The 144,179-nt window shown below is 41.9% G+C and overlaps 3 protein-coding genes across 8 annotated transcripts in view; all 3 read right to left on the bottom strand.

Moving 5' to 3' along the window:
• The window catches only part of rbfa (ribosome binding factor A), a 17,607-nt gene extending 3,242 nt beyond the window's left edge, over window positions 1-14,365 (bottom strand). Inside the window, exons 1-8 of the mRNA XM_048524492.2 lie at window positions 14,205-14,365; window positions 13,906-14,080; window positions 10,112-10,154; window positions 4,839-5,012; window positions 3,111-3,223; window positions 2,845-2,929; window positions 2,486-2,571; window positions 1-908 (exon numbers count right to left, since the gene is read on the bottom strand). The exon at window positions 1-908 is cut by the window's left edge and continues 3,242 nt beyond it. Of these exons, the coding sequence (XP_048380449.1) occupies window positions 470-908; window positions 2,486-2,571; window positions 2,845-2,929; window positions 3,111-3,223; window positions 4,839-5,012; window positions 10,112-10,154; window positions 13,906-14,072 (1,107 nt within the window). The 5' untranslated portion in view covers window positions 14,073-14,080; window positions 14,205-14,365 and the 3' untranslated portion in view covers window positions 1-469. The remainder of the gene's footprint in view (window positions 909-2,485; window positions 2,572-2,844; window positions 2,930-3,110; window positions 3,224-4,838; window positions 5,013-10,111; window positions 10,155-13,905; window positions 14,081-14,204) is intronic.
• A 20,718-nt stretch (window positions 14,366-35,083) lies between these two features.
• LOC132206729 (probable 2-ketogluconate reductase) lies at window positions 35,084-55,139 on the bottom strand. Its single transcript, XM_059641438.1, has 5 exons — window positions 54,764-55,139; window positions 51,463-51,634; window positions 37,533-37,711; window positions 35,361-35,457; window positions 35,084-35,240 (listed from the first exon to the last, which is right to left on the bottom strand). Exons 1-5 carry the CDS (start codon window positions 55,137-55,139, stop codon window positions 35,084-35,086), a joined length of 981 nt encoding a protein of 326 aa, XP_059497421.1.
• Window positions 55,140-61,590: 6,451 nt separating this feature from the next.
• Window positions 61,591-142,376, bottom strand: LOC132210837 (probable 2-ketogluconate reductase). Of its 6 annotated transcripts, none has more exons than XM_059653322.1 (6): window positions 142,000-142,376; window positions 88,272-88,650; window positions 81,662-81,833; window positions 67,268-67,446; window positions 65,071-65,167; window positions 61,591-64,957 (listed from the first exon to the last, which is right to left on the bottom strand). In XM_059653322.1, the coding sequence occupies exons 2-6, from the start codon at window positions 88,645-88,647 to the stop codon at window positions 64,801-64,803; spliced, it is 981 nt and encodes a 326-aa protein (XP_059509305.1). In that variant the 5' UTR covers window positions 88,648-88,650; window positions 142,000-142,376; the 3' UTR covers window positions 61,591-64,800. The 6 variants fall into 6 exon arrangements, with proteins under 6 accessions (XP_059509305.1, XP_059509289.1, XP_059509304.1 ...); XM_059653306.1 differs by lacking the exon at window positions 142,000-142,376 and adding an exon at window positions 113,877-114,447; XM_059653321.1 differs by lacking the exon at window positions 142,000-142,376 and adding an exon at window positions 113,676-113,853.
• Window positions 142,377-144,179: the final 1,803 nt, after the last annotated feature.

Here is a 144,179-nt window from a genome sequence, read left to right as displayed (position 1 = left end):
ATTAAACGATAACCCAATCTTGGCGTTGCTCAACATCATCTCCACTGACGGCTGAACTCATGGACTCATCATTTCTGGTGAAACAGGAACATTATATCATTAAAAAAGACTGATTGGTATGCTGCCTTATGAGGTTTGGGGCAAGTTTGATGCTTCTTTTATACTCCTACACCAAGCCACATGACTTTCATATATCTTCTGGATCAAATTTTGGTCTAACCTCAATACATATCATTAATTAACAGCATTACTCATTGTTTATTAATCAAGTTATCAAAACAACAATAGTTTGTAACAAAAAAATGGTTCCCTCATGAAAATTCACAGTACTTAGCTTTTCATAAAAAGGAAACTCAAGGGGAGTGGAAAGTTACATTTTGTTAAAAATACAAAAAAATTCAGCAGCTCAGCATTTACTCTCCATCTGCAGAGATCGAGAAAGCTATGCCTCAACCACACATTTCAATAATTATACATCTTTAGGAGATTTTAAGTGACTTTTTGGATTATCTTCCTCTGCTTCAAGTTCCATCATTTCTTCATCCATTTCCTTCAGCTGCTCTTCCCCATCTGACAAACCGTCAGCTGTTGCAGAGTCCATTTTAGACTTTTCTAAAAAGTACATCTCAGGTGTGATATCATCAAGCTTATACTTGGATTTTTTCTTTTTTATTTGCTTCAGTTTTTTAAAGTGATCCAGTTGCTCCTGGTGCTGTGCCGATAACATAAAACTATTTGTTTCTGATGATCTTTCACTAATTTTCTTTTTATATTCCAATATTTTTCTGTTCAGCAAGTCATGGTCAATACCAAAATGATCCACTTCAGGAGATGATGGAGGCAGATCAGATGAGGCAGAAGTAGATTCTCGTGAAATAGGCTCCCAAGTGGAGTCTGGAGGACCATGTCTGAATTGGGGAGAAAAGCATTTCTGAACATAGTGATAGAGAAAATACAGGTCTTTAAAAATTATCAGGTAGATCTGTACATAGAAAATGTTTGATAGGAAAACCAAGGTCAAACTAGTTCATCATCTACTATCCTCACTCATGTAACCATAAGGATGGACTGACCGAAGGAATCAACCAAGGAGGCTGGCTCGGTATGGTGTCCCTACCTGTGAACCAAAAGCTCTGATTCAAAACTCACTCCAAGACTTGAGGACCAAGGAAGATGCATTTGTTCATTACTTGACCAAACAAGCTTACTGTCCTCTGAATATATGCCAATGGCAGACTGTAGATTGGGGGATTCCTGTCAGGCTTATGAAAAGAAATTGGAGTCTCTATCATCACCATCCATTATTACAGGGTAGAAAGTACATTTAAAAAGTGTACGTCACCACAAAGTTGAACTTTCTCAGTTTGGGCAGTTTGCTAGATGGCCTGCATAACGGAATGCAACAGGGGCAACAGGGTTTAATACCTGATCTGTTGATATGGATTCAGGACATGCTTCCTTGCCCTCCACACTGAGGCGATTGTGCTGTGGGTGCAACGTGCCTTCACAGACAACTGAAGAAGCGGTAATCAATTCTATTAATCTTCTACAATAGACCCAGATATAACATGAGGAAAACTCTAGAGATTGAAGTTACTGCAAGATAGTGGTCCATGCAGATGCAATATTCTCCCAAATAAGCTATATCTTCCAAGTCAAGTCACGTCACAAATTACATACACGTTTTTTAATACAAATTGTTATACAACAATTTTGAAATTTGCATTTGATTGGATCAGTACTCCCCCACAATCATACCCTGATTTAAGCAAGGTGTGGGGCTGGATGAACACAGCAGGCCAAGCAGCATCTTAGGAGCACAAAAGCTGATGTTTCAGGCCTAGACCCTTCATCAGAAAAGGGTCTAGGCCTGAAACATCAGCTTTTGTGCTCCTAAGGTGCTGCTTGGCCTGCTGTGTTCCACACCTTGTTGTTATCTCGGATTCTCCAGCATCTGCAGTTTCCATTATCTCTGATTTAAGCAAGTAGTTTTACTGTAACTGGGAGAATGGTATCATAGGGTCACAGATACGCTGTGGTACTTCAATTTTTAAGGGATTGGACCAGCAACTGAAATCACCATTGTGTGTTATTCAACGTGGAATTCAATAAATTTGGTAATGTGCAGGCTAGCAGAGAAAACATGACCATGAAGCCCAGCAGATCACTGCGGGAACTCATTCGTTTGTTAATAACCCAGCAGGTGTTGCTTACATATAACTTTGTGTTGTGGACAAAAGTCAAACTATTTTGTAATGTACTTACAGATAACTTGAATAAATGATCTATTTTCAAATAGAAAAAAATGCCCTCTGAAATGGCACATAGTTTAATTGCTACACATTGAATATCCATCGGTGTGATTAAGTTTACACATCACTCACTATGAACATCCTGATCCTTGCTTCGTGTTTGTTAAAAAGATCATACGGCAAATTTTCAGGGTTGAAATACCTTCCTTTATAATGTTATAAACGGTAGTTACCTAAAATGCCTTCCGTTCCACGCTTGCTCAATATCCATAGTCCCTTCCTCAGAGCCATAATCAGCAATTTCTAACAATCTTTCAACCTGTAGTAACAAGTAAAGTATGTTTAAATACTGTGTATTTTAAAACTCTGTATAATAAAAACAAAGAATAAAAAAAATTAAGCATTTTAACTTTTTTATGGTCTTGTCAAACGGCTTATGACAAATCTATTAGCTTGTTGTTAAACTGTAGCCACAATCTGCTCAGAACAGATTTTAAAGATAGAACAAAATAAGAAGCCTTATCCTTTGCCATCTAGGCTCTTACTTGATTTCATTTTATCATAGATATTCATTTCAGTGATTATTACCCACCTCAGCTATTGCTGATTGCTGTTGGTCTTTAACAAAGACCAATGGGGGAACGCTACCCATGACTTGCCGGGAAATGAGAAGATGCCTAGAAAATTTTTTAAAAATTGTTTTAATTGGAGTTTGTCCACCTTTAAGTCAATAAATGCTCCTGGTGCATTTTCATATGAATATTTCTTTGTAAACTATAAATGAAACAAATAATGTTTAGTTAACATCTAATATAACAAAAAAGTGAAACTTAATAGAAAGGTGGCAATGACACTTACCTTATATGTGAAGAGCATTTTTCTAAGACTCGCTGAACACGATCATCTTTTTCCACTGAACCACTTGCCACCCAATAGACTCGACATGTTGAAAAATCCACAGTCAACATTACCTATAATACAATTAGCACATTCCAATATCAATGAATCTCTGAACTTTGCATAGCTGTGGACTAAACCTTGATTAGCAGATTACCAGGACTCAGCAATTTTAAAAAAGTACCTTGAAATATTATTACAAGCAGATTATCATCCATTACTATTTATAACATAGATTTCAGACTTCAAATACAAAACTAGTTTTCTCACAAAAGAAGCCAAAATGATTAAATATTTTGTTTAGAGTGTGCAAATTCTATCCTCTGTGTAAACATTTCAACTTCTGGTTTTGATTTTTTTTTCCCCCAAGTTGACATGTTTCTGGAGTATTTTGGGGATAAAGTTTATCTTGAGACTTTATTCCTTTTCTTGCATTATGACAAAAACTGGCCGTGAATTATTTTCCAAAAAATCGTTCATATTCTTGACAAATAGACATTCAAAACCACAATCAAAATAGCAAACAAAAAATTCCCTCAGTAATTTCCAAACTAATTGCTAGCTTACATTCAAGCTCATTCATTCAACTTCTACTGCAGAATTTCATTACAACCTAAACTGCTAAAACAATATATTTCTAGTTCGGCAATATGTTACAGGTGCACAATAGAGAAGACATACAAAGATACCTGGTGCTGAGGAATCCTGGAGCCAGATATTCAAATCCTATCTGTAGAATTTTCACAAAGACTCCGTTAAAAATACGTAGTCTCAAATGCGTCCTTATATAGGTGGTATATTAAAACAGGGAAATTATAGAATTACAAAGTCATCCTGAGTTTTGACTCTCTACAGGTAAGAGGATGACATGGCATATGGTACAGCAAAGACTCTTACAGATAAGAAGAATCTGGATTTAAGAAAGATCTTCCTACAGTCTCAAACCGGGGAAAAAGACTATTTAAAACGATAGGTGTGAAAGATCAAGAGCAAACATAGGCATTTTTGATAAAGTAAGGTAGTATTGGCACATAGAGACAATGAAATATGCTATGTTTAAAACAAACTTCCCTTTCTGAAAAAGGTTTTATTTCTACAAAGAAAAACAGGAATTTAAGAAAGATAACTAGATGAATCAATGTTTCATAAAAACCAAAAGAACTGCAGATGCTGTAAATCAATAACAAAAACAAAGTTGCTGGAAAAGCTCAGCAAGTCCAGCAGCATCTGTGAAGGAAAAAACAGAGTTAACGTTTTGGGTCCAGTGACCCTTCTCATTCGGATTGTGTGCTCTTTCTGCAATTTGCGCTGAGGCTTCAATACATTCTCCAAACTGGAGGGCTTATGAAGCTATACAAAGGGTTCTGAGGAAGGGTCACTGGACCTGAAACATTTATTCTGTTTCCTCCTTCACAGATGCTGCCAGACCTGCTGAGCTTTTCCAGCAACTTTGTTTTTGGATCAATGTTTTTCTTACCCTAAAGTGTTACCACATATCATACCTTGTATAATATTTCCTGTTAAAAATAATCCAGTTCAACTCAATGCATGCTTGGATATGACACACTGATGCTCTTCCACTGAGTTCTAAGTAAATTGAAAGAAATCAAGAGCAACTGGTGTTGTTTCCTTATGTTGCACTTAACCTTTGGATAGAAAAATACCTTCAAAACATAAAATTGTACTTACTTTGGATATCTCAACTTTATACTCATATATTTCCGAGCTGACTTCATTACTGTCCAACAGCTCTGTGATTGCTTTATAAAGAATATTGTTGAGTGCTCTCATTCGGATTGTGTGCTCTTTCTGCAATTTGCGCTGAGGTTTCAGTACATTGTCCAAACTGGAGGGTTTATAAAGCTATACAAAAACAGCAAACAAAACTGGGCAATTGTAAATTACATGATAAATAAAAATCCCACATTTTAAACAAGTAATATCCTTGAAAATCCAAACTGAGCCAAGGATACAGAGAGAGATTTCATCTGAATTCTAATGTTTCAGCTTGGATCAGTCAATAGTGCTCTCACCTCTGTATCATCAAGTTGTGGACTCAAATTAGCATATGAATGAAAATTAATTCTCCGACGGTCCTTTGTTGCTTTAAATGAACGAGGGGTCATAGTTTTAAGCTGGTTGGAGGGAAGTATAGAGGGGATGTCAGAGGCGGATTCTTTACACAGAGTTGAGAGAGCTTGGAATGCGTTGCCAGCAGCAGTTGTGGAAGGAAGGTCATTGGGGACATTTAAGAGACTGCTGGACATGCATACGGTCACAGAAATTTGAGGGTGCATACAGGAGGATCAATGGTCGGCACAACATCGTGGGCTGAAGGGACTGTTCTGTGCTGTACTGTTCTATGTTCTAACATTGTTTCCCCCACCAGATTCAAATCAATATTAAATATTGAATAATCAAGTTGTTATTCTATTAACCCAAAAATGTTACACTATGTGCTGCACAACAAATTATCCAATTGCTTAGTTAGAAATCTTTTTCTTATTTAACAATTTTTCTCAACCTGGTCAGAGACGTTCTTACACACTTTTGGAGCAAGTGAGACTACAACATGGGCCTCCTAGTCCAGACAGAGGGATACTACAACTATGCCACAAGACAAGCCTATAAAAAGAGTAAAAAAAATCAGAGAAGCTTCTGTTAATGTAACAGTTTCAATGGTAATAAGCATAGAGTTCCAAGTTACAAGGATCAAGAGACTGGCATATGCACAGTTCTTGGAAATGTATAGGAATAAAGGAATGAGTAGGTCACTGAGCCTGTTTAGCCTGTCCTGCCATTCATTAGGATCATGGCTAATTGAACATTTCATTTCTTTTTATCTACACCATTCCCTTAACCTTGCATGCCATTGGTTTAGGGGTATGATTCTCACTTCAGGGATTACTGCATATGGCGAATGAGAGAGAGATCGGTTGGGGGCAGGGGGACACAGTGGCTAGCATTGCTGCCTCACAGCACCAGGGGTCTGGGTTTGATTCCACTCTCCCGGCGACTGTCTGCGTGGAGTTTACACAATGACCCTGTGTTTGCATGGGTTTCCTCTGGGTGCCCTGATTTCCCTCCACTGTCCAAAGGCGTACAGGCTAGGTGGATTGCCCATAGTGTTCAGGGATGTGTAGATTAGGTGGGTTACAGGGTGGGATGCTGTGAGAGTCAATGTGGACTTGTTAGGCTGAAGAGCCTGTTTCAACACCATAGAGAGTCTAAGTCTATTGATAATTAGAAATCTATTAGCCTCAATCTTAAGTAAACCCTAAGAACATGCTTCTACAACCCTGTGGTACATACTTATATCTCTAAATTAGGTGGGACCACCTTATTCATAAATTATTCCCCCTAACTCTAGACTCTCCAACCAGGGGAGACATCTTTTCTGCACCTACCCTGTCTATCCCTTTTAAGGATTTGCAGATTTCAGTGGGATCATCTTTCTTTCTTCAAAGCTCTAGAACCCACAAGCCATGTTAACCCAATCTCTCTTCATCAGATATTCCCTTCAACTCAGGAACAAGTCTGCGCATCTTTGTTGCATATTCACAGTGGCAGTAATGTTTTGCCTGAGATAAGGAGACCAAAACCGCAGACAATATTCCAGGTGTGGTCTAACCAAGTTCCATACACTTGAAGGAAGATTTCACAACTCCTATACTCAAATCCCCTTGCAATAATGGATAACATTCCATTAGTCTTCTTAACTGCTTGCTGCACCTGCAACTGCTAATTTCCATCAACTGCTCATTCTCCCTAGCCACCTGGATCTCTGCTTGTGGGAGATTTCTGGTATCTTCCTCAGTGAAATAACAGACAAAATAACCATTTAGCTTCTCTGCCATTTGTCTGTGCCCATACATTCTCCTAACACTGCCAATAATGGACACACATTCATTCCAGTCAAATATTTCCTTTTAACATACCTTTGGAATCTTGCACAATTCATTTTGTCAGTACTCACAAATCCCTCCAACCTAGATGACATTCAAATTACTCACTTCATTTAGCCAACTGGACTTTCTTTTTACTACCAAACAGAAACACAGAAGAGTACAGAGATAGTAGGAACTGCTGATGCTGGAGAATCTGAGATAATGATGCGTTGGATCCGAAGGTTGATAGGGTGGTACATGAGGACCAGGGGGATTCTGTTTTGGTTGTCATCGCGGAGAGGGGATGTGAGGGATGAGTTGCAGGTGAGGGATGAGTTGCAGGAAATGCAAGAGACACAGTCGAGGGCATTTTTGGCCACCGTGGAAGAGAAATTGCGGTCCTTGTTTTTCAAGGTTTTTGATCCAACACATCATCCTCTGACACTTCTGCCATCTGCAATCTGACACCACCACCAAAGACATTGTTCCCTCCCCACTCTTATCTCCCTTCCGAAGGGACCATTCTCTCCATGACTCCCTTCTTCACTCCACACTTCCCACCACACCCAGCACTTTTTCCTGCAACTGCAGGAAGTGCTACACCTGCCCCTTCACCACCATCCCAAGGCCCTAAGAAGACCCTGCACCTCTGCCAATGTGGTATACTGTATCCACGCTTCCCGTCATGGTCTCCTCTACATTGGGGAAAACAAGTGGTGGCTTCGGGACCACTTTGTGGAACACATACACTTGGTTTGCAACAAACAACTGCGCCTCCCAGTCGCGAACCATTTTAACTCCCCCTCCCACTCCTTGGATGACATATCGTTCCTGGGCCTCCTCAGATGCCACCCAAAGGTTGCAGGAACAGCATCTCATACTTCGCTTAGGAACCCTGCAACCCAAGGGTATCAATGTGGACTTTGCAAGCTTCAAAATCTCCCCTCCCCCGGCCGCATCCCAACACCAACCCAGCTTGTACCTGTCTCCCTAACCTGTACTCCCACCTATCTACTCCTTCCACCACAAGCCCCACCCCCATCACCTACCTCCTCGCGTCATATCACCTCCTTGACCTGTCCATCCTCCCTGGACCAACCTATACCCTCCCTAACTCCCCACCTACATTCACCTTTATTGGCTCCAACCCTACCTCCTTGACTTGTCTTCTTTCCACCTATCTTCTCCTTTATCCATCTTCTGTCCACCTCCCCCTTTCTCCCTATTTATTTCAGAATCCCCTTCCCCTCCCCATCTCTGAAGGAGGGTCTAGGCCCAAAATGTCAGCTTTCCTGCTCCTCTGATGCTGCTTGGCCTGCTGTGTGCATCCAGCTCTATACCATATTATCACAGAAAAAGACAAGAGTACAGTTGGCTTACTAGGGAACCATGGCAGCTAGACTTGAACAATTTTCATGACTGGGTCTCATTAACATGCCACTCATTCACCAAACATTTGGTTATGATAGATGAAGTTCAATTCTCAGGGAATAGGCCCTGACTCTACGAAGAAAACCCAGTGGTAAGAGAGGCCCATTGTTTCCTTGTTGGGCCCATAGTCCCTGGTCTACAAAGAACTCATCTGACCCTACAGATAACCTCCTTGCCACAGCTAGATTTTCGCACTCTTGTATCTTCCTTGGCTTCAAATAGGTGTTTACTTTCCTCTTGGAAAGATATCGGTGTCCGACTCAACCATTCCCTGTAGTATTCCAAAGTTATCACAATTATAACTCCAAACCAAAAGAAAGTCTTTTTCTACTTACTTCATAACTTTTAAAATACAGTAAATCTCTTCTGAACCTCATACAGTCCATTAAAAACAGCTCAGTACAAGTGTCTCATAGCAAGTATAGTTTTTCATCCTTCTCTCATGAACTCATCAATATTCACTGAGGAGGATTCAATGAAAACCATGCTCAATAAATGCTTCCTCATCTGTTCCAGAAGATGAAAACTTTAAAAAGAAATTCTAGCATCTAAAATATTCACCTGCCTAAAGATTGTCATTTTTATTCCTTGTTGCACATCTCTATTCTTTAGGGAAAACAAAACTATTCTACTGAACTTAGTCTACAATTGAGAAAATGAAAAGATTCTCTCTAGATTGGTTTTTCTTAGAAGAAAACCACAAAATCTGGAGTGTAACTTGATAAGGAAGTACTCCTTTGAACCTTCACCAGGGCTTCGTTGACCTGATCCAGATGGGATGCAACCTAGATTATAAAAGGATTAAAATTTTGAGAAGATTTGTAGCTCAGGTTGAGTTTCTGGATGAGAGTTTGCTCGCTGAGCTGAAAGGTTAGTTTTCAGACGTTTCGTCACCATTCTAGGTAACATCATCAGTGAGCCTCCGATGAAGCGCTGGTGTTATGTCCTGCTTTCTTTTTATCTGTTTAGGTTTCCTTGGGTTGGTGATGACATTTCCTGCGTTGATGTCATTCCCTGTTCTTTTTCTCAGAGGATGGTAGATTCGCTCCAAATCAATTTGTTTGTTGATGGAGTTCCGGTTGGATGGCATTCCAACCGGAACTCCATCAACAAACACATTGGCTCCAAATCAATGTACCATCCTCTGAACAGGAAATGACATCACCAACCCAAGGAAACCTAAACAGATAAACAGAAAGCAGACATAACACCAGCGCTTCATCGGAGGCTCACTGATAATGTTACCTGGAATGGTGACGAAACATCTGAAAACTAACCTTCCAGCTCAGCGAGCAAACTCACATCCAAGGATTAAAATGTTTTAAAAAAAACAATGATTGATTGGTTTGATGTTTATTTATAGTTGCTGTTGATTATCCATTTTTGATGTTGAGATTCACAATTGATGCATTTTATTCAAAGTTTTTGCCGTGACATGAAACGAAAGAGATTATTTCGAGTTTAAGGCTCAAAGAGTATTGGTGAAGTTCTTCATTACCAAAGAAAACCACATGAACTCTATAAACAAATCTCTCCTATCACTCAAATGACAAGAACTCTTTTAGTCAGGGGAAAAAAATAAAAATCAGTCAGCTTCTCCAGTTTGTTATATTACACATGCGCATTTACTAAAACTTCTCTTACCAACTGAGATCCCAGTGTCCGGCTTTCATACCAGCACTTCTTCCTGGTCGAAGATCAGAAAATAATAGATTGAGCATATCAATAATTGGGTACAACTTATATCATCATTTCACTACACCACTTACAGGCCGGGTGAGACACTTACATGCTAGTGTGAAGTGCAATCTTACCACCAAGTAAGTGCACGTACATGCACAGTGACCCCCATGGGAAATGCCTAAGATTTTGGACAGAAATATGTACGGCGGTGGCAAACTTAATCCAGGTTAGTTGTAACTGTTTAGAATTGATCTTAACACCACTAAAAATTTCAGTACTACTGTAGTTAGAAAGCTAATTATTTTCAATTTCCAAACCAGTTGGTGTCAACATGAACACCTCACCTTCTCAACCTCGCCCCTCATTTGAGGAGGCATCTTTTGAATTTAACTCACTCCCTCTCAAACAAGACACCAGAGTCATACAGAAGTGAAACAGACTCGTCTATGCTGACCAACCATTCCCAATCTAACTGAGCCCTATTTGTGAGCATTTGGCCCATGTCCCTGTAAACCCTTCCTATTCATATACCCAACCTGACACATTTTAAATATTGTAAATGTCTCTGCCTCTGCCATCACCTCTGGCAGCTCGTTCCATACATACACCACTCTCTGCGCGAAAAAGTTGCCTCTTAGGTCCCCTTTAAACCTTTACCCTCTCACCTTAAACATACGCCCTCTAGTTGTGGACTGGCCAACCCTCGGAAAAAGACCTCGGCTATTCACTCTATCCATGGCCCCCGTGATTGTAGAAACTTCTATAAAGGTCACCCTTCAGCCTTCAATGCTTCAGGGAAAAAAGCCCCAGCCAATTCAGCTTCTCCCTATAACTCAAATCCTCCAGTCCTGGCAATATCCTTGTAAATCTTCTCTGCACCCTCTCAAGTTTAAAAACATCTTTCCTAGAGAAAGGCAACGAGAACTATACACAGCACCCCGGAAGTGGTCTCACCAATGTTCTGTACATCCACAGGATGATGTCCCAACTCCTACACTTAATGCACTGACCAATGAAGGCAAGCATGCCAAACTCCTCCTCCATCACCCCATTTACTTGGAACTGCACTTTCAAGCAACTGTGCACCTACATCCCTGGTTCTCTTTGTTTGGCATCACTCCCCAGAGCCTTATAATTAACTCTATGTCCTGCACTGGTTTGCCTTACCAAAATGCAACACCTCATTTATCAAAAATAAACTCCATCTGCCCTCACTGTCCATTGTCCCATCTGATCAAAGCTCTGTTGTACTCCATGATAACTTTCTTCACTTATTTTGGTGCCATCTGCAAACTCTGTGGCCATGCCTCTTATATTCACATCCAAATCATTGAAATATATGACAAAAAGCAATGGACCCAGCACCAACCCTTGTGGCACACCATTGGTCACAGGCCTCTAGTTTTGAAAAGCAATCCTTTACCACCACCCTCTGTCTCTGACTTTCAAGCCAATGTGTCCAATTGGCTAGCTTCCCCCTGCATCCTAAATATTCTAACCTTACTAACCAGTCTACCATGTCATCTGGTCCTCTGGGACCATGGCAATATTAAAATAAATTTTATTTACCATTGAAACTGCTTACTTTCAAACATCACAAAACTTTTTTTCCCAAGTCTCCTAAATGGCAATTAAATTGTCAATTTAGGTTTATTTAATAACAGCAGTATTTCCTGAGGAGCCACAAAATCTATTTTATTATTTCATGTATAAACCACATAAAATAATAAATCAAATCGTTGCAATTTGACAGTTTGATCCAGTTTGACATCTTTTAATGAGATTAAATAATTTAAATTATGGTTACGTGAATATAGATACAGTAAGCCACTTAATTTGTATTTATGCTGATCAGAATGAATCCAGTGAAAAGTTTGAGCCAAAGAAATCCAACTGCTGAGTATGTCCAGCATTTTGTTTTATTTGTTCCTTTTGCCACTCAAGGTGGGCAGAAATCATATTTGGCCATGTTTGTTTGGAAACAAATCACAAAAATATTTGAGATTTCAACAAAATCTGGTTAACAATTAGTGTACGGCCCAAATAAAAACAGATCAGTTCTTTCAGGTTCTAACTTTTTTTTTTAAAAGGATCCCTTGGAAGATATGACAAATTGACGTTTTCCTTTCAGAAAATTGTGGCTGTCTGAATTAGCTGAAAATGAAATGGAAACTCTTTTTAAAAAGTGTTTCTTTTTTCAATGTTGTAGTTACTGGTTAGCTCAGTCATCCATATGGCTGATTTGCAAATGAAGAAGCTCATATCCCGTACCAGTTGAGGTCTACAAGATGACCCTACAGGTTCAAACTCATCCCTTGCCTGAGGCATTGTGACCCTCCAATGAGACAGCAGTTCTGTGGTCCTCTGAGATTATGACAACACTACCTGGTTACAAATCAGGCGCAGAAAAAGCCTCAAGGAACAGTTGGAGTATTGTAATAACACTGAGTTAACAGCATGATGGAGATATGTCCAGAGTAACCTCAATTTATTATAGGACATTGGGTGTGACAACATTCCCATTTTATTTCATTGGCTTTGTGAAATTTTGCAGCACAACATGAAAGTATACTGCCCATTCACATCATTCTTAATTTGAAGAAAGCAAAACTCCCTCTGACATATGACAAAAAGAAAGCACAGGAGAAACTCAGCAGGTGTGGCTTCATACGTGGAAAGAAAAACAGAATTAACATTTCCAGTCCAGTGAAGCTTTGTTGACTCATCTTTATCTGTCTGTTATGTTCACTGCTGCCAAGAGCACAAACTCTGAACTCTGAGGTTCACTATTTTTGGTTTGTTGTTTTCCAAACCACAAAGGTTTGCTACTCAGCACTGTATTGGTTGCTAGTTCATAATACAATTTTGATGCATAAATACAAATTTTGTTTAAAGTAAGAATACAGTATAATTGCAACATCTACTTGACATAGTCATTGATATCTGATCTCAGTCATAGCAGGAATTTTGAAACAAACAAGATAACTTCCTGCTACCACAAACTGCCTTCAAAAATTGTAAAACTACAAATCTAACCACTTGGCACATTTGTTAACTTTTTTTTCTCCTATTCATTTTGTGTCAGATGTAGGTGTCACTGGATGGCCAGCATATCTTGCCCATCCCTAGCAGCCCTTGAGCTGCCTTCTTGAACCGCTGCAGTCCTCCTGCTGTGGGTTGATCCACAATGCTATTAGGGAAAGAATTCCAGGATTTTGACCCAGCGACAGTGAAGGAACGGTGATATATTTCCAAGTCAGGATGGTGAATGGCTTGGAGGGGAACTTGGAGGGGATGGTGTTCAAATATGTCTGTGATGCCCTTGTCCTTCTAGATGTAAGTGGACATGGGTTTGGAAGGTGCCGTCTGAGGATCTTTGGTGAATTTCTGCAGTGCACCTTGCAGATATTACACACTGCTACTACTGAGTGTTGGTGGTGGAGGGAGTGAATGTTTGTGGATGTAGTGCCAATCAAGCAGGTTGCTTTGTCCTGGACGGCGTCAAGTTTCTTCAGTGGTGCTCGGGCTGCACTCAACCAGGCAAGTGGGGAGTTTTCCATCATGTTCCTGAGTTGTGCCTTGTAGATGGCCAACAAGCTTTGAGGAATCAGGAGATGAGTTACTCACTGCAGTATTCCTAGCTTCTAGGTTGCTCTTGTAGCCACTCTGTTAATGTGGTGAGTCCAGATAAGTTAAATATAAATTAAATAAATACAAATTAGTAAATATAAACTAGCTATGTACAAAGTACTCACTTTGATTTAGATAGGAATTTCTTCAGTAAGTTCTTCTTTGCATATAGACAGCCAGTGCTCTGCACTTGCCTGCATTGACCTCCAATCAGGCTCATACCCAGCAATCTGTAGCAACTACCACGCGCCGCACATCTGCGCAGTGCGCTCAACACTCCAACTGCTGCCATCGGGCCGACTGCGAAAACACAAGAAAACGTTCAGCCTATATCCACACCTGCTGTTTCTAGGGAAATGAGGGTTTTTTTTAAAAAAAAGCACTTATGTCTAGCCCAAACTCTCGATATATCAAAAACACACACCATCAATGTCTGGAAACAGTATTACACCAGGACAAGGTAACAAGACGTACAGCCGGATGAACACTGCGATCCGAGCAGCATCTTAGGAGCAGGAAAACTGACGTTTCAAGCCTAGACCGTCCATAAAATCTTACAACACAGCAAACCGCTACTGCCGCTCTGGGGCGGTCTGGATGAGATGGGCAGATCCTTTGATGCACATGCGCAGCAACCACGCCATTGGCGGAAATTGGTGCTACGCGTGCGCGCTTGTGTGGGTTCTTTTCGTCGGAAAAGTACGCATGTGCATTCTATAGTTCACGGCCCTGTTTGCGGTGCTAATCGTCCGTTTTAATCTCAATCGTATACCTTATTGGACTTGTTGTAATGTGGTACGATTAATGTTTAACACTTAAGACTGGTATTTGAGCTCAAAGTTATTTCGTTTGTGAAGAACAAAATAATGCTCCTGTTGAAAATTTGTTATGAAAGCGGAACGATAGGAAAAATCCAGCAGGCCACGCAGCGGCTATGAAGTTATTGCACAATTTCAAATCAGTTGCAAGTATCATAATATGTGACACTGCGACATAAAGGTAACCACTTCACCTTCAGTCATACTCTGGGTAAAATAAAGTCAGTGTTGTGTGTTTAGTTAGTCAATTCTGTGCACAGCAGCATTTTAAACACCAAATCTAGAGTACGTGTAAGTCTGTGATATTATAATTGTCTCAAGAATAATACGATATTCATCATATATGGTAGAATAGATAAAATGCAGGCCAGCATTTACGGCACATCATCCTGGTAGTAGCATTTAAGTCCATAAGACATAGGAGTGGAAGTAAGACCATTCAGCCCATCAAGTCATTTCAACTCCACTTCCCTGCACTCTCCCCGTAGCCCTTGATTCCTTGTGAGATCAAGAATTTGTCGATCTCTGCCTTGAAGGCATCCAACGTCCCGGCCTTCACTGCACTCCGTGGCGATGAATTCCACAAGCCCACCACTCTCTGGCTGAAGAAATATTGTCTCATTTCCATTTTAAGTTTACCCCCTCTAATTTTAAGGTTGTGCCCACGGGTCCTAGTCTCCCCACCTAACGAAAACAACTTCTTAGGATCCACCCCTTCTACGCCATACATTATCTTGTAAGTTTCTATTAGATCTCCCCTCAACCTTCTAAATTGTAATGAGTACAATCCCAGGATCCTTAGCCGTTCATCATACGTTAAACCTACCATTCCAGGGATCACCTGTGTGAATCTCCACTGGAGATGCTCCCGGGCCAGTATGTCCTTCCTGACGTTTAGGACCCAAAATTTGGCACAGTATTCTAAATGGGGCCTAACTAGAGCTTTATAAAGTCTCAGAAGCACTTCGCTGCTTTTATATTCCAACCCTCTTGAGATAAACGACAACATTACATTCACTTTCTCAATCACGGACTCTACCTGCAAGTTAACTTGTAGAGAATCCTGGACCAACACTCCCAGATCCCTTTGTACTTCTGCCCCCAGTCCCTTCATCCAGATCATTAATATATAAGGTGAACAGCTGCGGCCCCAACACTGAACCATGCGGGACACCACTCGTCACCGGTTGACATTCCCAAAAAGAGCCTTTTATCCCAACTCTCTGCCTTCTATCAGACAGCCAATTCTCAATCCAAGCCAGTAGCTCACCTCGAACACCATGGGCCTCACCTGGCACAGCAGCCTCCCGTGAGGCACCGTATCAAAGGCCTTTTGGAAGTCTAGATAGATAACATCTACTGGGTTTCCCTGGTCTAATATACTTGTTACCTCTTCAAAGAGTTCTAACAGGTTTGTCAGGCATGACCTCCCCTTACTAAATCCATGCTGACTTGTTCTAATCTGACCCTGCACTTCCAGGAATTTAGAAATCTCATCCTTGACAATGGATTCTAGAATCTTACCAACTAATTAGATTCTAGAATTTAACCAAAGAAATCACAACATGCTAACATATTATTTAATGTTTAAGCTCAGTGATTTTTCATTAGAACATGGGATAAGGACAAAATGAATATTTGTGATAAGATGGAGGACAGGAGAGATTGAAAAACAGAAAAGTTACTCTTATGGGGTAAAAGGGAAAGGTGATGTGGCAAGAACAGAAACAAAACAAAAAAAAATGACCTGAACAGGTGTGCTACTGGAATTAAAGGCTAAAAATGTCAACAGTATTTTGTGGTTCGAATCTGTTGCATTACAACCTTCTTGCCCACTTTGTTTGCCAGGACTCTACACTGAACATCTCCAACACTTCTTAACTCCTATGACTTTGCCGATGTGCATCAGGCCACTGTCTTCAAAACAGTCACTTATGTCATCTCTTCAGAAGCTGGTTCACAGAGCCAAATGGCCTTCTACTATTCCAATATCTTATGATCATTATGGTGTTGTGGCAATCTTTCCTGAAGGGTTTTCTACTTGCTTCTCAAGATCACGCAGCCTGCAATGGTAGAACTATCAGCTTTTGTGCCCTACTCAATTAATTTCTTCCAATTTTGACTGAACTTATCTCTCCGTCTCCAAACTGCCTGCATTTAGGGGGTTACAAAAACAGGAGGGGATTGTAGGGTCCTGTAATTTACTGTGTGCATTTGCCCAACTTCTAAACGTTTCTTTCAATTCCTTGTGACAAAAATGCATCAGTGTTTGGACCTTTGTCTTTTGTGTATGAATGATTGAAACTCAAATGCAGTCAGGTTGATCATAAGTTTACAGATGAAATTTGTTGGGGTAGTAAATTGTTAAGAATTTCAATTGCCCATTAGTCAGCATTGAAAACATTGTGGGTGTGTGGGTTGCTAATTTCTGCACTCACCAGCCTATGGGGACGATGTCAAGAGTTGATAGAATGTCAGTGGCGTAGCATCCTAACATTTTAAATGCCACCATGCCCACCTGAAAGCATGCCCAGCATGGAGCTGTAAAATCCAGATGTATATTTTTATCTGTAAACAGTTTAAGTTTTCAAAAAAAAATATTGTGAATGATGGAAGTCTGAAATAAAAACAAAAAATGTTGGAGAAACTCTAGAATAATAGAGCAAGGAGAGTCATTGGATTCAAAAAGTTTACTCTGTTTTTCACTCCACAGATGATACCAAACTTGCTGAGGTTTTTCACATTTTCTTTTTTTTATTTCATTTTAAAAATCATGAATTATGCTGGAAATTTCTCCTGAAGGAATTGTGCACTGTCTATTCCAATTTTCCAACTGCATGACTGTATACATGTGTATCACAGAAAGAACATTAGCGAAGGCTTGTGATACTTATTTTGTCTCAGATCCAGTATCCAGGCTATTACTTACCAGAAACTCTGGCTGTTACTTACACCTATTTAGATACTGGGGGTGTGAAGGCACTGTCTGAACTGGGAACATGGAACTTTTTTGCAGGAGTAGTGTTTGACCCAGAACCTGGGCAAGACATGTAATGGAACTCCAAAATAGTGGAATCATTCTGTTGTATAATTTGCTTGCATAATTCTAAAAACCTACAGAATGGAGGGAGCCAATCTGCCTGCTGTGCCTCTGTTGGCTCTTTGAAAGACTGGTTATTCTTACTGTGAAATCCCCAGTTTATGTAAATAACCCTGAAAATTCCTGATCCTGGAGTACATTTTAGAATTATTTATGGAATCAACTTCTCCTATATTTTCATGTGGAACATTCCAGAGGCTAATGAATATGTGTTTAAACAAATCTTCATTTTCCCTCCAGATCTTTTGCCAATGATTTTTAAATCTGTAATGTGTGGTTTTTGACTGCCGCACCCCCCCCCCCCACCCCCGCCAACCGGCAGAACCTGTTCTATCAACTCTCTCCTTGTATTGAAAACCTTTCATAGGTCATCTCTTCACCTTCTCTCAGATCAAGAATCAGTCCTATCTTCTCCAGTTCTCCTCAGCCTTGGTAAACCTCTGTATCCTTCTCAAGGCCTTTCCATCTTCCTCGAATAGAACAGCAATTTATTGTCACTTGTATTTATGAGGTATATAAGTCACCACAGTTCAACACCATTTCAATTTTAATTCTGTAATTTTAGTTACATTACTTATACAGTAAATAATTGAGACAAAGTTAGGACACAATTCATTTTTTGTTCACCTCACCGCAATCTGGGTTTATGAAGTGGTAATGGGATGCTGCTGCCGAGGCTGGAAAAGGAAGGATTTCTGGACCAGATCCATCATGTTGTGGCCACCAAAGCCAATACTGAAGCCACTGCGTCACAACCATAGCAAGGAGGGACAGACCAGACCCACCAAATCGCCGACGCTGAAGCCTTTGCTTAAGCCATTGCCTGAAGCCTCCACATTGCCACCATGGACACAAGGAACTAACTGCAACCTCCATGCTGCCACTGCTGAAACCTCCACTTCGCTGCCTGGAGGAACATATCAGACCTACCACCAATGAGCCCTTCAATAAAGTTGCGGCCGTGATGACCAAGAGAAAAGGACATCCAGATCCACCATGCTGACACTGTTGCAGCAGGCCCTTGCATCTGCCTTCCTCCACTGCAGTCAAGGAAAGAAAACAAGGTGAAATTTGATACCAAAAAGAAATGAAGAAACAAAACCAAAAAAAGAATATGGCCAGTCAGGTGAGCAAGAGACAATGGGCACAGAGCCTGAACACTTCCTACCCTGCCACACAATATTGGAAATGAACCTGGGCAGAGCAAAGACAAATCAGTAGGGGACCATTTTGGAGGTAGTGGTCGTAACTCAGATTTAGGATGGTTATGAAAAGGGTAAGAATTGGCCAAGAATAAAAGTTCTGAACTAGGGAAAGGCTAATTTTACAAAGATAAAATTTGGTTTGGCAACAATGGACTGGGAACAGCTATCTTCAGATAAGACAGAGTCAGAGCAGTCAGAGGCATTAAAGAAAGAAATAATGAGAGGGCGAATAAGTTCCAGTGAAGACAGAGGATGGAACTATGACAAGAGAACACTTAGATGTTACAGGACATAAAAGTCAGGGGACACAAAGGTTATGATTGGGGGTGGGGGGGAAGAGAAGCTTACAGTAAATACCAAGGGCACAAGTCGCTGCAGGAGTAAAAAAAGTGTGGGGGCATCTTATAAGAGAGTGCATGAGAAAGCATTGGTCCATAGAACAAAGGAAAATTGAAAGGGGTATTATATAAATTACAAGAGTAACTAGGTACCACAGAAATATTCTGTGTTGATGTGTTGGCACAGTCTTCAAAGGGTACTTTACCACAGCCTTTGCCTTTTTTTTTATAGAATTCCTACAGTGTGGAAACAGGCCCTTCGGCCCAACAAGTCCACACCGAACCTTGGAGCGTCCCACCCAGACCCATCCTCCTATAACCCACTTAATCTACACCTCCCTGAACACTACAGCAATTTAGCACGGCCAATCCACCTAACCTGCACATTTTTGGACTGTGTTCCTTGTTCTTAGTATTTCACTGAGGCAGAGAGTATAAGAGCAAAGAGGTTGGCTGGAACTGTATAAAATGTTGATTAGTCCACAACTGGAGTACTGTGTGAAGTTCTGGTTACCACATTATATGAGGGCTGTGACTGTACTAGAAAGCATGTAAAGGAGATACATCATGGCTAAAGGATCTGAGATATGAGGAGAGATTTGATAGGCCTGGGTTGCCTTTGTTGGTTGAGAGAAGTTCACAGAGGTGTATAAGATTAAGAGGGGCAATAGTAGGATTTCCATTGCTATAAAGGTTAATACCAGGGGTATTGCTTTAAGGGAAGAGGTGGAAGGCAAACAGTAGAGTTCAGGAGAATGATTTTCACTCGGAAAGTACTGGTTGAGACAGAACTTCCTGTGACATTGAAGAAGTAGAGAGATATTCATTTGCATTGCCATAACCTCCAGTGCTATGGGACAAAAACTAGAAAATGGGATCAGGGTAGCCAGATATTTGTTGACTGGCACAGACATGCTACGTTGAAAGGGCTCATTCTGCGTTATAAACATCCATGAATTTATGTGTCGGGGAAACGGATGATACTGTGATTTGTGCTATGTGAGCAGAAACACAATTCTGACTGCAAAAATATATGGTTGAACTCTGTCTAAGCAGCATTTTAACTTTTGGTATTTAACTGTGGTAATAGAGGATGGTTAGCTGTTTGTAAGTGAAGATTTAAAAACTAGGCAGCTTTCTAACTTAAGAGTGATTTGGAAAACACTTAAGAAAGTTAGTGGAACGAGATGTAAAGTATCAGCGTGTTATGACCCATCCTCGTTTTCTTCATACAAATCTTAGGACCTGTGGAGGAATAATGTAACCCTGTGGACCTGCTTTACTTCTTTATCAAAAAAGAAAATAAAGGAGTGGCCTTGGCATTTTTGGAATTTCATGAAAGGAAAATAAATAATGTTTTCTTTTCAGAATTCGAACCCATTAATTTGAACAGGTGATGATTTGGACAAATTATTAGCTTTCATTGATAGAATTTATCAAAGAGGTGATTTGTTGACTGCTTCTTATAGTGATTATAACAAGGTTAGCTAGGTGGAAGATGAGTTGCCTGATTAGGACTGTCAGTCTGATCCAGTCAGTGAGCTCTGGTTGACATAAGAACAAGAGTATAAGACATCCTGTTCACTCTGAGACCTAGCTCTGAGGCAGCTGGATCAGTGTCGAGGATTCTTCACATGAAAATAAAGGGTGACTTGGTGATGGAATACTGGCCTCTGGGTTATTTCAGTGGCAATGAGCGAAAAGCACGCCCCTGAGGAAATTCACTCACAATAGTCATCTTTGAATTGGGATAAGCATTTCTGGCATCCTGCTGTTATTTGCAAAGCTTCACTTGTTTGATCCTGCCATCAAAGACTGCGACTAGTATGTGGAAAATGTCGGCTTTTTTCTGGGCAAAATAACATTGGGGGAGACTAAAAGCTAGGAATAGGTCTCCTGGCAGCTTATGGACCCGCTGCTTTTTTGGTTATTAGGAGCCTGATTTTCCTGATGCACCAGATACTGAAATCTTTCAAGAGTTGGTGGATTTAGTGAAGGAATATTATGACACCAAGCTGCCTCTAATTCTGAGATGCCATCAGTATTTCTCAGCAATTCAAGAAGGAGGGCAGTCCGTATTGGAATTTTTGACTAGGTTATGACGGCTGGCACAGCATACCACTTTGGTTAAACACTTAATGAGATGCTGAGAGGCTGTTTGGTATGTGGAATTAATGATATAATTGTGCATAAGTGCCTACAAAAGTGAAGCCCAACTGGACTTCAAGCAAGCAGTACAACCGGTTTTACCTTTGGAAAATGCAAATGAGTTTGCACGGAATGCAAATGAAGTGAACACCCTCATCAGCCTGACAGAGCTTGGGAAAACCACTTGGGTGAAAACAATTGCATAGCTTCACTCAGGCCATGTCCTGAACAGAGAGACTGTAGGTTAGCCCACAGCGAAAATGCCAAAACAAAGCCAAGTCTTGGGCAAATGGTTAAAGTTTCTTCAGGATGTGGGCGGGGAAGCCATTCTAGTAGCTGCCTGTATGTGGATTCCAGACAGCAAAGGAGTCCGGCTAGACCGAAGTTGAGTAAGAGGCCTCATTGGCTGGTATCCAGGAGACTGCGCATCCTGGAAATTCCACCTGCATCTGGTTTGGAGCAGTTAAATTTCTAAGAAACATCCGAATAATAACCAAAATAAACAACTGGTTAGATGGTCACCCAGTTCTAATGGTGGTCAATAATGACGTGGCTGTTTCAGCGATCACATAACCGGTTTGCTCTGGACCCAACTTTTGATATTTAACTGTGGTCACAGAGGATGGTCAGCTGTTTGTGCAAGACCTCAGCTAAACTGAGAACCTATACCGAGGAACCTTTACAGATTGAGAATACAACTTCAGTTCCAGACTCTTATGAGAAGCAGTTTATTCAGTTAAAACTGATTGCAGCGAAAGGCTCAGGCCCAAGCTCTATCAGGTGAAATTGGTTAAGAAAGATTCACCAAAATTGGCTCAACAGCTTTTGATTAGAAAATGGCTGCCTGAATGAAGCCCGAATGAAATACCTGTAGTTTATATCTAAAGGAGCCAAGGCCACTTGCATGTTGACCAGGAAGCAATTCCATAAGTCTGTAGGGCCTGTCCAGGGTCATTTGCCTTGCAAGCACAAGTAGAGACAGAAATCAGGAGGCTGGAAAGTGAAGGAATCATCAAACCAGTCCAGTTTGCAGAGTGGGCAACATTGGTCATAACGATTGTGAAGCCCCATGGATTGGTTTGCCTTTGTGTGGATTTTAAACAAACAGTAAATCACTTTTCGCAGCTGATTAAATGCCCAGTCCCTTCCATAGAGGATTTATATGCAAAGCTGACTGTGGCGGCTGTCCTTCATGAAGTTGGACATGAGCTATGCATACTCGCAATTGCAGTTAAATGAGGTTTCCCAGAATTATGCTACAATTTATACCCATAAGGGTTTGAACCAATATACAAGACTGCCATCTGGGTTGTTGTCAGCCTGCTGCAATTTTTCAGCAGACGATGGAGAACATCTTACAAAGTCTACCCCAGATCGCCATTTATCCAGATAATGTTCTAATAACAGTGACCTACTTAGGCTACAGAGTCAACAAGACAGGGTTACATCTGTCGGAAGATAAAATGAGGGCAATCAAAGGTGTTTTGGAGGAGAACTTGTAGCTGGTGGCATTCCCATGCATCTGCTGCCCTTGTCCTTTCAGATGGAAGTGTCATAGGTCTGGAAGGTGCTGTCTGAGGATGTGTGGTGAACTTCTGCAGTGTGTCTTGCTGCTACTGAGTGCCGATGGTGAAGGGAGTGGATGCTTGTGGATGTGGTGCCAATCAATTTGGCTGCTTTGAACTGGATGGTTTCAAATTTCTTGAGTGTTGTTGGAGCTGTACCCATCCAGGCAAGTGAGAAGTATTCCATCACACTCCTGACTTCTTCATCTTTGGTAAAAATCTTAATCTGTAACAAGTGTCCAGCCACGACATACAGACAGAACAGTTTTCATCAAAGCCAAGGTCTTGGAAAAAACAATTGGTGAGTCTTAGAACACAAATAAATCACTAAATAAGGTCTCATTTCAATCACCAAGACACAGTTTATCATAAAAGAGAGGAGCTGAAAGTGTTGAGAGATTAAGGGAAGGTCATTGATAATGATGGAAAAATAATTGTACAGTTTTGGAACCTGATGGTTCAGGTATGGGATTGCTGGATATGGATTATAAATGTGTGGTTATGCGACTAGACTGTTGCAATTGACTGTTTGTTTGATGAAGGACAGATAAGTTCTGATCAGTCCAAGAAGATAACCACCACAATGGGTACTGAAGTCAAATATTTACCAGACAGGGCCAGTCAGTAGAGAAAGGTAACTATGATACGTGGAGCAGGGATGGTCCCTGGAAAATGTAACAACTCGCTGATTGTATAAGATGACGGGCAGGAGGTGAGGCCCTTGGATAGGGAACTTGAAGTTCAAAATTAGAAGGCAAGAAAATACAGTATAAGCACGAACAGTGACTCTGGACAAAAACATGTCTGTAGAAAGAGATCATTAATAGTTGAAAAGAATCCATTTAATAGGGAGAAGAAAAACAGTAACAGTACAAAGAGGGGGAAAAAAGAGGGCTTTTGTGGCATAGTGGTAATGACCCTATCTCTGAACCATGAAGTCTGAATTCAAGTCCTACTTACTTGAGAGGTGTGCAATAAAATTTCTGAACAGGTTGCTTAGAAGATATCAGAAAGCGATAGAAAGCAAGATTGTGGAGAAGCTTAAAAACAAGGAATATCATGCAGGACAGGAGTACCACAAAGAGCAGAAGACAGTGGGGTCAGGAAGCAAATTAAAAGCTTCCAAGCAGCAAGAATTACAAAGCTGGAAAAAATTTGAAGAGTACACAGACACAGCCATGCCAGATAGGAGAGAATCAAATCTATCATGTAGGTGCATGGTACAGGATCTTGGCTGGTTCGTAAAGGTGGCAGTGCAGGCATATGGAATTCTGCACTAAATAGGCAGAGGTATAGAATGTAAAAATTAGGGGTATAAAGTGTTACAGACCAGACCGAATCCCTCAAAACATATCAAAGAGATAGCCTAGAATCTAATGTTTATCTTATTTAAAAGCAAGTGTAAGGTGTACTTTCCCAGATGTAATTTGATTGGATGTAAATAAAATACTCTTTATTCTTATACCACAGTTACATTACAAAGAAAAAAGAAACAGCATACAACCAGCCCAGCTCTTCCCCCCCACCCACTGCATCCCAAAACCAGTCCAACCTGTCTCTGCCTCCCTAACCGGTTCTTCCTCTCACCCATCCCTTCCTCCCACCCCAAGCCGCACCCCCATCTACCTACCAACCTCATCCCACCTCCTTGACCTGTCCATCTTCCCTGGACTGACCTATCCCCTCCCTACCTCCCCACCTATACTCTCTCCACCTATCTTCTTTACTCTCCATCTTCGGTCCGCCTCCCCCTCTCTCCTTATTTATTCCAGTTCCCTCTCCCCATCCCCCTCTCTGATGAAGGGTCTAGGCCCGAAACGTCAGCTTTTGTGCTCCTGAGATGCTGCTTGGCCTGCTGTGTTCATCCAGCCTCACATTTTATTATCTTGGAATTCTCCAGCATATGCAGTTCCCATTATCTCTGATAACTTTAATTGTGTTGAAATACTTAACAAAAGAATGTATTATTTTACTACAAATCATCAATTGTTACAACAGCTGTGGCCCATGAACACACCCTTAGCAAAGGTAAATTCAGCAAAACAGATTTTTCTCAGGTGCAATGTTCCCTTTTCCTGGACTGGAGACGATGAAATAAACAATTTTGCAGCAGTGAAAGAACTGAAACCTTTAGCTGCATTCTGGCATCACTGGGAACAGCTCTTTTCCAGCAAAGCAGGATAAAATAAACCCTTGTTAAAGCACACATTGTCAAAAAAGAATCCATTTTAAACCCACTGACTCCCACACTACCAGGAATATTCCTCCTGTCACCCAGCTTCCTGTAAAAATGCCATCCCCTATTCCCAATTCCTTTGCCTCCGCCGCATCTGTCCCTGAGATGAGGCATTCCACTCCCAAACATCCCAGATGTCCTCTTTTTTCAAAAATCGCAACAGTGATCAAAATTGCCCTCAACCATGTCTCCCACATTTCCTGCAACTCATCCCTCACACCCCGTATTCACGGTAATAACCAATACAGAATCGCCCTCATCCTCACGTACCACCTGAACAACCTCCAAATCCAACGCATCATCCTCCAACATTTCCGCCATCTGCAATCCAACCCTACCAAAGACATTTTTCCCTCCCCACCCTTATGTGCTTTCCGGAGGGACCATTCTCTCTGTGACTCCCTTGTCCGCTCCACACTCCCCTGCAGCCCCACCACCCCCGGCACTTTTCCCTGCAACCAAAGCAAATGCTACACCTGCCCCTATACCTCCTCCCTCACCCCAATCCCAGGCTCTGGGAAGACTTTTCACATCAAACAGATCTGTCAGTGTTATATACTGTATCCGCTGTTGCTGTTGTGGCCTCCTCTACATTGGGGAAACCAAATGGAGGCTTGGGGACTGCTTTGTGGAACACCTACGCTCTGTTCGGAACAAACAACTACACCTCCGAGTCGCGAACCATTTCAATTCCCCCTGGGCCTCCTGCATTGCCACAATGAAGCCACCTGAGAGATGCAGGAACAGCATCTCATATTTTGCTTGGGAACTCTGCAGCCCAGGGGTATCAATGTGGATTTCACAAGCTTCAAAATCTCCCCTCCCCCGACCACATGCCAAGACCAGCCCAGCCAGTCCCCGTCTCCCTAACCATTCCTCCCACCTCAAGCCCTTCCCCCATCCCCTACCCACTAACCTCATCCTGCCCCTCCCCGGCCTGTCCGTCCTCCCTGGACTGACCTATCCCCCCAACTCCCTACCTACATTCACCTTCACTGGCGTCTTTGACTTGTCTGTCTCCTCTCACCCTATCTTCCCCTCTATTCGCATCCCCCTGTCTCCCTATTTATTTCAGAGTCCCCTTCCCCTCCCCCATTTCTGAAGAAGGGTCCCGACCCGAAACATCAAGCTTTCCTGCTCCTCTGATGATGCTTTGCCTGCTATGTTCATCCAGCTTCACACCGTGTTATCTCATTATACAAAGATGGCTTCATTTTCCAAAACACGAGTCTTACACTATCAGTACTCTTCAAGGCATAGAGTTATACAGTATGAAAACAGATCCTTTGGTGCAACTAGTCCATGCTGACCATAGTCCCAAACTAGGAACAAAAACAAAGTTGCTGGAAAAGGTCAGCAGGTCTGGCAGCATCTATGGAGGAGAAAACAGAGTCAATGTTTCGAGTCCGGTTACCCTTGCTCAGAACTAGACCCAAACTAAACTGGTCCCACCTGCCTGTGCTTGGTCCATATCCCTCTACATGTGCATGTACATGAAAGCTAAGCATGCAAATCCATTCAATACTATAGTCAAGCTCAATCCATTTCTTCCACCATCAAACAACTCCATCTTCTTTCATCAAAACCGTGACAATGCATTGGCAGTTACATTCTCTCATTTTGTCACATGCATAATTTTCAAATTGAATGGCTGTAACAATAAATACCATCTAAACAGCCTAGTAGTATATCCTTAATGTTTCACAATAACTTTGAGGGGTTACAACAGTGTTTACAATTGTCTCAGTTATATTATTGACAATATTAATGTTGTAACGCTGAAATATTGCAATGTTGAAATGTTGCAACGTCAACACCAAATTCAAGGTTTCTTTGTCAATGATGGAGTATTTCTTTTGATGGATATTCACCTTTTGGGGGAAAAATCCCAATCGCCTTTCTATACACTCATCATCTTCTAGCAAACGTCCATCCACATTCTTTGCTCTTTCAGGTAAAGTCACCTGCCAGTATCTTCTGAATAACTCCAGCATAGAAATATAAGTTGCTTGTCCCACCTTCTCAATACATTTTTCCAAATATGGAATAGGATACTAACTGTATTTCGTACCTATGTTTACTTTGTGATAGTCCTCATATAATTATGTGGCTTCAGCATCATCACTATGGTTGAACTGCGTTCACTGCAACTCACATCAATTATGTCACCTCTGAGCATGTTAACAATTTCTTTTTGAGCCTGTGCCAATTTTAGAAGGTTAGGCCTCTCAGGATGTTAATAATTGGAACAGCATTTCTGATACCTACATCAGTGTAATCAGCTTAGTACTTCCCAGCGTATATATTCCCATATATCTTTCCATGTAATAATAATAACTCCTTCAGGTCATTTTGATTTTCCTCTGGAAGGTAACTCTAGTTCCATAGAATCCTGACAGTGTGGAAACAGGCCCTTTGGCCCAACAAGTCCACACCAACCCTCAGAATATCCCAACCAGACCCATTCCCCAAACCCACCTAAAGTACACATCCTTGAATACTGTGAGCAATTTAGCATGGCCAATCCATCTAGCCAGTACATCTTTGGACTGTGGGAGGAAGCTGGAGCACCTGGAGGAAAGCCACACAGAGACGGGGAGAATGTGCAAACTCCACACAGACGGTCACCCAAGGGTGGAATCAAACTTGGGCCCCGGCACTATAAGGCAGCATTGCTAACCATGAGCCACCACTGAGCCCTTAACTCAGTAATTTATCCCAATTGTTGAGAACTTCCTCAGTGTCCGATTTGGTTTGAGGATTATCAAATTCAGAATCATCTAAATTTGGTTCTTCACTCTGAGTTGCCACAAGTAACACATTGTCCTTTTGTTTTTCCTTCCCTCTCAAAATACTGTTTGAGTACATTCACTTGACATACCCTGTGAGTTTTCCTTCTATTTGGTGTTGTTATCAAATAATTCACCTCACTCAGTCTCTATTTGATTTGATAAGGCCTACTAAGCCGTGCTTTTAAAGTTTCACCTATCACAGGTGGTAATACTAACAATTTATCTCCAGCAGTGAAATTACAAATTTTGGATTTCTTGTTTGTATCCTGTTTCATCACACGCAGGGCTACTTTTAAATGCTGTCTAGCCAACTCTTCTGCTCTATTTAATCTCTCCCTAAAATTTAACACATGGTTCAAATGTGTAGTCTCTGAATTCTGAGTCACCCATTGCTCCCTGATTGAGTGGTCCTTTCATCTCAGAGTCATAGAGCTGCACACCATAGCAACAGACTCTTTGGTCCAACTTGTCCATGCCAACCTGATATCCTAAATTAATCTAGTCCCGTTTGCCAGCAATTGGCCCAGTATCCCTCTTAAACTCCTCCTATTCGTGTACCTATCCAGATGCCTTCTAAATGTTGTAATTGTACCAGTATTCATCAAGACTTTATCTTTAAGATAGCAACATTCTGGGATACACTCAGATCCCTTGTCTGTGTATGCTTTTTGATACAACTGCTTTTTTAAAGTCTTTCTGTTGTAATTCAGCTAACTTCTCTGAACTAAAAATATCCACTTCTGTTCTCCATCTGGTTTTTCTCAACCATTTGATCAAACGTAGTTTCTGAAAATTGGACTTCAACTTCCTTACTTTTACTCTGTGATTTCTCCTCCTGTTCCAACCATGGCTTTGTGACCTTCTTACCACAGATTCAGGAAAAATCCCAGGATGTAATTCTTGTTACACCTCCGTTGTCTGAATTTTCCCTAGCTTTTCAACCACAGTAGACATCACTCCCACCTGTGATCCATCTATACTCTTGCCGAGGATAAACTGCATTTCTGGAACTGAGAATTTCTGTATTACTTCGACCACAACTTCACCACTTTTCACGAGACTTTCCACTCTCACTGGTCCTGTTACGATGAGTTCCACATATTACCATCTTTTGCAGCTTTACTTCTTCGGAATTACATGTCTCCTCAGCTCTTAGCATCAAATACTGACTTCCTCCTGTATCCCTTAAAAGCCATTTTTTTTTAACCTGCTCTGTACACATGAGTAAACCTTACCCATGTGAACAGAAATTGCATGTTCTTGTTAAGGTGAAGGGTAAGGCTGGTAGGTGTAGGGAATGATGGATGACTAAAGAAATTGAGGTTTTGGTCAAGAAGTAGAAGAAAGCATATGTCAGGTGTAGACACCAGAGAATGAGTGAATCCTGAGAAGAGTATAAAGGCAGTAGAAGCATACTTAACAGGGAAAATCAGGAGGGCAGAAAGGTGACATGAGATGGTTTTGGCAAATAGGCTTCAGGAAAATCCAAAGGGATTCTACAAATATATTAAGGACAAAAGGGTAACTAAGAAGAGAATAGGGCCCCGTAAAGTTTAACAAGGCTTCCTGTGTGCGGAACTGCAGGACATGGGGTGATACTAAACGAGTATTTTGCATCAGTGTTTACAGTGGAGAAGAATATGGAAGCTAGAGAATTTGGGGAAATAAACAGTGACATCTTGAAAAAATTCTCTATTACAGAGGGAGTAGTGCTGGACCTCTTAAAATGCATAAAGTGGATAAATCCCTGGGACCTGATCAGGTGTACCCTAGGACTTTGTGGGAAGCTAGGGAAACAATTGCTGGGCCCTTTGCTGAGATATTTGTATCATCGATACCCGTAGGTGAGGTGGTGGAAGACTAGAGGTTGGTTCATCTGGTGCCACTATTTAAGAAAGGTGGTAAGGGATATACTGGTGAGCCTGACATCAGTAGTGGGCAGATTGTTGGAGGAGATCCTGAGGGACATGTATTTGGAAAGGCAGCGACAGATTAGGGATAGTCAACATGGTGTTGTTTTTGGAAAATTGTGTCTCACTAATTTGCTCGAGTTTTTAGAGGAAGTAACAAAGAGGATTGATGAAGGCAGCGAGGTGGATGTGATCTATATGGACTTCAATAAAGCATTCCACAAGGTTCCGTATGGTAGACTAGTTAGCAAGGTTAGATCACATGGAATACAGGGATAACTAGCCATTTTGTTACAGATCCGGCTCGAAGGTAGGAGACAGAGGGTGGATGATGGAAGTTGCTTTTCAGACAGGAGGCCTATGACCAACGGGCGTGCCACAAGGCTCAAAGAACATACATAGAACATAGAACAGTACAGCGCTGTACAGGCCTTTCGATCAGTGCTAGGTCACTGCTTTCTGTCAGTTACACTAATGATTTGCATGTGAACATAGGAGGGATGGTTAGCAAGTTTGTTGATGACACCAAATTGGAGGTGTAGTGTACAACCAAGAAGGTTAAAAACCAAAAGAACTGCGGATGCTATAAACCAGGAACAAAAAAAAAACATCTGTGAAGGAAAAAACAGATGACATTTTGGGTCTGGTGACCCTTCCCAGAACCAAGAAGGTTATCTTAAAGCATGAGGATCTTGATCAGATGGGCCAATGGGCCGAAGAGTGGCAGATGGAGTTTAATTTCGATAAACGTCAGGTGGTGAATTTTTGGAAAGGCAAATCGGGTCAGAACTTATCCACTTAATGGTAAGGTCCTGGAGAGTGTTACCTGATCAAAGACATCTTGGAGTGCATGTTCGTAATTCCTTGAAAGTAGAGTGGCAAGTAGACAGATAGTGAAGAATGCATTTGGTATTCCTGCTTTTATTGGTCAATGCATTGAGTATAGGAGTTGGGAGGTCATTTTGCAACTATACAAGACATTGGTGAGATCTCTTTTAGAATACTGTGCTCAACTCTGGCCTCCCTCTGTAGGAAGGAAACCCCAACTGATTTTTGAACCTGATGAGAGCCCCCAGGTTGTAATGGATCAAACCAAACTCCCATGAAATACATCAAGGAGGTAGCGTACACCCTAACTTTTATCTTATTTAGAGTCAAATGTAAGGCTTCTTGTTCCAGATATGATTCAATTGGTCAAAGTATTAGGCTTTAAGCAAAACACACTTTGTACTTACATCACAGTTAAAATTGAACAAAAAGGACTGCCATTTATTTAACTCTGTTGAAATACTTTACAAAAGAATATCTTGTTTAACTCCTAAATCATCAACTGTTCCGATATCAGCCGAATCAAACCCTTGAGAAAGACAAATTCAGCAAAACAGTTTTTTCTCATGTCCTATGCCCAGGAGGAAAAAGGAACACTGAAATAAACAATACAACAACAGAGAAAGAACTCAAATTTTAGTTTTAGCAGCAAGAGCTGTAATGTACCTAGGAGTTTCAACAACCAACTCCCAAAACCCCCCAAGTTCAACTGATAGCAAAACTAAAACCACGGGTGTTTGGAACTTAGAATTTTCTAAATAAGTGCAAGAACTCTGAGGATTTATTATGGGTTTTAAACTAGTAGGTGCAATATAAGAAACAGTTCAGCCAGGTTTTTTTTGCAACAAATAATAAACAGTTTTGCAAATAGTTTTGTCAAAATCTTAATAATTTTGTCAAAAATCTTAATAATTTTTCCAAAGATTATTGACAAAAAAGACTGTGCAAAGATCGACCTCACTCGGGTGCCGTTCTTCTCAGAGAAGGAGCTGGTTACTAGTATGCTATATACAGGAGGAGGAGCTATATACAGGCCCCCAGAGGGTCCTGGTAGGATACTCCAAAGGGGCCTGGCCCTCCGTCTCTCCTGTATTTCTGATGTCAAAGTATGCGGTAGTGTATCCTGACAGCTGGTTTCCTTCTGGTCTGGCCGATGTAATGTTTGTTGTAATCATTACAAGGTATCTTGTAAACTACATTGGTCCTGCATGCCTTGGGTGATGTCTTTGGTCCTTGTGAGTGCTTGTCATTGTGCAGCTGTGAGTTTGTGTGCTACCATGATTCCTAGTGGTCGTAGGAGTCTCATAGTGTTAGGATACTATTCAAACAGGCCACAATGCACTGCAATATGTCAGAACTATGCAAGAAGGAGGAAGACCACCTACATAAGGTCTTTGCTAACAACAGATATCCCAACAACTTCATCTGCAGGTGCCTACTAGATAGACAAAACCAAGAGGATATAGTACGCCCCAAGACACTGGCCACACTACCCTATATCAAGAACATACCAGAGCTGACAAGATTCCTACGACCGCTAGGAATCATGGTAACACACAAACCAACGCAGTCACACAATGACTAACAAATAGTCACAAGGACCAAAAAACCCCATATCCATGACATGCAGGACCAGTGTAGTTTGCAAAATACCTTGCAATGACTGCAACAAACATTACATTGGACAGAACAGAAGGAAACCAGCCATCAGGAGCCACAAACATCAGCTAGCAGCAAAACGACACAACAAACGTTCCCTCATCTCAGTGCATTCAGACAATGAAGGCCATCAATTTAACTGGGACAATGTGATCATCCAAGCTCAAGCTAACCACAGGCACACACAGGAATTCCCAGAGGCCTGGTTTTCAACCCGTAATGCAACCAACAAACATGTGGAATTAGATCCCATGTACAAACCCATGCAGAACAGAACTGGAAATAACACAACCCAACTTATCAGACCAGATCACATAAATAACAAGCGGAGTAGAACAACATCACTTTATTGGAGGGCCTTTACCTAGCATGGTGAGGAAACATCTGTTTTTGTTTTTGTTGTGATTTTTACATGAGGCATTTTAATCAGTTTATTTTTGCACACCATAACATTAATGAAAATATACAATTATATTCTAATCCAATGACAATGGTATCAAAAATTAAATACCCATACTACAGCCTTTACAGTGCATTCATAATTTGTATAATTTAATCTATTCAATAAAACATATTTTGTGCCAAATATAATTAACTTTCTCAGAACGTTATCAACTGTGTAAATTACAGTCTTTTTAGTTTCAACTAAAATGACCATAATTTACAGTTGATGTGCTGATCTGCAAATGTGATCTGTGGGATAAAATTGGATAATGGGACAAACGCTTGCTGAAGCAGTTAAAATCAATTTTCTTACACTGTAAAGTATTAGCTATTGGCCATTGTGAATCTCTGGAGTGTGGGAACTTTCTTTTCATGTTTATGAATTTAATCAGTGCCAAATAATTTGAAATGGGATACATCAGCCAGTTCTGACGACTATCTCACCTTAAATCACGCAGCACTGTGCACTGGATTTTCAAGCCCTTATTTGTGGCTGAATTGCATTGAGGTGGTTTCAAAAATGGTGTGCAGGTCCTGAATGTGAGATTCTCAACAGTATGAATTTTCAGCGGTTAGTAGGAACTGCAGATGCTGGAGAATCTGAGATAACAAGGTGTATAGCTGGATGAACACAGCAGGCCTAGCAACATCAGAGGAGGAGGAAGGCTGATGTTTCGGGCCTGGACCCTTCTTTAGAAGAAGGGTCTAGGCCCAAAACATAAGCCTTCCTGCTCCTCTGATGCTGCTTGGCCTGATGTGTTCATCCAGCTCTACACCTTGTTATCTCTGAATTTTCAGTGGTGCAGGTTAAGGGCATAGGTATTGAGCGCTCTCTCTATTACCCTGAATTTATAGGCATAATTGCCAAAGCGATTCTTTCAAACCTTCCACAACTTTGATGGAATTGGGCCAGTTTTGGAAAGCAGTGTAAGTCAGGTATTGCAAATTGTATGGAACCACAGTTTGGAGGTGGGAGTTGTACGAAAGGTCCAACAAAAGATGTTGTCTAATTCATATCTACTACATTGTATTAGAGATGGGCATAACCAATGCTGTGAGTGGTAGTGCAATTTGTGTCAGAAAAGAGAGTGATCATTAAATACTGTGGTTGCCAGGTTGTCAACCTCTGACATCTGGCAAGCTGATGATGGAATCAACATTATTGTGAAAATAGAAAAAGTCTTCAGAAATATTGGAGTACATCATCCTTGGATAACATGCTACTCTGGGTTATAGAACTGTTGTACTCCCTTGACCATCAAGGCAGTCAAATGTTATCTGGGTAGGTAGAAATGTGAAGTTGGGGCCACGAGGAGATCCACCACAATGTAATGGATAGTAGCAGGCTTGAGAGGCATACTTTTGCTCCTGCTTCTTACCTTCATATGTACTACGGTGAAATCTTGACCTGACAGTTAGAAATGTGTCTGTAGCTTTTGATGGTTTCCTTGAAGTTCAGTTGATCCATTTGTTTGCTCTGACAAATGGCTGGGCCTCTGGTTGTCTTCAGTGTCTTGACAGAATTCAGCCTAAGAAAGTTGGTTGACTCAGTTCTTTAATAGAATCTCACTATGAACAGTTGGCTGACTTTCAAATCAACTATTTGATTCTGCTGAGCAGGGGTAGTTCACACAATGGTCAAACAGAATAAGAGCTTTATTACATTTACAAATTTTGATTTGTTCAGAGATCATGGTTTTCAAGAGACATTCAAGTTTTCTTTTATTTTATCTGATTTATCACTTTCCCAAGGATTTCTCAATGTTATTATGGAGGTTGACAGTTTATCATGGATACTGGATGACTCAGCTCAGGGGTGTGAGGAGATGAGGGATATCTAGGGGGTGAGAGGGAAGGTGAAAATGGAGTGTAGGTCAAGGGGCTGTCCACTCATCACCAGGCTGTGCTGATATTTCAATAAACAGAGGTGTGTCTCAGTATTGTGCCTGTGCTGGGTCTGTTGAATAAAGCTTCAGTGGGCAGAAGTAGGATCACAATGTTTTACTTGTTAAGTCAATTCTTGTTGTGTCTGCATGATGACTCTTGTGCTTCTCTGTGAGAGTTAGCCTAAATTTTAGGAATTAATATGCAAGGAGGAAAGAAGAATATCCCAGTATTATTTTGGGTCACAACAGGGTGTAGAAACTATTTCTTCACCACAGCTGTTGAAACTCTTGTTTTGAATAAACTGATGCCGAGGTGATCATTACTGCAATGTACTAGAATCAAAGAATCACTAAATCTCTTCTGCTGACACCCATTATGACAGTGGCACTTCATGAGGCATGGGAAGACTACGAACAGCGGCCCAAGCATTTTCAATCATTCCTTCCAGCATTTCACGATTCATCTTTTCAGTGGCACTTCCAATGTGGGGAGTCAGAATGACATTTGGTAAGTGTAGTAAAGGATGATTCCTTTTAGAAAAAACACATGAGACAGTTGCGATGTCAAATGGGTTTCTGTACCTAGGTTATAGATTTGTACTTTACAAATAAAGTATTTGATAATTTGAATAAATGAATGTGACAACATACCTCGGAAGGGGCTCTGGCTCAGAAACATCTAGTGCTGCTGCACGAATAACTCCATTCTGAAGCACTTTCACCAAAGCATCCTGATCAATCACTCCACCTTGGGATATTAAACAACTCGATTAACTTGACTGCATGTTCTACTCTATGTGGAACACAGATTTTAAATATGCATGCAAAGTATAAGTTATACAGTTTTAGCAACATTTCTTTTGAGTGAATTTATCTCAAGAATGTTTTACTGCAATCATGAAGACCATATTATTCATTCTAATTGAAATAAATGTCAGTCAGGAAAACATATTACATCTGATACACATCTGTCATGTTAAAATTTTAAAGAATTCAATAACTCAAAAAAACTTTTACATCTGTGAGGCATAAAAGCAAATGATTGGTTCAGGTAACCACTATCTTCTCAGGCCATTTTTTTGATTTGTGTCTATTTTGTCTCTCCCTGGAAAAGGCTGTTTGGTTGAATTGCAGTTTAGGTTAGAACAAGTCAGTAATACTGTAGCTTGAAGAGGTAGGGCCATGAAATGACAACAGCAGGCATGTTCACTTCATGTGCCTGGGCCTGAATGGCAGTTGTGGATGAATGCAGATGGGTTGGATTTAGATTTGTGGAAGTGCGAATCCTTCTAGGTTGATGGACTATAGACCACTGAGAAGTGGCTGTGAATATCTGAGGGCTCACCGACACAGTCAGGCTAGGAGACACTGGAGGAGGACTGTTCACTATAGCCTTCCATGTGGAAATTGCAAGTGTATAATGGGATGAAGATGGTCGCAAGAACACTTGGAGTAGGCAGGCTAAGTGACTTGACATGTGAGGAAGCAGGCTGCAGCACACACACTTCAGAGGGCTTTTAGAGACGGTAACAATGAAGGTTACAGGCCCCTGAAAGGCCTAGTGCAAAGGCCCATATGATGCATACTTCCCAGACATTCTACAGAATTGACTCCCTCTGAAGGAGCCACCTCTCAGGCACAGCCACTAGCAGACCCCTTTTTGGCTGTTAAACTTTGTGCACAGGGTATTCAAACATAGGAATCGTCATCCAGGTTCCCTCTGACTGGAGGTGATGCTGTTAGCTTTGTGCACAAAGCTCAAACCACATAGGCCCTTGTGTGACCATGAACTCCTGCTGGATGATGTGACAAAGTATCATCTGCCTCTGACTCTTTTCAGTGCATCTTCTTATGAAATTCTTATGCAGGCTTAGTTACCTCCATTCACATTCCAATGCTCTCTATATGGCTTCCAGTTCTCCATTCAGCTTCAACCCATCAAAAGCAACTCGATCTCTTCTGGTCTGAAAGATCCTGCTCACACAACCTAAGATCTCCGCAACCTAGGCTTTCTTACAGTGACCCACGGTCCCCCAGATTTCAGATACTCATTCTTTCATGCTTTTCTCCTTCTGTACCTTTGTGACATTCTGCTGTTCTGTTTAGCCTGCCCACCACTTATGGTTGTTCCTCAGAATCTGTCCAATTGCTAATCAGGTCCAAATGTTGAAATTTGGTTCTTACATTCCTCCAGCTCTGCATCCTTCTACAAGCTCCTACCTTAAAACTCCCTTCATGAATCATACTTATCTTTGGTCTGATTATGCCTCTGTGAACTGCCTTTTCTAAAAACATGGTGCTCAGTCATTGAAAATTTATACAATTACTATGTATTATACAATGACTGCAATTATACAAATACTATGCTGTAATGTTGACCTTTCCTTGACAATGGGTAATCCACTCTGTTCGAAGACCAATGAATTTTACTGGCACATGGAAATCCCTGTAATATGTTCTGATATACAAGAAGTATCTTGGCCAGTCCTGTTTGATCCTTAATAATTAGGAAAGCTAGCCCCTATGAAAGGAAACAGGTACAGCACTTTTAGCTGACATAATCACATAACTGCTCCTCAGAGACCTAATGGTTGAAATTATTGATCAGTGAAATCCATAAGTGCACCTATGAAGATTATAAACCATGGAATCCTGTCAACCAGTCCAAAAAATTAAGTGTTTGATGATTTTCTGAGTTAGAAATGTGTAATTTTATGTAAGATTTAATACAATTATATAAACAGAAACCTTTTAAATAAGAAACTTCATCATAACACATTGCAAAACAAGCAATCACATATATATATATATATATGTCCTTACCGCGGGAGATATTAACGAGAGTGGCATTTGGTTTCATTAGTCTAAGCTCTCTTTCTCCAATCATCTTGGTAGTTTGAGGGGTCAGGTTTACTACTATCATGACAAAATCTGATTCCTGGAGGAGAGCATCAATTTTTGCACAGTAGCAAGCCCCAACCAGCCTCTCTTCTTCCTCAGTCCTACAGATGGATGAAGCAAGTGTTATAATTATTGTAAAGATTGTGAAATTTTAGGACCTTGTATGCATTTTCATTATTAGTTAATGATTCTGTGAAAAATCCCCCCCTTTCTTTCATAAATCTTTTCGCTATCCAGCTTCGCCAATGGTGTGCCTTCTAAGGGGCATTAAATTGAAGCCTTCTAATTCAGATCATCTGTTCCATAGTGACAATTTCTCAATCCCTTTGCTGAAACAGAAAAATACCAGGGTACTGTAATGTTTATTTGGATCTTCAATTCAAACACAGTTGGGGTACTGTGGTACAGTACTGTTCTTCACTTGATGAAATCCAGGAAGAAATGAGAGGATACAACTTCAGCAAAATATTAATGATTTAGCATGTGCAGAAAAAGGTCATGTTGGTTAATCAAACATGCTCATTAGCAGAGTTACATTTATTGATGGGATACAGTACAATATCTGTAGCACAAACTTTCAAAGAAACAATATAAAATGACATGTAGCTACTCAGGAAGTAAAAACTGTTTACTTTGAATCTTCAACAGTAAGTCAAAATATGAAGGATCTTAGGTTAGATCCTTCAGAAGTTTCTTTATCAGAAGAGCCTTTTGCAAACAGAACATTGAATTTTCACTGACCCCCCTTGTAAGTTTCACTTTTCACTTATTTCACATTCAAGATTACATTCTTTACGCTTAGAGGTTTTGAAGGTTCTGTATAATGCCTTCATAATTGATTAACATTCTCACGAAATCCCTTCTTTAATCGCATGTCAAAATCTGGATAACGCCAAGGTCCAGAAGATACACTAATGAGGTTTCATTTGCAGGCAGGAAAAATGTTAACTGTTCGCTAACCCTGGTTTATGAGTGTGAGGTCAACAATTGTCTAGCAATAGAATAGGGTCATAGAATCCGAACACTGTGGAGCAGGCCATTCAGCACATCGAGTCCACACTGACCCTCTGAAGAGCATCACCACCTAGACCGATCCCCTCCCCCCAACCCTATCCTATCCCTGTAATAATTCATTTTGCATGGTCAATCCACCTAGCCTTTACGTTCCTGAACACTACGGTCAATATACTGTTGCCAATCCATATTTCGTCTGTGGGAGGAAACCAGAGGAAACCCATGCAGACATGGGAGAATGCACAAACTCCACACATACAGATGCCCGAGGATGGAATTAAATTTGGTTCCCTGGCACTGTGAGGCAACAGTGCTAACCAATGAGTCACTATGCTGGCCTAAAGCTTCACTATTTTCAGTATTGCCTATTTTAATAAATTCTTTTTTTACCAAGGGTGCAAAACATGTTGAAACCACTCTTGAGAAATTTCCTTGCCCATTCATGAATTATTCTGCTCACTGAACTACAATAAACTTAAATAACCTTGGGTGCTTAATTTTCCCAATCACCCAAAAGTACTCTCAATCTATATAAAAACCGAAAGAACTGCAGACACTGTAAATGAGGAACAACAACAACGACAACAAAGTTGCTGCAAAAGCCCAGCAGGTCTGGCAGCATCTGTGAAGGAAAAAACAGGGTTAATGTTTCGGGTCTAGTGACCCTTCCTCAGAACAGGATTAACTACGTTTTTTTCCTTCACAGATGCTGCCAGACCTGCTGGGCTTTTCCAGCAACTGTATTTTTGTACTATTAATCTCTGTTTATTCTGTTTTAAAGCAATAGAACCAAATTCACTCATTCTCATTTGCCAGCTTTGAATTTGGTGAACAGAGCCAATGTGAGCCCATTTTGTCTGTGTTGTACATTTGGTCAGAGATGGATGATGTTCAGAGATTAATTAGTAACCAAGATTCTCAGTTTTCTTCTGCAGCATCATGGTCAGTTTTTTTGTGCACAGGATAACCTAATGTCATGACATTAAAACATGAAAATCATAAAATAGAAAATATACGTGGATCAGTCACTTGCTTTTCCTCATTAATTTTATGTTTTCAATGAGCACATGGCTGGAGAAAGGGTTCTCTGAACTTTTTGGAGAAAACCATTCACGTAAAGCACTGACTAGCTCCTCATATGTAGGTACATGTTGATTATAGCTTGCTTTAACAGCTTTATTTGATTCAGAACAAGAGAAAAACCTCAGCAATACTCTTTTTGATCTCTGATGTTGTATATCATGGATGGGCCAACATTCAATTATATCAACAATACCTTCCAATTTTCACCATTTTAATGCTTGTATTGGCGTCAATTTTCTTCATTAATGTTCACAAAAATCTTCTGTGCTTCTTTCCTCAGTTTTTCTCAGGTTTACTGGACATCATAATGGGACAATTGTGTTTGTTACTGTTGTAAATGACAATGACAATGACAATGAACAAGAAGGACAATCAATGCCTCTACCAGGAGCTCACCAACCCATATCAAGGTGACCTGGGAAAACACTAACATTTGGAATAACACCTGAACAGCTTCTTAGTTCAGTGAAGCGATGGTTTGCTGGAGATGAAAATCAAAATTCTACATTGTAGAGAATTCCAATGGCTTAAGTGCCCAATAACACAGTGATCAGGGGTAAAGGTACTTTCTGGTAAGTGGAGATGAATAAGGTTACATCAGCAAAAAGGACCTTTATAGACTACGTAGTGGTTTGATATGATGGATGTGGAGAAATGGTTCTCACTTATGGGAAGAATTTAGGTTCAGAATTTTGAAAGCCCAGGTCAGTGAGTTTGCAGCTGTAGAGGAAAGGCATAAAATGTCCCAAAGCTCTCCAACCATCCAGCCACTGCCACAACCTACCAACAATATCACAGTGGGATAGGAAAGGTTTGGCTTGCCCACCCATTCTTGCCATGACTGTTAAGGGCTGTTCCCTGTCCAGCTCGCAAGAGCTCAGGGGCAGAAATGGAAATTCGGCAAGTCACCTCGTTAGACCTCGGGCAGAAAGAAGGGCACCTCCCTCCATGATCTCCTTTCCACATCAAATGTCCCCCTCAAAGTTTATGTTCAGATGGATATTTCCTCTCTATTCAGATCCCCATCTCTTTCTCAACACTTGTCCAGGCTGAATGTTCCCTCCTGCTATGGCATCGCCTGCACTTATCTAATCCCGAAAACCAGGAATTTGACTGCTTATTGTCCTACTGTTGGCTACTAATGCTGGGAGTACAGAGCTGCGGGTCACTCGGTTAGCTGACAGCTTGTTGAGTGAGATCTCCTTCTGACTGAGTGCTGGAAGTGTTATCTCTAGTCAGTTACCAGTCCTTGAAGTGGAAAGTGATGAATTGAGGTGGTGAATTGATGAATAATACATAGAATAAAACAAGAGAGAAGAGAATAGAGATGTATGCATGAAGATCCAATAACTAAGGCTCAGGGCTCAAGGGGGCCTGCTGTGCTCAGACCAGGGGCAGAGTCAGGGATCTATGATTTCTGTCCCTGCACCTCAGGAGCAGTAAAAGTTGAGAAGGCCATTTAAAAAGCTTATGGGATTCTCAGGTTTATCAATAGAAGCATTGAGTACTGGAGCATAGGATACTGTGTGATGTGTTTATGAAAACTTTGGGCTTCCATGAGGAAATGTTGAGTACTACTGTTTAAGTTTGAGACAAGATGCAAAAAGGTTTTACCAGAATGTTATCAGGGATGAGAACTTCTTTTTCATGGAGAGCTGGGAGATACTAACACAGGGATTATTCTATTTAGCGTAGAGAAGGTTAAACTGAAATTGGTAGATGTGCTCAAATTCATGGAAGGTTTTGATAAACAAGGAGAAACTGCTTTGAGCAGCAGAAAGGACAGTATCAAAAAGGCCACAGATTTAAAGGATGATTAGCAAATGTATCTGAAGCAACATGAAACAAAACGTCACACCGTGAGGTGCTGCAATTTTGTGTGCACTGTAGTAGTAATTAGGTCAGCCAGGCGGACCTCATACAATGAGTTCCCTGACTGGAGCTGTTAATCTGGTCCAATCACAGAGCCTGGCTGACAGATAAGAACAGGTGTGTCAGGTGTCCTGTTCACAAAGCTGGTGCAGAGCAAGCTGGATCAGTCACGTGTAAATAAATCATAGAATATCAATAGTGTGGAAGTCGGCCATTTGGCCCACTCATTGAGTCCACAAATAGACCTTCTGAACAGCATCCAACCCCCTCCTAAGTTATCCCAGTGATTCTGCATTTCACACGGCTAGTCCACCTAGCCTGGACATCGCTGGACACCGTGGGCAATTTAGCATGGCCACTGAACCTGACGAGCATCTTTTTGAACTGTGGGAGAAAATCAGAGCACTCAGAAACCCACACAGACATAGGAAGAATGTGCAAACATTACACAGACACCTGGGAGTTGAACCCAGACCACTGGCACCAAGGCAGCAGTACTAACCACAGAGCCAATATGTTCCCCAGTGCATTCATAACAGGCCTCTTTGGGATTATTTCAATGGCAATGGAAGAAAAGCATGCTCTTGAAGAAATTCACTAGCAATGGTCTTTGAGTTGGGTTAAGCATTTCTGGCATCATATTGGAAATTTGACTTGTTCAATCCTGCCATCAACAAGTAGGTCCGGTTTGTGGAAAGAATGGGTTTTTTTCTCCCGGGCAAATGACATTGGGACAGATGAAAGCCAATGTTTAATTTTCCTAACAGCTTGTTGGCCTGCAGCTTTTTTAGTTTTAGGAGCTTGACTTTCCCTGAGGGACCAGATACTAAAACCTTTCAGAGGTTGATGGATTTTGTTAAGGAATGTTCTGGCGCCAAGCAGCTAATAATTCTGATGCAATCATTTTACTCAGCAATTTCAGAACTAGGGAAACCGTATCTGGAATTTTGACTAGGTTCTGAAAAATGGCAGAGGCATGTGATTTTGGTTTATTACTTAATGAGATGCTGGGAGACTGTTTGATATATGGGATTATTGGTGTAACTATGCAAGAGTACTGACTACATGAAGCCCAACTGGACTTCAAACAGGCATTGCGACAAGCTTTATTATTGGAAAATATGGTAAGTGGAGCATAAGTTGCAGTATTCCGAAGGAAGTGAACACTCTCGCTAATCCAACTGAGCTTGGGGAACACCACTCGTATGAAGGCAATTGCATATCTTGAACAGACGGAATCAATGTCAACCTATAACAAAACCTCAAAACAAAGCAAAGCTTTGGCCACAATAAAATTTTCTTCAGAATCCGGGCTGGCAAGTTGCTGTAGTTGCTGCCAGTACATGGACTTGAGACAGCAAACAAGTCAAACTAAACCTAAACTGAATAAGAGAACTCATAGCAAAGTGTACAGCTGGATGAACACTCCTAAGATGCTGCTTGGCCTGCTGTGTTCATCCAGCTCTACACTTTATTATCTCGGATTCTCCAGCATCTGCAGTTCCCATTATCTCTAATAGCACTCATAGCCTGTTATCCAGGAATCCACACTCTGGAAACTCCACCTGTTTAGAACAATTAAGTTACTTAGCAACATCCTAATCAGAATCACTCAAAATAAACATCTGGTCAAATAGTGACCCAGTTCTATTGGAGGTTGATACCGACGTGCGACAGTGATCACACAAATCAATCTTAGAAGCTTCGCTCTGGACTCCAACCCTTAGGTGTGCACAAGCCCTGGGCTAGACTAAGAACCTATAGCCAGGAACGTATGCTAGGAACTGCTGCGAAGCAATAAACCAGCACATTTATGTTTATATTATATTATGTGAAGAATAGTGTACTGAGAAGAAAAGGAAGCACCAAATGTTCCAAAATTAAAATTGAATTATTGTTTTAAAAGGGTGTTGTCAGTTCATATTCCTTGTACTGTTAAGGGATTACACCTGATTTAATATTGAATATTAAAATTGGAAGTGAACAATTTTTAAGCTGAGCAGGCCAAGATTCTTTGCAAATCTTTTAATTTGTGTTCTATCCCTCTGGGATTGCAACCTTTGGTTTCCACTATGATTAAGTTTTATACTGACATTTCATGTTTAACTGTTAAAAATCACTGCTTAACTTGGTATACCTCTGTTCCACTTAAGCCAAATTCCCAAAGACATCATCTTGGCCCAGTTAATAACAAGCTGCTTGGTATGTGTTTTTTTAAAAATACTGATATGTAAAAGTAAACTTCTTTGTTCAAATGGATGCAAAGGGACTGATGATGTCCTGGCAACATCCTTACCTCAACCAGCAACCGTAAAATACCAAATTATTTGGTCATTTAGTGTTTGTTGCCAATGGAGTCTGATCTGTAGCAACATAGAAAAGAGGAGCAGGAATAGGCCCTCCCAAAAACTCAACTCTTTATACTTTTCATATAAATGTGAGCTGTTCAGATATATAATTCCTTGAAAGTGCATCACAAGTACACAAGGTGGTGAAGAAGGCCTTTGACACTTTCCCTCATGGGTCAGAGTATTGAATATAGGTGTTAGGACATCATGTTACAGCTGTAGAAGACACTATTAAGACCACGTTTAGAGTACCGCATACAATTCCGGTTACATTGTGATTGGAAGGATGTTATTCAACCAAAAAGGGTGCAAAGAAATTTACAAAGGATGTTACTGAGAATGGAAGGTTTGAGTTTTAAGGATAGCCTACAAAAGCTGGGACTTTTTTCACCAGAACATAGGGGGGTGAGGGGTGACCTTATGGAGTTACATAAAATCATGAGGGACATAGATCAGGTCTTTTCCCCAGGGTAAAGGAATCCAAAACTAGAGGGCATATGTTTAAGGTGAGAGAGGAAAGATTTAAAAGACTCTGAGGACAACTTCATCACACAGAGGGTGGAGCATGTAGAATATGAGCTGCCAGAGGAAGTGGTGGAGGCAGGTACAGTTACAACATTTAAAAGATCTTTGGACAGGTACATAGATAGGAAAGGTGTGGAGGGATATGGGCCAAATAGGACTAGTTCGGTCAGCATGCAGAAGTTGGGCCTAAGGGCCTGTTTCTGTGCTGTATAACTATGACTATAATCAGCCTGTTCAAGTGTGTTATGGCACATGTTATGCAGGTGAGTATTAAGCTCAGTCCTTTCAGCTCAAAGGTATGGACACTATCATTGCAGCACAAGAAGTCTAAAACACAAGCTTATTTGCACACAACCAAGCATACAGTGATGAGCTAAGAACATGGCTTTTTCTTCTAAAACCATTTATCACCGATTTAAATTAAAGAATTATATTAACAAAAGGGAAAGATATGAGAGCTCAATTTTAAAAAAAATCAGCAAGTTCATACATGTTACAACACATATTTGGGGCTTAGAAACATCGGAAATAGGAGCAGGAGTGGGCTATTTGGCTGTTTCAGCCTGGTACACCATTCAATATGATCATGGCAGATCCTCCATCTCAGTACCTTGTTCCTACTTTCTCCCATACCTGTTGATTCCTTTAGCCCAAAGAACATTCCTTTAGTCCGAAGAACTATAATCAAATTCCTTCTTGAGAATATTGTGTTGTGGCATCAAATGCTTTCTGTGGCAGAGAATTACACAGGCTTTCTGGGTGAAGAAATATCTCATCTCAGTCATAAATGGCCTACATCACATCCTAGAACTGTATCCCCTGATTCTGGACTCCTCAATCGCTAGGAACATTCTTCCTGTGTTGATCCTGTTCAGCCCTCCTCATTCTTCCAAATTTCAGTGAACAATCAAGCAGATTCAGTTTCTCTTCATATCCGTTCTGCCACCCTAGGAATCAGTCTGGTAAATCTTCATTGCATTCCCTCCATCGCTGGAATATCTTTCTTCAGTTAAGGTGACAAAATACTGTACGCAGTACTCCAGGTGTGAACTCACCGAGATCAAGACATCTCTGCTCCTGTGCTCGAATCCTTTTCTATAAGGTCTTCTTCACTGCCTGCTGAACCTGTTTGCTTACTTTCAGTGACTGGTGTAAAGGGATATCCAGGTCTCAATACATTTTCCCCTTTCCCAATCTATCATCATTCATTCAGATAATAATCTGCTTTCTTGTTCTTGCTACTGAAGTGGATAATGTTACACTTATCCACATTACACATTATCTACCATGCATTTGCCCACTTATTCAACTTGTTCAAACCACACTGAAGATTTTCTGCATGCTCCTCAAAGGCTACCATGCCACCCAGCTTTGTATCATCTGCAAACTTGAAGATATTCTGCTTAATTCCCTCATCTAAATCATTAATATATATTGAGTGCACCTGGGGTCCAAACACTGATCTCTGTGCTACTCCACTAGTCACACAGAAAAAGACCTGCTCTTCCTACTCTTTGTTTCATATCTTTCATCTCTATCCGTGTCAATACACTATCCCAAATCCATGCACTTCAGTTTTACAACTAATCTCTTGAGTGGGCCTTACTTAAACACTTCTGGAAATCAAAGTGAATTACATGCCCTGGCTCTACCTAACGAACACTGGTGGTTTGCATTCTAGAAAAATTCCAGTAGATTTGTCAAACACGATTTGCCTTTTGTAAATCCATGCTGACTGATCCTTCACTGTTTTTCAAGTGCTCTGCTGTTAAATATTTTATAATTGACACTCGTATTTCCCCATTACCGATGTCAGGCTAACTGGTCTGTATGTTTTCTGGTTACTTCCTTTATTAAACGGCAGGGTTCTATTAGCTACCCTCCAATCCATAGGAAACATTCCAGAGTCTGTAAAACCTTCAGAGATGACCACATTTGCATCCATTACTTCAAGGGCTACTTCTATTAGTACTCAATGTAGGTTATACATGTTTGAGGATTTATCGGCCTTTAATTCCATCAATTTGCCCAAACCATTTTCCTAATACTTATTTCCTTCCTCCCACTCACTGAACCCGGTGATCCCCAACATCTTTTGAACGTCCTTTTGAAGAAGGGCCCAGACCAGAGACATCAGCCTTCCTGCTCCTCTGATGCTGCTTGGCTTGCTGTGTTCATCCAGCTCTGCACCTTGTCTCAGATTCTCCAGCATCGGCATTTCCTACTGTCTCTGTGACATTTTCTAGTAATACCCCAGTCATTAGAAGTCACTTGCGATGTCCTTAGCATGTGGCAACTTGATATATATGTGCAATTTCTTTTAATTTACACAGCAATTATTTAATTCTTGTCTCCAGTGATCTCCTTTGGCCCAGTAACTTAAAAATATTTAGATAAGTCATTGTTCTCTTATTTCATTGTGATCTGTGAATACTCATTAGCAAATTATAGTAAGTTAGATATTGTGAAAAGTGCCTTGAATGATAAATACAAACATGACATGAATCTGGAGTTTGTGTTACAATCCTTGGATGATCATTACCTTAGCAAATACCAACGGTATATATATATTGTCTAATATAAAACTAACTTAACAAAGCAAAATTAAACATTAAATTGAAATAAAGTTAAATTAGGACAGCAGCCAGTGCAACTATATGATAGTTAAGGTTTTGTAGTTACTATGATAATTGACTAGCTATGCATAAAGTTCCACTTTCACAGGAATCACCAATCTGCTCAAGTAGTCCGAATTGATTTTATGCTTCAATTTCCAGGTCATGGTCATTTTTGTAATCAAAAACATGAAATTTTAGACTGCAAATTTTGGTTAAGTGCAATTGGACAGTGTTTCAGAACAGCCATTATTTTCTCATTAAGAATATTCTTTGATTTAAGAATTATAATTTCTCAAATTTATAAAACCATAAAACAGTAACCTCAAAACCACATTCCCATCTACAGGAGATAACATCTTACACTTTCTTAAATGAGGTTGTACCTACATCTACCTGGAAAAAAATTTAAGGACTCCAAAGAGGTGCCAGAGGAGTGGAGAACACCCATGTGGTGCAATTATTTAAAAACAGAGCAAAGAATAAACCAGAAAAGTATAGGCCAATCAGTACAAACTCAAGGTGGAGAAACTATTGGAAGCAATTCTGAGGAACAGAAAAGAGTTAATCTGCACTCGGAGAGGCAGGGATTAATCAAGAACCGTCGGCATGGTTTTGTTAAGGGGAGGTCATATCTGACCAACTTTATATAAATTTTCAAAGAAGTAACCAGGTGTACAGATAAGTGGAATGGATTTGGTGTAGTCTACTTTGGCTTCAGCCTGACTTTTGATAAGGTCCTACGTGGGAGACCAACAATGAAGTTAAGAGCCAGTAAGAATGAAGGAAATATGGCTGATTGATCCAGAACTGGCTGAGTAGCAGGAAGCAGAGGTGATCAGGGAGGGCTGTCATTAGGACGACTGAAAACTTGTGTCCAGTGGGATTCCACAGGGATCTGTGCTGGGATCTTTGTTGTTTGTGGTATATAAATGGTTTAGATTTGAATATAGGAGAGTCAGTCAGTAAGTTCACAGATATGAAAATTGGTGGGATCAGAAAAAGCGACGATGTTAGCCTTACAGTACAAGAGGATATAGATGGGTAAGTCAGATGGCAAATGGAATTCAATGAAATTAAGTGTGAGGTCATGCATTTGGGCAGGACAAACAAGGCAAGTGAATACATGATGAACATTACGTTCCTCAGACGTACCAAGGATCGTAGAGACCTCGATGTACATGTCCACCAGTCCCTAAAAATCACAGGTCAGGTTGAAAAAGTGACTAAGAAGGCATACGGGATACTTGGCTTTATTAGCTGAGGCACAGAGAGGTTACACTGGAACTATTCAAAACATTGCTTTGGCTACAGCAGTATTTATGTGCAGTTCTGGAATCCACTGGATTGCACTGGAAAAGACGCAGAGGAGATTGAGCAGGATGTTGCACGGCCTCGAGTGTTTTAGTTAGGAAGAGAGATTGGATAGAGTGGGATTGTTTTCTTGGAGCAGAGGGACACAATTGAAATGTATAAAATTATGAGGGGCACAAACAGGTTATACAGGAAGGAACGTCTCTCCTTAGTGAAGGAATCAATAACCAAAGGTATAATTAAAAGGTCAGGGTCAGGAGGTTTAGATTAGATTCCCTACATTTCGATTCCCCACAGTGTGGAAACAGGCCCTTCGGCCCAACAAGTCCACACCGCCCCTTGACCCGTTCCCCTATAGCCCACACACCCCTGAACACTACGGGCAATTTAGCATGGCCGACCCACCTAGCCTGCGCATCTTTGGACTGTGGGAGGAAACTGGAGCACCCGGAGGAAACCCACACAGACACGGGGAGAACTTTAGAGTGGATGTGAAGGAAATATCAGTGTTGGGAATTTGAAACTCACTGTAAGGATGGTAGAGGCAGAAACCCTCAAACATTTCTTGTGCATGTGATGCCAAGGCATATAGTGGTATTGGCCAAGTCCTGGAAAAAGGGATTAGAATAGCTATGTTGACTGGAACAGACTTTATGAGTGAAAAGGCCTCTTTTGACTACTGCAGACCTGACTCTACTTACATTACCTTCTTAGCAAGAAATTTTCAGGGACCCACAACCCACAAAGGATGAATTCTGTCTCAATGCTGCTTTCAAAGGGTGACCCCTGAGCTTCACACAGTCACTCCTAGTTATAGTTATAAATTCTCTCGTAAGAGGAAACATTCTCCCTGTACCCACCGTGTCAACACCCCTCAGTATGTTATACATTTTAATCAAGTACTAAATTTCTTCCAAACTTTAGTGCATGCAAGCCTAGCCTATAAACTTTTTCTCATAAGACAAGTTAATTCCAGGTATTAACTTGGTAAATTGCCTCTGAACAGCCTCTAATTCATTTACATTCTTCTTTAAAAAAAGATTCCCAATATTGGACCAGTATACAAGATGTAGTCTAACCAGTGTACTGCAGAACTGAAGCATAACCTCCCAAGTTTTGTATTCAATTTCCCTCACGATAGATTGTAACATGCAATTCTTAATAACCTGGTGTATCTTCACATTAAACTTTTGCTAATCATACATGAGGCCACCCAGATTGCCATGCATCATCTTGAGATTTTATTCTTCTTGACCAAATTGACACTTGCATTTTACCACATTCTTGCCCACTCACCCAACCTATATACAGTTTTCTGTTGCTTCCTCACGACATCTTCACAACTTGCTCTCCTACCTATGATTGTGTCATCAGCAAATTTGGCAACTGTACCTTTGGTGCCTTAACCCAAGTCATTTATATAAACTGTAAACAGTTGAGATCCCAGCATCAATTCCTAGGGTTTCATCATTCCTGTTTATTCATACTGTCTGCTTCCTGTTAGCCAACGAATCTTCTACCTATGCGAATACGTTACCGTCAACAGCTTGTACTTTCTACAATAACTCATCATGTGACACCTTGTCAAATATCTTCTGGAAATCTTAGGTGTTGCACATCTGTTGGCTCCCCTTTATCCAATCATGCATTAACTGTCAAAGAAATCCAAGAAGTTGGTCAAACGTGATTTCCCTTTCACAAAATCATATTGCCTCTGCCTGATTATTCTTGAACTTATCCAAATACTCCTGCTATGACATTTTTGTGATAGCATCTATCATTTTCCCTATGACAGATGTTAATGTGACCGGTTTGTAATTTCCTGTTTTCACTTTGTCAGAAATAACTAATACAGCTGAAAATGAATTTTTCACCAAAATAAATATTTTTAATAGAAGTATCCTTTCTAGCATCCATGAATAGCCTAACTTTAAATCCAAAAAATTACTTTTAAAAATTGTCATATAGCTTTTTTAAGTTTCACTGATGTTCCACACGTTGGTATATGGGATGAGTCTGCTTCCTGCTTCTATTCGTGCTGCTCCCTCTCCTTATGTGCATATTGCCTTTTAGTAACAACATCCGAAGGCATAGAACAAGCTTCCATGTGAATGATGGTACACAACTTTAAAACTCTATTACCCTCACTGCGACTGCATTGTCAGACTGCCTATCCAACATCCAATCTTGGACCTTCACCAGTCAGAAAGAAAGGGTGTGTCTTTACATTATTGCCGCTGCACCATTAGGACAACCCAAGCACTCTACAGACAATCAAGCTGTTTTTAAAAGTGTAGTCACAATTGTTACACAGGAACCATAACTACCAACATGTGCGTAGCAAGAATCACGAACAAATGTGGTAAGAAGCAGTTAATTTAGTTTACTACGTTGCTTCAGGGGTGAACATTAACGCTTCTTCAAAAAAGTACCAAAGGATATTTAAACCCCCACCTGATATGGGGCCTTGTTTTAACATCCTAGGTATAACACGGCATCTCTGATAATTCAGCACTGCCCAAGTTCTATATCGGTGCAGCAACCTACATTTTCTTGAGTGGGAACTGAACCCAGAATGTTCTGACTCAGAGGCGAGTGTGCTAATACTGAGCTATATCTGGGATATAAAAGTTAACAAGATAAAACCCAGTTTCTTCAAACCCCAACGTAAATTCTGTGTCTTTGCTGCCATCTATACTTCCATCATGGTACTGTCTCAGTAACCTGGTTAGATGACCCAATAAGTTGGGTATAGCCTTGGATTTCTTGAGGAGCTTGGGGACAGAATCAGGTTGCATTTTTTGAATTTCTAATCAGCCTCCATCTATTCTTGTGGGGGAACTTTATCTATGGTTTCAATCATCATTATTAATATGGCAGGGCAGCTGTAACATGGGACCTTGATTTTTGAGATCCTCATTCCCCTTTAAATCCTGTCCAAAACATCCAGGGAGCACATAAAAAGCTGTGTCTGGGGATTAATGTGCTAGTATGTTAACATGCATTTCAAATGCTATTAATATATAATATCTATGCACTGCTATAAAATGATCTTTGGTTGGAACCTCCCACAAATCCTACCTCCTGTTCCTGTTGTGATACAGAATTTTCATATCAGATCCTTTGACTCTTTGAGCAACTTTGTATCCAATCCGTCCCATTCCAATGATCCCAAGAGTAGCTCCAGTCACCTCGACTCCATAGCAATTCAAAGGATAAGTTTTAGTGTCTGGAGAAGTTGAAATCTGCTGACCTAAAATTTTAAAATCAAGGTAGACAGGAGCAATTCATGTGTTGAATAGCTAACCAATAAATATTTTTCATAAATGAAAGCAGAAACTGATAGAAATGTTCAGCAGGTCACACATCTGTGGAGAGAAGAACAGAATTAGCATTTCAGGATGACAACATTCCAACAGAACGTTTTTCAGAAGCTGGAAGAAGGTGAAAATTGAAGGACAATATTGTATAAACAGCCCTCCTAGTCTGGCAACAAATTGGCCAAGTCTGTTGCAGTGTCACCACAGTGCTTTTTGGACTTAATTAACTTTTATACCTGCAGTATCTAAATTAAGAGGGCTAATGCAAATCTTCAGCACTGTAGCATCAACAAACAGCATCCTCCAAACATAAGGTGGCTTTAGGTGCACACCAAGGAAGATGTATGCAATAATCTGATATTACTAATCTATAACCTGCAGGTGGTCATGCTAACGAAACATCATCAGGTTTCAGTAACTATTAGGGGCTTATGTAAAGGCTTTCCTTTTATAATCTATGCATTATAAATGCCTACTGTATGGGTAAAATACCACATCCAGAAGAGAAACAATTGGATTTGTCAAATATAGGGACCCCATATGCAAAGATGTCCATTCTGAGTAAACTGCCTATTTAAATTCAAGTCAATTCTATTGAATTCAGTTTTGAGATATTATTTTCATGAAGACAGGAACCTTAAGAAGTTAAAAATTTTAATCAGATAAGCGACTCAATGTTATCATGTTTACTTTTTTTACAAGGTACGTTTCTTCTGTCATTAGCGACATTTGTAACTTTACTGTAATTCTACAATATCTTTTTAAAAAGCTTTACCTATTAAAAAACAATTATGCCAGGTAGGACTTTATCAACAAAGCCTGTAAGAAATACTGAAAGCAGATGATAAATTATGGCAATGAATGCAGATTTTCAAGATTTTTTTTGTAACAATTACAGGCTGGATTATTCACTGAAGGTAAGCTCTTTGCAATGTAAATACTGAGAGTGAGATTGGACATGGCTAACTTGCCCTGCTTTTAGAGCCTGTAGATCTTTGATTATTACACCTGATACACTGCCTCTTTCCAAGAAGATGTCTGAGTGGTCAACCAGGGAGCCAAGACCTCGACAGTGCTGCGGTTGTCATCCATTATGGTAGGCATGGCCAGTACTGAGGCCAGGCATAGGAGAAAATGTTCAGTGATGGATACTGATCTCCAGGCATTTCAGGCAGGCTCTGGTGAGTGGCTATAGAGACAGGGTCTTGACTAATAAAGTTCAGCGGAAAGGTGGATGTGAGGAGCAAAAACTGTTTGAGGTGGAAGGCTCTCCAACCAGCACCAGGGACCAGTAAAAGAAGCATCTTTCCTTTCACCTCCAGCAACCTGCAGGGTCAAAGCTGCCAGGCAGCAGTTTGGGCCACAAGTCTTTTCCTGCAATTGGAGCAGTGGCTGGATGAGATTCTAATATGCGGCATAAACTGCTCACTTAACTGGGCTTTAAGCAGGAAAGCTGCTCTCAAGCATTACAGTGCAGACTTCAGTGGGGTTACGAGGGAATGCAGATAGCTGCATTCCCACTCTGCAACCCCCCAACCGGTTAAACAGCACTGCTTGCTTCAGATGTTACAACCTGGAAGGGCATTAAATTTGCCTTTTGCATGAATTAGAGAATAACAGAATTGTTAAGCAGATAGGATACGGCTTTTTGGCCGATTGGATCTGGACCAGCTCACTGATCAAGTATTAGGACTGACTGCCATTCTCTTTGCCTTTTCCCGTAACCTCATTTATTGTTTCTATGTAAATAATCATCTAAATCTTACTTCAATGCTTCAATTGAAACAGATCACATCACCGGCAGTGCGCTCTGGACCCTCGATTTACTGCATGAAAAAGCTTCTTCCTCATCGCACATTTGGTTCTTTTGTAAATTATATCTGTGACATCTCATTTTGATCCTTTTAGGAGAATGAAATTTCTCCCAATCGACATTCGCTACTTTTGAAAACTTTAATCAAATCTTGTCTAAGTCTTCTCTTTTCCAAGGACAACAGTTCCAACTTCTCCAGTCTGTCTTCATAACTGAAGTTTCCTTGTAAAACTCTTCTGCACACTTTCCAATGTATTTAACATCCTTTTTGAAGTGAGATGCTGAGAACTGTAGACAGTTCTCCATCCAAAGTCTGACTCCTTATCTTATCGAACTTAAGCATTATTTGCTATAAGGTGGAGACTAAAAGGTGGAGAGATAGTAGGATCTGCAGATGCTGGAGAATCTGAAGATAACAAGGTGTAGAGCTGGATGAACATAGCAGGCCAAGCAGCAGGGGAGCAGGAAGGCTGACATTTTGGGCCTAGACCCTTCTTCAGAAGGGGTCTAGAAGAAGGGTGTAGGCCTGAAATATCAGTCTTTTACTAGAAGGTGGAAGTAGGATTAGTCATCCTTACAACAAATCAGTTCTTTCTCATTTAACAATAAATTGGATATTTTAGGGATGAGTAAAAATGAGGAATTTCTACAGGGTGAAAATACGAAAAAAGCTAAAGGAGCACCTCCTTCCACTAACTCCATCAATTCACCCAAATCCTAGCATTCCGTTAAAGTTGCACTAAGTTGGAGTGTGTAATAATTCTGAAACCAAACAGATAGCTGAGCCCCAGTTACCAAAAAAGATTCAAGCCAGCTTCCTTAATTTACCAACCTAGCAGTCCTACAGTGGAAAACTTGCATACCTCTGCCTAACTCCAGTTCCTGAAATTTATACAGTAACTTCCAGTTAAAATGTTAGATTTCAGCAAGCTTAGATTTTCAAAAAAGAGGCTAAAAATTTCCTGAACTCACCAACTGTAGCACTGACCAGTCATGCTCAAAAACAGCTGAGAAAAAAAAAACTTTTGAACAGCCAGTAAGTGCAGTTAGTCTACATGGCAGCATGTTTCTGCGATGCACAATTGAATAATTTCAATCTGTATTTTCTCTGATTAATATATATGTAATTTTAATGTTTATTAAAAGTATGCTGTACTCCTTCCTTGGTTTTAAAGCTCTAAATTATAGATTCCATATCATCTGATGTCTTTTTTGCCAAAATAGTTGACATTTTCAACCCCTATCTTACCTTCTAATATATTCCTGGCAGATGCCAACATTAGGGCCATGCCCATTTCAGCAGTAGCATTGTCCACTACCTGAGGAGTGTTGGCTACCTTCACACCGAAGCTGTGGATCAGAGATAAATCAAGATGGTCCACACCAACTCCATGATTTACAATGGTCTTCAAACATGGTAGAGATTTCAGAAGCTCTTCATTTATAATGGGACACCATTCCCATTCAAAAATAGCTTGGATTTTATCAGCAAGTTCTTTCTCATTTTTCAGGAATTCTTCATAGCAGATGATTTTGAAATGTTTCTTGATGAGTTCTGCAAACCTTGCTGGGATACCATATGTTTCACTTACTGTAGAAACTAAAGCATGAGCCTGATCATTCATTGTCTGTGGGGGAGCAGAAATAAAAGATGTTATTCTGTAAATTAGTTGGATGTTATATTGCTAGAATTTCTTCTCACAATTCTTCACTTCTGTTGCATCATGCAGGCAGAGCACTAAAATGGATTGACCCACCAACTACGTTGAATCCTCCAGGACACACAGAAACAGGATTAGAGTCAAGTCAAGGGCAAAATTGGAAATCTGCATTTCTGGTTCGAACAGTCCCACGCTTAAGCTGTCTTGCAAGAGGTGGGATCATTGTCACAGAGGCCATGCTCTTGGTGGGACCAATTGTAGTTATGTTTTCAAAAACTTTGGGATCTAACCACTGTTGGGCCAAGCACCCGTGTACATCACCTTGTTGTGTAGGGAGGCCAAATGCAGCTTAAAAGTCAGCCTTCTGGCAACCCGCTGGATCACTGTAAAGAATTCCAGTCAATTACTCTGAGAAGATGCCACCAAACTTCAAAGCACAGAGCCTCATTGGCCTCATGGGCTGCAGGACTTCCATTTTTAAAAATATTAGACAGGTTCTGAGAGTGCCTCCATCTTGAGACACCCTTACACTTCCCTAACTACTTCAACAACTCTACTTCTGCCAATGGAACTTCCATTTCCCAGTTCTGCAAGTCTTCCTAAAGGGTCTCCTGCCTTGGGGGTCCATCCATCTTCTTTCACTGAATAGTGAACTTGAAGGCAGCCTATTTATTTTCCACCTCCTCAAAGATTCCAACTGTCAGATATCCCTGATTTGGACATGTTTGGGGCCCAGAAATGGATTTGATTTATGAAACTTTACAATAGGCAGGAGGTTCTGCACAACGTGTCATTTGGTGACCAATTTGCTGAATTCATGACACATGGAATGAGTTAGCTAAGTCAGCTTCTTTATGATGAAAATGAAAATTTCCCATGAATATACTGCTCCGCAGGCATCTGGATTTAGCTAACTCATGCGAAGCTAACTTTGGGAAGTAAGGATTGTGCTTAAACTTGTGGTTTCAAAAAAATAAAGCTGAATGGGATCTCTATGAATGGTTCATCTCTCTGGTATACTATTCATCCTTAAGTATGACTGTTCCTTAAATTGGGACCGTTCTCATTGGGAAGAAGAATGCTGACAGGAGAATTGATCCATATTTTAAAAATATGGAGTGCATTGGACAGAGTGTATAGGTAGAAGTTTTACCATGCACCTTTTGGGTCAAATGGAGTTCATGTAGGATCAATATGCCAGATCCAAATCAGTAACGCAAGAAAGAAAAATTAAATATTGTCAAATATTACTTCGTTCTTACATATTTTCATACAATGACACCTGTTCATTTACTTTCATTTCTCTCCTATGGAGTTTTTCCCTCTCAAAAACCTGCAAATCCAAAATCTAGTATGATCTCAGTCTCAGGGTTGCCTGTTTTAAAACACTGTACCTGTACCAATTTCGCCAATGATTTGTACTGGGTGTGATCTGAGGAGATTGTAAGTGTGCCGTTAACATATAATCTTTGATCACATTATCAGCAGTTCTATTAGAATGTATCAGAAGTAAAGGATGTAATGTCCTTCTTTACAAGCTTTTTATGGCTTAAGGTATACTTTTGGGAAATAAATTCATCCTTTATCCCAGAATTATTTGGTGTGCCATCATTGATAATAGCATCAAAATAATCAAATTACTACTCTAAATATTCTGAAAAGCTTATTTAAAAATTGTTGAAAAACAGCAATTCTGCATTGTATTTTGAAGTATTGTAATTTGGATGGTGAGGAAATGGCATCTTTGGTAATTAAGTCCACCAACGAAAACCATTTGAGTACCAATGAGCTGGGGGACAAGTGTGGAGGAGTTGTAAACATAATAAAACTTCATTCACATTTTGTTTACTTTGAATTGTTGGCATTTTTACAGCAGAAGTTTGGTAAAAGATTAGTAAGGTTCGTTGTGTACAGTTTTGAGAAAAATAGTGAGGTACAAATCTAGTATTTTAGTAGACTGGGAATGAACCCTGACACGAGAAACTGCAAATAACTGCACTTTACATTCAGTAGTCTTTCTGGTTCATTTTTGTTTTCTAGTTCTCTGTAATCTCCCCTTTGGATCACCAAACCCAGGGATTTATTCTTGGTTACTTTGTAGTGTTTTTTACTTTAAGTTCATTTAAAAACAGACTGTGAAAGCTTTGGATACATTTGTCTAAAACAAATATGCGTACATTACAGACAGAATTGGAGCATTTATAATAGGGATAAGAGAAATGACAGAGAAGCGAAGAGATTACATTGTTTTTCACGGAGTAGATGTCAGAAATCTCCAGAACTGCAGAACCAAGTGGTTAGGGAGAATGGGGAGATGAAGGAAATTTATTTTTGCAAGAAGATTGTGCCGGAGAAATGAGTGGGGCTAACAAATGTCCAGGACCTGAGTCTTCATCCCAATCATTTTGAAAGAAGTGGATATAGAAATAATAAATGCATTTGTGCTTGTTTTAAGAAATTCTATAGATTTTCAATGATTCCTATGGATTAGAAGTTGTAAATGTCACCCTACTATTTAAGGGAGTGAGAGAGAGCAACAGGAACTGTGTGCCTGTTAACCTTGCATTAAAAGGAGGGAGAATGCTAGTGTCTGTTGCAAGGAATGGGACAGATCTGGTTAATTCATGATCTGATTAGTCATCATGGATTTACAAATGGGAAATTGTGTTCAAGGTTGGAGTTTTTTGGAAGATGTTACTAACTAAATCGAAATAGAGCTTACACAGTTATTGTATATTTAAGTTTTCATAAGTTTTGGAAAAGCTTCTGAACTAAACGGGAGTTAGAAAAACTAAAGCACATGGGGTAGAAGCAGGTAGTGGACTGGCACGGATTGATGCTTAGCTAACGGCAGGAATAAATGGTTATTCTTGCATTAGCAGTACTGCAAGGATCAATAGATAATAAAATGTGAGGCTGGATGAACACAGCAGGCCAAGCAGCATCTCAGGAGCACAAAAGCTGACGTTTGGGGCCTAGACCCTTCATGAGAGAGGGGGATGGGGTGAGGGTTCTGGAATAAATAGGGAGAGGGGGGAAGCGGACCGAAGATGGAGAGAAAAGAAGATAGGTGGAGAGGAGAGTATAGGTGGGGAGGTAGGGAGGGGATAGGTCAGTCCAGGGAAGACGGACAGGTCAAGGAGGTGGGATGAGGTGAGTAGGTAGGAGATGGAGGTGAGGCTTGGGGTGGGAGGAAGGGATGAGTGAGAGGAAGAACAGGTTAGGGAGGCAGGGACAGGTTGGACTGGTTTTGGGATGCAGTCGGTGGAGGGGAAGAACTGGGCTGGTTGTGTGGTGCAGTGGGGGGAGGGCACGAACTGGGCTGGTTTTGGGATGCGGTGGGGGAAGGGGAGATTTTGAAGCTGGTGAAGTCCACATTGATACCATTAGGCTGCAGGGTTCCCAAGCGGAATATGAGTTGCTGTTCCTGCAACCTTCGGGTGGCGTCATTGTGGCACTGCAGGAGGCCCATGATGGACATGTCATCAAAAGAATGGGAGGGGGAGTGGAAATGGTTTGTGACTGGGAGGTGCAGTTGTTTATTGCGAACCAAACGGAGGTGTTCTGCAAAGCGGTCCCCAAGCCTCCGCTTGGTTTCCGCAATGCAGAGGAAGCCACACCAGGTACAATGGATGCAGTATACCACATTGGCAGATGTGCAGGTGAACCTCTGCTTAATATGGAAAGTCATCTTGGGGCCTGGGATAGGGGTGAGGGAGGAGGTGTGGGGGCAAGTGTAGCATTTCCTGCGGTTGCAGGGGAAGGTGCTGGGCGTGGTAGGTTGGAGAGCAGTGTGGAGCGAACAAGGGAGTCACGGAGAGAGTGGTCTCTCCGGAAAGCAGACAAGGGTGGGGATGGAAAAATGTCTTGGGTGGTGGGGTCGGATTGTAGATGGCGGAAGTGTCGGAGGATGATGCGTTGTATCCAGAGGTTGGTGGGGTGGTGGGGTGGTCTAGGCCCGAAACGTCAGCTTTTGTGCTCCTGAGATGCTGCTAGGCCTGCTGTGTTCATCCAGCTTCACACTTTATTATCCCAGAAGCTTCCTGCCCGGATACTCCAAAGGCCCTGGCCCTCCATCTCCCCTGTATCTTTGATGTCAAAGTATACGGTAGTCCAAGCCAAGGAGAGTAAACCTGCATCCTCTAGACACAAACGCTAATGGGAACAAACAGGTAAATCTTCCAGGCCAACAAGACCAACTGCAGACCAATTCTCTACCTCAGCCGTGGGTTCCAGAGATTGCATCTAGATATGATGCAAGGTATAGGTTGAAAAGCATTTTGTCAGGGCACGTAGATAGCACGAGTGACACTTTAATGTGAGTAATCTTGCACATTTGTACATTTATGATCATTGATACTTTTGGAATATGTGTTCAAGTCTCTTTGTAGCTGGTAAAGTTAGCATACTAACATCTTCTTCAGACATCCCAAGGATGAAAGAAATTGTAATGGATAAATGTTACTCGTCCCACATGTTCAATAGGCAGTGACCATTATCCTTCGTCCCCAGAGGTTGGTATTGACAAAGCATCAGCCTCACCACATCATAATTGCACATCTCAGACTCGCTTACAAGGTTCAAAGCCTTCGGTACTGCATTTAGATGTTACTGTTTCTTTAGGTTGCAATGATGCTGTCAGGCCACTTTACAAACAGGCATGGATAGCCAACCACCTTATGGATTGGTACAGGATATTTCTTAGAGTTCATACCTTGCTTGTTTTTCCAGTAATTCATTTTAGTTACAGCAACATAGCCCAGGATTTTGTTTTGCCAGTGGAGTTCTCCTCCATTGGTTGGAAAATTGGTAGGAAGCTTCTGTTACTTCCATTGGGAAGGCCCAATCATGTGGTAAGCATTAGGCTTACCACATAATTTAGCATAGTTTAGTATAAATCCCACTCCCTCAGGATTGCCAGTTAATCAGAAGCTGACAGCTCTCCATTAACAATGGCCTCCATCACCACCCAATCCTCCAACCCCAGAGATGGCTACTGCCTATAATGTTCCATGGCTTTCATCAGGGATCATCCTGAACTTTTGTAAGTGGGGTGACATGGGGGTCATGGTAAAAGGGGCATCCTGATTTGGTGCCAGGGAACTAGAGACAAAGAAAGTTGAATACCAGGCCTCCAGGAATTCCCGTATGCGTCTGTGGTTAGCTTGAGCAAGGATGGTCACGTTGTCCCAATTTAATTTGTGGCCTTCATTGTCTGAGTGCACTGAGATGAGGGAAAGTTGGTCATGTCATTTTGCTGATAGCTGGTGTATCCTGCTGGCTGGTTTCCTTCTGGTCTGGCTGATGTAATGTTTATTGCAGTCATTGCAAGGTATTTTGTAAACTGTGTTAGTCCTGCATGTACTGGGCCTCGAGTCTTTGGTCCTTGTTGGTGTTTGTCAAAGTTTGGCTGTGAGTTTGTGCACTGCCATGATTCCCAGCGGTTGTAGGAATCTTGTTGTGTTAGGATACTATTCAAACTGTCCACAACTCACTGCAACATGCCAGAACAACACAAGAAGGAAGAAGAGCACCTACACCAGTTCTTTGCTAGCAATAGATATCCCAACAAATTCATCCGTGGGCACCTACTAGATAGACAATGTCAAGAGGATAAAGTAGGCCCCAAGACACTGGCCACACTACCCTATATCAAGAACATATCAGAGCTGACGAGACTCCTACAACCACTAGGAATCATGATTGCACACAAACCCACAGTCACACTATGACAAACATTCACAAGGACCAAAGACCCCATACCCATGACATGCAAAACCAGCACAGTTCGCAAAATACCTTACAATGACTACAACAAGCATTACATTGGCCAGACCGGAAGGAAACTAGCCATCAGGATACATGAACGCCAGCCAGCAGGAAAACAACACAACAACCTTTCCCTCATCTGAGTGCACACGGGCAATGAAGGCCATCAATTTAATTGGGACAATGTGACCAACCTAGCTTAAGCCAACCACAGACACACACAGGAATTCCTAAAGGCCTGGTTTTCAATCTGTAATGCAATCAACAAACATGTGGAATTAGACTCCATGTACGAACCCATGCAGAACAGAACTGGAAATGACACAACCCAACTTATCAGTCCAGATCATTTAAATAACAAGTGGAGTAGAACAATATCACTTCATTGGAGGCCTCACAGATGATGTTATCTAGCATGGTGACAAAACATCTGTATAATAACCAGCCAGCTCAGTGAGCAAGCCAACAATCTCGTCCACAACCTGAGCTACAAATCGTTGCAAGAATCTTAAAAATAGTTCTACCCAAAGCAATATCTGGTTTAGGGAGTCTCTACATCGTATACTACATAAATGGACAATGTTTTTGTTCTGATTTTTACATGAAGCGTTTTAATTAGTTTAATTTTGCACACCATAACATTAACAAAAATCTAGAATTATATTTTAATCCAATTACAATGATATCAAAAATTAAACATTCACACTGCAGTCTTTGCAGTTCATTCATAATCTATGTGATTTAATCTATTCCATAAAACATATTTTGTATCGGGTTTAATTAACATTCTCAGGATAGGATGTTATCAACTAAAAAGATTATAATTTACACATTTGATGTGCTAACAGGTAGATGAGAGTAAACTTGTTGATGTGGTGTATATGGATTTCGGCAAGGCGTTCGATAAAGTTCCCCACAGTAGGCTATTGTACAAAATGCGGAGGAATGAGACTGTGGGAGATATAGCAGTTTGGATCAGAAATTGGCTTGCTGAAAGAAGACAGAGAGTGGTGGTTGATGGGAAATGTTCATCCTGGAGACCAGTTACTAGTGGTGTACCGCAAGGGTCGGTGTTGGGTCCACTGCTGTTCGTCATTTTTATCAATGACCTGGATGAGGGCGTAGAAGGATGGGTTAGTAAATTTGCAGACGACACTAAGGTCGGTGGAGTTGTGGATAGTGAAGAAGGATGTTGTAGGTTACAGAGAGACATAGATAAGCTGCAGAGCTGGGCTGAGAGGTGGCAAATGGAGTTTAATGCGGACAAGTGTGAGGTGATGCACTTCGGTAGGAGTAACTGGAATGCAAAGTACTGGGCTAATGGTAAGATTCTTGGTAGCGTAGATGAGCAGAGAGATCTCGGTGTCCATGTACACAGATCCTTGAAAGTTGCCACCCGGGTTGACCGGGCTGTTAAGAAGGCATACAGTGTTTTAGCTTTTATTAATAGAGGGATCGAGTTCCGGAACCATGAGGCTATGCTGCAGCTGTACAAAACTCTGGTGCGGCCGCGCTTGGAGTATTGCGTACAGTTCTGGTCACCGCATTATAAGAAGGATGTGGAAACTTTGGAAAGGGTACAGAGGAGATTTACTAGGATGTTGCCTGGTATGGAGGGAAGGTCTTATGAGGAAAGGCTAAGGGACTTGAGGCTGTTTTCATTAGAGAGAGGAATGTTGAAAGCCGACTTAATTGAGACATATAGAATAATCAGAGTGTTAGATAGGGTGGATAGTGAGAGCCTTTTTCCTAGGATGGTGATGGCGAGCACGAGGGGACATATCTTTAAATTGAGGGGTGAAAGATATGGGACAGATGTCAGAGATAGTTTCTTTACTCAGAGAGTAGTAAGGGAATGGAATACTTTGCCTGCAACGGTAGTAGATTCTCCAACTTTAAGTACATTTAAGTTGTCATTGGACAAGCATATGGACGTACATGGAATAGTGTAGGTTAGATGGGCTTGAGATCGGTATGACAGGTTGGCATAACATCGAAGGCCGAAGGGCCTGTACTGTGCTGTAATGTTCTCTCTCTCTCTCTCTGATCTGCATGTATGATCTCTGGATAAAATTGGATAATGGGACAAAATCTTGCTGAAGCAGTTAGAATCAATTTTCTTACACTGTAAAGTACTGGCCACTGGCTATTGTGAATCTCTGGAGTGTGGGAACTTTATTTTCATTGAATTATGAATTTAATCAGTGTCATATAATTTGAAATAGGATACCATTGGCCAGTTCTGATGACTATCTCACCCTAGACCATGCAGCGCAGTGTGCTGGATTTTCCAGCCCTAATGTGTGTCTGAAGTGCATTGAGGAGGTTTCAAAAACGGTGTGCAGGACATGAATGTGGGATTCCCAACATTGTGAATTTTCAGTGGTGCGGCTTAAGAGCATAGGTATGGAGCCCTCTCTCTATTGCCCTGAATTTGTCATCTCAATTGCAAACCTTCAAAAACTTTGATGGAATTGGGCCAGTTTTGGAAAGCAGTGTAAATCGTATGGACAGATATTACAAATTACAGGAAACCACAGTTTGAAGGTGGGAATTGTACGAAAGGTCAAACAAAAGATGTTCTCTAATTCATAGCCATGACATATCATTGATTATACCCATTTCTAATACAGTGAGTGGTAGTGCAGCTTGTGTCAGAAAAGAGAGTGATCATTAAATACTGTGGTTGCCAGGTTGCCAACCTCTGACATCTGGCAAGCTGATGAAGGAATTCACATTATTGTGAAAATGGAAAAAGTCTTCAGAAGTATTGGAGTACATCATCCTTGGATAGCATGCTACTCTGGGTTATAGAACTGTTGTACTCCCTTGGCCACTAAGGCAGTCAAATGTTATCCAGGTAGGTATGAATGTGAATTGGGGCTAAAATCAGATCCACCACAACGTAATGAATGGTGGAGCGGGTTTGAAAGGGATACTGTTGCTCCAACTTCTCACCTTCATATATACCACTATGAAATCCTGGCTGGCAGTGAGAAATGTGCCCATAGCTTTGATTGTCTCCTTGAAGTTTAATTGAACCATTTTCTTGGTTTTAAAACTTTGACAGATGGTTGGGCCTCTGATTATGTTCAAAGGCTTGACAGAATTCAGCCTAGGAAAGTTGGTAGACTCAGTTCTTCAATGGAATCTCACTATGAACAGTTGGCTGACTTTCAAATCAACTATTTGATTCTGCTGAGCAGGGGTAGTTCACAATGGTCAAAGAGAATATGAGCTTTCTTACACTTACAAATTTTGATTTGTTCAGAGACCATGGTTTTCAAGGGATATTCGAGTTTTTTTTATTTTATCTGATTTATCACTTTCCCAAGGATTTCTCAATGTTATTACAGAGGGTGAGAGTTATTTTTATCACAGATACTGGATGACTGGATTCAAGGATGTGAGGAGATGAGGAATGGCTGGGGGATGGGGTAAAGGTGGTAAGGGAGTGAATGTCAAGGGGCTGTACACTCATCACCAGGCTGTGCTGATATTTCAATGAACAGAGGTCCTCCTCAGTATTGTCCCTGTTCTGGGTCTGATGAATAAAGCATCGGCGGGCAGAATTACGATCACAATGTTTTACTTGTTAAGTCAATTCCTTTTTCATCTTGTGTCTGCATGAAGATTTTTGTGGATCTCTGTAAGAATTGGCTTGACATTTATGAATTAATAAGAAAGGAAGGAAAAGGAATATCCCAGTATTATTTTGGGTGACCATAGGGTATAGAAAGCTTATTTCTTCACTACAGCTGTTAAAACTCTTGTCTTGAATAAACTGATGCAGAGGTGATCATTACTACAATGCACTAGAATCAAAGAATTACTACATCTCTGCTGCTTATACCCATCATGACAGCAGAACTTCATTAGGCATTGGAAGACCACGAACAGCAGCCAAAGCGTTTTCAGTCATTTTCTCCAGTATCATATGATGAGTCTTTTCAGTGGCAGCTCCAATGTGGGGAGTCAGAATGACATTTGTTAAGCGTAGCAAAGGATGAGTCCTTTTAGAAAAAGCACATGAGACAGCCACATGAGTTTCCGTACCTAAATTATTGATTTCTACTTTTCAAATGAAGACTTTTGATAATTTGAAAAATTGCATGAGGCAACATACCTCGGAAGGGGCTCTGGTTCAGAAACATCTAGTGCTGCTGCACGAATAACTCCATTCTGAAGCACTTTCACCAAAGCATCCTGATCAATCACTCCACCTTGGGATATTAAACAACTCGATTAACTTGACTGCATGTTCTACTCTATGTGGAACACAGATTTTAAATATGCATGCAAAGTATAAGTTATACAGTTTTAGCAACATTTCTTTTGGATGAATTTATCCCAAGAATGCTTTACTGCAATTATAAAGGCCATATTATTCATTCTAATTGAAATAAATGTCAATCAGGGAAACCTTTACATCCAATACAGATCTGTAATGTTAAAATTTTAAAGGATTCAATAACTCAAAAAAACTCTTACATCTGTGAGGCATAAAAGCAAATGATTAGTTCAGGTAACCACTATCTTCTGAGCTCTTTTTTGATTTGTGTCCATTATTTCTCTCCCTGAAAAAGGCTGTTTGGTTTAATTGCAGTTCAGGTTAGAAAAAGCCAGTAATACTGTGGCTTGAAGAGTTAGGCCCACGAACTGACCACACCAGGCATGCTCACTTCATGTGCCTGGGCCTGAGTGACAGCTGTGGATGAATGTCGATGGGTTGGATTCAGACTTGTGGAAGTTTGAATCCTTCTAGTTTGATGGAATATAGACCACTGGGAAGTGGCTGTGAATATCTGAAGGCTCACCGACACAGTCAGGCGAGGAGACGCTGGAGGAGGAGTCTTCACTGTAGCCTTCCATCTGGAAATTGCACGTGTACAATGGGATGAAAATTATTGCAAGAACACTTGGAGTAGGCGGGCTGAGTGACTTGTGAGAGAGCAGACTGCAGCACACACACTTCAGAAGGTGTTTAGAGGGGCCAACAATGAAAGATACAGGCCTCTGAAAAGTCTAGTGCAAAAACCTGAATGATGGATGCTTCCCAGATATTCTACAGAATTGAGTCCCCCTGAAGGTATCACCTCTCTGGCACAGCCACAAGTGGACACCTTTTTGGCTGTTAAACTTTGTGCACAGAGGTGTTCAAAGATTAGGGATCTTCATCCTGGAGGGCCAAAGCTGCCAGTAGCACACATAGGCAGATGTCGTCAGCTCTACACACAAATCTCAATCCATGAGGCCCCTTGTGTGACCATGCACTCCTGCTGGATGATGTGAGAAAATATCATCTCCTGCCTCAGCCTCTGCCTCTACTCAGTGCAGCTTCTTCTGAAATTCTTATGCAGGCTTTAGGTACCTCCATACACACTCCAATGCTGTCTAAATGGTTTCCAGTTCTCCACTCAGCTTCAATGCATCAAAGGCAACTTGCTTTCTTCTATTCTCAACAGATCCTGCTCGCACATCTCCCCAACCTAAGCTTTTTAAAAGTGACCCATGGTCCCCAAAATTTCAGATACTCATTCTTTCATGTTTTTCTCCTTCTGTACCATTGTGACATTCTGCTGTTCTTTTTAGTCTCCCCACAATTTATGGTGATTCCTCAGAATCTGTCCAATTGCAAATCTGGTCCAAATGTTGAAATTTGGTTCTTACGTTCCTCCAGTTCTGCATCCTCCTGTAAGCTCCCACCTTAAAACTCCCTTCATGAATCATACTTATCTTTGGTCTGATTATGCCTCTGTGAACTGCCTTTTCTAAAAACATGGTGTACAGTAAATGAAAATTCATACATTTTATATATTATGCTATAATGTTGACCTTTCCTTGACAATGGGTAAGCCCCTCTGTTAGAAGACCAATACATTTTACTGGCACATGGAAAACCCTGTAATATATTCTCACATGCAAGAAGTATCTTGGCCTGTCATGTTCGATCTTTACTAATTAGGAAAGCTAGCCTGTATGAAAGGAAACAGGTACAGCAATTTTAGCTGACATAATCACATAACTGCTCCCCAGAGACCTAATGGTTGAAATCAGTGAAATCCATAACTGCACTCATAAAGAATATAAACCATAGAATCCTGTCAACCAATCCAAAAAGTTAGGTGTTTGATGATTTTCTGAGTTAGCAATGTGTCATTTTATGTAAGATTTAATACAATTATACAAACAGAAAACTTTTAAAGAAGGTACGTGGTCATTGCAGATAAATTGTTAAAACATTTTTGCAAACAATGGCTATTTTTATTAAACATGTAATCACATATATATATAATATATATATTATATATATATTTCCTTACCGCGGGAGATATTAATGAGAGTCGCATTGGGTTTCATTAGTCTAAGCTCTCTTTCTCCCATCATTTTGGTAGTTTGCGGAGTCAGGTTTACTACTATCATGACAAAATCTGACTCCTGGAGGAGGTCATCAATTTTTGCACAGTAGCAAGCCTCAACCAGCCTCTCTTCTTCCTCAGTCCTACAGATGGATGAAGCAAGTGTTATAATTATTGTAAAGTTAGTGAATTTTTAGGACCTTGTACACATTTTCATTATTAGTTAATGATTCTGTGAAAAATCACACTTTTTTTACATAAATCTTTTCACTCTCCAGCTTTGCCAATAGTGTGCCTTTTTAGGGACATTAAATTGAAACCTCCAAATTCAGATCATCTGTTCCATAGTGACATTTCCTGAATTTCATTGCTAAAATAGAAAAACACCAGGATCCTGTAATGTTTATTTGCAATTTCAATTCAAACATAGTTGGGGTACTGTGGTACAGTACTGTTCTTCACTTGATGAAATCCCAGTAGGGAGAAATGAGAGGATACAACCTCAGTAAAATATTAATGACACAGCATGTGCAGGAAAAGGACATGTTGGTTAATCAAACATGCTAGTTAATAGACAGGCACATTTATTGATGGAATACAGTGCAATATCTGTTGCATGAACTTGCAAAGAAAGAATACAAAATAATATGCAGCAAAGGAAGTAAAAACTCTTTACTTCTAATCTTCAACAGTAAGTCAAAATACAAAGGGTCTTAGATTAAATCCTTCAAAAGTTTCTTTATCAGGCAAGTCTTTTGCAAATGGAACATTGAATTTTCTCTGAGCCCTTTTGTAAGTTTCACTTTTACATCCTTTATTATTAGAGGTCTTGAAAGTTCTATAGAATGCCTTCATTATTTCATTTACATTCTCATGATTTCTCTTCTTTAATCACATTTCAAAGTCTGGATGACACTTGGATCAAGAAGTTACACTAATGAGGTTTCATTTGCAGGCAGGAAGATGTTAACTGTTCACTAACCCTGGTTTAGGAGTGTGAGGTCAACAATTGTCTCACAATAGAATAGAGTCATAGAATCCCTACATCATGGAAGCAGGCCATTCTGCACATTGTGTCCATGCCGACCCTCTGACAAGCATCCCCACCCAGACCGAGCCACCCATCCTGTCCTGTAGTCCCTCATTTCCCATGGTTAATCCACCTAGCCTGTACATTCCTGACACTATAGTCAATGTAACATTTAAAGTATTGGCAAAGATCTGTAGCTCAGGTTGTTGATGAACTTGTTGACTTGCTTGCCTAGCTGGCTTGTTTTTATTCAGACGTTTCATCACCACGCTAGGGAACATATTCAGTGGAGCCTATAATGAGGCAATGTTATTCTATTCCGACTGGAATTTATACTGACCGGTCTGTTATTGTGAGTACTGTCATTTCCGGTTTTGATCTTTGTGAGTTTACATATGGGGAACAATTCTATATGTTTGTTAATTGAAGTATGGGTGGAGAACCATGCCGCTTGGAATTCCTGTGCAGGTCGATGTTGTAGCCCAAGCCAAACATAGACACGCACGGGAATTCCAGGGGCATGGTTCTCCACTCATACTTCAATCAACAAATATAGAGAATTGTACCCCATATACAAAGCCAAACAGATAAAAAAAAATCGAAATAATAGTACTCGCCATAATGGACCAGACAGCATAAATTCCAATCGGAGTAGGATAACGTTGCTTCATTGGAGACTCCACAGATGATATCATCGAGCATGGTGACAAAACGTCTGAACAAAAACAAGCCAGCTCGGTGAACAAGTCAACAACCCCATCAATGTAGCATGGCCGATCCACCAAATCTGTACATCTTTGGTCTATGGGAGGAAACCAGGGAAAGCCCATGCGACACAGGGAGAATGCACCTACTCCACACAAACAGCTGCCCAAGGGTGGAATTAAACTTGGGTCACTGGCACTGTGAGGCAACAGTGCTAACCACAGAGCCACCATGCTGCCCTAAATCTTCACTGGCTTCACTAATGTCAGTCTTGGCTATTTTTCAAAATTCTTCTTTTACCAACAGTGCAAAACACAATCAAACCACTCTTGAAAAATGTCCTTGCCCATTCATGAATTATTCTGCTCACTCTGAACTACAATACACGTAAATGACCTCGGGTGCTGAAATTTTTCAATCACCCGTAAGTACTATCAATATAAGTTTGTTCTGTTTTGAAGCCAGATCCACTCACTCGCATCTGCAAAGCCTAGAATTTGGTAAACAGAGTCAATGTGAGCCAGTTTTGTCTGCGTTATAAATTTGGTCAGGAATAGGTCCGTTTTTTGCGCACAGGATAACCTAATGTCACTATAAAATTAAAACATGAAATCATAAAACAGAAAATATATGTGCATCAGTCACTTGCTTTTCCTCATTAATTTTACCTTTTCAATGAGCATATTGCCAGAGAAGAGTTATCTGAACTTTTTTGGAGAAAACCATTCATATAAAGCATGACTAGCTCCTCATATGTAGGTACATGTTGATTATAGCTTGCTTTAACAGCTTTATTTGATTCAGAACAAGAGAAAAAGCTCAGCAATGTTCTTTTTGATCCCTGATGTTGTATATCATGGATGGGCCAACATTCAATTATATCAACAAAACATTCCAATTTTCATCATTTCAATGCTTGTATTGACGTCATATTTTCTTCATTAATGTTCACAAAAATCTTCTGTGCTTCTTTCCTCAGTTTTTCTAAGGTTTACTGGACATCATAATGGGACAATTGTGTTTGTTACTGTTGTGTTGGGAAGATTAAGAATTACAATGACAATGAACAAGAAGGGCAATCAATGCCTCTACTAGGAGCTCACCAACCCATATCAAGGTGACCTGGGAAAACACTAACATTTGGAATAACACCTGAACAGCTTCTTAGTTCAGTGAAGCGATGGTTTGCTGGAGATGAATATCAAAATTCTACATTGTAGAGAATTCCAATGGCTTAAATGCCCAATAACACAATGATCGGGGTAAAGGTACTTTCAGGTAAGAGGAATTGAATAAGATTACATCAACAAAAAGGATCTTTATAGACTACGTAGTGGGTTGATATGGTGGATGTGGAGAAATGGTTCTCACTAATGGGTGAGTTCAGATCAAGAATACAAATATAAAAAACATTCATTAATAGACCAAAGAAAAATTTAGGTGCACAGTTTTGTAAGTCCCACCAGTGGGTTTGCAGGTGTAGGGTGAGGGTGTAAAATATCCCAAAGCTCTCCAACCATCCATCCACTGCTCTAACCTGCCAACGATATCACAGTGGGATTGGAAAGGCCTGGCACTCCCTCACATCCTTGCCATGGCTGTTCAAGGGCTGTTCCCTGTCCAGCTTGCAGGAGTTCAGGGGCAAGCACGGAAATCTGGCAAGTCACCCAGATAGACCTCAAAAAGGAAGTAAGACAGTTCCCTTCATGATCCCCTTTCCAGATCAGATGTCCCCCGAAAAGTCTATGTTCAGATGGATATTTCCTCTCCATTATGATTCCCATCCCTTTCTTATCACTTGTCCAGGCCTCACGTTCCTTCCTGTTTTGACAGCACCTGCACTCACCTAATCCTGAAATCCAGGATCTGGAATCTGGGTTTGCTTATACTCCTGCTTTTGGCCACTAATGCTGTGAGTACAGAGCTGCCAGTCACTCAGTTAGCTGACAGCTTGTCGAGTGAGACCTCCTCCTGACTGAGTGCTGAAAATCTTATCTCCAGTCTGTTAACACAACTTGAAGCAGGAACTAACAAATTGAAATAACTGAGGCTCAGGGCTCCAGGGGCCCACTGTGCTCAGGCCAGGGCCAGGGGCAGAGTCAGGGGTCCATTACTTCTGACCCTACACCTCAGGAGCAGGAAAAGTTGAGAAGGCCATTTAAAAAGCTTCTGGGATTCTCTGTTTTATCAGTAGAAGCATTGAGTACAGAAACAAGGATACTGTGTGAAGTGTTTATGAAAACTTTGGGCTTCCCCTCGGAAATTTTGAGCACTACAATTTAAGTTTGAGACAAGACGCAGAAAGGATTTACCAGAATGCTATCAGGGATAAGAACTTCTTTTTCATGAAGAGCTGGGAGAAACTAACAGAGATTATTCTACTTAGTGTAGAGAAGGTTAAACTGAGATTGGTAGATGTAGTCAAAATATGGAAGGCTTTGATAAATAAGGAGAAACTGCTTTGAGCAGCAGAAAGGACAGTAACAAACGGCCACAGATTTAAAGGATGATTAGCAAATGTACCTGAATCAACATGAAACAAAATGTTACACTGTGAGATGCTGCAATTTTATGTGCACTGTAGTAATTGTAATTAGGTCAACCAGGTGGACCTCATACAATGAATTCCCTGACTGGGGCTATTAATCTGGTCCAATCAGGGAGCCTGGCTGACAGATAGGAACAGGAGTGTCAGGCATCCTGTTCACAAAGCTGGTCCTCAGCAAGCTGGATCAGTCATGTGTAAATAAATCATAGAATCCCTGCAGTGTGGAAGTAGATCATTTGGCCCATTCATTGAGTCCAAACAGACCCTCTGAACCCATCCCATCCTCCTCCCCTATCCCTGTAACCCTCCATTTCCCATGGCTAGTCCACATAGGCTGGACATCGCTGAACACTATGGACAATCTAGCGTGGCCAATCCACCCAACCAGCATATCTTTGAACTGTGGGAGAAAATCAGAACACTCAGAGAAACCCACACAGACATGGGAAGAACATCCAAACTTCACACAGACATCCAGGGATTGAACCCAGCCCACCGGCACTGTGAGGCAGCAGTGCTAATGACTGAGACAATGTGTTGCACAGTGCATTCGTAACAGGCCTCAATGGGGTTATTTCAGTGGCAATGAAAGAAAAGCACTCTCCTGAAGAAATTCACTTGCAATGATCTTTGAGTTGGGGTAAGCATTTCTGGCATCATTTGGGAAACTTGACTTGTTCAATCCTGCCGTCAAAGACTGGGTCCAGTTTGTGGAAAGAATGTGTTACTTTTTCCAGATAATTGACATTGGGCAGATGAAAGTCAATGTGTAATCCTCCTGACAGCTTGTGGACCTGCAGCTTTTTTAGTTATTAGGAGGTGTTCAACCCTGAGGGACCAGATACTAAAACCTTTCAAGTGTTGATGGATTTAGATGAGGAATATTCTGGCTCCAAGCGACTAATAATTCTGAGATACAATCGCTTTTACTCAGCAATTTGGGTACGAGGGAAACCGTCTCCGGAATTTTGACTAGGTTCTGAAAAATGGCAGAGGCATGTGACTTTGGTTTGTTACTTAATGAGATGCTGGGAGACTGTTTGATATATGGGATTACTGGTGTAACTATGCAAGAGTACTGACTAGAAGAAGCCCAACTGGACTTCAAATAGGCATCACAACTAGCTTGATCATTGGAAAATATGGCAAGTGGAGCATATGAGTTGCAGGTATTCCGAAGGAAGTGAACACTCTCGCTAATCCAACTAAGCTTGGGGAACACCACTTGAGTGAAGGCAATTGCACAGCCTCACTCACGACATATCCTGAACAGAGGGAGTCTAGGTCAGTTTACAACAAAACCCCAAAACAAAGCCAAGCCTTGGCCACAATGGTTAAACTTTTCTTCAGGATCTGGGCTGGCAAGTCATTGTAGTTGCTGCCAGTACATGGACTTGAGAAAGCAAACAAGTCTCACTAAAACTAAGATAACAAAGTGTGAAGCTGGATGAACACAGCAACTGGGAGGTGCAGTTGTTTGTTACGAACTGAGCGGAGGTGTTCTGCAAACTGGTCCCCAAGACTCCGCTTGGTTTCCCCAATGTAGAGGAAGCCACACCGGGTATAATGGATGCAGTATACCACATTGGCAGATGTGCAGGTGAACATCTGCTTAATATGGAAAGTCATCTTGGGGCCTGGGATGGGGGTGAGGGAGGTGGTGTGGGGGCAAATGTAGCACTTCCTGCAGTTGCAGGGGAAGGTGCCGGTTGTGGTGGGGTTGGAGTGGAGTGTGGAGCAGACAAGGGAGTCACGGAGAGAGTGGTCTCTCCGGAAGGCAGACAAGGGTGGGGATGGAAAAATGTCTCGGGTGGTGGGGTCGGATTGTAGATGGAGGAAGTGTCGGAGGATGATGCGTTGTATCCAGAGGCTGGTGGGGTGGTATGTGAGAACGAGGGGGATCCTCTTGGGGCACTTGTGGCGGGGGTGGGGTGTGAGGGATATGTTGCGGGAAATGTGGGAGTCGCGGTCAAGGGCGTTCTCGACCACTGCGGGGGGCAAGTTGCGGTCCTTGAAGAACGTGGACATCTGGGATGGGATGTGCGGGAGTGGAATGCATCATCTTGGGAGCAGATGCGGTGGAGGCGGAGGAATTGGGAATAGGGGATGGAATTTTTGCAGGAGGGTGGGTGGGAGGAGGTGTATTCTAGGTAACTGTGGGAATCGGTGGGCTTGAAATGGAAACATCAGTTGCTGGCTGGTTACCTGAGATGGAGACTGAGAGGTCCAGGAAGGGGAGGGGTGTGTTGGAGATGGCCCAAGTGAACTTGAGGTTGGGGTGGAAGGTTTTGGTCAAGTGGATGAACTGTTCGAGCTCCTCTAGGGAGCAAGAGGTGGCGCCGATACAGTCATCAATGTAACAGAGGAAGGGGTGGGGTTTGGGGCCTGTGTAGGTGCGGCAGAGGGACTGTTCCACGTAACCTACAAAGAGCCAAGCATAGCTTGGGCCCATGCGGGTACCCATGGCCACCCCCTTTGTCTGTAGGAAGTGGGAGGAATCGAAAGAGAAGTTGTTGAGGGTGGGGACGAGTTTGGCTACGCGGATGAGGGTGTCGGTGGAGGGGGACTGGTCGGGCCTGCGGGACAGGAAGAAGCGGAGGGCCTTGAGGCCATTTGCATGAGGAATATAGGTGTGTAGGGACTGGACGTCCATGGTGAAAATTAGGTTTTGGGGGCCAGGGAATTGGAAGATCTGGATGATGCCCTGGCAATGTTCTTACCTCAACTAGTAACTGTAAAATCCCAAATTATTTGGGCATTTAGTTTGTTTGTTGCCGATGGAGTCTGATCTGCAGCAACATAGAAAAGAGGAGCAGGAATAGGCCCTCCGAAAAACTCAACTTTTTATATTTTTCATGTAAATGTGAGCTGTTCAGATATATAATTCCGTGAAAGTGTGTCACAAGTACACAGGGTGGTGAAGGCGGCATCTGACACACTTAACACACTTTTTCTTCACAGGTATAAGTGTTGGGACATCATGTTACAGCCGTAGAAGACACTGCTAAAGCAACATTTAGAGTATTGTGTACAATTGTGGCTACCCTGCTATTAGAAGAAGGTTATTAAACTAAAAAGGGTGCAAAAGAAAATTTACAAGAACGCTACCGAAACTGGAAGGTTTGAATTAAAAAAACAACCTCCATAAGCCAGGACATTTTTCCACTGGAACATAGGAGGGTGAGGGGTGATCTGATGGAGATACATAAAATCATGAGGGATATAGATAAGGTCTTTTCCCCAGGGAAAAGGTGCCCAAAACTCGTGGGCACAGGTTTAAGGTTAGAGAGGAAAGATTTAAAAGGCATCTGAGGGCAAATTCTTCACACAGAGGGCGGAGCTGGCAGAGGAAGTGGTAGGGGTGGGTACAATTACAACATTTAAAAGACATTTGGACAGGTACATGGATAGGAAGGGTGTAAAGGGATATGGGCCAAATGCAGGCAACTAGGACTCGTCCAGTCAGCACGCACAAGTTGGGCCTAAAGGGCCTGTTTCTGTGCTGTATGACAATGACACTAATCAGTCTGTTCAAATGTGTTATGGCACATCTTATGCAAATTAGTCTTAAGCTCAGTCCTTCCAGCTCAAAGATATGGACACAATCACTGCAGCACAAGGACTGTAAAACACAATCTTATTTACGCAGAGAGATAGTAAGAACCTCAAATGCGAGAGTCAGAGATAACACAGCGTGGAGCTGGAGGATCACATCAGGCCAGGCAGCATCAGAGGAGCAGGAAAGTTGACGGAAGAAGGGTCCCGACCCAAAACGTCGACTTTCCTGCCCTCTCACGCTGCCTGACGTGCTGTGTTCCTCCAGCTCCACACTGTATTATCCCTTCTTTACGTACCACCACTCACATAGTGAAGAGCTAAGAATGCAGCTTTTTTAAATTAATTCATCATCTATTTAAATTAAAGAATTACACTGACAAAAGGGAAAGATATGAGAGCTTTTTTTTTAAGTCACTTGTTCATACCTGTCATGATACATACCTGGGACTTAGAAACATCGGAAATAGGAGCAGGAGTAGGCTATTTGGCCATTGAAAAACCTGGTCCACCATTCAATATGATCATGTCAGATCCTCCAACTCAGTACCTTGTTCCTACTTTCTCCCATACCTGTTGATTCCTTTAGCCCAAAGAACATTTCTTTAGTCTGAAGAACTATATCTAATTCCTGAGGTTCTGAGGAAGGGTCACCAGAAGCAAAAAGTTAACTCTGTTTTCTCCTTCACAGATGTTGCCAGACCTCTTGAGCTTTTCCAGCAATTTTGTTTTTGTTCCTGATTTACAGCATTTGCAGTTCTTTTGGTTTTTATATCTAAATCTTTCCTGAGAACATTCAACGTTGTGGCATCAATTGCTTTATGTGGCAGAGAATTGCACAGGCTTTCTGGGTGAAGAAATATCTCCTCATCTCAGTCCTAAATGGCCTACATCACATCCTAAAAGTGTAACCCCTGGTTCTGGACTCCTCAATCGCTAGGAACATTCTTCCTGTGTTGACCCTGTTCAGTCCTATTCGAATTTTATCAGTTTCTACTCGATCCCTCCCCTCCTCCTCGTTCTTCCAAATTTCAGTGAATAATCAAGCAGATTCAGTTTCTCTTCATATCCATTCTGCCACCCTAGGAATCAGTCTGGTAAATCTTCATTGAACTCCCTCCATAGCTAGAACATTTCTCCTCAGTTAAAGTGACAAAAAACTGTACACAGTATGCCAAGTATGAACTCATCAGGATCAAGACATCTCTGCTCCTGTGCTCGAATTCTTTTGCTATGAAGGCAAACATACCATTTGCCTTCTTCACTGCCTGCTGAACCTGTTTGCTTACTTTCAGTGACTGGTGTAAAAGGACATCCAGATCTCATTACACCCCCGCCTTTCCCAATCTATCATCATTCAGATAATAATCTGCTTTCTTGTTTTTGCTACTGAAGTGGATAACCTTACATTTATCCACAGTACACATTATCTACCATGCATTTGTCCACTCACTCAACTTGTCCAAACCACACTGAAGATTTTCTGCATGCTCCTCGAAAGCTACCATGCCACCCAGCTTTGAATCATCTGCAAACTTGAAGATATTATGCTTAATTCCCTCATCTAAATCATTAATATATATTGAGTGCACCTAGGGTCCAAACATTGATGTCTGTGCTACTCCACTAGTCACACAGAAAAAGACCTGTTCTTCCGACTCTTTGTTTCATGTCTGTCAACCAGATCTCTATCCATATCAATACACTATCCCCAATCCATGCACTTTAATTTTACAAGCTAAACTCTTACGTGGGACCTTATCGAAACCCTTCTGGAAATCAAAGTGAACTACATGCCCTGGCTCTCCCTAATGAACACTAGTGGTTGCATTCTTGAAAAATTACAGTAGATTTGTCAAACATGATTTCCCTTTTCTGAATCCATGCTGACTGATCGTGTCACTCTTTTTCAAGTGCTCTGCTGTTAAATCTTTTACAATGGACACTTGTATTTCCCCATTGTCAATGTCAAACCAACTGTTCTGTATGTTTTCTCACTACCTCCTTTATTAAATAGTGGGCTTACATTAGCCAGCCTCCAATCCATAGGAAACATTCCAGAGTCTGTAGAATCTTGAAAGATGATCACTTTTGCATCCAGTACTTCAAGGGCTACTTCTATTAGTACTCTCGATGTAGATTACGTGTGCCTGAGGCTTTATCGGCCTTTAGTCCCACCAATTTGGCCAAACCATTTCCCTACTAATACTGATTAACTTTTGTTCCTCTCACTCACTGAACTCTGTGATCTCCTATATCTCTTGAACATTAGTTGTGTCGTGACAAGACTCTCTTATTTGCAATTAAGATGACACACTTTGTTTACTTAAAAAAATCTGAATTTTCTAGTCATACTGCAGTCATTAGAAGTCACTTGAGATGGCCTTAAGATGTGGCAAGGTGATTTATATTTGCAAATTCATTTAATTTACACAGTACTTATTTTATTCTAGTCCCCAGTGGTGATCTCCTTTGGCCCAGTAACTTGAAAATATCTAAATAAGTCATTGTCCCCTTATTTCATCGTGATCTGCAAATATTCATTCGTGAAATCTCATTAGCGAATCATTATAAATTAGATATTGCGAAAAGTGCCTTGAATGATAAATACACACTTGACACGAATCACAATTCTTTGATGATCACTTCCTTATAATACCAAAGGTGTAAATAATGTCTAACATAAAACTAACTTAGAATCAAACATTAAATTGAAATAAAATTAAATTAGCACAATAGCAAGTACAATACAATAGTTAAGTTATTTTAGTTACTATGATAATTGACTAGTTACGCATAAAGTTCCACTTTCACAGGAATTGTTAATCTGCACTAGTTTTCTGAATTGATTTTATAGTTCAATTTCTAGGTCAAGGTCATTTTTGTAATAAAAAACATAAAATTTTAGGCTATTGGACAGCCATAATTTTCTTTCACGAAGAACATTTTTTGATGTATTTAAGAATTATAATCTCAAATTTTTAATACCATATTTATTAATATACAAACACACAAGTTAGAAGTCGTAGGCCATTCAACCCCTCATTCCTGCTCTGCCAATTAGATCATACTTAAACTAATAGTAACCTCAATTTCACATCTCCATCTAAAGGAGATAACCTCTCATCCTTTCTTAATGACGTTGTATCTACTACTTTTAAAAAATTCAAGGACTAACGAGTGGTGCCAGAGGACTGGAGAACACCAGTGTGTTCAGTTATTCAAGAAATGGCAAAGAATAAATTAGAAAGCTATAGGCCACTCAGGACAAACTCAATGGTGGGGTAACTACTGGAAACAATTCTGAGAAACGGAATTAATTTGCACTTGGAGAGGCAGGGATTAATCAAGAACAGAACCGTCAGCATGGTTTTGTTCGGGGAGGTCATGTCTGACCAACTTGATTTTAAATTTTCAAAGAAGTGACCAGGCATACAGAAAAGTGCAATAAATTTGGTGTAGTCTACCTTGGCTTCAGCCTGACTTTTGATAAGGTCTTACATGGGAGACCAAGAGCGAAGATAACAGCCTGTTGGAATCAAAGAAATATGGCTGATTGATTCAGAATTGGCTGAGTAGCAGGAAGCAGAGGGTGATCGGTGAGGGGTATCATGATGACTGAAAGACTGTGTCCAGTGGGGTTCCACAGGAATTTGTTTTGGGACCCTTGGTGTTTGTGGTATATATAAATGGTTTAGACTTGAATATGGGAGAGTCAGTCAGTAAGTTCACAGATATGAAAATTGGTGGGGTCAGAAAAAATGACGAGGTTAGCCTTACAGTACAAGAGGATATAGATGGGTAAGTCAGATGGCAAATAGAATTCAATGAGTATATGTGTCAGGTGATGCACTTGGGCCGGATAAATAAGGCAAGTGAATACATGACGAACAGTACGACCCTCAGCAGTGCCAAGGATCATAGGGACCTTGATGTGCATGTTCACCAGCCCATTGAAGTCACTTGTCAGGATGATAAAGTGGCTAAGAAGGCATACGGGATACTTGGCTTTATTAGCTGAGGCACAGAGAGGTTACGCTGGATCTATTCAAAACATTGCTTCAGCTACAGCAGTATTTGTGTGCAGTTCTGGAATCCATTGGACAGGATGCAAAGGAGCTTAAGCAGGATGTTGCACGGGCACGAGAGTTTTAGTTAAGAAGAGAGATTAGATAAAGTGGGATTGTATTCTTGGAGCAGAGCGACATGATTGAGCTGTATAAAATTATGAGAGGCATAAACAGGTTATACAGGACGGAACGTCTCTCCTTGGTATAACCAGGGGTATAGATATAAGGTCAACTTCAGAAGGTTTAGAGTGGATGTGAAGGAAATATCAGTGTTGAGAGTATGAAACTCACTGCCTGTAAGGGTGGTAGAAGCAGAAACCATGAAATATTTGATGTGCATGTGATGCCAAAGCACATAGTGCTGTAGGCCAAGTGATGGAAATTGGGATTAGAATAGTTACATAGTTGTTTTTGAGTGGAACAGACTTTATGGGCTGTGGGGACTTTTTTCTGTGCTGTAAAGCTTTTCGACTCTATTTCCAACACCTTTTCAGGGAGAGGTTTACAGGGACTCACAATCTATGTGTAGCTTCCTGTCGCCTCCTCATGGCATCTTCACAACTTACTCTCCTGTCAATGATTGTGTCATCAGCAAATTTGGCAACTGTACCTTTGGTCCCTTAACCCAAGTTTATTTACATAAATTGTAAACATTGAGGTCCCAACATCAATTCCTAAGGTTTCATCGTTCCTATTTACATACACTTTCTGCTTCCTGTTAGCCAACCAATCTTCTATCTATGCGACCATGTCAACCTATTGCAGGAAGACTGCAGTGGTTCAAGAAGGCAGCTCACCACCATCTACTCAACAGCAACTATGGTTTGGCAAGAAATGCTGGCTAACCAGCAACGCACACATGCCACAAACGAGTAGGGAAAAAAAAGTGACCCCTTATCAAATACCTTCTGGAAATCTTAAGTACTATACATCTGTTGGCTCCCTTTTATCTAATCATGTGTTAACTGTTCAAAGAAATCCAAGAAGTTGGTCAAGCATGATTTCCCTGACACAAAATCATATTGCCTCTGCCTGATTATCCTTGAACTTATCCAAATACTCTGCTATAACTTTTTTTTTTGCAATAGTTTCTATTATTTTCTCTGTGACAGACGTTAATCTGACTGGATTGTAGTTTCCTGTTTTCTGTCTCACTTTGTCTTCAATGATTAATACAGCTGAAAATGAGTTTTTCACCAAAATAAGCATTTTTAATAAAAGTATCCATTCTACCATCCATGAATAGCCCAACTTCAAGTAACATAAAATTACTTTAAAAAAAGCAATATGACAATTTTTAAAGTTTCACTGATGTACCACATGTTGGTACATGGGATGGGCCTGTTTTCTGCTTCTACTCTTGCTGCTCGGTCGCCTCATGTACATACTGTCCTTTACTAATTCTTTACCACCATTCGAAGGCTTAGAACTAGCTTCCATGTGAATGATGGTACCCAATTTTAAAACTCGATTTCCCTCACTGCTTCTGTATTGTCAGACTGCTTATACAACATCCCATCTTGCACAATCCATGATCTTCACCAGTTAGAAAGAAAGAATGTGTCTTTACATTATTACTGCTGCAACTTCAGGACAACCCAAGTACTCTACAGACAATCAAGCTTTTTTTGAAGTGTGATCACAATTGTAACATAGGAACCATGGCTACCAACATGTGCATAGCAAGAATCACAAACAAATGTGGTAAGAAGCAGTTAATTTATTTTTCTACATAGCTTGAGGGGTGAACATTACTAGGGCACTGTGAAGAAGTTCTTAACTCTTCTTCAAGAAAATACCAGAGGATATTTAAACCTCCCACCTGATATGGGGCCTTGTTTTAACATCCTAGGTATAACACGGCATCTCTGATAATTCAGCACTGCCCGAGTTCTATATCGGTGCAGCAACCTACATTTTCTTGAGTGGGAACTGAACGCGGAATGTTCTGACTCAGAGGCGAGTGTGCTAATACTGAGCTATATCTGGGATATAAACGTTAACAAGATGAAACCCAGTTTCTTCAAACCCCATTGTGAATTCTGTGTCTTTGCTGCCATTTATATTTCCATCATGGTCACTGTCTCTGTAACCTGGTTAGATGACCCAATAAGTTGGGTACAGCCATGGATTTCTTGAGGAGCTTGGGGACAGAATCAGGTTGCACTTTTTGAATTTCTAATCAGCCTCCATCTATTCTTGTGGGGGAACTTTATCTATGGTTTCAATCATCATTATTAATATGGCAGGGCAGTTGTAACATGGGACCTTGATTTTTGAGATCCTCATTCCCCTTTAAATCCTGTCCAAAACATCCAGGGAGCACATAAAAAGCTGTGTCTGGGGATTAATGTGCTAGTATGTTAACATGCATTTCAAATGCTATTAATATATGATATCTGTGCACTGTTAGAAAATGATCTTTGGTTGGAATCTCCCACAAATCCTACCTCCTGTTCCTGTTGTGATACAGAATTTTCATATCAAATCCTTTGGCTTTTTGAGCAACTTTGTATCCAATCCGTCCCATTCCAATGATCCCAAGAGTAGCTCCAGTCACCTCGACTCCATAGCAATTCAAAGGATAAGTTTTAGTGTCTGGAGAAGTTGAAATCCGCTGACCTAAAATTTTAAAATCGAGGTAGTTGGGAGCAATTTGTGTATTGAATAGCTAACCAATAAATATGTTTCATGAATGAAAACAGAAACTGATAGAGATATTCAGCAGGTCACACATCTCTGGAGAGAGAAACAGAGTAAATATTTTAGGATGACGACGTTCCGGCAGAATTTTTTCAGAAGCTGGAAGAAGGTGAAAATTGAAGGACAATATTGTATAAACAGCCCTCCTAGTCTGGCAACAAATTGGCCACGTCTGTTGCAGTGTCACCACAGTGCTGTTTGGACTTAATTAACTTTTATACCTGCAGCAACTAAATTAGGAAGGCTAATGTAAATTTTCAGCACTGTTGCACCAACAAACTGCAACCTCCAAACATAAGTTGACATGAGATGAACACCAAGGAAGACATGTGTGCAGCAATCTCACATTACAAATTTATAATCTGCAGGAGTTCATATGCTAAACGAAACAGTAATTTTCAATAACTTTTAGGGGCCTATGCAAAGGCTTGCCTTGTATAATCTCTGCATTATAAATACCCACTGCTTGGGTAAAATACCACAACCAGAAGACAAACTATTGGTTTTGTCAAATGGTAAGATGTCCAATTAGAGTGAATGAGAGAGATAATGGGAACTACAGATGCTGGAGAATCCGAGATAACAAGGTGTAGAGCTGGATGAACACAGCAGGCCAAGCAGGATCTTAGGAGCACAAAAGCTGATGTTTTGGGCCTAGACCCTTCATCAGAAAAAGGCGACAGGGAGAGGGTTCTGAAATAAATAGGGAGAGAGGGGGAGGTGGATCGAAGGTGGATAGAGGAGAAGATAGATGGAGAGGAGACAGACAGGTTAAAGGGGCAGGGATGGAGCTTGTAGAGGTGAGTATGGAGGTAGGGAGGGGATAGGTCAGTCCAGGGAGGACAGACAGGTCAAGGGGGCGGAATGAGGTTAGGAGGTATGGAATGGAGGTGCGGCTTGAGGTGGGAGGAGGGGATAGGTGAGAGGAAGAACAGGTTAAGGAGGTGGGGGTGAGCTGGGATGGTTTTAGGATACAGTGGGGGGAGGGAAGATTTTGAAGCTGGTGAAGTCCACATTGATACCATTGGGCTGCGGGGTTCCCAAGCGGAATATGAGTTGCTGTTCCTGCAACCTTCGGGTAGCATCATTGTGGCACTGTAGGAGGCCCAGGATGGACATGTCATCTGAGGAATGCGAGGGGGAGTTGAAATGGTTCGCGACTGGGAGGTGCAGTTGTTTGTTACGAACTGAGCGGAGGTGTTCTGCAAACTGGTCCCCAAGCCTCCGTTTGGTTTCCCCAATGTAGAGAAAGCCACAACGGGTACAGCGGATGCAATATACCACATTGGCAGATGTGCAGGTGAACATCTGCTTGATGCGGAAAGTCATCTTGGCGCCATGGATGTGGGTGAGGGAGGAGGTGTGGGGGCAAGTGTAGCACTTCCTGCGGTTGCAGGGCAAGGTGCCGGGTGTGGTGGGGTTGAAGGGCAGTGTGGAGCAGACAAGGGAGTCACGGAGAGAGTGGTCCCTCTGGAAGGCAGACAAGGGTGGGGATGGAAAAATGTCTTTGGCGGTGGGGTCGGATTGTAGATGGTGGAAGTATTGGAGGATGATGCCTTGTATCCGGAGGTTGGTGGGGTGGTATGTGACGACAAGAGGGATTCTCTTTTGGCAGCTATTGCGGGGATGGGGTGTGAGGGACGAGTTACGGGAAATGCGGGAGACGTGGTCGAGGGCGTTCTCAACCACTGCCGGGGGGAGGTTGCGGTCCTTGAAGAACGAGGACATCTGGGATGTAGGGGAATGGAATGCCTCATCCTGGGAGCAGATGTGGTGGAGGTGAAGGAATTGGGAATAGGGGATGGAATTTTTGCAGGAGAGTGGGAGGGAGGAGGTGTATTCTAAGCAGCTGTGGGTGTCGGTGGGTTGAAATGGATATCGGTTTCTAGGTGGTTGCCTGAGATGGAGACAGAGAGGTCCAGAAAGGGAAGGGATGTATTGGAAATGGTCCAGGTGAACTTAAGGTTGGGGTGGAAGGTGTTGGTCAAGTGGATGACCTGTTTGAGCTCTTCTTGGGAGCATGGCGCGGCGCTGACACAGCCATCAATGTAACGGTGGAAGAGGTGGGGTTTAGGGCCAGTGTAGGTACGGCAGAGGGATGTTCCACGTAACCTACAAAGAGGCAGGCATAGCTTTGGCCCATGTGGGTACCAATGGCCACCCCCTTTGTCTGCAGGAAGTGCGAGGAATCAAAAGAGAAGTTGCTGAGGGTGAGGACAAGTTCGGCTCGGCAGATGAGGGTGTCAGTGGAGGGGGACTGGTCGGGCCTGCGGGACAGGAAGCGGAGGGCCTTGAGGCCATCTGCATGAGGAATGCAGGAGTATAGGGACTGGACGTCCATGGTGAAAATGAGGTGTTGGGGACAAGGGAATTGGAAGTTCTGGAGGAGGTGGAGGGTGTGGCTGGTGTCACGGACATAGGTAGGGAGTTCCTGGACCAAGGGGGAGAAAATGGAGTCCAGATAGGTGGAGATAATAAAATGTGAGGCTGGATGAACACAGCAGGCCAAGCAGCATCTCAGGAGCACAAAAGCTGACGTTTCGGGCCTAGACCCTTCATCAGAGAGGGGGATGGGGGGAGGGAACTGGAATAAATAGGGAGAGAGGGGGAGGCGGACCGAAGATGGAGAGTAAAGAAGATAGGTGGAGAGAGTGTAGGTGGGGAGGTAGGGAGGGGATAGGTCACTCCAGGGAAGACGGACAGGTCAAGGAGGTTGGATGAGGTTAGTAGGTAGCGGGGGGTGCGGCTTGGGGTGGGAGGAAGGGATGGGTGAGAGGAAGAACCGGTTAGGGAGGCAGAGACAGGTTGGACTGGTTTTGGGATGCAGTGGGTGGGGGGGGGAAGAGCTGGGCTGGTTGTGTGGTGCAGTGGGGGGAGGGGACGAACTGGGCTGGTTGAGGGATGCAGTAGGGGAAGGGGAGATTTTGAAACTGGTGAAGTCCACATTGATACCATATGGCTGCAGGGTTCCCAGGCGGAATATGAGTTGCTGTTCCTGCAACCTTCGGGTGGCATCATTGTTGCAGTGCAGGAGGCCCATGATGGACATGTCATCAAGAGAATGGGAGGGGGAGTGGAAATGGTTTGCGACTGGGAGGTGCAGTTGTTTTTAGCGAACTGAGCGGAGGTGTTCTGCAAAGCGGTCCCCAAGCCTCCGCTTGGTTTCCCCAATGTAGAGGAAGCCGCACCGGGTACAGTGGATGCAGTATACCACATTGGCAGATGTGCAGGTGAACCTCTGCTTGATGTGGAATGTCATCTTGGGGCCTGGGATGGGGGTGAGGGAGGAGGTATGGGGACAAGTGTAGCATTTCCTGCGGTTGCAGGGGAAGGTGCCGGGTGTGGTGGGGTTGGAGGGCAGTGTGGAGCGAACAAGGGAGTCACGGAGAGAGTGGTCTCTCCGGAAAGCAGACAGGGGAGGGGATGGAAAAATGTCTTGGGTGGTGGGGTCGGATTGTAAATGGCGGAAGTGTCGGAGGATAATGTGTTGTATCCGGAGGTTGGTAGGGTGGTGTGTGAGAACGAGGGGGATCCTCTTGGGGCGGTTGTGGCGGGGGGGGAGTGTGAGGGATGTGTCGCGGGAAATGCGGGAGACGCGGTCAAGGGCGTTCTCGATCACCGTGGGGGAAAAGTTGCGGTCCTTAAAGAACTTGGACATCTGGGATGTGCGGGAGTGGAATGTCCAGATAGGTGGAGATGAGTTCAGTGGGGCAGGAGCAGGTGGAGACAATGGATCGACCAGGGCAGGCTGGTTTGTGGATTTTGGGAAGGAGATAGAAGTGGGAAGTGCAGGTTTGGGAAACAATGAGGTTGGAGGCTGTGGGTGGGAGGTCACCTGAGGTGATGAGGTTGTGGATAGTTTGGAAGATGATGGTTTGGTGCTCGGGGGTGGGGTCGTGATCCAGGGGGGTGGTAGGAGGTGGTGTTGGAGAGTTGGCGTCTGGCCTCAGCAATGTAAAGGTCAGTGTGCCATACTACAACTGCGCCTCCCTTGTCTGTGGGTTTGATGGTGAGGTTGGGATTGGAGCAGAGGGAGCGGAGGGCTACATCTTCTGCAGGTGTCAATTCAGGTCAATTCCATTGAATTCAGTTTTGAGACATTATCTTCATGAAGCCAGGAACTTCAGGAAATGAATAATTTTAATCAGATATATCACCCAATGTTTTCATATTTATATGTTTTTACAAGGTACATTTCTTCTCCTGTTATGAGAGTGATTTGTAACTTACTTAATTCTACAATATTGTTTTAAAAAGTATTACCTGTAAAAAAAAATTTATGCCAGGCAGGAATTCACAATATATCAACAAAGCCTGTAAGAAATGCTGAAAGCAGCAGATGATAAATTATAACAATGAATGCAGATTTTCAACATTCTTTGGCACAATTATGGGCTGGATTATTCACTGAGGGCACGTTCTTTGCAATATAAATACTGAGAGTGAGATTGGGCACGACTAACCTGCCCTGCTTTTACAGCCTGTAGATCTTTGATTATTACACCTGATAAACTGCCTCTTTCCGAGAAGATGACTCAGAGTTGACAGCCAGTGAAGGCCAGGAGTTCAACAGAGCTGCAGATGTCGTCCATTGTGGTGAGCATTACTAGTACTTGCAGATAGGCCAAGGGGAAAATGTTCAGTGACGGATACTGACTATCAGGCATTTCAGGCAGGCTCTGGTGAGTGGCTGTAGAGACAGCGTCTTGACTAATAAAGTCCAGCAGAAAGGTGGATGTGAGAAGCGAAAACTGTCTGAGGTGGAAGGGCATCCAACTGGCACCAGGGACCAGTAAAAGAAGCATCTTCCCTTTCACCTCCAGCAACCTGCAGAGTCAAAGCTGCCAGGCAGCAGTTTGGGCCGCAAGTCTTTTCCTGCAATTGGGGCAGTGGCTGGATGAGACTCTAATATGCGGCATAAACTGCTCACTTAACTGGGCTTTAAGCAGGAAAGCTGCTCTCAAACATTACAGTGCAGACTTCAGTGGGGTTATGAGGAAACAGGGAGATAACTGGGTTCCCACCCTGCGCCCTCCAGATACAGCAACCAGGAAGGGCAATAAATTCTGCCTTTTGCATGAATTAGAGAATCACAGAATTGTTACGCAGACAGGAGGAGGCCTTTTGGCTGATTGGATCCGGACCACCTCACTGATTTAGTATTAGGACTTAGCGCCATTCTCTTTGTCTTTTCCTGTAACCTCATTTATTGTTTCAATGTAAATAATCATCTAAATCTTGCTTCAATGCTTCAGTTGAACCTGATCACATCACCAGCAGTGCGCTCCTGACCCTCGATTTACTGTATTAAATAGCTCTTTCCTTACAGCACATTTGGTTCTTTTGTGAATTATATTGTATCTGTGACATCTCATTTTGATCCTTTTAGGACAATGAAATTTCTCCCAATTGACATTCGTGATTTTGAAAACTTTTATCAAATCTTGTGTAAGTCTTCTCTTTTCCCAGGAAAACAGTTCCAACTTCTCCAGTCTGTCTTTATAACTGAAGTTTCCTGTTCCTGCAAACATCCTTGTAAAACTCTTCTGCACACTTTCCAATGTATTTAACATCCTCCCTGAAGTGAGATGCTGGGAACTGTAAACAGTTCTCCATCTGAAGTCTGACTCCTTACCTTATAGAAGCTAAGCATTATTTGCTATGAACTAGAGACAAGAGAGTAGAAGTAGGATTAATCACCTTTACACACAAATCCATCCTTTCTTATTTACCTATGAACTGGATATATCAGGGATGAGTAAAAATGTGGAATTTGTACAGAATGAATATGCAAAAGCCAAAGGTGCACCTCCTTCCACTAACTCCATCAATTCACCAAACTCCCAGGATTCATTTCAAGTTGCACTAAGATGCAGTGCGTAATAGTTCCGAAACTGAACAGATAGCTGAGCCCCAGTTACCAAAAAAGATTCAAGCCAGCTTCCTTAATTTACTATCCTAGCTGTCCTGCAGTGGATAATTTGCATACCTCTGCCTAACTCCGGTTCCTGAAATTTATACAGTTAAATGTTAGATTTCAGCAAGTTTATATTTCCGGAAAGAGATTAAAAAATTTCCTGAACTCACCAAATCTAGCACTGACCAGTCATGCTCGAAAACAGATGAGAAAAACTGTTGAACAGCCAGTAAGTGCAATTAGTCTACATGATAGCATGTTTCTGTGGTGCACAATTTAATAATTTCAACCTGTATTTTCTCCGATTAATGCATGTTAATTTGAATGTTTATTAAATTATGCTCTGCTTCTTCCTTGGTTTTAAAACTCAAAATTATAGATTCCATATCATCTGATGTCTTTTTTGCCAAAATAGTTGACATTTTCAACCCCTATCTTACCTTCTAATATATTCCTGGCAGATGCCAACATTAGGGCCATGCCCATTTCAGCAGTAGCACTGTCCACCACATGAGGAGTGTTGGCTACCTTCACACCGAAGCTGTGGATCAGAGATAAATCAAGATGGTCCACACCAACTCCATGATTTACAATGGCCTTCAAACATGGTAGAGATTTCAGAAGCTTTTCATTTATTCTGGGAGAATGATACCACGTAAAAATGACCTGGATTTTATCAGCAAGCTGTTTTGCATTTTTCAGGAATTCTTCATAGCAGATGATTTTGAAATGTTTCTTGATGAGTTCTGCAAACCTTGCTGGGATACCATTTGTTTCACTTATTGTAGAAACTAAAGCATGAGCCTGAACATTCATTGTCTGTGGGGGAGCAGAAATAAAAGATGTTATTCTGTAAATTAGTTGGATGTTATATTGCTAGAATTTCTTCTCACAATTCTTCACTTCTGTTGCATCATGCAGGCAGAGCACTAAAATGGATTGACCCACCAACTATGTTGAAACCTCCAGGACACACAGAAACAGGATTAGAGTCAAGTCAAGGGCAAAATTGGAAATCTGCATTTCTGGTTCGAACAGTCCCACACTCAAGCTATCTTGCAAGAGGTGGGATCATTGTCACAGAGGTCATACTCTTGGTAGGTCAATGTAAGGACCAATTGCAGTTATGTTCTTGAAAACTCTGGGATCTAACCACTGTTGGGGCAAGCACCCCTGCACCTCACGCGGTTGTGTAGGGAGGCCAAATGCAGCTTAAAGGCAGCCTTCTGGCAACCCGCTGGCTCACTGTAAAGAATTCCAGTCAATTACTCTGAGGAGATGCCACCAAACTTCAAAAGACAGAGCCACATTGGCCTCCTGAGCTGCAGGACTTCCATTCTTAAAGATATTAGGTTCTCAGAGCGCCTCCATCTTGAGACAACCTTACACTCCCCTACCTACCTCAACATCTCCACCTCTAACAGTGTAACATCCATTTCCCAGTGCTGCAAGTCTTCCTAAAGGGTGTCCTGCCTTGGTGGTCCATCCATCTTCTTTCACTGAATAGTGAATTTGAAGGCAGCCTATTTATTTTCTGCCCTCTAGAAGATTCCAACTGTCAGATATCCCTGACCTGGACGGGGTTGGGGCCCAGAAATGGATTTGATTTATGAAAATTTACAATAGGCAGGAGATTCTGCCCAACCTGTGTCATTTGGTGACCAATTTGCTGTGTTCATAACATATGGAATGAGTTAGCTAAGTCAGCATCTTTATGATGAAAAAAATGTCCCATGAAATACTGCTCAGCAGGCATCTGGTTTAGCTCACTCATCCTGCAAAGTAAAATTACTTTTACTGTCATTTTTATTTCACCAGTAAGTTAGCTCAGTTTCTTTCTACTTCTGTCTGGGGTACTTTCATTTTATGTTTGTTAACTCGATGCAGAATAAGCGGTTGAAAGAAGAACAATTTACACAAAAGCACAAGGTGTAGCTTCAAAGAAAAATGAAAACAATGTTTTTACAAAAAAACTCAATGAGTTTACTCCAGGGTTATTTGCAAACATGTGTAGATGCTACATTTTTAATTCCAGGAACAGTGCTGGAGGAATGATGTCCTGCATAAATTTGGATTTTCAGAATGAAGATCTGTAAAACTGAAAGGAAATGGCACACCTGTTCCACATTGCAAGTCACTTCCTACCACAGCAACAGTTTTGTTTCTGTTGTTCTTTAGCTTGGCTGGCTGTTCTCTGCTGTTAATTGATTTACAATCTATCTGGAAATAGCAATAATGATGGAACCATCAAATCTCAGGGACGATGAAAGTAAAACAGGTAAAGTCAATAACGTATGAAATTAACAAGCCACATTGTGAGCTGATGGTGATCTAGATTTTAATTGCATCTCAATCATATCAGCCAGGGGAGAGAACATGCTGTGGACTGAAAGACAGTGTGCCAAATTGTTGCCACTAATTTCTGCTTTGCTACAATCAGCTGCCAAGTTTATGGCTTTTGAAAAGGGAGATAAATTGAGGAAAATCAAAGCATTTATTTTGTTTCCTTGGTTTCTGTCAGGATTTTCTATTTAAGTGCTCCTCAGACGGATGTGATATGTCAGTTTGGGAAGCATGAAACAAGGGTTGTGCTTAAACTTGTGGCAAGGGGCCTCAGTTGTTAGCACTGCTGCCTCACAGCGCCAGGGACCCGGGTTCAACTCCAGCCTCAGGGACTGTCTGTGGAGTTTGCACATTCTCCCCCTGTCTGTGTGGGTTTCCACCAAGTGCTCCTGCTTCCTCCCACAGTTCAAAGATGTGCAGATTAGGTGGATTGGCCATGCTAAATTATCCATAGTGTTCAGGGAGGTAGAGGGCATATATTAAGTGGGTCATAGGGGGTTGGGTCTGGGTGGGATGCTGTGAAGTTTGGTGTGGACTTGTTGGGCCAAAGGGCACAGTAGGCATTTTATGATTCTATGAGGATCTCTATGAATGGTTCATCTCTGTGGTACACTATTCATCCTTAAATGGGACTGTTTGTTTCTTAAATTGAGTCTGTTCTCATTGGAGAGAAGAAGGATGAAAGGAGATTTGATAGCTGTTTTAAACGTAATGTGTACATTGGGCAAAGTATATAGCGAGAAAGTTGCACTTCTAATCATAGAGTTGTGTAACACTGAAACAGACCCTTTGGTCCAACTTATCCATGCTGACCAGCTAACCTATAATCCAGTCCTTTTTTCCAGCATTTGGCCCATATCCCTCTGAATCCTTCCTATTCATGAACCTATCCAGATGCCTTTTAAGTGAGGTAATTTTACCAGCCTTCACCACTCATTCCATATACAGACCCACTCTCTGTGTGAAAAAATTGCCCCTTTTAAATCTTTCCCCTCTCACCTTAAACCCATGCCCACTAGTTTTGGAGTCACGTACCCTGGGAAAAAGACCTGGGCTATTTACCCTAACCATGCCCCTCATGATTTTAATAACCTCTATAATGTCACTCCTCAACCTTCGATGCTCTCGGCATAATAGCCTCAACTTATTCAGCCTCTCCCTATAGATCAAACCCTCTAACCCTGGCTTTGTCCTTGTAAATCTTTCTGCACCTTTTCAAATTTAATAGTATCCTTCCTATGCCAGGGAGACCAGAACTAAACATAGTATTCCAAACATGGCCTAACTAACATCCTGTACAGCTGCACGTGATGTGCCAATTCCTATATTCAATGCATTGACCACTAAAGGTAAGTGTACCAAATGCCTTCTTCACTACCCAGTCTAGCTGTACCTCCAGTTTCAAGGAAAAATTAACCTGCACCCCAAGGTCTCTTTGTTCAGCAACGCTCCCCAGTTCTTGCCATCAAGTGTGTAAGTCCTGTCCTGATTTACCTTACCAAAATGCAGCACCTCACATTTATCTAAATTAAACTCCATCTGCCATTCCTCAGCCCATTGGCCCAGCTGATCAAGATCCCTTTGTACGCTGAGATGACCTTCTTCACTGTCCACTACAGCTCCACTTTTACTGTCACTTGCAAACTTATGAGCCATTCCTCCTATAATCAAATCAAAATAATTCATATAAATGACAAAAAACAGTGGTCCCAGGCCCAAACCTTGCTGCACACTGCTGGTCACAGGCCTTCAGTCCAAACAACAACCCTCCACCAGCACACTTTGTCTTCTACTATCAAGCCAATTTTTGTATCCAAATGGCTAGCTCTGTCTGGATACCATGTGAACTAACCTTGCTGACCAGTCTACCATGTGGAACCTTGTTCAGCACCTTGCTGACGTCCATATTGACAATGTCCACTGCTCTGCCATCATTAGCCTTCTTTGTCACTTCTTCAAAAAACTTGATCTACTTAGTGAGACATGATTTCCCACGCACAAAGCCATGTTGACTATCCCTAATTAGTCCTTGCCTTTTTAAATACATGTAAATCCTGTCCTCAGAATCTCCTCCAAAGACTTACCCACCACTGATATCAGGTTCACAAGTTTAATAGTTCTGTGGCTTTTCCTTACTATGTTTCTTAAATAGTGGAACCACATTAGCCACCATTCAGTCTTTAGACACCTCACATGTGGCTATCAATGATACAAATATCCCAGCATGGAGCCCAGCAATCACTTCCCTAGCTTCCCACAAAGTTCTTCGATAAACCTAACCAGGTCCTGGGGATTTATCCACCTTCATGCGTTTTAAGATGTCCAGCACCACCTTCTCTGTGGTGTAGGCATTTTTCAAGCTATCACTATTTGTGTCTCCAAATTCTCTAGTTTCCACATCCTTGAGGTTGTTGAGGTTGATTGGCTCGCTGAGCTGGTTTCTTGCTTTGCAGACATTTCATTACCATGCTTGATAACATCCTCAGTGCAGCCTCTGATGAAGCGTCGGTGTGTTTTCCTGCCTGGTTTTTAAACTTTGCGTCCGTTGAGATGGATTGCCTCACTTCCAGTAGTGGAATGTATCTGGGGTCGAGTTCAATGTGCTTATTAATAGAATGCTTTGTGGAGTGCCATGCTTCCAGGAATTCTCGTGCTTGTCTCTGCCTAGCCTGTCCCGGGATCTTGGTGTTGTCCCAACCGAAGTGATGGTTCTCCTTGTCCATGTAGATTGAGATGAGTGAGTATTGGTCGGTCATGTCCTTTTGTAGCCAGTTGGTGTTCATGTGCTCTTGTTGTTAGTTTTCTTTCCGTTTGTCAGATGTAGTGTTTCCCGCAGTCTCTGTAGGGGATCTTGTAGATGACATTGGTCCTGTCCACGGTGGGTAGTAGGTCCTTGGTTTGGGTGAGCAGTTGTCATCGGGTTGACATGAGTTTGTGTGCCAATCTGATGCCCAACAATCATAGGAGTCTTGTGGTGAGTTCCGATGTGTTTTTGATATAGGGTAGTGAGATGAGGGTGTTGGGGCGTGTAGCCTCTTTCTGATGCTGTTCCTGTAGGCATCTTCTGACTTAATTCTTTGGATATCCATTATCCTTGAAAACCTGAAGGAGGTATTCTTCTTCTTCTTGGCGTAGTTCCATGTTGCTGCAGTGTGTTGTTGCCCTTTTAATTAGTGTTCAAATGCAGCTTCGTTTGTGTGTGCTGGGATGGTTACTATTGAAGTTCAGTACCTGGTCTGTGTGTGTGGCTTTTCAGTGTACTTTTGTTTGCAGTTCCCCACTTGTCTTGCACTCTACCATGATGTCCAGGAATGGGAGTTGTTTGCTCTTTTCCTCCCCTATGGTGAATTTTATTCCGGTGAGGGTGTTGTTTATGTATTTGTGTGTCTCTTCTAATTTGATCTGTATAATGATGACAAAGGTGTCGTCTACATAACGTATCCACAGCTTTGGTTGGATTTGCGGAAGGGCAGTCCTTTCTAGTCTGCCTCACTGCTTCTGCTTTGAGTCCGGAGATAGGTGATCCCATGGGTGTCCCATTGATTTGCTCGTATGTTTGGCCGTTGAAAGTGAAGTCGGTGGTCAGGCATTGGTCCAATAGTTTGAGCATGTTGTCTTTGGAGATGGTTTCACTAGGGTTGTGTTCTTGTTCAAGTAGTGTTGTCATTGTTTCCCTTGCTAGTGGTATGTCTATTGATGTGAATAGGGCAGTGACATCAAACAATACCATGGTCTCTTCGTCCTCTATCTTTATGTCTTTGATGGAATTGAGGAATTCTTGGGCTGAGTGGATAGAGTGGCGTGACTTGTTGACTAGGTGCCTGAGTCTTCTTTGTAGTTCTTTGGGTAATCTGTGCGATGGAGTGCCAGGTAGGGAGACTACGGGTCTGAGGGGGACTTCCGACTTGTGCACTTTAGGGAGGCCGTAGAATCTGGGTATGTTCGATCCTTCGGGTTTCATTTTTAAGAAGTCTGTTTTGTTGATCTGTCCTGTTTACGTCTCTGCAGTGAGCAGAGGATTTTGTTGCCTAGTTACAGTGTCGGGTCAATCTGCACTGGTCGTATGTGTTCTTGTCGGCGAGCAGTGCTTGCGCTTTGGAGATGTAGTCCCTTTTATTCATTATCACTGTCATGCGCCCTTTGCCTGCAGGTAGTATAGTGATGTTCTTGACCTTCTTTAATCCGTCCAGTGCTTGTCTTTCCCGTGTGTTGAGTTGGGTCTTTCTGGTTAGTGTCGGGACTACTTATAGTTGTTGTGTTTATTTGTTGATATTGTTGGTCTTGAGTGTGGCTTCCAGTGTAGCTAAGAATTCCAATTTGTTGGCATTCCTGTAGTGGGAGTTCAGTCCTTAGGTGAGAACGGCTTTTTCCGTGTCTGTCAGTTTCCTGTCAGAGAGGTTTCTTATCCATGTGTCTTTTCTGTGGTTGCCGTTTTTGTGGGTAAGCGTCGCTAGCTTGTCTTGCAGGGTCTGTCTTTTCTTGGTCCTTGAGGTCTTTTGGCTGATGTTAATGGCTCATTCCATGTCAGTTGTCCAGTCTTGATTGGCAGCTTCCTGGAATAATGTTTTTTGGTGCGTAATTTCTCTGGTGTATTTGTGGAGCTGCTGGGTGTGCGTCATTTATCATTACCCTTACCATCTTGCGGCCACAGCTACATAATGAATAAGAAAATTTTCTTGCACACACTTAACAAGTTCCTTGCCATCCAAGCCCTGAACACTATGGCTGTCCCAGTCTGTGTTTGGTAAGTAAAAATTCCTATTCTTAAAAATAGTTGAGATCTCCTTACAAATTTGCTTCTCAATTTCCTGCTGACTCTTGAGGGGCCTACAGTACACCTCAAGAAGTGATTATCTGTTTCTTATTTCTCAGTTCTACCCAAATAATTTCACTGGACATGCTTCCAGGAATATGATCCCTATGTCCAGCCGAAATGCTATCCCTAACTAAAAAACACCACTCCCCTTTCTCTTCCTATCCTTCCTGGAACATTAAGCTGCTAGCCCTGAGCCCATTTCTATAATAACCGTGATATCCCAGTCCTACATTCCCAACCTTGCCCTAAGTTAATCTGCCTTACCTGTCAGGCCTCTTGCATTGAAATAAATGCAGTTTAGTTTCTAAGTCTTACCTCATTCTCTGCCTTGCTCTGCCTACCTTGACTATTTGACTTGCTCCTCTTCTTAACTGAAACAGCCCCAGGCTTACATTTTTTCTGACTATCTCTTTAAGTCCCAACCCCTTACTAGTTCAAAGCCTCCTGAGTAGCACGAGTAAATCTCCTCACTAGGATACTGGTCCTTTACCACTTCATGTACAAACCATCCTTCTTGTACAGGCCACTTTTATCCCAGAAGAGATTTCAATGATTTAAAAATATGAAGCCCTACCCTCTGCTCCAACTCCTCAGTTACGCATTCATCGGCTTTGGCCTCCTATTCCTACTTTCACTAGCACAGGGCACCAGGAGTAATCCAGATATTACAACCCTCAAGGACTTTTTTAAGCTCCTGCATAGATTCATATATTTTGCCTTCAGACCTCATCCCTTTCACTTCCTATGTTGTTGGCACCAATGTGTACGATGACCTCCGGCTGGTCACGCTTGCTTTTGAGAATATTCTGCACCTTCTCCGAGACATCCTTGATCCTGGCACCGGAGAGGCAACACACCATTCTGATGTCACGCTGTTGGCTGCAGAAACATCTGAAACATCTATCTGTGCCCCTGACTAGACAGGGCACTCTAGTCTCGCAAAATAAGAAAGAATGAGGACATATATTTAAAATGAAGTGTAAATTAAACAAGTGTGGTGAGAAGCTACCAAAGGTTAAGCCTCTGACTAACTGTGAGCTGTGCCATGGAGAATGCACCACTGTATTTGTAAAATTTCAGACATATTTACAAGAAACTGCAAGTTCACCAGTTGTGAAGCCACTTTTACCAGAGATCAGATTGCAAAATGTAAAGCACCAAGTGTTTGATAGTCCTTCATTAGGAATCAAACTTGGAATAGAAGCTCGTGGTATTCATTCTGAGGAAGGGTCACCGGACTCAAAACGTTAACTCTGTTTTCTCCTCCACACAGATGCTGTTAGATCTGCTGAGCTTTTCCAGCAACTTTGTTTTGGTTGCTGATTTACAGCATCCGTAGTTATTTTGGTTCTTGTGGTATTCATGTATACTTCCTTCTCTGTTCCAACCAACATTAAAGGATCATTCTGTATATCTCAGCTAATTTCCAGTTGCTTCATCATTCACTTGGAAATAGATAGGCTAGGCCAGTGATATCAGTAGGTTTTTCACTTTCTGTTAACCATAAATCAAGGTCAAGCAATTAGACCAATGCCTAAAAAAGATAGGAAGTCAGGAAAGTGATTGTTTAATATCTTAATTTGCGCTCACCCGGAGTCTTAAATTTGCCTTTGGGCCTCATTTTAACTAAACCAAGTAACTATGTGGCTGTCAGTTGAGTGTCCCAATACACCTTGGCAATGCAGCCTGACATCAATCGGTATTTTCTAAAAAAGCAGGTGAAGGTAAAGTGACAGAGGACAAGACTGAACTGACAGCAGTCAAAGTATTTTTATAGCAGCAGAAAAGCACTCTGTTTCTTGGAGAGTTATTGATCAATGTAATTCTCTCCTCCAGAGAGCAGTGAAAGCTGGGGCTTTGAATACACTTAAGGCTGAAATTGACACCTTTTTGACCTTTCAGAGGTTAATGTAACCTCTCCACGAGCTTTATAGCCTACCTTACAAAATCAAAGTTCATCTTGCAATTTCAGGAAAAAAAGAACCAATTCTAAAATATCCAAACACCCATTCAGTTTTCATTCCTGCAGTGGTCATGGAAGCTAGCACTATGTTCTGTGCAGGAACCTTCAATTCAAGCTGTCTTCAAAGCCACCACTGAGGTTAATCAGTTTATCGTGAATCAACAATAACACTACCTGCTGTATGAATTCGTCAGTCAGTGGCACCTGCACAATCAGACTTTACTATCTCCTGCAGCACAGACCCACAAGTAAAAACACACTACTGACTGAACTCCAATCCTCACGTTCAAGAATATGGAACAACCTCAGCATTGGAGCTTCACCACTCAATGATTCCTTACATTCACACCGATTCATTGGTCATTAATAATTCACCTATTTCCCCCTACCTACAACAAAATCAAAACAGTTGTTTGGTGACCCAAAATACAAAACAGTATTATACCCATGGTCACTATGCTTCAGACTCACCCTGCCCTATTAGCCAATCAATTCCTGTCTCCAATCTATTTCCCATCATTTTGACCCTGCACACATATTTTGAACATTTTTGTTGGTCTGCTGCTAAATGTTGTTATTGTATAACAAACCTGTTCAGAGCAATTAGGACTTGAACCTGGTCTCCTAGCTCAGAAGTAGGGACACTTGAGCCCTCAGGCAAATGTTAATGTAGCAAGTGGTTAAGCAGGTGCTAGAAGGTTAATTCACCAGCTAAATATTATAGGGTAACAGGTGGAACAGTTTCTTGGTTTTTGGTTCATCAGTGGATTGGATTAATACTGCTATTGGTAGTGGAGAATGGCTGTCTAAATGTGAGGTTTGGAAACTAAAAGTTTTCTTTCATATAAAAACTTGTTTTTGCAGTTGCTTTGGAATCAAATGAGTGAAACTAAGTGCAAAGAATTAATAAGTGAATTCCCATTGAAGTTGAATCTTATCAGTAGAAAACTTACATGTACATATGGAAGAGGTTGTTTCTTTACTGAGAAGACAACAAAGTATGGTCTTCGTATTGTTGTTTACAGCTACAAGCAAGATCAGGTGAAATGTATTTTCAATCATATATGGTTGAAAGCTTGGAAATTCTATTAATTTATAAGAAAAATGACACTAAAGCATGTGAAGCTTGGTCGGACTCTGAATTTAGGCAAGCAGGATATTCTAAAGAAGAATGTATAATGGAATTTAACAAAATATATGTAAGATTGCAAAAAAGCTACTTATTAGTAATTCAGGATTTGTCTTTAAACTGGACTGTGCTGAATTTGTATAGACTTATAGAATTGACTAGAATTAAATTTCCAGTAAGAAACATGTTTTCTGAACAGATGTCAGAAGTGTGTCTATGCATGTCCTATGAACAAGTCGAAGAAAACAGCCTACACACTTCAACACAAATTTGCTGGCACAATGAGAATAAAATTGTGCTTACACAGATTGAGGACATAATGCATACAACTCCGTGGTAGCTACCACTGAATGAGACAGACAAGGTCTTAATAGTTCAGGGTAGCTTTTCAAGAAGAAACTTCCTAACTCAGAGATCCAGGATACTATGAAGAACAAAAAAAAACAAATGCCTGTTCTGAAGAACTAAGATACTTTTTTTTTGAAAAAGTTAGTACCACCTTCAACAGGATATCTGACCTCTGAAGGAAATTCACATGATTAATGATCTCCAGTAAAGCAATGCCTGTTTTCAGCAGGAACAGAGAGGAAAGGCATTCAATTTTAAAGGGTTTGGACCTTGCTCTGTCATAGACAGAATCAAAGACAACAATCTTCAATAGTGAGACCTACCAATCTTCCAGATTGGAACAGAACATGTTCTGGGACACAACAATACTTCCATACTGTCTTCAAAAATTAGGTGGGGGGAGGTGGGGGACATGTGATTATACATTTTGTGTGTGTAACATTTTAATGCTATTGGGTGGGGGGAAGCTTGGAGGGGGATGTTGTAAAGAGTCTAAAAGGGTTAATTTTGAGTTCACTCAACAGGACTTAAAGTACAGCATGGAAACAGACCCTTCAGTCCAACTTGACCAGATCTCCTAAATTAATCTAGTCCCGTTTGGCCCATATCCCTCTAAACCCTTCCTATTCATATACTCATCCAGGTGCATTATACATGTTGTAATTGTACCAACCTCCACAACTTCCTCTGGCAGCTCATTCCAGATATGCAGCACCCTCTGCATGGAAAAGTTGCCCCTGAGGTCCCATTCAATTCTTTCCCCCTTACCTTAAATCTATCCCCTCTAGTTTTGAAGACTGCTACCCTGGAGAAAAGAACTTGTCTATTCACCCTATCCACGCCCCTCATGATTTTATAAACTTCTATAACATCATCCCTCAGCCTCCAATGCTTCAGGGAAAGTAGCCTTAGCTTATTCAGCCTCTCCCTATAGCTCAAACCTTCCAATCCAGGCAACAACCTTGTAAATCTTTTCTGAACCATCAAGAGAAAACTGTAGGTGTGTGAGAGGGAGGGAGAGAATAGCCAGGAGAGATGCACTGCAGGTTCCAAATCCAGCTTCAAGACCCCAGCAACCGATATTACTAAAAAGCTAAACGTAAAAGTCCTGGTTCTGGGGAGCTTGACTCCACCTAATAAGGCTGTTTCTATTGTTCCAACCTTAGGAAAACAAAACCTAAGGTCTCACAAACTGTTTATTGGTTTTGAAGCATACTGATTGGCACCTCTGTCTCAACCTTTCTTCATTAAAAATAAAGAAGAAAATAGACTTCTTAAAGCCATTCTATTGCCTCTTCTACCCTCTTAAAAATGAACCATCAATTTCCAAAGATAGTAAGAACTGCAGATGCTGGAGAATCCGAGCTAACAAGGTGTAGAGCTGGATGAACACAGCAGGCCAAGCAGCATCAGAGGAGCAGGAAGGCTGACGTTTCAGGCCTAGACCCTTCTTCAGAAAATCATTTTTACACAAGGCATACCTTGTTTAATCCAACCAAATGCAATGCCTAAAGTAAAAAAAAACACCAATACTCACTCACCACTTTGAGTTGAACAATCCTAAACACAGCCTAGAATAAGAGATTTCGATCCCAATGGGAACTTCCAATTTATTATGGACCCCCCCCAAAGTATATTAAGAATGTAGTTTAGGCCTGAACTTTTTCTTGTTTTATAAGCAAGTCCTGTTTCCTACAAGTCATTTATATAAATGACAAAAAGCAATGAACCCAGCACCGATCCTTGCAGCACACTGCTGGTCACGGGCCTCCAGTGCAAAGAAAAGCCTTCCACCATCAAGCACAGTCTCCTAGCATCAAGTTAATTTTGCATCCAAATGGCTATCCCTCTCTGGATTCCATGAGATCTAATGTTGCAAACCAGTCCACCATGCAGAACATTGTTGAATACCTTCCTGAAGTCCATGTAGAAAATGTCGTCCAAGCTGCCTTCATCAATCTTCTTTGTCACTTCTTCAAAACATTCAATCAACTTAGTGAGACACTACTTCCCACGCACAAAGTTATGTTGACTATCCGTAATCAGTCCTTGCCTTTCCAAATACATGTAAATCTTGTCCCTCAGAATCCTCTCCAAAAGCTTACCCATCACTGACATCAGGCACATTGTTCCCTGATTTTTCCTTACCACCTTTCTTGAATAATAGCATCACAATACCACTCTCCAGTCTTCTGGCACCTCACCTGTGGCTATCGATGATACAAATATCTCACCAAAGGGCCCAACAATCGCTTCCCTAGTTTTCCACAAAATTCTGGGATGTACCTGATCAGATCCTAGGGACTTACCCATCTTTATGTGTTGTAAGACATCCAGCACTTACTTCTTCTGTAATATGGGCACTTTTCAAGATATCGCTATTTATTTCTCCAAGTTCTCTAGCTGCCATATCCTTCTCCACAGTGAATACTGACACGACATACATGTTTAGTATTTCAGCCATTTCCTGTGGTTCCACACGTAGACAGCCTCATTGATCTTTAAGGGGCCCTATATTCTCTTTAATTACTGTTTTGCCCTTACTGTATTTATAGAATCTCTTTGGATTCTTCTTAGCCCTATTTGGCAAATCTGTCTCATGTCCCCTTTCTGCCCTCTTCATTTCCCTATTGACTAAACTCCTGCCTCCCTTCCACTCCCCCCACTCCAAGGGATTCATTTGATCCCAGCTGTCTATACCTGATATATGCCTCGTCTTTTTTGACCAGTGCCTCAATTTATCGGGTCATACAGCACGGAAATAGATCCTTTGGTCCAACAAATCCATGCAAAACATAATCCTAAACTAAGCTAGTCCCACCTGCCTGTTCCTGGCCCATATCACTCCAAACATTTCCTATTCATGTACTTATCTAAGTGTCTTTCAAATGTTGTAACTATGCCCATATTCGCCACTTCCTCAGGAAGTTGATTCCACGTGTGAACCACCCTCTCATTTAGAAGCTCAGCCATATCCTCCACCATCCTTTTAGTACTTAATTGGTGAAAAATTCTTTTGAATAAGTTTTTTTTCTATCTGCAAGTTTCTAAAAGGGATCTTGAGTTTCTTCTAATGGCACCAGTACATCCATTCTCATGCACTGTTTGTCCTGTGTGTTTCTTTTTTCAATTCCGAAATTATTTTTATTCAGGTTTGTTTTCTACTGAATAATGTCTATAACACTTCTCACACTCTAACTCATTGATTCACACACTTTGGAAACAGACCTTTTGGTTCAGCATCCTTTTGAACAGGTATTTCCTGTCCCAGATGACATTCCAATTATCCAAAAACCTGAATCCCTTAATAATGCACCATCACTTCAGCCATTGATATATATCCTTTATCCTTTTATTCCTACCACTGCATACAATAATTTCCGGCTTCTCAATCTCCCCTTTAACAATATGGTGCTTAACCTTAGAACCAGGAAGGCAACATACCATCCTAAATTTATGCTCACTGCCACAGAATCTCCAGTCTGTGCCCCTGGCAGGAGAGTTCTCCATAACAATTATTCTTTTAAAGTTTTTTCAAACTCAGCCTAATATAAAAATTATTCCTGGTATCCAATAACCAACCACCTTCTATTATTTTCCTCAGAGAGACTATCCCTTTCAAAAGTACCCAAAACTGAATATCTATTTGAAGGAGGAATAGCCACTGAAAACCTTTGAACTAACTTCTTACCTTTCCTGACAGCCACCCTTCTATTTGACTGATGTAATCATGTAAATCACTGTTCTAAAACTACTAGCCATCTCACTCTGTGCCTCTTGTATGCCCTCAATAACATTAAGCCAAAAAAAGAGCAACTCCACTTACACCTGTATACATAAATTAACTTTACTTTCTATAGTTGATGAAAGGTAAAAATGCAAAAAAATTTTCTTAAACACTCAAACATATAAATCATGAATAAAATCAGCCACGTAACTGATTAACTTAACTGATACGACTCATCTTCAATAATTTCTCTGATTTAAAAGAAACTTCTCTAGAGCCGACCATGTGTAGGATTCACCAAAAGGAAAACACAACTCTGTTAAAAAAAACTCTTGCAAAGTTAAAAAAACTCCTAAAACATGTATATTCTTTTTTAAACTTCTAAATTTAAAATAAAACTTCAACCATTCACTGTTGACTCCTGAAAGACTTTTTTTCAAAAAATAGTCTGTTTGAAGAAAAACACGATTGATTTTGTTTGTTTTTGTGTTTTTTTAATGTTAAAGAAACAAAATGAATAAAAATCCTTTAATGGTGAAATATAATAACTGTCTTTCTCTAGTCATCCAGCATTCCCTACACCTACTGGCCTTGCCTTCACACTAACAGGAACATACAATTGACCATGTGGCACTCAACGTGCTCCTTCATCCTTCAGACCATTTCTCAAGAAGGGTCCTGACCCGAAACATCAGCTTTTCTGCTCCCTGGCTGGCCTGCTGTGTTCCTCCAGCTTCACACTGTGTTATTCCCCATCATCCTGTTGCTTGCTTTTCTGCTTTGAACATCTCAGTTCTACCCATATCATTTCAAATCCTCAGTTGTTACTTTTGGATCTACGATTGTTTCCTCAGTGAAATGTATTCACTTTTCCATCCAGTTTTTTTGATTGTTGGTGTTTAGGGGATGTGTACGCATGACTGAAGGAAAACTAATCCCTCATTTTCTTGGAGAGGGTGGCAGAGAGCTGTTGGTTCTATCTGGTGTTGGTGCACCCAGTGTGGCATGTTTTCACAACAAAGGACATGTTGCTTGACACTTCTCATCAGGACACATGCAAGAATGGCAAATTTCACAACAACACAACAATTTTTACTCCAGGAGAAAAGGTTGCTGATAGGTAGTAATTATTTCTCATTGGCCTGGTTGTTGCCATGAGGAAGGTCCCATGCTCTGTATGAAATTGCCGAAGAGTGTGAGGCTTAAAGACAATCCAGACTCTCCCTCCAGGCGGAGAGAGTCAAAACTTGAGGCTGTTTTCATTAGAGAGAAGAAGGTTGAGAGGTGACTTAATTGAAACATATAAAATAATCAGAGGGTTAGATAGAGTGGATAGGGAGAGCCTTTTTCCTAGGATGGTGACGGCGAGCACAAGGGGGCATAGCTTTAAATTGAGCGGTGAAAGATATAGGACAGATGTCAGAGGTAGTTTCTTTACTCAGAGAGTAGGAAGGGAATGGAACGCTTTGCCTGCAATGGTAGTAGATTCGCCAACTTTAGGTACATTGAAGTTGTCATTGGATAAGCATATGGACGTACGTGGAATAGTGTAGGTTAGATGGGCTTGAGATCGGTATGACAGGTCGGCACAACATCGAAGGCCGAAGGGCCTGTACTGTGCTGTAATGTTCTATGTTCTATGTTCTATACTACCTCTGGACTGTCATTATCTCATTTTGAAGGCCTCCCATTTTCCAACGATTCCTTTACCTTTGAATAGCCTCACCCAATAAACTTTTGAAAGTTCTTGCCTAATACTGTCAAATTAGCCTTACTCCAACTTAGAACTTTAACTTTTAAGTTCAGCTATTTAATTACTAAACAGCAGCTGTTCCAATATAGTAAAATTCTATAAGCACACCCTTGGTAAAGCCAAATTTCGTAAAATAGATGGTCTCATAGGCAAATCTCCAGTTTAGGAGGAAAAAAAATCAAGAGAAAATTCTGTGTGTGTGTTTGAGAGAGAGAGAGAGAGAGAGAGGAGTAGCAGGGACAGATGTACTGCAGCTTCCAAACCCAGTTTCATGACCCCAGCAACTGAAACAAAAATTAAAATTCCTGGCTCTGGGGGAGCTTGACCCCATCCATTCAGGCTGCTGCTTTTGTTCAAACCTTAGAAAAAAAATCCCCAAGGCTTCCCAAGCGGTTTATGGGCTTTGAAACAGACTGATTGACACCTCTGTCTTTCAAAAAAATGCAGGACAAAATACACCTCTTAAGGCCATAGGATCTTCATACCAGGGGTGGCATGGTGGCTCAGTGGATAGCATTGCTGCTTCACAGTGCCAGGGACCCAGGACTGTTTCCAGCCTTGGGCGACTGGCTGTGTGGAGTTTGCACATTCTCCCCGTGTCTGTGGGTTTTCTCCGGGTGCTCCGTTTCCTCCCACAGTCCAAAGATGTGCAGGTTAGGTGGATTAGCCATGTTAACTTGCTCCAGAGTGTCCACGGACATGTGGGTTAGCCGTGGGAAATGGACGGTTACAGGATTGGGTAGAGGGCTGGATTTGGATGGGATGCTCTATGGTGATTGGGTATGGACTCGATGGGCTGAATGGTTTGCTTCCACACTGTGGGGATTTTAAAGGAAAAGAAAGAGGCCAAGTAGTCCCTGTTCACCAACACGATAAAGGTGATATCAAATCTACTAGATCACATGAGCTGTGCTAAGGATTTATCTTTCAACACTCTCTAGACAAACATTTTCACCCTATTAACTCGCTTCACATTCACTCACTCGCTTCACCATCAACACACAGAGGCAGCAGTGTATACAATCTAGAAAATGTACTGCAGCAACTAACCCAGGCTGTGTTGATAGCACCTTCCAAACCTACAACCGCTATCAAATAGAAGGACAAGGGTAGCAGACATGCCATCTGCATGTTCCCCCACCTTGAAAGCCCACACCATCCTGGCTTGGAACAAACAATTATTTCAATTCCTGAAGCTCCCTTCCTAACAGAATTGTGTAAGTACACCTATGTACTTAATGGTTCAAGGCAGTAGCTCTCCATCACCTTTTAAAACATACAATCCTGAAGGGTCTTCACAAGGTAGGTGTTTCTCTTATGGGAGAATCTAAAACTAGGGATCACTATTTTAAAAATCCAGTTTTGTAATTTGAAACAGATGAGGTGAATTTTTGTTCCTCAAATCATGAGTCTTTGGAACGCTTTCTGAAATGGTGAATGCTTGAATATATAAGGCAGAAGTGGATAGATTCTTGCTAAGCAAAGGAGTGAAAGGTTATTGGGCGTAGGCAGAGAAATGGATTTGAGGTTTACATTTCAGATCAACCACTATCTTGTTGAATGGCCTGTTCATAATCTGTATGTTTGTGGAAACGATCTCAAGGACATTTAGGAATGGGCAATAAACATCACATCCTTTGAATGAATAAAAACAAGGCTTCTAATACTATTAAAGGGAAATGAAATCATTCATGGGAGGTATGGAAAATTTAAAATCGTCACTTGCTTGAATTATTAAATATCTATATAGCGGAGATTGTGTAAGTGTAGGCTAGTGTTTTAAATCCAGCTGTTTGGAAAACCTGGCGATGCCTTTAAACCCGACGATTTTATTAGCTGCAGAGATAATGGGAACTGCAGATGCTGGAGATTCCAAGATAATAAAATGTGAGGCTGGACGAACACAGCAGGCCAAGCAGCATCTCAGGAGCACAAAAGCTGACGTTTCGGGCCTAGACCCTTCATCAGAGAGGGGGATGGGGGGGAGGGAACTGGAATAAATAGGGAGAGAGGGGGAGGCGGACCGAAGATGGAGAGTAAAGAAGATAGGTGGAGAGAGTGTAGGTGGGGAGGTAGGGAGGGGATAGGTCAGTCCAGGGAAGACGGACAGGTCAAGGAGGTGGGATGAGGTTAGTAGGTGGCGGGGGGTGCGGCTTGGGGTGGGAGGAAGGGATGGGTGAGAGGAAGAACCGGTTAGGGAGGCAAAGACAGGTTGGACTGGTTTTGGGATGCAGTGGGTGGGGGAGGAAGAGCTGGGCTGGTTGTGTGGTGCAGTGGGGGGAGGGGACGAACTGGGCTGGTTGAGGGATGCAGTAGGGGAAGGGGAGATTTTGAAACTGGTGAAGTCCACATTGATACCATATGGCTGCAGGGTTCCCAGGCGGAATATGAGTTGCTGTTCCTGCAACCTTCGGGTGGCATCATTGTGGCAGTGCAGGAGGCCCATGATGGACATGTCATCAAGAGAATGGGAGGGGGAGTGGAAATGGTTTGCGACTGGGAGGTGCAGTTGTTTTTTGCGAACTGAGCGGAGGTGTTCTGCAAAGCGGTCCCCAAGCCTCCGCTTGGTTTCCCCAATGTAGAGGAAGCCGCACCGGGTACAGTGGATGCAGTATACCACATTGACAGATGTGCAGGTGAACCTCTGCTTGATGTGGAATGTCATCTTGGGGCCTGGGATGGGGGTGAGGGAGGAGGTGTGGGGACAAGTGTAGCATTTCCTGCGGTTGCAGGGGAAGGTGCCGGGTGTGGTGGGGTTGGAGGGCAGTGTGGAGCGAACAAGGGAGTCACGGAGAGAGTGGTCTCTCCGGAAAGCAGACAGGGGAGGGGATGGAAAAATGTCTTGGGTGGTGGGGTCGGATTGTAAATGGCGGAAGTGTCGGAGGATAATGCGTTGTATCCGGAGGTTGGTAGGGTGGTGTGTGAGAACGAGGGGGATCCTCTTGGGGCGGTTGTGGCGGGGGCGGGGTGTGAGGGATGTGTCGCAGGAAATGCGGGAGACGCGGTCAAGGGTGTTCTCGATCACCATGGGGGGAAAGTTGCGGTCCTTAAAGAACTTGGACATCTGGGATGTGCGGGAGTGGAATGTCTTGTCGTGGGAGCAGATGCGGCGGAGGCGGAGGAATTGGGAATAGGGGATGGAATTTTTGCAGGAGGGTGGGTGGGAGGAGGTGTATTCTAGGTAGCTGTGGGAGTCGGTGGGCTTGAAATGGACATCAGTTACAAGCTGGTTGCCTGAGATGGAGACTGAGAGGTCCAGGAAGGTGAGGGATGTGCTGGAGATGGCCCAGGTGAACTGAAGGTTGGGGTGGAAGGTGTTGGTGAAGTGGATGAACTGTTCGAGCTCCTCTGGGGAGCAAGAGGCGGCGCCGATACAGTCATCAATGTACCGGAGGAAGAGGTGGGGTTTGGGGCCTGTGTAGGTGCGGAAGAGGGACTGTTCCACGTAACCTACAAAGAGGCAGATATAGCTGGGGCCCATGCGGGTGCCCATGGCCACCCCCTTAGTCTGTAGGAAGTGGGAGGAGTCAAAAGAGAAGTTGTTGAGTGTGAGGACGAGTTCAGCTAGGCGGATGAGAGTGTCGGTGGAGGGGGACTGGTTGGGCCTGCGGGACAGGAAGAAGCAGAGGGCCTTGAGGCCATCTCCATGCGGAATGCAGCTGTACAGGGACTGGACGTCCATGGTGAATATGAGGTGTTGGGGGCCAGGGAATTGGAAGTCCTGGAGGAGGTGGAGGGCGTGGGTGGTGTCACGGATGTAGGTGGGGAGTTCCTGGACCAAAGGGGAGAAAATGGAGTCCAGATAGGTGGAGATGAGTTCGGTGGGGCAGGAGCAGGCTGAGACGATGGGTCGACCACCCTTCCTGCAAAAATTCCATCCCCTGTTCCCAATTCCTCCGCCTCCGCCGCATCTGCTCCCACGATAAGACATTCCACTCCCGCACATCCCAGATGTCCAAGTTCTTCAAGGACCGCAACTTTCCCCCCACAGTGATCGAGAACGCCCTTGACCGCGTCTCCCGCATTTCCCGCTACACATCCCTCACACGCCACAACCGCCCAAAGAGGATCCCCCTCGTTCTCACACACCACCCCACCAACCTCCGGATACAACGCATCATCCTCCGACACTTCCGCCATCTACAATCCGACCCCACCACCCAAGACATTTTTCCATCCCCACCCCTGTCTGCTTTCCGGAGAGACTACTCTCTCCGTGACTCCCTTGTTCGCTCCACACTGCCCTCCAACCCCACCACACCCAGCACCTTCCCCTGCAACCGCAGGAAATGCTACACTTGCCCCCACACCTCCTCCCTCACCCCTATCCCAGGCCTCAAGGTGACATTCCACATTAAGCAGAGGTTCACCTGCACATCTGCCAATGTGGTATACTGCATCCACTGTACCCGGTGTGGCTTCCTCTACATTGTGGAAAACAAGCGGAGGCTTGGAGACTGCTTTGCAGAACACCTCCGCTCAGTTCGCAACAAACAACTGCACCTCCCAGTCGCAAACCATTTCCACTCCCCCTCCCATTCTTTAGATGACATGTCCATCATGGGCCTCCTGCAGTGCCACAATGATGCCACCCGAAGGTTGCAGGAACAGCAACTCATATTCCGCCTGGGAACCCTGCAGCCTAATGGTATCAATGTGGACTTCACCAGTTTCAAAATCTCCCCTTCCCCAACTGCATCCCTAAACCAGCCCAGTTCGTCCCCTCCCCCAACTGCACCACACAACCAGCCCAGCTCTTCCCCTCCACCCACTGCATCGCAAAACCAGTCCAACCTGTCTCTGCCTCCCTAACCTGTTCTCCCTCTCACTCATCCCTTCCTCCCACCCCAAGCCACACCCCCATCTACCTACTAACCTCATCCCACCTCCTTGACCTGTCAGTCTTCCCTGGACTGACCTATCCCCTCCCTACCTCCCCACCTATACTCTCTCCTCCTATCTTCTTTTCTCTCCATCTTCGGTCCGCCTCCCCCTCTCTCCCTATTTATTCCAGAACCCTCACCCCATCCCCCTCTCTGATGAAGGGTCTAGGCCCGAAACGTCAGCTTTTGTGCTCCTGAGATGCTGCTTGGCCTGCTGTGTTCATCCAGCCTCACATTTTATTATCTGCCATGTGTTAGACTAGGTCTTCATTACTACCACAACATCATAATCTCAGAAAGCGATTTGTGCCCGTCACTCCATCCTACGCTTTCACATACACTGAAATGTATCCCCAATTTTTAAGACTTCATTACTTTCTCCATTACTCTGACTCCACCTAATAATTTACTATCTCTCAATGTTATCTGCCCCTCCCACCACATCTGCACCTTTTTGGTATTACTTTTAAAGATTCTCTTCTGGTTACCATGCACCTGCTGAGTGAACTTAAATTCTCCCCAACAGTACAAGCAAAACCTCCTCTCGGTGAAGAACTCAGTCCTGGCTTTGTTCAACCCGTCCAGCTTCTACAGGTGCCATCTTCCCCCAGAGGTAGACCCAGTGTCCCAGGAATCTAAAGCCCTCCATCTTGCACCACCTTTCCAGCCATATGTTCATCTGACTTATGTTCCTAGTTCTGAATTCACTTATAAGTGGTACTGGGAGTAATCTAGAGATTACTGCTTCACAGGTCTTGCTTGCTCATTTTCTAAATTCCAATTGCAGGATCAACTCTCCATTCCTACCTATTCATTTAGTACCGATGTATGTTAGTACTATGACTTCTGGCTTTTCACCTCCCCACCATCTCCCCCACCCCACCCAACCTTTCACAGAAGAATGTCTTGCAGCTGCTCCATGACATCCCTAACTCTATCGCCAGGTAGGCAACAAACCATTCCAGAGTCACAGTGACTGTCCCAGAAATGCCCATCCATTGTAGAAACTAAAGGATCTTGTAATAGTGCTATTCTTCTTCTTCCCCTCCAGTACAGCTTGGCTCTTGTTGCTTTCTTCCAAGGATCCATTGGCGCCACCATTATCAAGAACAGAATACCAAACTGGTAAATAGGATCTCTGGACACACCTGCATTACCTGCTGGTTTCTCATGGACTGCCTGATGGAAAGGTTAAAGGTCCCTTGCTTATGACTCTCTGAGCAGTTAAAGGTTTATTTTTCATTTAAAAATAATATTACTTACTTGACAATGAAACTCAACACAAGCTTGAGGAACAGCACATCATCTTCCACCAAGATCGCCAACTTCAGGCAACAACAGAGGGTGATGATTCTATTCTCCTGTTTACACCTCCTCCAGACCTTTGTCAATATAATTTTCATGTCTCAATGCTACTCCTTTCTCCTTTGCTCTGTCCTTTTCAGGAAAAATGAAACTAATCCTGCCTGTGACTCGTCACAGGCCTCCCATTTATTCTATCCTGCCCTCCCACCCATTTTCTGTTTCCAGCCTCTTTACATCATTTCTGTACTACTGAATGATTACTGATTCAAAACATGATCTGTTTCTCACTCAGGTGATCCTGGACACTTCCACTGCTTTCACTTTCGATTTAGGGCAGAGTCAGCATGGTTTCACTAACTGGAGGTCATGTCTGACAAATCTGTTAGAATTCTTTTGAAGAGGTAACAAACAAGTTAGACACAGGAGATCCAGTGGACATGATCTGTTTGGATTTCCAGAAAGGCTTTAACAAAGTGCCACACAGAAGGCTGCTAAATAAGACAAGAGCCCATGGTGTTAGGGACAAGGTACTCAGATGGACAGTGGGTTGGTTGACTGGCAGAAAGCACAATGGGAATAATCCACAGGGGTCAGTGTTGGGACCACAATTATTCACGTTATACATCAACGATCTGGTTGCAGGAACTGTGGGCATTGTTGCTAAGTTTGCAGATGTCACAAAGGTAGGTAGAGGGACAAGTAGTGTTGAAGAAACAGGGAGGCTGCAGAAGGATTTGGACAGGCTAGGCCTGTGGACAAAGAAAGGATAGATACAATACAATGTGGGAGACTGAGATTATACAGTTTGGTAGGAAGAACAGAGGTGAAGTCTATTTTCTAGATGGGAAAGGCTTTGGAAATCAGAAGCACAAAGGGACTTGGGAGACCTAGTACAAGATCTTTTTAAGGGTAACATGCAAGTTGAGTTGGCAGTTAGGAAGGCAAATGCAATGTTGGCATTCATTTCAAGAAGTCTAGAACACAAAAACAGCAATGTGGTGCTGAGGCTGCGTAAGGCTGTGGTCAGACAGCATTTGGAATATTGTGTGAGCAGTTTTGGGCCCTGCATTGAAGAAGAGATGTGATGCATTTAGAGAGGGTCCAGAGGCAATTTACAAGAATGATCCCAGGGATGAAGGCTTTGTCATATGAGGAGCAGTTGAACATCTGGGTCTGTACTTGAAGAAATGTAGAAGGATGGGCTGAGAGTTCTCATTGAAACTTACAGAATACTGAAGAAGCTTGGATAGAATGTATCAGGTGAAGGTGTTTCCCTTAGTAGGGGAGATCAGGACTTGGGGACACAGCCTCAGACTGAAGGGATGACCTTTAGAACTGAGATGTGGAGGAATTTCTTCCATCTGAAGGTGGTTTATCTATGGAACTCATTGCTGCAGAGGGCTGTGGAGGCCAAGTCATTGAGTGTATTTAAGACAAAGATGTTCTTGATTTGTAAGGGGTTCAGGGATTACGGGGAGAAGGTAGGAGAATGGGGTAGAGAAACATCAGCCATGGTTGAAAGATGGAGCAGACTCAATGGGCTGAATGGCCTAATTCTGCTCCCAAATCTTATGGTCTTATTTCCAATATCCACAATAATTTGCTTCATTAAGATGAAAAGCTACAGATGTTTTAAAATGCATTTAATTAACACCCTATAAACTCTGTAAACAAGTAATCATTGAAGTTATAAACATGTCTAGAGATCCCAGCATTGGGCTGAGCTTTCTAGAGGGATGAAATATTTGTCTACACAAAGTTAATGTGTAATCTCTCCAGTTCTGAATCAACTCTTACTATTTACTATTACAGATGCTGCCAGACGAGCTGCGTTTCTCTGGCATTATAGAATCATAGAATCCTTGCAGTGTGGAAACAAGCCCTTTGGCCCGACAAGTCCACACTGGACCTCAGAGCATCCCACCCAGACCTATCCCCCTAATGTAGGCGTCTCTGGACTCTATGGGCAATTTAGCACGGCTGATCCACCTAGCCTGCACATCTTTGGAGTGTGGGAGGAAACCAGAGCACCTGGAGGATACCCATGCAGTCATGGGGAGAATGTGTAAATTCCACGCAAACAGTTGCCTGAGGGTGGAATCAAACCCAGATCTCTGGTGCTGTGAGGCAGCAGTGCAATCCACTGAGCCACTATGCCACTCCACACATTATCTGTATTTGTTTGGGATTTCCAGTATGTGCAGTGTTTTGAATTTTATGTCATCTTGTGGCAAGGCATCCGCCTGTGTCTGTTTGGAGAATTTATATCTGTTTTATTATGATTTTAGAATTGTCCAAAAAGGCAGAAGTTTATCCTGCATACTCTGTAGCCATAGCCAGTCACTCATAGTGGTTAAGTGAAGGCCAGTCACAGTTCAATGGTCTGGCATCGCCTAAGAAATATGAGCAGGACTCAGTCACTCAAGCCTGCTGCATCATTCAATATGGCTGATCTGCCCCAGGGCCACCTCCACATGTGCCAGCATCCCCACCCTTATCCTGTAATTCCTTTTACAGCGACAGGAACACAGTTGGGTGGACAGCTGGTTTGCAATGCAGTGTGATGCCAACAGCATGGGTTTAATTCTCACATCGAATGGGGTTAAAACTCATGAAGGAGTCTCCTTCTCAATTTCTCCCCTTGCCTAAAGCACAGTGAGGCTCGGTAAACTTCCTGCAATCTCTCGCATTCAAGACTATGGTTACTTAACTTTTAACTTTCAGGATTTAAGCCTCCACAAATCCCTAAAGGTATTTTGTAGAATCACAAAATCCCTACAGTGCAGATGGAGGCCATTCGGCCCATCGAGTCAGTGCCGATCTTCTGAAGAGCATCACACCCAGACCCACAGCCCCACCCTATCCTCACATTTACCATGGCTAACCCACCTGACCTGCACGTCCCTTGACACTACAGGGCAATTTTTAACACGCCCAATCCGCCTAACCTGCCCATCTTTGGACATCAAAAGATAATCAAATGTGAGGCTGGATGAACACAGCAGGCCAAGCAGCATCTCAGGAGCACAAAAGCTGACGTTTCGGGCCTAGACCCGAAACGTCAGCTTTTGTGCTCCTGAGATGCTGCTTGGCCTGCTGTGTTCATCCAGCCTCACATTTTATTATCTTGGAATTCTCCAGCATCTGCAGTTCCCATTATCTCTCATCTTTGGACATCATTTGAAGAGGAGATAATTTTTTTTCTCTCTCTTTGCTGTTCTCAAGATCGACAATACCTTCTCCCGGCTCATTTCTGTGCGCGTAGCAATAATTGTTCATTTCAGCTTCCTTCTGTTTACCGCTAGTATATGCAGCCAGGAATCTCCTCTTCAGAGCCACCCCGCTTCCTTTACTGAACTTTAATCGCCAAGTGAAGGTGCCGTTTCAAAAGTACTGCTAGAATTGAGCTTAGATATCCTTCTCTTTAATCCTAAAGTCTGAAAATGAACAGTTCGTTTTTCTTTAACCCCGGCCTGACAGAGGCGCTTCAATTGTGCAAATATTTAAGTTGTATTCTTTAGAAAATCGCCGCGTCACAAACACCTCGTATTCATGTTGTCCCTCTTTCTCCTCCCACCTTTCTCAGGGATCCGAACACTGTGCCCCTTGTTGGGCGGGGAATTTCAGGATTTGTTGAGAAATTAAGAGCCGAGTTGCAGACTTCTACATTTGGACGTACAGAGGAAATCCAGGCGTTTTTCTCTCGGTGCAGTTAGCCCAGAAACCCTGCCGCAGTCACAGACAGGTCTCACATTCCCACCCTGAGCGCTGGACTAACCTGCCTGTGGGAACTGTGCTCCGGGATGAGGGCAGCAGCAACACAGACACCGCATGAGTAAAACAGCGCCTGTGGATTGATTTGGGTAGTGGGTATCGCACCGTTGGAGAGTGCGGAGACGGCACTAAGTGGCTGCCCGCGGAGCTCCGGTCTCGCTGTGTCAGGGATCCAGCGGGCAACTTAGTCCTTCAGTAAATGGGGAGCCTTCGGCAAACAACCTGCACATTCACGGAACATGAAATGTGTACTGAATTATGGCTTTTTCAGAAACCATAATAATCGACCCTGTGACTAGGCCCCGTAAGGGAGCTTCACCGTGCTGTGGCCATTCATCCAATCGTCTCTGCCTGCAGCTCTTTCTGCTAAACATCCCACATGTCCACCAGCATTAATTTATTCTGGAATATTTAATTTTACCTCTTTCAATTCAAATAAGTCATCGTACTATTAATGGATGAAGGGGCTTGGCCCGAAACGTCAGCTTTTGTGCTCCTGAGATGCTGCTGGGCCTGCTGTGTTCATCCAGCCTCACATTTTATTATCTTACATTACATCGTATTATTAAACCATCTTTCCCAAGACTTTGATTTATATTCAGCGTTCAGAAGCTGGTTCTCTGGCCCAGGAACTCACCTTCTGACTTTTTTTTCCAAAGCTGGTGCTTCAGTGGCAGCTCTGTATATCATTTAACAAGGCACACTTGCCAAAGCTTCTTTAGCACCTCCCAAATCAGGAATCAGTTGACCCTTGGAATAAGAAATTTGTGGTTCACTAACGTCTTTTAAAAAAAACTGCCATTACCTTGTCTGACCTGCATGTGGCACCAGATCCCCACCACAATAGTATGGGCCCTGAATTGGCTTAACAAGCTCAGCAATTTGTGCATTAAACCATTCAACTGCCTAGAAAAAAAGTGGTGACCCACCTAGTGTTAACCTAAGCACTGGAAACTTCAAATTCAAATGTCCATCCTTTGGAGTCGACCTTACCAAAATCTGTTTGCTACTGGCAAAATTGGGAGAGCTGTCTCACACAGTAGTTAAGTGACAGCTTAATGTAGCCGTACTCAAAATCATACCTTTATGCATAATAGCCATCATTGTCCATAGGCAAGTCCTGCTGCACCACCACAATGGACCCAGCAGAGATGGCAGTACAGTGGTGAACAGTCAGAAAAGAGTTGCCCCGCGAGTTGTCTACATTGACTCTGACCCCATGAAGCCTCACAGGTATCACATTGGGAACAAAAGCTCCTGCTGACTGCCATATACTGCCACCAAATTTCTGCCCTCTTTTCCCCCCACTTCCAATCAAGTAGGAGGCTGCACAAATATCTTTATTCTCACTTCTGAGGTACTCCCATACTAACAGTGCAAAAGACAAGGCTGAAGCATTTTCAACAACCTTCAGTCAGAGGTATCGAGTGGATGATCCACCTCAGCAGCCTCCAGGAGGTCCTCAGCATCACAAATGCAAATTTGATTCACTCCATGTTATATGAAGAAGTGGCTGGAAGCACCAGATGCTGAAAAGGCTATGGATGCTGGCAACATTCTGGCAGTAGTACTGAAGAACTGTGTGCCAGAACTTGCTGTACTCCCTAGCTAAGATCCCCCAGTGTAGCCATAACATTGGTATCATTTCAATATTGTCAAAAATTGTACAGGTATGTCCTGTTCACAAATGAGGACAAATCCAACAAATCAGAAGTGGTATATGTGTAATTATCAGCAAACATTCAGCCCTATTCACAATCTTTTAGAGACTGAGTAAGTCCTGCCCAAATGCATCAAGGCTTGGACAATATCCAGGTTCCTGCCAACCAGTGGCGAGTAGCATTCACACCACAAGCACCATTTCCAAGAGTAGATGATTTAACCATCACATTGGAATTACCATTATTGAATCAGCCACTACCAATATCCTGGGTGCTATTGTTGACTGGAAGTTTAAATGAACTAAGAATATAAATAGTGGCTATAAAAGCAAGTCAAAGTTTAGGAATAATGTGATGAGTAACAAATCTCCTGATTTCCAAAGCCTGAAATTGTAAAAGACACTTGTTAGGCCTCAGTTTGAGTATTGTGTATAATTTTGGGTCCACGTCAGTATGAAGGATGTGATGCATTGGAGTGGTTTACAAGGTTGAAGAACTTTAGTGATGAAGATAGATTGAAGAAGTTGGGACTTTTCTCCTCGAAGTGAAGGTGGCCCAGAGGAGAGTTGATGGATATTTTCAGAACATGAGTGGGTTGAACAAGTAGATATGGATAGCTTCTCCCTAAAGGAACAACATCAAGGGGGCATGGAATAAAAGTGACCTGCAAAAGAAGCAAGGGTGAAGTAAGAAAAAAAAAGTTTCATTCAACGAGGGCTGGAGGTATGAATTGTACTACCTGGAAGTGTGGTTTAGCTGAGGCATTCAGGAGGCTGTTGGGTGATTATCCAAATAATGTGCAAGGTTGTGGGGAAAAAGCAGGAAATTGGCACTAAGTAATGATACTCATTTAGTGACCCAGTACAAGCACAATGGCACAAATCACCTCCTTCTGCGCTATAACAGGGAAGTTTCAGGGAAGCAAGATGGCACCAGCAAGCAAGAAGTTGGTTTGAAGTGTGTCTACTTCAATGCCAGGAGCGTCCGGAATAAGGTGGATGAACTTGCAGCATGGGTTAGTACCTGGGACTTCGATGTTGTGGCCATTTCGGAGATATGGATAGAGCAGGGACAGGAATGGTTGTTGCAGGTTCCGGGATTTAAATGTTTCAGTAATAACAGAGAAGATGGTAAAAGGGGCGGAGGTGTGGCATTGTTGGTCAAGGACGGTATTACAGTTGCAGAAAGGATGTTTGGGGACTCGTTAACTGAGGTAGTATGGGCTGAGGTTAGAAACAGGAAAGGAGAGGTCACCCTGTTGGGAGTTTCCTATAGGCCTCCGAATAGTTCCAGAGATGTAGAGGAAAGGATAGCAAAGATGATTCTCGATAGGAGTGAGAGAGACAGGGTAGTTGTCATGGGGGACTTCAACTTTCCAAATATTGACTGGGAACACTATAGTTCGAGTACGATAGATGGGTCAGTTTTTGTCCAGTGTGTGCTGGAGGGATTCCTGACACAGTATGGAGATAGGCCAACAAGGGGCGAAGCCACATTAGATTTGGTACTGGGTAATGAGCCTGGCCAGGAGTTAGATTTGGAAGTAGGTGAGCACTTTGGTGATAGCGATCACAATTCTGTTATGTTTACTTTAGTGATGGAAAGGGATAGGTGTATACCACTGGGCAAGAGTTATAGCTGGGGGAAAGGCAATTACAATGAGATTAGGCAAGATTTAGGGAGCATAGGATGGGGAAAGAAACTGCAGGGGATGGGCACATTGGAAATGTAGAGCTTATTCAAGGAAAAGCTCCTGTATGTCCTAGATAAGTATGTACCTGTCAGGCAGGGAGGAAGCTGTAGAGTGCGGGAGCCGTGGTTTACGAAGGAGGTGGAATCTCTGGTCAAGAGAAAGAAGAAGGCTTATGTAGGATGAGATGTGAAGGCTCAGTTAGGGCACTTGAGTTCTACAAAGTAGCCAGGAAAGACCTAAAGAGAGAGCTCAGAAGAGCCAGGAGGAGACCTGAGAAGTTGTTGGCGGATAGGATCAGGATAAACCCTAAGGCTTTCTATAAGTATTTAAGGAATAAAAGAATGACGAAAGTAAGATTAGGCCCAATCAAGGATAGTAGTGGTAAGTTGTGTGTGGAGTCAAATGAGATGGGGAAGCACTAAATGAATATTTTTCACAGTATTCACTCTAGACAACGACAATGTTTTCGAGGAGAATACTGAGATACAGGCTACTAGACTAGGTGGGATTGAGGTTCACAAGGAAGAGGTATTAGAAATCCTTCAGAGGGTGAAGATAGATAAGTCCCCTGGGCCGGATGGGATTTATCCTCGGGTCCTCTGGGAAGCCAGGGAGGAGATTGCCGAGCCTTTGGCATTGATCTTCAACTCGTCATTGTCTACAGGAATAGTGCCAGATGACTGGAGGATAGCAAATGTGGTTCCCCTGTTCAAGAAGGGGAGTAGAGACAACCCTGGTAATTATAGACCAGTGAGCCTTACCTCAGTTGTTGGTAAAGTGTTGGAAAAGGTTATAAGAGATAGGATTTATAATCATCTAGAAAAGAATAAATTGATTAGGGATAGTCAGCACGGTTTTGTGAAGGGAAGGTCGTGCCTCACAAACCTTATTGAGTTCTTTGAGAAGGTGACCAAACAGTTAGATGAGAGTAAACCAGTTGATGTGGTGTATGGATTTCAGCAAGGCGTTCGATAAGGTTCCCCACAATAAGCTATTGTACAAAATGCGGAGGAATGGAATTGTGGGAGATATAGCAGTTTGGATCGGAAATTGGCTTGCTGAAAGAAGACAGAGGGTGGTAGTTGATGAGAAATGTTCATCCTGGAGACCAGTTACTAGTGGTGTACCGCAAGGGTCGGTGTGGGGTCCACTGCTGTTTGTCATTTTTATAAATGACCTGGATGAGGGCGTAGAAGGATAGGTTAGTAAATTTGCAGATGACACTAAGGCCAGTGGAGTTGTGGACAGTGACGAAGGATGCTGTAGGTTGCAGAGAGACATAGGTAAGCTGCAGAGCTGGGCTGAGAGGTGGCAAATGGAGTTTAGTGCAGACAAGCGTGAGGTGATGCACTTTGGTAGGAGTAACCAGAAGGCAAAGTACAGGGCTAATGGTAAAGATTCTTAGTAGTGTAGATGAGCAGAGAGATCTCGGTGTCTATGTACACAGATCCTTGAAAGTTGCCACCCAGGTTGACAGGGCTGTTAAGAAGGCATACAGTGTTTTAGCTTTTATTAATAGAGGGATCGAGTTCCGGAACCAAGAGGTTATGGTGAAGTTGTACAAAACTCTGGTGCGGCCGCACTTGGAGTATTGTGTACAGTTCTGGTCACCGCATTATAAGGGTGTGGAAGCTTTGGAAAGGGTGCAGAGGAGATTTACTAGGATGTTGCCTGGTATGGAGGGAAGGTCTTATGAGGAAAGGCTGAGGGACTTGAGGCTGTTTTCATTAGAGAGAAGAAGGTTGAGAGGTGACTTAATTGAGACATATAAAATAATCAGAGGGTTAGATAGGGTGGATAGGGAGAGCCTTTTTCCTAGGATGGTGACGGCGAGCACGAGGGGGCATAGCTTTAAATTGAGGGGTGAAAGATATAGGACACATGTCAGAGGTATTTCTTTACTCAGAGAGTAGTAAGGGAATGGAACGCTTTGCCTGCAATAGTAGTAGATTTGCCAACTTTAGGTGCATTTAAGTTGTCATTGGATATGCATATGGACGTACATGGAATAGTGTAGGTTAGATGGGCTTGAGATCGGTATGACAGGTCGGCACAACATCGAGGGCCGAAGGGCCTGTACTGTGCTGTAATGTTCTATGTTCTATAACACTTCTGTAATTCTGTCCACCATCAACAAAGCACAAGTCAGGAGTGTGATGGAATATTCCCACTTGTCTGGATGAGTGGAACTTCAACAATACTCAAGAAGCTTGACACTATCCAGGACAAAACATCCACAACTATTCACTCCTTCAACCACTGATGCCTAATAGCAGCAGTGTGCACTGTTTACAAGATGCATTACCAAAATTCACCAAGGCTCCTTGGACTGCACCTTCCAAACTCTCCACCATCTGGAAGGACAAGGGCAGCGGATACATGGGGAACTGCCACCTGTAAATTTCTCTCCGAGCCAGTCACTATCCTAACTTGGAAATATATCACCATTCCTTCAGTACCACAAATACTGAACTCCTTTCCTAGTGGCATTGTGGGTCTGCGTAAACCAAATGGGCTATAGTAGTTGAAGAAAATAGCTCACCACCTCAAAAACAACTTTTTCAATGTGAGGGTTGCAAAGTTAAATAGTCTTGCGTCATCTGTAGTTGCTTAATAGTTATTCACACGTTTATGTAATCTTTTTGCACATTTAGTAGCAGTGCTTTGAAGCAAAACATGCAGAGAGTAAAGAAGTTGGGTCAGAGATTTGGAGAAGAAAAACACATGTATTTATTAAATTGTACTAGTATTTTTAGTCAATGTGGATTTTTATAAATACATTTAGTTGTGGGGTATTTAGAGCATGGAAAGACGGCCTTTGGTCCATACAGATCATCAAGCATTTAACTGTTGTAATCCCATTTCCCAGCCCTTGGCCCTTAGCCCTGTATGCTGTAATGTTTCAAGTATTTATTTCAAGTCATTTGTACCTCGGCAGTATGAAAAGTTCTTTGTTCTGCATGCAGTACAGGCAGATCATTACATACCAAGATCATAGGGTGATTGAGCAAGGAATACAGAATTACAACTGCAAAGAAGGTACACAAAATGCAAGATCCACACTAGATTTTAAATTTGAGAGGTCAAATTAGAAGTCTAATAATAGCAGGGAAAAAACTGTTCTTCACACTGATGGTATGTTTGTTTAAGCTTTTGTATCCTGCCTGATGCAAGAGGTTGGAAAAGATTAGAAATGGGTGGGAGGGGTCTTTGATGTTGGCTGCATTTCTGAGGCAGTGAATGTATAGATAGAGTCAATGGATGGATTGTTGGCTTACGTGATGCTTAAGTGGTCTAATGGTTCCAGCCTCTGCCACCTTTTTAGGCAGCAAGTACCAGATACCCTTTACCCTCCGGGAGAAATTTTTTTCCTTAAATCTCCTCTCACCCTCCTGCCAATTAAAGCTATGCCTTTAATGAATGACCCCTCCACTAATGGGAAATGGTTCTTCCTATCTATCTAATCTATCACCCCTTATGATTTTGCAAACTTCAAACATGATCTTTACCCCTCTCTTCTCCAAGGAAATCAACTCCCTCCTGTCTCATGTCTCTTGACAAAACCACAGTGACTATCATTTATTAATTCTTGTATCTCCAGTAAGAGATTGTTTTTGTCCCTCAGGCTACCTAATGGGTAGCGATAGTGTGGGGCCTGGAAATAATCAGTTGAGAGAAATCATAAGCAGCCCAGCTATCACAGAATCCCTACAGTGTGGAAACAGACCATTTGGCCCAACAAGACAACAGTGAATCTTGGAAGAGCTTCCCACCCAGACCTATCTCCCTACCCTTTCTCTGTAGCCCTACATTTCCCACGGCTAGCACATCTAATCCATACATCTCTGAAGAATATGGGCAATTTAACATGGGCAATCCACCTAACCTGTACAATCTTTGGACTGTGGGAGAAAACTGGAGCACCTGAGAAATCTACGCAGACATGGGGGGAACGTGCAAACTCCAGACAGGCCCATTGTCCAAGGGTGGAATTGAACACAGGTCTCTGATGCTGTGAGGCAGCAGAGCTGACCATTGAGCCTGCATACACCGCGTGAATCATTGCGAGCAACAACTAAACAAAAAGGTTACCTGCTTGACTGGCTTCCAATCGAGAAAAGCACTTCCTAGTCATCCGTCCCTTCATGTTTTACCACCTGGAGTTTTGTTAAACCTTCCACTAGACTTTTTCCTTTACTTTATATCTCGAGGATAAATCAATTGAATAATAAAGCTGTGAAGGTTGAATTTTGGAAGTGTCAGGAATGGTTCTAGATCAGTATGTTAAAGCGTCAACAAGAAGCTGTGCTTTTAAAAATTTGTTGTGTAATCAAAGGGCTAATTAAGAATCTTGTTAAAAGAATCTTGTACGAATGACTGACCACTAAAATAGAGCTTTACATTATGTTAAAAGTGTTGTTCAATCAGAAGCAAAGGTGTCAAATTTGTATAAGGGAAACTTTACAAAGGCATTGGGCACATGTTGGTTGAGATGGATTGGGGAAAATATTCTTACCATGGAGGGAGTGCAACTAATGTTTATCAGACTTGTTTCATGATAGTGGGATTGTCCCCTGAAGAAAGATTAGGCTAGCTGGGCCTTAATTCTCGACAGTCTAAAAGAATTAGAGGTGGTCTCATTGAGACTTTGAAAATACTAAAGGACAGGATAGATGCAGATAAGATGTTGCTCCTAACTGGGGAGTTTAGAACAAGGGGCACATTTTAAAAATTAACAGTATGATTCTTATGCCCAAGACAACAAGGAATTACTCAGTGTTCTGATTGTTCAGAATTCTCTACTACAGAGAGCTGTGAAGGCTCAGTCTTTCAGTACGTTAAGGTAGAGATTGATAGATTTCTGATTAATAATGGTGGACAAGATTGTGAAGATGGAGTGAGTAAAGTCCATTGAAGTGTACAATCAGCCATGATCGTGTTGAATGCCAGGGAAATCTCTATGGACTGAATGCCCTACTCTGTTCTTAGAATGTTTTCCAAATGTTTCCCTTCCTTAGATTCATTGGCTGATAGGACCCTGGTTTATCCTCACCAACCTTCTTGTTCGTAATGACCTCTATTTGCTGTTTGCCAGTCCCCTGGTCAGAGAGTATTTTAAAAATTAATGTCAGAGGCCATGCAATATCCTCTCTTATCCCAGACTGCTATGGGAGGCAACTTATCTGAACTTAGGAAATTATCCAATTTTAAGCCTGCTAAAACCATGAATACCTCTCCCTCCCAATGCTGACATGTTTGTTTATCATAGTCTTCCTCCAAGGTTTCCATACCTATATTGTCCTCCCCTGTAGTGAATACAAATTCAAAGTACTCACTCAAAACCTTCACGAATCTTTGGGCTCCATGCACAAATTGTCACTGTGGTTCCTAATGGCCCTGCTCTTTCTCTTCCCTTTAACCGCTTGCCTAATTATACTTATAAAATGTCTTTGGATTTTGCTTTATTTTAGTCACTCTTTTCTCCCCCATGCCCTGTCTTCGCTCTCTTTCTATCTTTCTATGTAGGACACTGCACTTTCTATCCTCTTGTAGGATTTCTAATGTTTCAGATCTCAGTATGACCATAAACTTTCCCTTTTATGCCTTAACTAATCCTAAACATTCCTTTTCATCTCTGGTTCCCTGGACCTATTTGCCTGCCTCTCTCTACTAATGGATATATGTTGGCCATGCGCTCTGACTTCTTTCTTTTTAAATGACTCCCACTGCTCTGAAAAATTTCCCACAAAAGCTGTTCTTAGTCCACTCCCTACTTTTGTCAGATCCTGCTTTGTCATTTTAAAATCAGCCTTTTCTCTAATTCAGTACTTTTTTTATTCCTGATGCAACTTTGACCTTTTGTATAACTGACTTTTAAAATATTTTAAATAACAGTTATGGTCACTGTCTCCAAACTGCTTCTCCACTGATAGCAAGGTGTGGAACTGGATGAACACAGCAGGCCAAACAGCATCTTAGGAGCTGGAAAGCTGATGTTTCTGGCCTACACCCTTCATCAGAAATGCGGGAGGGGAAGAGGGTTCAGAAATAAATAGGGAGCGAGGGGGAGGCAGATCGAAGATGGATAGAAAAGAAAATAGATGGAGAGGAGACAGACAGGTCAAAGAGACGGGGATGGAGCCAGTAAAGGTGAGTGTAGGTGGGAGGTAGGGAGGAGATAGGTTAGCCCAGGGAGGACAGACAGGTCAAGGGGGCGGGATGAGGTTAGTAGGCAGAAAATGGGGGTGCAGCTTGAGGTGGGAGGAGGGAATGGGTGAGAGGAAGAACAGGTTAGGGAGGTGGGGACGAGCTGGGCGACAACAGAGACAACAACGCTGAGCCCTGCCCAGTCTTCACCATCCCCCCCCAGACCTCCCTCCTACTGAGGACGAACAGCCAGTCCTCAGTAAAGGGCTCACCTTTGTCCCCTTCCACCCACACATCAACAAGTACCAGTCACATTTGGACATTGAGCATTTTTTCCGCCGCCTTCGCCTCCACGTTGACTTCTTTAACCGTGAGCCTAACCCTCCCTCTACTGACCCCTTCTCCCGCCTCCAACACAAGCCCTCCTCCTGAACACCGCCCAAGGCCTTCTACCGTCCCTCAACCTCTTCATTTCCAACTTCCGCCAAGACATCAATCGCCTCAGCCTCTCCACCCAACTCACCCACTCCTATCTCTCCCCCGCAAAACGTGTGGCCCTCCGCTCCAATCCCAAACTCACCATAAAACCCACGGACAAGGGAGGCGCAGTTGTAGTATGGCGCACTGATTCTTAGTTGCTAAGGTCAGCCGCCAACTCTCCGACACCACCACCTACCGACCCCTGGACCATGACCCCACCCCCAAGCACCAAACCATCATCTTCCAAACCATCCACAACCTCATCACATCAGGTGACCTCCCACCCACAGCCTCCAACCTCATCATTCCCTAACGCCGCACTGCCCGCGTCTATCTCCTTCCCAAAATCCACAAACCTGTCTGCCCTGGTCAACCCATTGTTTCCACCTGCTCCTGCGCCACCAAACGCATCTCCACCTATCTGGACTCCATTTTCTCCCCCTTGGTCCAGGAACTCCCTACCTACGTCCGTGACACCACCCACGCCCTCCACCTCCTCCAGAACTTCCAATTCCTCAGTCCCCAACACCTCATTTTTACTATGGATGTCCAGTCCCTTTACACCTGCATTCCCCATGCAGATGGCCTAAAGGCCCTCTGCTTCTTCCCGTCCCACAGGCCTGACCAGTCTCCCTCCACTGACACCCTCATCCGCTTAGCCAAACTCGTCCCCACCCTCAACAACTTCTCTTTCAATTCCTCCCACTTCCTACAGACAAAGCGGGTGGCCATGTGCACCTGCATGGGCCCAAGCTATATTTGCCTCTTTGTAGGTTACATGGAACAATACCTCTTCCGCACCTACACTGGCCCTAACCCCCACCTCTTCTCCATTACATTGATGACTGTATCGGTGCCACCTCATGCTCCGACGAGGAGCTCGAGCAGTTCATCCACTTTACCAACACCTTCCACCCCAACCTTAAGTTCACCTGGACTATCTCTGACACGTTCCTCACCTTCCTGGATCTCTTTGTCTTCATCCCGGGCAACCACCTAGAAACTGATATCCAGCTTAAGACCACCGACTCCCACAGCTACCTAGAATACACCTCTTCTCACCCACCTTCCTGCAAAAATGTCATCCCTTATTCCCCATTCCTTCGCTTCTGCTGCATCTGCTCCCAGGATGAGGATTCCATTCCCGTACATCTCAAATGTCTTCCTGTTTCAAGGACTGCAACATCCCCCTGCAGTGGTCAAGAACGCCCTCGACTGTGTATCCTGCATTTTCCACAACTCATCCCTCACACTCCGACCCCAGAATAAGCACCAAAGGAGAATCCTCCTCATCCTCACATACCATCCCACCAACCTCCGGATCCAATGCATCACCCTCTGACACTTCTGCCATCTGCAATCCCACCCCACTACCAAAGACATTTTTCATCCCCACCCTTGTCTGCTTTCCGGAAGGACCACCCTCTCCGTGACTCCCTTGTCCGCTCCACACTCTCCTCCAGCCCCACCACACCCGGCACTTTTCCCTGCAACCGCAGGAAGTGCTACACCTGCCCACACACGTCCTCCCTCACCCCCATCCCAGGCCTCAAAAAGATTTTCCACATCAAGGAGAGGTTCATTTGCATATCTGCTAATCCGCTGTACCGATTGTGGCCTCCTCTACATCGGGGAAACCAAGTGGAGACTTGGGGACTGCTTTGTAGAAGACCTACGATTGGTTCGCAATAAACAGCTGCACCTCCCAGAAGCGAACCATTTCAACTCCCCCTCCCATTCCTCAGACGACATGTCCATCCTGGGCCTCCTGCAGTGCCACAACGACGCCACCCGAAGGTTGCAGGAACAGCAACTCATATTCCACTTAGGAACCCTCCAGCACAATGGCATCATTGTGCATTCCACAAGCTTCAAAATCTCCCCTCCCTCCACCACATCCCAAAACCAGCCCAGCTCATCCCCGCCTCCCTAAGCTGTTCTTCTTCTCGCCCATCCCCTCCTCCCACCTCAAGCCGCACCCCCATTTTCTACCTACTAACCTCATCCCACCCACCTGACCTGTCCATCCTCCCTGGACTAACCTATCTCCTCCCTACCTCCCCACCTACACTCACCTTTATTGGCTCCATTCCCACCTCTTTAACTTGTCTGTCTCTTCTCCATCTATTTTCTTTTCTATCCATCTTCGATCCGCCTCCCCTTCTCTCCCTATTTATTTCAGAACCTTCGTTCCCTCCCCCATTTCTGATGAAGGGTCTAGGCTCGAAACGTCAGCTTTCATGCTCCTAAGATGCTGATTGACCTGCTGTGTTCATCCAGTTCCACACCTTGTTATCTTGGATTCTCCAGCATCTGCAGATCCTATTATCTCTGCTTCTCCATTGACACTGTTTGAATATTGAGTTACTGTTTGAGGGAGGGGCAGAACATGTCTCTGTGACAGTAACAATATCATAATCCATGTGTTAATGAGCACCCTTAACTTGTCTGCCTTACTTGCAAGCTTACCTGCATTCAAATAAGTATCATCTAGCCTTGTCATGCTCTCTTACACCGTAATGAGATAAGTGGTCTGCCTTTCACATTGACTTGTTTTTTTTCCTTCCACATTTGCACCTGCACTCTATCTTTTCCCCCTACAAAAATAGCTATACCCCCACAAACAGCCCCAGCAAACCACCTGCATGGATGCTTGTCCAGCTTTCATTAAGGTTCAATTGGTCAAATTTGTTCACATTCTGCCTTTCTTGGAATCTAAGGTCCTCCCTTCTCCACCACCCATTCAGTCACTCAGTTAATCTGTTCTATCTGCTTATTCCTATACTCGGCATGTGGTAGAGAGAATAATTCAGAGATTACAACCTTTTAAAGTCCTGATAATTGTTCAATATTCCAAGGGATATCAATAGAATGAAAAGTGAGGAACTGATTGCCCCTGAGGAAGTGGCAGTGAGCTGCTTCTTGAACTGTTGGCGCAGGTTTACCTACACCTATTAGGCGAGAAGTTTGAGAATTTTCACCCAACGACTGTGAAGGAAAACTTTCCAGACAGCATGGTGTAGCTTGGAGACAAATGTACAGGTCATGCAGTTGACATGTGTCTGCTGCCCTTGTCTTTCCAAGTAGTGGTGGCTCTGAAAGATGCTCTTGGATGGATGTTGGTGTGTTATTTCAGTGCGAAGTGTACATAGATATACTGCTGCATTATGTATCAGTGGTGGTAAGGTACAAATGTTAAAGGTATTAGAGGAGGTGACAGTCAAGTAGCTGCTTTGTCCCTGATAGCACAGTTTTAAGTGTTGTTGAAGCTATATCCATCAAATGATATCAAATTCATACACAAACAGAGGTAATAAAAAGTTTCAAAAAGGAAGGTAAAGGCAGGTGCTGTTTACAGTTTTTAAGAGTCCATGAGAGTGAAATCTGAGTCCAAACTATTTAGCTGATATGTCGATTCCTTGAGAGTGGTGCAACTTAGAGAATATCTTAATTTCTTGAACAGTGGTTATTCTCTAAATTGCTTTTTCACAGATGCTGGTTTCTGAAGTTGAGGGGGGGGGGTGATAGGGAGGGAGAGAGACAGTATCTTTGTTGTTTATCATTCCAAATTGCTCTCTTTCTTTATAACTTGAACCTTCTTCATACTTGGCAGCATCATGGTAAATCTCTTCTGAACCTGGTCCAGCTTAATAATATCCTTCTTGTAACAGGATGACCAGAAGTAGATCCAGTACTCCAGAAGAGACCTCACCAGTATCCTATACAACCTCACCATGAAGTCCTAACTCCTATACTCCATGGTCTGAGCAATGAAGACACGCATCCTAAGTTCCTTTATAACCACCGTGTCTACATGCAATACAAACTTCAAAGTATTATGTGTCTGAACCCCTAGGTCCTCTGTTGCACACCACTACTCAATAAGACTTTACTCCACAGAACGTAACAAAATAGTTTAACTATATACCTACAGATAATTTGAATAATACAAAAAATGTGTAGTTGATTCTTAAATGCCCTTTGAAATGGCACTAGGAAGCCACTCACCTGTAAAGCATTTAGGGCAATCAGCAATAGGCAAAATGCGCACCTTTACTTGATGTCATGGCATGAAGGAAAACAAGTCCCACTGGCAGATCTGCTCTGATCACTGCAGAAGATAGGTGCTTCAGGAAGTTCCTAGGTGTGTTCCCTTTCACCAGGAATGAAATGTTGTACTGCCGGTGCTCCTCACCTATTAATATTGTGGTATAATTCAATGCTGGTTAAGTCCACCTCGCAAATAGTTTAATTGTTGCAAATATTTGTGCCCAGCCAAAATAATTTGTCACATGCTGGTGTTCTCTGCATTTCTAAGTCTTAAAATCCATTGATATGATTAAGTTTACATCTCATTCACTACTAACATCCTGATCCTTGCTTCATGTTTATTAAAAAGATCATAAAGCAAATTTTCAGGATCGAAACACCTTTCTTTATTGTATCATAAATGGAAGTTACATAAATGCTTTGAGGTCCAAACCTGCTCAATATCCAAACACTCTTCCTCAGGGCCATAATCAGCAATTTCTAACAATATCTCAACATGTAGACCCAAGTAAAATTTTTAAATACTGTGTACTTTAAAACTTTGTACATTAAAAATAAGAGAAATGAATTAAGCGTTTTAACTTTTATTTTTAAACAATCTCAGCAAATCACTTATGACAAATCCATTAGGTTCTTGTTAAACTGTAGGTGCAAATTTTTCACGACAGATTATGTAGCTGAAATAAAACATGAAGCCTTATTTTCTGCCATTTAGGCTTTTATTTGTATCTCATCACAGAAATTCATTTTAATGACTATTACCCACCTCAGTTATCACTACTAGCTGTTGGCATTTAACAAAGGCCACTGGAGGAACATTGCAGATGACTTGTTGGGAAATGAGAAAGTGCCTAGAAATTCTTTGAAAATTGTTTTAATTGGAATTTGTCTGCTTCTAAGTTAATAAATGCTCCCTGTGCATTTTCACTATGATGAAACAAATACGGTTTAGTTAACACCTACTGTAACAAAAATGGTGAAACTTGATAGGATGGCGGCAATGGTGTCACTTAGAAAAGTACTTTCCATGTGTAAGCTAAGACATTCAGAACATGATCATCATCTTCCACCAAACCATTTGCTACCCAGGAAACTCAACATGCCAAAAAATCCACAGTCAACATTACGCATCAATACCATCAGCAAATACCAATATCCATAAACTTCAACTTTGTATAGCTACGGGTTAAATCTTGATTAGTAGATCACCAGGACTCAAATTTTAAAACACCCTGAACTATTGTTACAACTGGATTATCATCTAGTGCCATTTATACCATACAAATCATCTTAGACTTCAAACGTAAAATAACACTAGTTTTCCTCAAAGAAAAACCAAAATGATTAAACTTCTATTTAGGGGGTAGAAATTCTGTCCTCTGGAGTAAACATTTCGTCCTTTTTTTAGTTTCTTTAAGTTAACAAGTTTCCGTAGTCTTTTTGGGAATAAAGTTTACTTTGAGACGTGTTTCCTTTTCTTACAACGTGACAAAAGATAACAAAGATTTGCCATGAATTATTTCTTGAAAAATATTCACATTCTTTACAAGAAGAAATTTAAAACCACAGTCCAAATAGGAAACATAAAAATGTCCCTCAGTTATTTCTCAACTGTAACTGCTAGTTTCTGTTCAATATCTTCTATACAATTTTCATTACAATCTAATCCTAAACTGCTGGAACAATACATTTCTAGTTAGACAATATGTTATAGCTCCCCAATAGAAAAGACATGCAAAGACACCTGCTTCTATATACAGAAGAATAAAGTTACATTTGGGTGTGTGAGGCATGACCGTCAGTTCAAGATGCTGAGGAAGCCTGGAGGCAGATATCCAAATCCTATCTGTAGAATTTTCACAAAGACTCAATTCAAAATATGTAGTGTCAAAAGCATCTTTGTAGAGATGGAGGTATATGAAAGCAGGGAAATTATAGAATTAAAAAGTCACTCTGAGACTTGGCTCTCTGGAGGGACGAGGATAATGTGGCATGTGGTACAGCAAGGACTTTACAGGTGAGAAGAATCTGGACTCAAGAAATATCTTCCTACAATCTTAACCCTGGGGGGAAAAAAAATATGTAAAGTGATTAGATGTGAAAGATCAAGAGCAAATGTAGGTATTTTTGATAAAATAAGGTGGTATTGGCACAAAAAAAAGAACACTTTAAATGAAATTCCGATTTTGAAAAGTTTTTTTTCTACAAAGAAAACCAAGCATTTCGGAAGTCTATCTAGATGGATCAATGTTCTGCTTGCCCGAAAACATTATCACATATCATATATTGTACGATGTTTCTTGTTTAAAAGTAACCCAATTCAACAACAATGCATGTATTTTGCACACTGATGCTCTCCCACTGAGTTCTCTGTAAATTAAAAGCAAAATTCAGAGCAACTTGTGTTGTTTCCTTATGTTGCATTTAAGCTTTGGATAGAATAATACCTTCAGAACAAAGTTGTACTGACTTTGGATATCTCAACTTTATAGTTGTATACTTCTGAGCTGACTTCATTACTGTCCAACAGCTCTGTGATTGCTTTATAAAGAATATTGTTAAGCGCTCTCATTCAGATTGTGTGCTCTATCTGCAATTTGCACTGAGGTTTCAATACGTTCTCCAAACTGGAGGGCTTATAAAGCTACACAAAAGTAGCAAACAAAACTGAGCTAATGTAAATTACATGATAAATAAAATCCCACATTTTAAACAAGTAGTATCCTTGGAAATCCAAACAGAGCAAAATCTAGAGAGTGATTTCATCCGAATTCTGATTTTTCAGCTTGACTGGTCAATAATGCTGTCACCTTTGTATCTTTGAAGTTGTACTCTCAAGTTAGCATATGAATGAAAATTAACTCTCCAACAGTGCTTTGTTGCATGAAATGAAACAGTCAATTAAAAGTTCCCACAGTACTCCTCCTCGCACCCTCCCACCCTTCAAATCAACTTTAAATATTACTCATTCAAGTTGCTATTTTATCAACCCAGAAATGTTACACTATGTGATGCACAATAAATTATCCAACTGCTTAGTTAGAAATCTGTTGTTCTTATTTAACCACGTTTTCTCATCAAACCTGGTTAGAGACATTCTTACACACTTCTGGAGCAAATGGGGACTTCAACCTGGGTCGCCTAGTCCAGGGGAAGGGATACTACAACTATGTGACAAGAGCATCCTACTGAAAGGCAAAATTCACGTAAGGCTTCTGTTTACATAACAGAGTTTCAGTGGTAATGAACACAAGATTGCAAGTTAGAAGGATCAAGAGACTGACATAAGCAAATTCTTGAAAATGCAAACGAATGAGACTAAGTCATTAAGCCTGTTGAGCCTGACCTGCCATTCATTAGAATCATGGCTAAACAAACATTTCAATGTCTTTTATGTGCACCATTCCTGTAACCTGTAATTCCTGTAATTAGAAATCTATCAGCCTCAATCTTAAGTAAACCCTAAAAATGAGCTTCCACAGCCCTCTGTGGTACAGAATTCTGAAAGTTCACAATCCTCTGAGTAAAACAAATTTACCTCTCACTTAGGTAGCACCACCTTATTCATAAATTATTCCCCTTGGCTCTAGACTCTCCAAACAGGAGAGATATCTTTTCTGCATCTACCCTGTCTATCCCTTTTAAGGATTTGTAGGTTTCAGTGAGATCATCTTTCTTTCTTCAAAACTCCCTGGAAACTACAACTTACCTTAACCCAATCTATCTTTATCAAACATTCCCTCCATCTCAGGAACAAGTCTGCTCACCTTTGTTGCATACTCACAGTGGCAGTAATGTTATTCCTGAGGTAAGGAGATCAAAACTGCAGACAATATTCCAAGTGTGGTCTAACCAAGCTCCCATACACTTGAAGTAAGACTTCACAACTCCTATCTCAAATCTCCTTACAATAATGGCTAACATTCCATTAGTCTTCTTAATTGCTTGCTGATAATTCACTGAAGGCTGACAAGGATACCTGGATCCCTCTGTACATCTACAAATTCCAACCTCTTAGCATTTAAGAAGTACACTCCATATCTTTATCGCCTAAGTGGGTAACCTCTCACATTTTTGCACTTTACCCTCTAGTCCTAGTTTCACCTGCTAGCAGAAACCTCCCTGCCTTCACCTTATCTAGTCCCTTCGTAATCTTATATGTTTCTATAAGATCTCCCCTCATTCTTCTGAATTCCAATGAATATAATCTCAGTCTATTCAGTCTCTCCTCATAATCCAACTCTCTCAACTCTGGAATCAACCGAGTGAATCTCCTCTGCACCCCCTTAGTGCTGTTATATCTCTTCCCAAGCAAGGAGACCAAAACTGCACACAGTACTGCAGGTGTAGCCTCACCAGGACCGTATACAGCTACAGCATAGCCTCCCTGTTTTTAAACTCCATCCCTCTAGCATTGGCAGACAAAATTGCATTTGCCTTTTTAATTACCTGCTGCACCTGCAATCCTGCTTTTAGCGATTCATGCACGAGGATACCCAAGTCCGTCTGCATAGCAGTGTGCTGCAATTTTTACCATTTAAAACATAGTCCATTTTGCTGTTATTCCTATGAAAATGGATGACCTCACATTTATCAACATTGTACTCCATTTGCCAGACCTTTGCCCGCTCACTTAGACTATCTGTATCCCTCTGCAGACTTTCAGTGTCTTCTGCACACTTTGCTCTACCACTCACCTTAGTGTCATCTGCAAATTTTGACACACCACACTTAGTCCCCAACTTCAAAGCATCTATGTAAATTGTAAACAATTGCAGTCCCAACACTGATCCCTGAGGCACACCACTAGCCACTGACTGCCAACCAGAAAAATACCCATTTACCCCTACTCTTTGCTTTCTACTGGTCAACCAATCCTCTATCCATGCCAATACATTACCTGTAATACTGTGCAACTTTATCTTATGTAGCAGCCTTTGGTATGGCACCTTGTCAAATGCCTTCTGGAAATCCAGATACACCATATCCACAGGTCCACCATGCAAGTAATGTAGGTCCACCATGCAAGTAATGTCCTCAAAGATTTCCACCAGATTAGTTAAACATGACCTACCCTTCATGAACCCATGCTGTGTGTTCCCAATGGGACAATCTGTATCCAGATGTCTTGCTATTTCTTCCTTAATGATAGATTCAAGCATTTTCCCCACAACCGAAGTTAAGCTAATTGGCCTATAGTTACCTGCTTTTTGTCTACTTCCTTTTTTAAACAGTGGCATCACATTGGCTGTTTTCCAATCTGTGAGAACCACCCCAGAGTCTCATGAATTTTGGTAAATAATTACTAGTGCATTTGCTATTACCCCCATCACCTCTTCTGGCACCCTGGATGTAGTTCATCAGGGCCAGGAGACTTGGCTACCTTTAGCCCTCATTAGCTTGCCCAGCACTGCCTCCTTAGTGATAATGATGGTTTCTAGAGCCTCACCTGCTAAAACCTTCTTGCCATTAGTTTTCAGCATGTTATTTGTGTCTTCCACTATGAGGACCAACACAAAATAATGATTTATCTTCTCAGCTATTTCCTCATTCCCAGTTATTAAATTGGCTTTCTCATCCTCTAAAGGGCCAACGTTTACCTTCACCATTGTTTCACGATTTACATATTTGTAGAAACTTTTGCTACCTGTTTTTATATTCTGAGCTAGTTTACTCTCATAATCTATCTTACTTTTCTTTGTAATTTTTTTTGTGGTTTTCTGTTGGCCTTTAAAGATTTCCCAGTCTATTAGTTTCCCACTACTCTTTGCTTTTTTTGTATGTGTTTTTTTTTCAATTTGATACTTTCGTTTATTTCCTTAGACATCCATGGCTGGCTCTCTCTTTTCCTACAGTTCTTCCTTATCACTGGAATATACTGGAAGAAGCCTTATGAAACTTTAAGTATACTATCTCCATCAGCTCTCCAATGCCAATTTTGTCACGAACATCTACAAAATGCTCCAACTAGTTCCCATTTACAAATTCACGCTGACTATGCTCAATCATGGCATTATCATCTGAATGTCAATTTATTCTATCCTTTATAATAGATTTGAGAATCTCCCATTCTACTGATGCAAGGCTAACAGATATGTGATTCCATTTCCTCTTGCTTCTTTCCTAAATAGTGGGGTGACATTTGATACTTTCTAATCTGCAGGAATCATTCCAGAATCTCTCGAATTGTGGAAAATAATCACCAATGACTGTCTGTAATTATCTCCTTCAGCATCCTGGAACGAAGACCATCGGATCCTGGGAATTTTCAAGATTCAGCCCCACTAATTTAACTATTACAATTTTTTGTTTACCATCACTGATTTTCTTCAACTGCTCATTTTCCTCAGCCACATGGATGTCTAGTTGTGGGAGATTACTAATATTGTCTTTAGTGAAAACAGACACAAAATAACCATTTAGCTTCTCTGCCCTTTCTTTATGGCCATATATTCTCCTGACTCTGCCTGTGATGGACCCATAATCAATCTAGCCAAACATCTCCTTTTTACATACCTATAGAATGTTTTGCAATCCATTTTGGCAATATTCGTGAATTGCTCCAAACTTAGTTTGACTCTCAAATTTATTCACTTTATTTAGTCAAGTGCACTTTGTGTTCTTGCTTGGGAGTAAAAGCAAAGAATAAAGCTGGCTTACCAGGGAACCATATCATTAGACATAGATAGTCATTAACAATTTTAATGACAGGCTCTCACCAGCATGCCACTCATTCACCAAAAATTTGGTGAATGTCTAGCTATTCCACGGTTATGATAGATGAAGTTAAGTTCTCAGGTACTCAGGGAATAGTCCCTGACTCCAAGAAGAAAATCCAGTGGCAAGGAAGGTCCACTGTTTCCTTGTTGGCCCCATAGTCCCTGGCCTACAAAGAAGCCAAAGTAAAATAACTCATCTGATGAAGGGTCTTGGCCTGAAACGTCAGCTTTTGTGCTCCTAAGATGCTGCTTAGCCTGCTGTATTCATCCAGCTCCACACTTTGCTATTTTTCATCTGACCTTATGATCCTCTTCTTGCAGCAGTTGCATTTTATCTCTACTGCATTTTTCTTTGCTTCAAATAATTATTTACTTTTGCCTTGGTAAGATGTATAATGTCTCTGACTTAACTATTCTCTGTAGTATTCTAAAGTTATTACAATTTATTTATCCTATCCTTTTACTTTGCTTTCAGTAAAGAGTTTTATTTTGACCACCTAATGCCATTTAACTCACAAATCAAAAATCTTTTTCTACTCACCCCAAGAACATTTCTTACTTTTAAAACATACAGTACATCTCTCCTTGGCCTCATTCAGTTCATTTAAAATCAGCTCAGTACAAGTCTTTTGTGTTAAGTATAGTTTTCCATCCTTCTCTCATGACCTCAGCAATATTCACTGAGAAGGACTCCATGAAAACCACACTTAGTAAATGCTTCCTAATCTATTCCAGAAGACAAAGACTCTAGAAAGAAATTCCAGCATCTAAGATAATCATCTGCCTTAAGATTGTCATTTTCACTCCTTGTTGTACACCTCTATCCTTTAGAGAAAAACAAACTATTCTACTGAACTTAATCTTTCCATTTTCTCAATTATAGATTTTCTCTAGATTGTGTTTTCTTAACAGCAAATAGCAAAATCTGGAGTGCATTTTGTTAAATAAGGACACCCAAGAACATACTTTCTGGTTACTCCTTTGCACCATCACCAGAGCTACGATAATCTACACAACACTCGGAACCCAAAATGTGGTACAATACTCCGAATGCAGGCAGGTTAAAATATTTTGCAGTCAAGAGTTCCAAAATTGTATCTCTCACTGTCTTAGCATTATCATATAAACCCAAAAGCTTTTCTAATAGGTTAGCTAGTGTTGGCTGGGCAGGAGAGAAGATTTAAACTAATTTGGCAGAGGCAAAGGTACCAAAGTAAACCTGGCTCAAACAAGAGGAGGGATTAGTACTCAATACTCCTGAATGCAACATATGGAGGAAAGAAGGAGGGGATAGAAAGGGGATGGCAAATTGATCAAAGATACAGTTTCAGTGATAGAAAGGGATGTAAATAAGTGTTCTAACATAGATTGTTTAGAATTAAAGAATAATAGAAAAGTTATGATGTTTCAAGTACCAAATAGTATAAAGTTTGAAGACAAATAACAGGAAGGTGCGAGAGTTTGAAACTCGTGTTAATGGGACACTTCAATTGCCTGAGAAATTAACTGCATAAAGAACAAAGAGGGGAGAAACTTCTAGCTTGTTTAAGACAACTCCCTTGTTCCTATTATTTCTATCCCAACCAGAAAGGAAGTAATACTAGATCCAGCTCTGGGAATGTAGTGGGGTAAATGGAGTGTGTTTCAATAGGAGGGGTGGAAGCAAAAGAATTGGCAAAATATGATCACACTGTCATTAAGTAGTTACGAAAAAGAATCAAGGAATAGGAAATTTGAAAATACTGAACTCAACTCAATTACGTTGATGTGAGAAGGGACCCAATGGGCTACAAGAGAGTCTCAGAGGTAAAACAGTGAATGAACAATGAGAGGGCTTCAAGAGAAGATGATTTGGACTCAGATCAGCTAGTGACACTCCTATGAGGGGAAAGAAAGAAGAGAAAACAGCTCCCTGAATAATAGAGATTAAGACAAAAGCAAAAAGAACAATTTACTTGGACTTTGGTAAAGCCTTTGACAAGGTTCTGCATGGTAGACTAATTAGTAAAGCTAGATCACATGGGATTCAAGGTGAGCTTGCCAATTGGATCCAAAATAGCTTGATGGTAGGAGATAGAGGGTGGCGGGGAGGATTGTTTTTAAGACTAGAGGCCTGTGACCAGCGATGTTCCACATGGATTGGTACTAGATCTAATTTTGTTTGCCATTTAAATCAATGATTTGGATAAGAATATAGGGTCATGTTAATAAGTTTCCAGTTGACACCAAAATTGGTGGTACGGTGGACAGTGAAGAAGATTGTCTAAGATTAGAAAGAGATCTTGATCAATTGGGTCAATGGGATGAGGAGCACTAGATGGACTTTGGTCTGGATAAATGAGAGGTATTGTGTTTTGGTAATAGAAACAACAACAGGACTTATAAAATCATCCACGGCCCCACCATTAATTATCTAAGAACAGAGTCCTCAGGGTTCAGGTACATAATTCTTTGAAATTTGCGTCACAGATGGACAGGTAGTTAAGAAGGGATTTAGCATTCTTGCCTTCATCACTCAGACCATTGAGTATAGGAATAGGTATGTCATGTTGAGGTTGTACAGGATGCTCTCAAGGCCTCTTCTGGAGTATCCGCACCCCTCTGGTCACCTTGTTATAGGAAGGATACTATTGAGCTGGACAGGGTTCAGAAAAAATTACCGGAGCATTGCCAAGAAAGGCTGGGACGTGTTTTACTGGGAGTTTGAGAGGTGACCTGATGAGGTTGATAAAATTATGAGAGGTAATGGTAGGCAACCTTTCCCTAGATGAGGGATTTTAAGACTGGAGCATATTTTTAAGGTGAGAAGGGAATGTTTTAGGGTGTTTAGTGTGTGGAATGAACTTCCTGAGGAAGTGGTGAATGTTGGCACAGTTAGAACATTTAGAAGATACTTAGCGTGGATAGGAAGGGTTTGGTGGGATATGGGCCAGAAGCAGGCAGGTGGGACTAGTTTAGTTTGGGATTATGTTCCGCATGGACCAGTTGGACCAAAGGATCTGTTTCCATGCTGCAGGACTTTATGACTCTGGCTCAAAGCTTGGTAAATGTTAAAGTTATTATTCAGTAGAAACCAACCCAAAACAAATAGTAGAGGAATTGAAACAAGAAACATACAGGACAGAGTGTGTGAGAACAGATGTGTTGGTACCATTAGAGGAAACCCAAGAGCTCTTCTAGAAATTTACAGATAGGAAAAACTTAGTCAAAGGAATTTTTCACCACTTAAGGACCAAAAAGATGGTGGAGGATATGGCTGAGCTTCTAAATGTGTATCTTGTCAGTTTCACTTGTGAAGAGGATGCTGCGAATGTCACAGACAAGGATATAATAAAAATAGATAAAACTTGATTGGTGGAAGTTCTCAATATTAAAAAAAGAAAAATCACCTGATCCAGATGGGATTGTTAAAGGATTAAAATGGTAAAGAAAAATTGAACGATTGATTGGTTTGATGTTTATTTATAGTTGCTGGTGATTACCTATTTTTGATATTGATATTCACAGTTCATGGATGCTATTCATAACTTTTGCCATGATATGAAACAAAATTACTTTTTGCTCAAGGCTGAGAACCCATGAAGTTCTTCATTACCAGGGAAAATCTCGTGAACTTTATTGAAAAATTTCTTCCATCACTCAAAAGTCAATAACTGGGGCGGTATGGCAGCTCTGTGGTTAGCACTGTTGACTCACAGTGCCAGGGACATGGGTTCGATTCCACTCTCTGGCGACTGTGTGTGGAGTTTGTACATTCTCCCCATGCATTTTGTTCAGGTGCTCCGGTTTCCTCCCACAGGCCAAAGACATGCAAGTTAGGTGTGGATTGGCTACGCTAAATTGCCCCATAGTGGCCAGGGATGTGTAGATTAGATGTGTTAGCCAAGGGAAATATTTAGTGGGGAATGGGTCAGTGCATGATGGCCTTTGGAGGGTTGGTGTGGACTTGCTGGGCCCAAATGGCTTGATTCCACACTGTAGGGATTATGATTCTATGATTAACTACTTTACTTTCGTCGGGGCATGGGGGGGAAGTCAGTTTCTCCAGGTTATTAAATTTCACTCATGCATTTACTAAAACTTCTTACCAATTGCAATCCCAGTATCCCTTTCATACCAAAATATCTTCCAGGTTGAAGGTCAGAAAATAATAGATTGAGCACATCTCAGACTCTCATTATACCACTTTTGAGGCTGGGTGCTACACAGTTACATGCCAGAGTGAGCTGCAATCCCACCATCAAGTAAGAGTATGTGCATGCAGAGTACCACCTTGGGAATTTCTAAGAATTTCATAATTGTGGACAAGCATGCATGGTGGTGGCAAGCTTAATCCAGCTAGTGTAATTTCAGGGTAGGCTGGCTATAACTGTTTTTAGAATTGATTTTAGCAGTAGAATTTTCAGTACTACAATAGTTTTCCAACATCTAATTGTTTTCATTCATTCCCAAGGTGCTCAAGGTCAACATTGAAGGTCCCGCCTTCTCAACCACACCTCTCAGCTGAGGGGAGGTAACTTTCAGGTTTAACGTCCCTCTCTCTCTCTCAAGACAGCAGTCAGAGTCATACAGCACAAAAACAAACTCTGTAAACCAATTTGACCAACACAGGAATCCCAAACTGACCCAGTCCCATTTGCCAGAATTTGGCCCATATCCGTCTTCAACTCTTCCTAATTGTGTACCCATCCAGATGTCTTTTAAAATGTTGTAATTGTAGCAGCCTCCACCACCTCCTCTGGCAGCTTGTTCCATACAAACACCACACTGCAAGGAAAAGCTGCCCATTAGGTCTTCTTTAATAACTTTCTCCTCTCACCTTAAACCTACACCCTTAGTTTTGGACTCCCCTACTCTAGGGAAAAGACCTTAGCTACTCACCCTACTGATGTTCTTCATAATTTAATGAATTTATATGGGGTCACCACTCAGCCTCCAACACTCTGTGCGGACAATAGCCCCAGCCTATTCTGCGTCTCCCTAGAACACAAATCTTCCAGTCCCTAAATCATCCTTGTAAATCTTTTCTGAACCCTTTCAAGTTTAAGAACATCTTTCCTATAGCAGGGACACCAGAATTGTACACAGTATTCTTGAAATGGTCTCACCAATGTCCTATACAACCACAACATGATGTCCCCAATTCCAATGTTTAATGCACTGACTAACTAAGACGTGTGCCTAACGTGTTCTTCATCACCCATGCCCACCTGCAACTCCACTTTCAACAAACTACGCACCTGACCCCTACATCTTTGTTCGGCAACACTCCCCAGGGCCCTATGATAAGTCCTGGCCTGGTTTGCTTTACAAAGTGCAGCACGTCACATTTATCTAAATTATACTCCCTCTGCCACTCCTCTTGCCACTGCCCCATCTAATCAAGGTTCAGTTGTACTCCAACATTGTCCACTACACCACATATTTTGACATCATCTGCAAACTTACTAACCACGCCTCCTATATACATATGCACATCATCTATATAAAGTGATAAAGCAGTCGATTCAGCACCAATCCTTGTGGCATACCACTGTTCACAGGCATCCCGTCTGAAAAGCAAACCTGCCCCACCACCCTGTGTTTCTTACCTTCGAGCCAATTTTGTATCCAGTTGGCTAGCTCCCCCAGATCCCATGTGATCTAATGTAACTAACTAGTCTACTATGCAGAACCTTGCCATCTGGTCCTCGGAGAGTATGGCAATATCAAAGTAATTTTATTTACCATTGAAACTGCAGTACTTACAAATATCACAAAGCATTTCTTCTAACATACCTAAATGGCAAATAAATTGACAGTTTAGGATTATTTAATAACAGCAGTATTTCCTGAAGATCCACAAAATCTATTTTATCATAATTTCAAAACCAAACCTCATAGCATAATAAATCCAAATCACTGCAATAATGAAGAAACTAAGATTTCTAAATAATTTGACAGCTTGATCCAGTTTATTTTGAAATCTTTTAATGAGGGAACAGGCAGTGGATAATTTGAACTATGGTTACATGAACAAAATATTGAAACAGTAATCCATTTAATTTATATTTATGTTCATTAGAGTGAGTCCCATGAAAGGTTTCAGCCAAAATCTTTAATTGTTTCTTTCCCCATAGAAAATCAACCTGCTGAGTACTTGCAACATGTGTTTCATTTATTACTTTTGCAGAAATAATATATTTTTCATCTGTTTGTTTATGAACAATTCTCAAGCTAGTTGATAAATTTCAACAAATATAAAATTGGCATATGGCCCAAAGAAAAACTGATCAGTACTTTCAGATTCTATAACCTTTTGAAAGGATCTTTGGAAAGTTTGACAGATTGACATTTTCCTTTTAGGATATTGTGATGGTGTCAGCTGCTTTGGTGCAATTTGCAATAACTGTCAAAATGTGATCAGAATTTTCCACATGTGAATTGACCTGAAGCCATCCAAGTAAGATGGAAGCTCTTAAGAGGGTTCCTTTTTTTTTTCAATTTTGTAATTACTGGTTGGCACAGTCAATTGTATGGCTGGTTTGTGATGAAAGCAGAAAGAGTTTATATCCTATACCAGGCGAGCTCAACAAAAGATCCCACCATCTCAAACGCAGCTCTTGCCTAGGCATTGTGACCTTCAGGTTAAACTCACCACAAGTCATCTTTCTCCAGTGAGGGAGCAGCTCAATGGTCCTCTAGGACTATGGTACTCTGTAACTAGGTAAAGTTGCCAACCAGGCACAGAAAAAGCCTTGAGAGGAACAGCTGGAAGATTGAAATAACACTGAGTTAACAGAAGGGTGAAGATATGCCTGGAGTGACCTCAACTTGTTATACCACATCATCACACCTGATGTTACCATTTTAATTTATTAGCATTGTGCAATTTTGCAGCACTGCACAGAATTATATACAACCCACTCACATCATTCTTAATCAGGAGAAACCCAGAAGACGTGGCAGCATCTGTGGAAAAAAATAGAGTTAACGCTTCCAGTCCAGTGAACCTTTGTCTACTCTTCATGTGTTTTGATCACTAGTCTTAAGAATGCAAAACTCTGAAGTTAGATTCACTCATGATGTTTGGCCAATTTTTTTTACCGAACCTCAAAAGTTTGCTACTCAGCTCTGTATTGGTTGTTATTTCATTAGTTCTTAATACAAATTTGATGCATAAATACAAATTTTGTTTAAAGTAGGATAGCAGTATAATTGCAACATCAGCTTGACATGTACGACATTGATATCTGATCTCGGTGGTAGCAGGAATTTTGAAGCAAACAATATAATTTCCGGTTGCCTTCAAAACTGTAAACCTGCAAATCTAACCAATTGGCACGTTTGATAGCCTATTTATATTTACTAATAATTGAGTTACGTACAAGTACTCACTTTGATTTAGAGAGGAATTTCTTCAGTAAGTTCTTTGCATATAGACAGCCAGTGCTCTGCACTTGCCTGCATTGACCTCCACTCAGGCTCATACCCTGCACTTTGCAGCAACTACGACGCGCCGCACATCTGCGCAGTGCGCTCAACACTCCAACTGCTGCCATCGGGCCGACTGGGAAAACACAAGAAAACGCTCAGCCTACATCCACACCTGCTCTTCCGTCGCTGTTTCTAGGGAAATGAGGGTTTTAAAAAAGGACCACTTATGTCTAGCCGAAACTCTCGTTATTATCAAAAACACATATTGTCGATGTCTTGAGACTGTTTTACACCAGGGCATCCTGCCACTACCATTCATGTGCGGTCTGGATTAGGTGGGCGGAGTCTTTGGTGAGCATTTAGTGTTGCTTGTGCGCCGTCTTGCCCGCCTGGATTCTTTGCAAACTGTATCCTGCCACTCAAAGCTGTGCCTGCGCTGTTTTAGTAGCATCTCTCAGGCTAACCATTTATCTCATTGGACTTCTCATGTGTTACAGCTCCCATTCAATACTTAAGACTTACATTTGAGCTCCCAAAGCGATTTCAATTGTGAACGTGATATGGACTTCAGGAAGGCATTTGTCAAGGTTCCTCGTGGTAGACTGTTTAGCAAGGTCAGATCACATGGAATAAAGGGAGAACTAGCCATTTAGATACAGAACTGGCTTGAAGGTAGAAGACAGGACCGTGGTGGAGTGTTGCATTTCAGACTGGAGGCATATGACCAGCTGTATTCTACAAGGATTGGTGCTGGGTTCACTACTTCTCATCATTTATATAAATGATTTGGATGTGAACATAGGGGGTGCGGTTAGTAAGTTTGCAGATGACACCAAATTTGGAGGTATAGTGGACAGCGAAGAATATTACTTCAGAGTACAATGGAATCTTGATCAGATGGGCCAATGGCCCGAGGAGTGGCAGATGGTGTTTAATTTAGATAAATGTGAGGTGCTGCATTTTAGAAAGGCAGATCAGGCCGCAGCTTGTACACTTAATGGTATGGTCCCTTGGGTGTTGCTGAACAAAGAGATATTGAAGTGCAGGTTCATAGTTCCTTGAAAATGGAGTCGCAGTAGATAGGATAGTGAAGGAGGGATTTGGTATGCTTGCCTTTATTGGACAGTGCATTGAATATAGGAGTTGGGAGGACATGTTGTGGCGTGCAGTACATTGCTTAGGCCGCTTTTGGAATACTGTGTGCAATTCTGATCACCCTGCTATAAGAAGGATGTTGTGAAGCTCGAAAGGGTTCAGACAAGATTTACAAGCATATTGCTAGGGTTGGAGGCTTTGAGCTATAGGAAGATGCTGAAAAGGCTGTGGCTATTTTCCCTGGTGACTGAGGGGTGATGTTTATAAAATCACACAGGGTGTGGACAGGGTAAATAGACAGGGTCTTTTCCCTGGGGTGGGGAAGTCAAAAGTCAGAGGGCATAGGTTTAAGGTGAGAGGGGAAAGATTTAAAAGGGACCTAAGGGGTAACTTCTGTCACTCAGAAGATTGTACGTGTATGGAATGAGCTGGCAGATGAAGTGATCGAGGCTGTTACATTTGCGACATTTAAAAGGCATCTGGTTGGGTATATGAATAGGGGGGATTGGAAGGGATGTGGCCAAGTGCTTGCAATTGGAATTAGATTAATTTAGGATATTTGGTTGGCCTGGATAAATTAGACCAACAGATTTTTTCCATGCTGTACATCTCTATAACTCTAGAAGCAGAAACATGTGGGCGCTGAAAATTCATTACAAAAGCAGAAATGATAGGAAACACCCAGCAGGCCAGGCAGCACCTGTGAAAAATTGCATAATTTCAGTCCAGACAGGTAATGTAATTTCAAACCAGTTGCAAGGATCATGATACGTGACATAAAGGTAACCATTTTGTCTTCAGTCATAGTGTGGGTAAAATAATGTAAGTGGTGTTTGTTTGGTCACTTGGTTATGTGTATGTAATGTACAGCAACATTAAGCACCAAATCTAGACTATACATAAGTCAGTGACATTGTAACAATGTCATTTAAAACATCAAGACATTTGTCTCAACAAGAAAGCAATATTTATTATATTTTACATGAGCTATCATACAGGCCAGCATCCAGGCCACATCACAGTGGTAGTGAAGTTTGACCAGAGAA

The sequence above is a fragment of the Stegostoma tigrinum genome, chromosome 2 (genome assembly GCF_030684315.1).
Source record: "Stegostoma tigrinum isolate sSteTig4 chromosome 2, sSteTig4.hap1, whole genome shotgun sequence".
Classification (NCBI taxonomy): Eukaryota; Metazoa; Chordata; class Chondrichthyes; order Orectolobiformes; family Stegostomatidae; genus Stegostoma; species Stegostoma tigrinum.
Note: the sequence above shows the minus strand (reverse complement) of the source record. Positions and strands in the feature narration are given on the sequence as shown.

Excerpts from the sequence above, each read along its gene's own strand:
- LOC132210837 (XM_059653300.1), bottom strand. Across the intron at positions 81,834-88,271 it reads TGCCAGGAATATATTAGAAG|GTCAGCGGATTTCAACTTCT; the intron begins GTAAGATAGGGG and ends TTAAAATTTTAG. Across the intron at positions 65,168-67,267 it reads TCTCATTAATATCTCCCGCG|GTGGAGTGATTGATCAGGAT; the intron begins GTAAGGAAATAT and ends TAATATCCCAAG.
- LOC132206729 (XM_059641438.1), bottom strand. The coding sequence starts at position 55,139 with ATGAATGATCAGGCTCATGCTTTAGTTTCTACAGTAAGTGAAACATAT. Across the intron at positions 51,635-54,763 it reads TGCCAGGAATATATTAGAAG|GTCAGCAGATTTCAACTTCT; the intron begins GTAAGATAGGGG and ends TTAAAATTTTAG. Across the intron at positions 35,458-37,532 it reads TCTCGTTAATATCTCCCGCG|GTGGAGTGATTGATCAGGAT; the intron begins GTAAGGACATAT and ends TAATATCCCAAG.